Consider the following 123,430-nt stretch of genomic DNA (forward strand, 5'->3'; position numbering starts at 1 on the left):
TTCACAAGGTCAATCAGAGTCAAAACCAGAATGCACAAATGGATTTGCATATATACAAATGTGTATACTGTGCATTATACATAAAGATTCACACATATGGAATGAGACCTTGATAGGGATGGGTGCAGAGAGAAGAAGAAGAAGAAACACGAGTAAGCACATGACCCAGATAGCAAGATGTCAGTAATTTAGTGTTGAATCAAAACGGATTTCAAAATTAAATATTCTGACTGAACTAAAACTGAGCTGAATTGTGGCCTCTGTATGCACACGGATAAACCAATATTGAATAGGTAATTTCATACATTTCTTAATATAATATCAGCAGCATTACAGCTTTTTTTAATGTGAAAAACAGTCAGTTTAGACATTCATGGCCATTTCATACTCTTTCTTAAGAGTCATGTCTATTTTTTTCCCTGCGTTCTGCTCCTTCTTATCAACAGCTGAATTTTTAAATCTATCAAAGTACACTGTACATCGTTTCCACAAAAATATTAAGCCGTTTTCAACATGCTTCTTGAGCAACAAATCATCATATTAGAATGCTTTCTGAAGCATCATGTGACTCATTAAAACTGGAATAATGGCTGCTGAAAATTTAGCTTTGCATCACAGGAATAAATTAGCCTACATTATGATACATATAATATATTTCATTAGAAAACAGTTAGTGTAAATTGTAAGAATATTTCAGAATATTCAGAAGTTTTTTTTATCTAATAACTGCAGCCATGTAGTGCTGTGTTCGATACGACGATGTATCGTCACAGAGATTTGACGATACGAGTAACGATACAGGGACATTTTATTGCATCATATTGTGGCACATGTGCAGCAGTGGACCGTGCTTGATTTAAATACAAGAACAACGTTTAAAATGGAGTAGAAAAGTGTGAGGTTTCTAAAAAATTATGAATAGCGCATAATATATAGGCAAGGCTACAACAAGGTTTAATCTGGCCGCAGAGGAACACAACTGGGTTGCCTGATATAAAGAGACATAATCCCCGAAACAGAGCTTTCCACTTGCGCGATACGGAAATATCTGCTAAGTGTGTTACTTATCTTTGTCAACCTGGCAACCATGTGCACGCGCTCTCTCTCCACTGTGGATAAACGCGCTTGCTTTCTGAAAACACTGGTAAGCTTGCAGTTTCTCCACTTCAAGTCTATTCTCAGAAATGTGTAATTCATCAAGTGTTCATTTATGAGAGCGAGAGAGAGAGGCTGTGTATGTATGAATTACCACCGTTTTGCCGCGTTTCTCTATTACCAGTGAATTTGTGGCTTTAATTCCTGTAGAAACAATGATGTTACCAGCTCCTTGTTGAGAAAGATAATGTAGCTCTTGAGCAATTAAGCTATTTAGTTGATAAAACTGCGGGGCAGCGCTAAAAAGTTTGTTCCTGAATGTCTGAGTGCGGCCGCAACGTGATCTGTGTGAGTGACAGCGTGTGTGTGCGTTAGATACAGAAGACAGCGCATTAGTTTAGAACTCTTCGAATTTTTATTTTTTAAACATAGAGAGTTCGGTAATTTGTGCAATGATAACCTACCAGCAATGTAAATATGATTTTTTAATATTAGAATAAGTACATTACAATATAAATTTATTAGAACGAGTACATTATTATTTATGGGCTTAAAAACAAGATGCAAACAATCAGAATATTGTACCTGGTGGGGAGTGCCCAATGTAAATATAAAACATATGCCATTACCTATAGGCTATTGTACTGTGGTACAGTTATGGAGGCCCTTCATAATGCAGAGGTCAACTGCCTGCTCTGCCAATAGTTAGAAATGGCACTATAGTGTAAAGTGTTTAATAAACAGCTGTTTTACTCAATTCTGCTGAGGTGAAATTCAGTGCAGTCCTGTATCGTGATATGTATCGTATCGTGGCCTCTGTATCGTGATACGTTTAGTATTGTGACATTGCTGGTGATACACAGCCCTAGCAGCCAGGGTGCAATACATAAATAAATTCATTAAAAAAATAAAAGAGTTAATTTCTTCACTGAATGCACTATTTACTCTGAAAATATGTGGTTTCAGCTTTAGTGTTAGTTAGTGCAATTAAAATTGTGTTTTCCAGCTAATTTTCAGTAAATTATTTCTTAAAACTACATTATTCAATAACATTTAAGCAATACAGATTATGCAAATGAAATTAATATTACTGTGTTTAGAACGTAATTGAAAAAGAGGTGGTATTGATTCAATCAATATTGATTTAACGTTGAGGATGTGAAACTAAGCACTCAACCCAGCTGAGAGCAGGAATGTAGTCATGTAACAGAGAGATACGAAGCTCTCAGAGATTTAGCTTGAGAGAGAGAGAGAGAGAGAATACACAAAAAAAGAAACAGGTGCAGCTGGTGGGAAACAAGAGACAGGGGAAGGAAGAAAGACATTAAGAAAGCCATCTCTCAAAGACAGCAAGGATCCAAAGCACAAGGAGGTTCAGAGACACGTACAGTGAGATAATGTGTGCCGGCACTGTGTTCAGTCAGAACCGAGCCTGAAGTTATAGCAACAGAGCAGAGGAAAACAGAAACCCTTGGACAGACGGAACAGATCAGAACATCACTGATGCTCCTCTCCTCTCAAGCTCCGTTCCTTTGATCTTGATGTCCAAAGAAAACATCTCAATGCTGTAGAAATATCACGCTCAACTGGGATTATGACTAAAACCCAAGAGATTCAGCTCAAATTTAGATTAAAACAACATCAGACCAGTTCTTACTGGAATATTCCTCACATTTTCAACAGGAGATAATGTTCTTCAGGTCCAATTAATGCAACGCAAGACAGTCTTCTCTTGTGTTGGCTATGAGGCATTTCTCATTAACAGTATATGCTCAGTGAGGAGTGCCGCTCAGTGTACTATAACAACTAACATACACTCTCTCTTAACACTCCATCAAACCCCATCTGACACATCTTTAAATTTTGAAAAGTTACAGACAGTCCCAGAGCCCCATACAGAGAGACTGGAGAAGTTAAGAGATATGAGAGCAGTCATTCTCCATGAGATGAGCGCTGGTGATCCATCACAAATACTGTCATCTTGTGCTCACGTTACATTTACTCATCATCCAAACCCGTATGACTTTCTTTACTCCATGGAACTCAGAGAGAGACATTTTGCAGAATGTTGATGCTGCTTTTCCTTTACACAACCAAAATATATGGTGATCACTGTTGTCAAGCTCCACAAATGCCAATAAAAAGTACCATAAGGGTATTTTGAAAGTAGTCCATACACCGTAAATAAATAAATAAATATATTATAATTTGAAAAACAAAAGACTTTCTTTCTCGTGTTTTCTTATTAGTTAGGTAAATCTGAGTTTTATGTTGCTGATAAATGAATGTCTATTGCATTATTTTCATGTCATGTATGTTATCATGATTGTGTTCTGTATTTGTGTCATTACTTGTTAGGTATATTAATATTATATCAGTTAATGAAATAAAAAAGTTTTACTTTAAGTTTAAGTTCAATCCATAAAACCTAAAATGTTGCTATCCGAAATTTACAGTAACGTTCTGGCAACCACAGCTTCTGTTTTTTTTTGTTTTTACTGTAATAATTATTCTTTTTATTAATTTTTTTTTACAGTGTATGACTCATCCACTATACTATATAGGTCTGTCATATTGTATCAGTATACCTGGAATACAGTGCACTTGTGGTATGAACATTTATGACACTTTTTTGGGGGTGTGAACTATCCCTTTAAAATCAAAAATGTGCTCCGGACAAGCAGACAGCTGTATGGATACCTCATAATGAGCTTTGATTATATTGCCTGTGGTACTGCCTCTGTCCTTAATGAGGATGACAAACACCAGCCAACTATTTACTTGACCATGGGTTGAACATCTCCCAACACTCATCTCCACTCACACACACACAGCCCAGCAATCAGGTCATTAAAACACTCAGAAGATGCCAGCAAAGGACACAGGCAGACACACAAAGGCTCTCAACCGCTGTTTTGCTGTACAAACAACAGCCAATTAGGCAAAGACGCAGATGAGTAGAGTGGATAGAGAGAGAAGAGATGAAACAATGATGGAGGGAGAAGAAAAAGACATGACTGAGAAATGAGTCACACTGGGAATATTGCACTAGTGGTCAAGTCCCAACTAACTATTAGTCTGAGCCTCAGATGACACATGAGAATACATGGTTTATGTATACTGCACAAAAAATATCAAAAGCTTTTTAAATTTTTGATGTATTTTTTTTTTATAATGTTTTTCAAAAACGTCTATTATGCTCACCATTTAAATTCCATTTATGTTCGCTGTTTTCTATTTAAATATATTTTAAGATTTAATTTATTCCTGTGATGCCAAAGCTGCATTGATTTTCATCATCATTACTCCAGTCTTCAGGGTCACATGATCCTTCAGAAATCATTCTAATATGCTGATTTACTGCTCAAGAAACATTTCTTCTTATCACGGTTGAAAACAGTTTGCAAAAATATTTTTCAGGATTCTTTGATGAATAGAAAATTCAACAGAACCGCATTTATTTAAAACTTTTTTTATAACAATGTTTTAAAGTTCTGATAACCTTAATGCAATTCATTGCTGACTAAAAACATTAATTTCCTTATAAAGCAAGACCATACTAATCTTAGACTTAAAATAAATGGTAGTGTATATAGCCAAGTTATATTATATATTATTATTTATTTATTCTTCATTACATTAATTATTAATTTAAAAAACATTAAATTAAATTCTAATTATTTGTAACAAAATGTCTTATATTACACTTTAATCATCTATACAGAATAAGTCATTAGAGTAACTGATTATATATTAATTTAAAGGTTAGAACATCATTAATCTCAGCACAACTAAACAATTAACTTTTTTAATTAATCAGTAAACTTTTTCAGCTGAAATCAAATCCTAGGAACCCCTGCTCTCTGGGTTTAAAAGCAGACACAAACATAGACTACTACACACACATTGACGCACTCAGTGCATGCCCTCTGAGGGCACAGGTGTGTATGTGTGTGTGTGAGGTGTGAGAGGTGTGTACAGTGACAGATGGAGAGGGGCTGGTGGGGACAGACCACAGGAGCAGGATGGACTGAGCAGCTCGGCTGACTCAAACAGCAGAGACGCTGTGGGGCACGGAGCTTTTCCCTCACACCTACAGGACGCCAAAGCGCTCTCAGCCAATCAGAGAGCAGGTGAGAGGGGGGAGGGACAGGAGACAAGGTGGAAATATATTAGGGGCTACATGGCAACAGCCTCATAACAGATCCCCTCTCAACGTGAGACAGAGAGAGTGAGAATGAGAGCCAGGCAAGAAAATAGAAATGAGAGAGGGAAAGAAAAAAGAAAGCAAGAGGAAACCAAAGAAAGAGGTTGTGAGAGAGAGGTGCGTCTGAGGAAGAGGACTAGGTCATGGCAGTGCTGAATGCTTGAGGATCTCTCTGATCACCATGTGGCTCTGAATTATTCACCCCGCAGGTTAAAAGAGTAAGCGTCCATTTGCTGTGGACTCCATCTTCACATTCAGTGACAGCTGTAACGTACCACGGAGAGAGAAATTGTGTTGAAAATAGAACAGCAAAAGTGCAAAACGAACAGGAAAAGTGTGAAAAAGAATTAAACGTGCTAGACACGCACAGGGAAAGAGAAGAAGCAGGAGGGAAAGAATCCAGGATGAAGTAGGTTCATCAATTAAAACTGCATGAACTCCTGACCAGTGGCGGCTCGTCGGGGGAGGCAGCGGAGGCACAGCCTCCCCATAATTATGAGGTGAAAATGGGAGGAGGATGATTTAATGTTAATAAAATTCACAATTCATTTTAGTTCATGTCTCAGAATGTGTATTTTTTGTTTGTAATTTCACAGTTGTAATACCATAACGTGAAAGCGCCCCTTTTCTATCGCGAATGTGCCGAATCTGCTGATGTAATTGCAACCGCTAATGATAGAGAAGGGGAGGGGGAGGCTGGGGGAGCACGGAGCTCTTGTGCCTCCGTTGGTAAAAAAAAATTAGCCAATCAGCATCGAGTGTTCACTTTCAGCGCTGAGGAGTGTTGAGAAAAGAAACCTCGCAAGGGAGGCTAGCCTCCCTTCTCATATCAACCAATCATCACAGAGACGCAAATTACATGATATTAGTTTGAACGTCTCCTGCTGCACTGATAATGTACCAAGTACTTATGAGTAGCGATACTGAATATTTGATCGCCAACAGATTTACCAAACTGTCATTCAAACAGTATATATACAAATTTAGGGAAACCAGCCTAAACTGGATATAAGCTACAGCAGTCGGCTTAATTAAATGATGCAACAGGCAGCTCTCTTTTAACACAGACTTTTAAGAAGGGTTGGATGTTTGCTTCAAGTGATAGTCCAGGTAAGTGCAATTATATTATTTTGCTGTATGTATGTCGTTTTCTTTATGTTTTCTGACTAAAAGCAACCAAAAAGCCATTTTAAAGTAGTTAAGCAAATAATAATAATCGGCAGGGATCCCAGACCAATACAATTAGTGTGCCACCTCTATTTTAAAACCCACGAGCCGCCACTGCTCCTGACCTTCCTTTGACTTCTCACCATGTAGCAGTACATGAATGTGAGAGACCAGAGGGCCGCTGGGGAACCAACCCAACACATTCAAACACATCTGGAGATGTTCAAGGAATAGTGAACCCTCATATCATTCCATAAAATGAATGCAGGCAAGCTGTCAAAAAATCTCACCCTCTGTGGTACCTTTCAAATCTTATTTGTGCTTCAGCATATTATGATTGGACTGGGGGTCGACCGATTATCAGCCTGGCAGATTATCCACACAGATATTAAGCATTTTTATGGTTATCGTTCATTTTCAAAACCGTTTTGCCAATAATTTTTTTTTAAAGCATTTAAAGAAAGTTTTTGTCAGAGCCCTTGTTATTCTTAATTTTGACATACATTTTCATTTTTACACCAGACATACATATCGGTACAAAATATCGGTTATCGGTCTACTTGATCAATAATAATTGGTATTGGCATCGGCCCTGAAAACCACATATCGGTCGACCCCTAGATTGGACAAACCTGAAGCAGTGAGTAAGATTTTCAGTGAATAACAACTTCAACTTCTATCTGTTTCTGCACACAAAGTTATTAGAATACAAGGAAATAACACAAATAAAGTGAAACTGAAAATGAAATGGAAAAGTGACAGTGAGATTAAATTTAGATGTGCTCATGTTATTTCTTTTTACAAGTTTTTACAATGTTGCACATTATAACCAATCACATGTGATTCTTTTCAATTTATGAACGCAACAGTCAATCAGAGGCCAGAGTTTTGATCAGTGCTTGCTGACTGAATTCTGCACTCTCGTGAATTCTCTCATCATAAACAACAAAGTTCAGATGTACATATGCTACAAGTGTAGACAGCTTAATTGAATATAACGGGAGATTTCTTCCTTTTTTTTGAGAGTGCTTAAATTTGCGCTAGACTGAAATAATAATGTAGATATTGTTCTTTGATCATGTAAATGTTCTTTGCTTGCTTTCTCTATATAATTTATTCACTTAGTTACTAATTGGTAACTAACAATGTTTTTATGAAATTACAATTAATATTTCATGACATGACACCAATATCTGTTATTCACATAAAAAGACAGCTTTATTATGTGTAGCGTATTTCTGATTTCTTAACAGCCCAAGTACAAACAACATATGCTAAAAACAGCAAGCACCACAAAACACCACTTTCACTATGACTTTTTTTCCTTTCTAACTTAAAAAATGGGAAGAGAAGAAAAATAAATGAATTGGTCAAAATGGCACAGTGGTACACCGCACATGATTTAAGCTGACCTACAGAGCAAACACATTAGCTTGACAGTGAAAATAGTGTGCGTGTATGACTGAAGATTCCAACCATGTGTTCAGCATGAGTAAACAGTTATATGGCTGGACTTACTCAATTATTAATACAAGAAAATTTCCTCAGCTGGCCAGAGCAGGGGATCCGATGCACAGCAGTTCACCCTTGACTCTGACAGCAACTATCCCTCACTGACATCTGCCTACACGCTTCAACCAAGAGGCCCTCATTCCTCTTAAAATGTCATAGCGTGTAGACTGACAGCCTTGTGTTTCACAGACTGATACATGCTTTCAAAGTTCAGAGCCTTACTTCCTCATTAATGCTTGTCAACAAGATTAACCGTGACAGACTATAACAGGAATGACCCAAAGGACAATGCTGCCTCACTGCTATGCGCTGTGAATCTGTTTCTAAATTGATGCAGACCTATATTGCTGCAAAAAACTGTGCGATACATATAGTGGAGTCTAAATGAATTTAATGAATTTCAGAATGTTTTTGTATTTCATTTTTCTCTCTTTTTCTTTAATGAAAGCAGCACACCAGCTGCATGAACTCAACCAGTATGTGTTAAACTTGATGATCATGTTCTCCAGAATTTAACGAAGAACATCTGACTGTCTGTATAAAAACTTCACTAATTTGACTGTCGCAAACTTGACTTAAAAATAGCTCATAGAGTAGTTTACTCAAAAATGAAAATCTGCTGAAAATGTACTCTTCCTCAGGCTATCCAAAATGTTATCCAAGTGTTTGTTTCTTCATTAGAACAGATTTGGAGAAATTTAGCATTACATCATTTGCTCACCAATGGATCCTCTGCAGTGAATGGGTGCCGTCAGAATGAGAGTCCAAACAGCTGTTAAAAACATCACAAAAATCCACAAGTAATCCACACCACTCCATTAGTGTAAATCTGTGAAACAAATCCATCATTAAGACCATCTTTAACTTTAAAGCGCTGCTTCTGGCAGTAGCCCCTCACTACAGAACAAAGATCCAGGGGGCGGGGTTGGATCCACATCTAGGGGGTGGAGATGGGTAGGTTTAGGGGTGGAGATGGGTGGGTTTAGGGATCAGGGGGTGGAGAGGGGTAGGTTTAGGTATATGTAAGGTGGGAGGAGTTGGATCTGGATCCAACCTCGCCCCCTGGATCTTGTGTTATGCAGTGAGGACCATCTCGCTTCTGGGCCAAAATAGTCTATAATAACATAATAACACTTCATAACACACAATCTCCTGTTGTCCTCTCACATCAAAATCCTTTTGTTTAGAAGTGTTTTGGACTGTTAGAGTTAGGGTTAAGGGCTTGATCTGTGTGTATTTCTCTCCTGGTTCAGAGAAGATAAGTTTTTCACTGAAAAAAAACAAAACAATGTTATGAATAATGGCTCATATTTTTTTTGCCAGAAAAACCAGTATGAATTAACAGTATTAATGATGGATTGTTTAATTGGAAACATGCAACTTTTGACTTGACAAAACATTAACTGATGGGCTGGAGTGGTGTGGAATATTGTAATGTTTTTATCAGCTGTCTGGATTCTCATTCTGATGGTACCCATTCACTGTAGAGGATCCACTTGTGAGCAAGTGATGTAATGCTAAATTTTGTAATTTCTCCAAATCTGTTCCGATGAAGAAACAAACTCATCTTGGATGGCCTGAGGGTTTATTTTTAGTAAATGTTCATTTTTGGGTGAACTTTTCTTTTAAATATTTCTTGTTCATTTTGTCACTACCCTTAAATTTTTTTCCCTAAAATGTTCTATTTATTTCCGTGTTTAAATTAGAATCTCCATCCCAGATTTTCAACGAGGCCACTGACTTTTAGACCGCACTGAATGTATTTCCTAATGCCCTTTTTCTTTTTATTAGAAGAAATGCCCTGTCTCACTCCTGCCTATCTGATTGTTTTGAGAGAAGAATGAATTATAAATGAATGGGTGCTCAATCTGGGCAAAATCAATACTAACAAGGTCCAAGTTAACTGTGCACGGTGCTTTCCCTCAGTCTGCCATCCCGCCACACCGCACACACACACACACACACACACAGTCTACAGAGACATCTCACCCTCTTTGCATGCAAACTATCAGCAGGCTGGGCAGCAACCGAGCCCTTTCAGCAGATAATGAGGATTGCTTTTCAACCGATGCGGCTTTTCTCTGCAATAACATTCACGCTCGTAAATGAATGGAGAGAGCATTAAATGCCTCCTCCTCCACTCCTCCAGCGATCCATCTATCAGCATGGGTGGCCAGCGCTGTCATTCAGACAGAGGGGTGGGAGGGGAGAGCGATTGAGCATGGCAGAACCTCCTTCATCATGCCACTTAGCCTCCCAGGGATCTATGCTGCCGAGACGGGGGATTGAGGAGAATCTGGCCAAGTCCCTCTGTTCTCTTTCCCCACCCAAACATTTCTCCTCACATCAGCCCATCCAAGCAGAAAGACCCTCACTTACCCTCCTGTTCCAGCTGCCCCAATCTCCAAGGCATCCCATCCCCACTTCACAAGCTCCTGCTGGGCTGACATATCCTCACAACATGTTCCCATCTTGAATTATTCACCTACACTGCTAGGGTTCACAAACCCTGCCATAGATGAACAGGAACAACCATTGTTTTAAAGCTGAAGGGTTTCTGCCGAAGGGTTTCATTTCTTGTGCCACAAGTACTATGAAGTTGTACTGAAAAAAAAAACACGTTTTTAAGGGGCAAGGTTTGACTGGTTAGCATGGCCCCGTTTGCTTCTGCTGATAGATGCAGCAACATCAAAAAACGATTTTCTCTATTGACAGCCACTCAAAATTAGCATGTATTGTGATGGAATACTTTTTTTTCAAGCAACACATATTGCTAATATTTTATTATATAACAGCAGAACAGTAGATGTGATTTTTTTCTGTGCCTGATTTGGAAAACTGTGAAAAATGAAGGTGGCAAACCAGTCTGTTCACATAATGCCTCAGGAGAGAAAGTTGAAATCTATCACTGAAAAAAATTTGTGTGAAACAATTTTCACTTTGAAAGTGAATTAAAAATAAATGGAAAGTAACACTGAATTAAACATGTTGTGAAACAGACAGACAGACAGACAGACCGATAGACAGATAGACAGATAGATAGATAGATAGATAGATAGATAGATAGATAGATAGATAGATAGATAGATAGATAGATAGATAATAAATCATATACTTCTGGCATATCTCACACCAGCCCAGCAAGTGGCATTAAGATAATAGGAAATGCAGACAGTGTTCCACAGCTATAATAAAAGGCAATGTTGTTGGTCGGGGATGCCCAAAAAAGCAGAAATGTTCTGACACGGCGCCAGAGTGTTTTTCAAGTTCTCAACCAACAAATGTCTTACTTATAGTTGTTTTCGCATAATACGCTTGGACAGGAGAAAGTATCTTACCATCAGAAAAAAAATGACACACTGTCTGCCCAGGTTAGCAGTCATGAAGTCTTGTTTCCATGGCTTTTTTACCTTAAAGGATGGTTTGAAGCAATAATCCACTAAATGGTAATGTAAATGTATTTAGAAGCATTGACTTTGTCTGCAGGTGATATTTGGTACGTTTTGACCTGCCGATCTTACACCCACACGGGCCGAGCAAAAGAAGCCTAAAATGAAGACATGGAAAAGCAGTGAATTAGAGAGGTAGATAAGTCAAGCTCTTCCGCTCTCAGGTCTTTGACATGGCCATGGCGGAGTTGCACACGTTATGCATTGCATAAGCTGCTCAATAATGCAAGGCACTGAATGAAAAATACATCGGCCTTGACTTTGAATGCACAGGCGTTAGTAGGGCACCGAGAGCCTCATGAGGGCAGGTTTAAGATGACAAACACAACCTCCTACAAGCAAAAGGACAAGAGGTTAAAGAGAGACAGTTGCGGAGAGAAACAATGATTTATGTATTTAATGACTGGTTTGGTGTACGCCACAATTTCAAATCTGCTTTCAACTGATCAAGTCTCTTATGAAGTTTGAGACTGTTAACAAGACTTTGAACAGAAACCTTCATTGACATTCAAGTCAAAAGACATTTTTCAATCTCACATCCAGCTTCTAGATATCTACACCATCCTCTACATCACACAAACATTGCAGCACTGGAAGAACAAAAAGACGGGGTAAAGAGCTAATTTAAAAGAAACTGCTCATTAAGGATAAAAATAAAGAAATAAATAAAATAAATTATATTTGAAACATTAATTTAGTCAAAGTCAAATAGCATTCTTATGTTAATAAGATATATACATATATATATATATACAGTGGGGCAAAAAAGTATTTAGTCAGCCACCAATTGTGCAAGTTCTCCCACTTAAAAAGATGAGAGAGGCCTGTAATTTTCATCATAGGTATACCTCAACTATGAGAGACAAAATGCGGAAAAAAAAATCCAGAAAATCACATTGTAGGATTTTTAAAGAATTCATTGGTAAATTCCTCGGTAAAATAAGTATTTGGTCACCTACAAACAAGCAAGATTTCTGTCTCTCACAGACCTGTAACTTCTTCTTTAAGAGGCTCCTCTGTCCTCCACTCGTTACCTGTATTAATGGCATCTGTTTGAACTTGTTATCAGTATAAAAGACCCCTGTCCACAACCTCAAACAGTCACACTCCAAACTCCACCATGGCCAAGACCAAAGAGCTGTCAAAAGACACCAGAAACAAAATTGTAGACCTGCAACAGGCTGGGAAGACTGAATCTGCAATAAGTAAGCAGCTTGGTGTGAAGAAATCAACCGTGGGAGCAATTATTAGAAAATGGAAGACATACAAGACCACTGATAATCTCCCTCGATCTGGGACTCCACGCAAGATCTCACCCCGTGGGGTCAAAATGATCACAAGAACTGAGCAAAAATCCCAGAACCACACGGGAGGACCTAGTGAATGACCTGCAGAGAGCTGGGACCAAAGTAACAAAGGCTACCTGACTAAATACTTTTTCCCCCCACTGTATATATATATATATATAGTTACAATATATATTGTTTGTTCTAGAGCCTTACACATTGTCAAAATAAAACGCAGTGAAAATTTTTTCTTGTTGGTTTAACCTGTTGCTATACACAATGTGTGCATTAAAGCCAGGGTTAATTTCAGTGAACACTTTCCAAAGACAAAAAAGCTTTAACTATTTCCTTCTGAATACACCCAAAATGAAAAATTATTTTATAATTTACTCACTCTCAAGTCATTCCAAACACATACAATTTTGGTTAACCTTTGATACACAAATTAAGATATTTTTAATGAAACCTGAGAAGTTTCACTTTCTCCACTAAAAAGTCCTGGTAACCAAAACTTAAAAGACCCAAAAAGATCATAAACTGAATCTTATACAGAAGCTTAAATCTGCATGAATGACACACCAGTGAGGCTTCTGTATGCGCATGCTAATGACACATACATGTTTTGCCATATTTGTATGCTCTATGTATGCATGTTTATGTGAAAAAAGTGTAAATTAAATCTGTTCATGATATAAAGCAATCATATCTCTTTAAAAGACATCAGATTCATCTTTATGACCTTCTGGGATGCTCTAACATTTGATTTCATTAAAACCTCTCAGGTTTCATTAAAAATATCTTAATTTGTGTTTTGAAGATTATCCAAAATGTATGGGTTTGGAATGACATGAGGGTGAGCTAATTATGACAATCATTGAACAATCATTATCAAGTATAATTAAATATGAAAACTTTTTTACTTTTACTCAAGTATGCATTCAAATTGATAACATTCCCCCTTCCTTCACTTACAAATTTCCCAATATTTTTCACTATATTTTAGTGATAAATAAATAAATAAAACAGCTTCTCAGAGACCTCCATTTTGTTCGACATCTTTGGTGTATTGTGATCGCTAAACCCAAGTGGCTTTAATGTGTAATAAGCCGCTCGAGAGGTTTCTGTGGTGAAAGAGTGAGGGCTGTAAAGGAGTGTTGTTTTCGGGGAGGATGGCAGGGAGTTGAAGTGGTGCTCAACTGACGGGGTTTTGATGCTACTATTTCAGAAAGCCCTTTGATCCAAATACAGCTCTTGTTTGTTTGTTTTCCATGATGAAATATCTCCGCACGGGAGTCATGCAAGAATTTGAATTATTAGCATAGCGTAAACAGCCACTGCACGGGACAGAAAATAGTGACGGATTACTCCTTAATATAATCTGCAGTTTCTTCACATCCACTAAACCATGTTCTCAAATAACCCGCCCGTCATCAAGTCTACTGAACTGTGACATTTATAGCGGCAGATTGTACATTTGTGATAGCTTTACTCATGTAGATGCATGCTAATGTACGTATTAGCAACAATTAGACCTCAATGGCACGGTCATCATGGTTAATGTTCAGATGCGCATTTCTGCACAGTGAGTCATGATGTCTGATGAACTTGTCGTGAAATGGTTTTATACTTGTTTGTTTAGGCACATTATCTAAATTCAACTGCAGTATCATGGACAAATTGATTTTTGTTGTTCTTTTGAGAAGAAACTAACCTGTGTTGTTCAGAAAGCATCATGGATTTGATGTCACAAGCTTGAGCACAGTAACATATGGCCGTACATTTTTGCATATCAGCACTCGCCCACGATTCAGCAGCTTGGTCACCCTGGTCTGATGAATGCCATAATGACCAACACCATTACACAGATCAATCCTAACTCTGGTCATTTATGTCTTAATAGTACAGCAGCAGAAACAGTCATAGGGACAGAGAGAGAGCTGGATAAAATTCATTAAAAAAATAAAATACATTTTGAAAAATAAAATCTAATACTACAACATATAAGACATATTCTATGAATATAATATATAAATATAATCCAGTAACGAAACATAATAAATATAATATAATATATAATATAACATAACATAACATAACATAATATAATATAATATAATATATATAAGGTCCCTAAAATGGATTTGACCAAATAATATGATAAAACTAATAAAAAAAATAAAAAAACAATAAAAAAAAAAACAATATATAATTTAATTTAAGTGTAAAATACGTTTTACTTATTTACTTATTTAAAACTATATTATATAAATATACAGTAATATATAATTATCTTTAAACTGATTTGACCAAATAATACATATGTTAGTATAATTCTATATTATAGTTTATATTTATTGTATAATACATGATTTAAATATTTAAAAAATAAAATAATATAATATAATAATAAAAACATTAAAACGCAATCTATAATATATGGCTCTGAAAACTGAATAATTGCCTGCCTGAATAATCTACACTGAATACCATTCAACCATTTTATTTTTACAAAACTAAATAATTACAGAAAGAGCCTGAACATACAAAGCTATCTGAGAAAATAATGCCCTTTACTTTCAATTCACCATTGCTGCTTAAGGAAAACACTTTGTTTTAGCACCTCAGAGCTCTTGTGCAGTTACAGAGCAGTGCTTAACTTAGAAAGCAATAGGTAACTGACAGCATAAGGCTCCACAGAGCTTCACTAACTGCACTGTAGTTAAGGCTCATCCTAAGAAAACTCTATTGAAGTGTGTGTCTGCAGTCTGAGTCTCCACTGAGTCACTCTTCAGAGACAAAGTCACTCTCTAAGCTGTTCCTTACCCTCCAAGCTTTTGGTCTCTTTACCACAGCACAGCATCTGGGGAGAGAGATCACTTTGAGGATTACCCCAGGCTGGATCAGTCTCCACTAGACTCAAGCACCAAAGACCTCGACGAGCCTGCGCGAGACTGCCCCTACGACACCAGCCCATAAATATCCACAGAGCCATGCGAGAGAAAACTAATTATAATTGCGAGAGAAAGATGCGGTGATGGCAAGTAAATCTTCACTCATCAGGCAAACGAGGCACAAAGGGCTTGTTTGCGAGATGGCACAGACATTTCTAACCATCATTAAGTTATTAAATTCGCCCTAGGCAGCGAGTAAACAACTTCAGATGGCTTTCACGGCCGGTCCAGCTCTCTGTCAGCCAGGCCGTTATTGGGTTATGGCGAAACTTCGACAAAGAGCTAAATGACTCCGGAGAGAGAGTAGAGCGGGCAGCATTAGAGAGGAGTATGCCGGGAAAAAGCGGGATGGGGGAAAAAAACATTGAAACTAAGACCAGACGCCTAAAGCACTTAAGATCGAGCAGTGCTAACAAGGTTGGGACGAGAATTGGACATGCAGCGTCGACTGAAATAACCTTTGATTACTTGCTGTCGCACTGGATAAAGCACTGAATTGTGCGAGACTGTTGCTAAATTTTGTTCGGTACCAAACAAACCACAGGCTAGCATAATGTCTATAGCAACCAGACATCTACTTGAGGGATGATGAGGGATGAATATGACTTGCTTAACTATAAGTCTGAACTTTAGGCATGAAATGAGCATGGATTCTGAGCTAAATGTAGTCTTAATGGATCCTCTACTGTGAAGTCTAAAGTACTTGTGCTCCTCTAAAGATCTGATTGGGTTAAAACTAGAGAGCCAGTAACATCTGGTTTGTCTAGAGCTGTCAGAAAGTGTGCGTGAGAGGCTATCTTGCCTTCAGCGGCACATAAAAACAAAATGAGCTGTGATTTGTCGAACATTAAGAGATGGTGAATATATAGTCTCCCCTGTTACACCGCTGATAAAGTCTGAGCAGAATAAAAAAACCAAGCAAAATAAAAATCTATAGTACTATATTTGTGTATTTACACTCTGTATGATGCTTAAACTGCAATGACAAATAATCAATACTGACATTTACTACTGTTCAAAACTTTGAGGTTGGTCAAGAGGTCTCTTATGCTGTTCAAGCTTGCATTTATTTGATCAAAAATACTGTAAACAGTAATATTGTGAAACATTATTACAATTACTGTTTTCTATTTTCTATATAATTTATTCCAGTGATGCAAAGCTGAATTTTCAGCATCATTACTCCAGTCTTCAGTGTCACATGATCCTTCAGAAATCATTCTAATATGCTGATTTGCTGCTCAGGAAACATTTATTATTAATTTTAATGTTGAAAACCATTGCAGTGCTTGTTTTTTTATTTTTTTTATTCATTATTATTATTATTTTTCTGAAAATTTTATAATTTTTTCAGGAATTTTTAATAAATAGAAAGTTTAAAAACAGCATTTATGTGAAATAGAAATATTATGTAACATTATACATGTTTTTACTGTCACCTTTGATAAATGTAATCAATACTTGCCAAATAAAAGTATTAATTTCTTTAAAAAAAGACTGACACCAAACTCAACAATGGACTACAGACTAATATAATACAGTGTGCAAACTAATATATAATATAGTGGGCAGACTAATATATAATGTGGGAAGGTCACTGAAATATTCAGCTGAACTATTAATATTGTATTTTTATTTAATACACTTTTTTTTTCCACAAACATTTGTTCGAGATCAAACAATAATTCGCAGACCCCCTGCCGTACTGCCACAGACCCCCTGTTGAAGACCCCAGATCTAACTGCTTTTGAGGCTCAGTCTCCATTATATGACGATATTTCAAACCGTAAACAAAGATTTACATTGTGTTTTCCATATCTTTTTTTACTAGCTCTGTCCTAGAGCAATAAACACAGAACGCAAAACAATAATTTTTTGTGGGTTTGTGTCTGTTTGTGTCTGAAAGCATCACGTTAATTTGCTCTTCCATATTGTTTGCAGTTTTATGATAAGCTGTTATTGGTTTAAAAAGGCACTACACATAAAGTTGACTTTTATCTTATTTTGGGAAGAATTTGTTATGCAGCAGACACACTCACCCAGAACTCATTCTGGCTCTCTGTGCTCACACACATCAATACCTAAAGCATGTCTTTCAAGGGTGAATCTGAGGTTGAGAAATGGATAAATTAAGCATGACTCTCTTTTTATATTACAGTCTTTGAAATGGGGATTACCTGTTAATTTGTTTCCGAATAATAAAAAAAAAAGTCAGTGTCATTTAAATGCTGTGTACCTCCCCAAAGCGGTTAAAAGCAGCTCTGTGTGCCGCTGCAGATCTCACTCTGCCTGCAAACAGGAATTAGAATTGTCTGTCAATCTGAATGACGTGAGACCAAAATGATCCCTTCCAGCACTTCATTAATCACCAGTTCAGTTTAACAGCTGGCAGAAATATTGTGTAACCAGCAAACTTGATCTAGATGAAAGTTCTTTCTTAACGTCATATAAAGAACAATGTCTACTATATCAAGATGTCATTCAGTGACGCTCGAACATATTCACATAATTCATATGGTTCACTGCATGGTCAGAAATTAACTTTTCCATTAAGAGGTCATTTTTGGCCTCTGGAATAGACACATGTGAGAGCAATTTTTATCACCACCTTAATAATTGTATCTGTGTTTTCTTTCATCTCAAATACTTGAATTTAACCAATTACTTCAATCAATCAAAATACCTAAACTGTTGTCAATAACAACTGCTGTTTAAAATTGTGTCTGAATTATATGTTTAAAACAGGAGCTAGGCTGCAATATTATGACAAAAATCGTTATTGTCTTATTGCTCTTAACTCTTTCCCCGCCAGCATTTTTTAAAAAAAGTTGCTAGCCACTGCCAGCGATTTGGATGATTTTCACTCAAATTTGATGGCCTCCAGAATATTTTGCTGTATGAATATTTGAATATGCAATACACCAAAATAAAGATCAGAGACTCTTCTTTTCGGTTTTATTCTAGCTTAAAGCATTCTTTTTTTATCAACACTTGAATATAGGTAGGTTTCATAAAAATGCATAATTTTGAGCAAAAGGTGAGAAAATCACATTTTTATCAAAAACTACATCTGGGTAATATTCAGTACGATTATCAAAGCATAAATCCAGTAAATCACTTCTATCAACACCTCCAAAGCTTGCACAGACATATACCACTTCCTGGATCAACATTTTACTCCATAACATTATGCAGTTTTCATTTATATGTTGCCATTGCTGATGATCGCATTATTTTTCATATGCATCTGTTTACATAAGAGATCGCTCGTTTCTCCGTCCTGTACACATGTGTTTTTGTTCGGGAGGTTTTGTACTCGTTCAGAAGATGTGTAATAGCGCCCCGCGAGTGTATAACAGTGAAAACAAAAACACGAAAAGCCGTAAAAACTCGTCTTTGGCAGGGAAGCGTTGTCTTCTAAAAGACGAGATAACTCGTCAATGGCGGGGAAAGAGTTAAAGGTGCTGTATGTAGGATTGACACCGAGTGGTTGAACTAGGTATTGCAGTCCAAATTCAAGATATTGGAGAGGGTTTTTTTCACCCGGTCCCTCCTCCTCAGACTTGACGCACACGCAGGTTGCCGATTGACGACACCAACAACCATCTCTCAAACGCATCTCCAATATTTATTCTGCTTTTATTATACCATTGTTGATCATAACGTTTTTTGGATGGATGTCGAGGCTTTTTATGATGGGCAGAACGTTCTATTTCCCGCTCTGACCCCTTTCGTTTGCTTCCATGACTGAAATGAAATACGCTGTGTTTCCCGCCAACTGGCAACCCGGGGTGACGAAATACAATTGATTAAACTGACAGTGAGCGGGTTTCACAAACCAAAAACAGAGACCGACATTCCGGCCCGGAACACACATTTTCAAAGGAGAATAACTGACTGTAGCATTGTTTTTCAGAAAAACAAATATGTTAACTTAGCATGTTTCTTAAATATCTGCAAACATATTATGGTATTTTTATGCTTTAGCACAGTCAAAAACTTACATACAGCACCTTTAATATTGTAATAGTGATTATTAATGTTGATTAATAGAATACATATAAAAACTTTTTTGTGTTTTGCGTCTGCATTTTGTGGAAATGGCTCACCATATATTCTGGCTTTGTCCTCACAAACAAGCATGTCGGTCCATGACGTTAGTCTAGTTGAGTGCAAGTTATGCAAAAACTCCTGTCATAATCATTGAAGCTACTAAATGAATCTTTTATTTAACTCATGTCTGCACAGTGTTGTTTATGACGAGTCAGTCAGTTCATTATGAATTCAATCGGTGAGCGCGCACACGCGACAACAACTCTGGAGTTTTCAGCGCTGACTAATCTAAGCCTCTCTGATTGGTCATTGCATTCCTAAGCTCAACGGAAACGCGTATGATTGTGCTATAAAAAAAGCAATGCGTAAAAAGCAATCTGTTGCAGCGTGCACGATTCAAAATGTAATTCAGCGAATAGACACTTTTCAGTGCTGTTAATTTTTAATCACGGCAGCTGTAATCGATTGTTTAATTGTTCAGGGGTAATTTTAGCCCATTAATCTTGAATTTGTGGTGCATTTTTGTTCATTTTTGCCACAAGCCCCTGATAATTTCCAACACTGGGTCATCATCCGCATGAAGGAAGGTGTCTGTCTATTGAATTCCAGGATATCAGACGAAATGGACATCCATCTGCGCTGATTTTTAATTGTTTTTCTTGATAAATATGGGCTAGATGAATGCTTTGGTAAAAAACAGAGAAGACTGTACTTTGTGTTCCAACCCACTTAGTCTAGCAGTTTGAACACAACAAACAGGTTTATTATAGTTAACTAAAGATAAAACCATTTAAAAAATGTGTTACTTGCGATAAAATTAACTGCAATAAAATAAAATAGAAAAAAAACGTATTTCAGCTAGTTGCCAAGGCAATGCTTCTCATTTTCATTTAGTTTAAATTGATCTAAAATACTAAAAATAAAATGAAAAAAATACAGACATTAAAAAAACGGATGAAAATTACAAAATCAAGAACAAAAAAATTATTTCAAAATATTAAGAAAAACTATATAATAGTATCTCGATGATACTACAATAACACTGACAAAAAAACACTAACAAAAAAAATGTTAATGGACCTAAACAAGCCTTAAATCATAAAAATATCACTATTACCCCATAAAATGGGTCAACGAGTGGCGTTCTGTATAACTTTTAAACATGATTTGTATAACAAATATCACCTGAAGTTCTCAGGTTAACAACTTATCAATCTTGTATGATATCAAATTGTACTATGCTATCGTGCTACTCTCTCAGAAAATAGGTCCAAAAACTGTCAATGTGGCCACTTTTGCACCTTATTTACCCTTAAAGGATGCATATTAGTACCTTAAAGGAACATATTAGTATTTTAAAAGTACATATTAGTACCGAAATGATACATATTAGTACCTTTTGAAAAGGTACCGCTGTGACAGGTTTTATAGCAGATGCTGCCACCCTTTTATTGTGTCTCATTTTTCAGAACTCCTGATTTGTAGGACTGACTGGATCACAAAGTGAAGTCTCAAAAAACCTCCTCACATGCCACATGTCCCTCTTTTATCACCCACAGGCTGATTCCGTTTACGATTTTAGAGGCTTTTAACCAAGCCATTGACATGAATCAAAAGAGACACACTGTGACTAAATGCGATATGAGACCGATGAGGGGACCCAGAAAACTGGCGCGCAGTGCTCATCACTTAGATGCCCTGAAAAAGTCCCTGTGACAGAGCCTCTTAACTTTTATGATTGTTTGGCAAAGTTGACTTCAAAGAGCCGATTCTTTGGCGCTGCTTGCGGTGTGTGAGAAAGCCAGGCTAGCGTGGGGAGGGGCAGCAGGGGCTGATGGGAGTCGAGTGAAGGGAAGGGATGGAGGATGCTGGAGTGGAGAGCAGAGTCCTTTGATCTGTGTCAGCCACGAAAAGTACAAAAGAATCAAAAGCAATGAGGAGAGCAGCACAGAAGATTGCAAACAAGGCCCGTTTGCAATTCCCCGCGGGAGCGTGCCAGGGAAAAACACGACGAGACAAGAGCACATTTCAGAAATTCTGCAGGCTGTTTGAGAATTTATCTCAGGCTTAATGCTGAAGCAATTAGCATTGAACCACCTCTCTGAACTGACAGGGGCTAGCTAAATCCCGGGGCCGCACATCCACATTTGGAAATGTGGCCAATTATCTTGCGATTACACATGCAAGGAGAGAACTTGCACTCTGCAAATCCTCAGCCCTTTCAAATTTTCATTTCCATTATTATTTTGAAAGAGCATCCTACATGCAACTTTGTTCTCAGCCACTTTGCCTCTCTGTCATCTCATGCATCTCAGAGCAGCGCTGTTAAACCGGAGCCAAATGAAGTGTGTGAGTGTATGTCAGCTACCTGAGGGGGTGGAGGTGGCACTAGGTTGATTGATAGTGCTGTAAACAAACTTCAGAGGAGTCCCAATGCTCCAGTTCACACAGACATAGAAGATGATGATGGGGTAGGAGAAAAGGAGGGCATAACACGATCTGGGCAGTGTCACTGCTCTGTTTAAGAGAGGCTTTTTGCTGCACTTTGGAATACCGTCATAACTATTGTACAGCGTTCGACTAAAAGGTACGGGATAAAAATAAAACAGGATAAACATTCACAGTCTGATGCTCTCAGATAGCAAATTTCCTCATGGAGGAGACCTCAAGAACATGCTAGAATCGAAAATGGTGGTAAGGAACAACTTACTTGCATTCAGATTCAATCAGGTTTGGTCTTTACTAGGTGTCAGAACAGAGAAACGTTCAGTTTTTACAAAAAATGCCAGATCCAAATGATTTTTTGCAACATTCAGTTTTATTAATGGTTTTTAAAATTGACAATATTCTTCCAACAGGATTAAAAATTTCACTGAAATTGTTCCCTCCATTGCTGTTCAGAGCGAAAAATACAATATAAGCAGTGAAGGCCGATTCTTGAGATGACCCTTATGAGCCGGTTCTTGAATCAAAAACATAAATAGGCCTGCAAATGTATAGTTCACATAAAAAAAAAGAGAATTCGGTCATCATTTACTCCTCTTTTTGTTACAAACCTGTTTGACTTTTTTCTTCTGTGAAACAAAAAAATAAGATATTAAAAAGGGGGGATCCAAACAACACTGGACCCCAGTAACTTTTCATTTTTCAAAATATCTTATTTTTTCTCCCACAGAAAAAAAAACAAGTTTGGAGAGGCATGAACATGAGTAAATAATGATTAAAAAAAGTTTTTGGGTCAGTATCCCTTTAAGGCCTAAATTAGTGTAGGTACTGATTAGTTGTTCATATGATAATTGGTAGTTAATACACATCATGACATTCTGTCAGTGGTATTCTATAAAAAAAAATAAAGGACTGAAGGAAATATTACCAAATTTTGTGTTCTTGGTTGTTACACATTTACTATGAAAATGATCCAAGCACTTGGCAACAGAATTGTGTTTCTGCTTTCCTAATATTTCCTTCTCAAATGGAAAATAATCGTTAATGGAACTGTTAGGATTCAGAACCGGAATCATTAAATTCCTTTCGATTCTTATACTGAAAGACTGCTGAATAAATGATCACATTTAAAATTTTCAATCCTTGCCAGTTCATCATCGAAGATGAGAAAACAAATCCAACAAGAAGTCCTAAAAACATACTCTACAAATTTAGTTGATTGAAATAACTTAATAGACCATGAAAGAGATTAAAATGCAGGAGATTTAAGTGCTGCCAAATTTTAAATCCCATATGAAAATGTGAAGACAAAATGTCAAAGAAATCGCCTTAGGAGAAAGCAAAAAATGCTGATCTACTAAGCACACAGCGCCTGTTAGGAATGGGTAAATAAACCCATTAACATCACATGCCATCAAATACCAAAAACAGCAAGAAAAACCCAACACTTTCTGATCTGCACCAATACGGGTACGAAATGAGAAATCATGGGCAAACCTGCCATATTGTGCAGACGGCACATTTCATATGCGCACCGACAGGCTTAATATCCAAAATCAATACTCGCAAAGGACCGGCGACAGATACGATCGAGCTAATTTCAGATTCCAAGGCAAATTTATTAAGCTGTCAATAGCCTAGCGAGTGGAGGGGCGGGGGGAGAGCTGGCAGAAGGGAACAGGTATGATAGGAGAAAGAAGTCAGACAGATTCTGTAATTATCTTCAGCAAAACAGACAATTTTATCGGCACGTCTGCTGTTTGCAGATGATAAATGTACTTTATTAGAGAAGTTGCGAGCTGTCAGGGAAAAGTGAAGGACTTTACAGGAGGGAGATTGCTCCCAGCAGAGAAGCATAAACAAATATTACATCACAGTCTCTAACTAAAGACTGCTCATAAATACAACGGATTAGATTGTTTGTCTTCTGAAAATGGAACAGAAAACATTTGTTCGAAATGAAAACGTAGATGCCTCAGTCTGTAGAAGAAATATCGTGCACTGAGAATGTGACCACACAAACGTAATTTGTTTGTCTTGTTCTAGCAGCAGTTTTCAACTCATACTGCCAGTATAAAAAAGCTAGATTTACCCATTTTATACTTACATATAACATTTTGTAATAGCTTTTATTAAGGGGTCAATGACAAATAAGTGTGTCCAAGATACATAAAAAAAATCTAGTTCAAAGCAAATGTAATAACATATTTTCCAAAGTATGAATGTACACATCTTAATCATGTTTTTAAATAAGTATCTTTCACAAATACCATAAATGATCAATTCATAAATATCAGCAAGTTTTTGGGAGGTTGCATCATAAGACCTTTTAAAACCTGAACTAACCAGGTCAAATTCTATGATATTTTATAAGATGTATTCACCTTTTTCTAAGACATAAAAGACTAATACTTACAAAGGTTCAGTGAGAGATACAATCAAGCTACTTTATTTCAATTTTCTATGAAGATTTTTAATCATCATGATATCAGGGCAGTTGTATTGCCCTGATATTTGAAATTATATCCTCCCAAAAAATATACAAATTAATTTTCAATTAAAAGTTCATAGCATTTATATACTGTGAATTAAATTTAAAAAGTAGAATCATGTCATTGACCATAAGAACATTAACATTGATTATAAAATGCTTAACAGCTATTTAGTTAACTAGTAGTTAGAAATGTCAAAGTGTGTATCGTGCTACTTTTCCTCAGACCCCCCTAGTGTACCTTCAAGGACTCTGGCTGAAAAACATAGGTTGAGCCTCTATATACAGTATCTCACAGAAGTGAGTACACCCCTCACATTTTTGTAAATATTTTATTATACCTTTTCATGTGACAACACTGAAGAAATGACACTTTGCTACAATGTAAAGTAGTGAGTGTACAGCTTGTATAACAGTGTAAATTTGCTGTCCCCTCAAAATAACTCAACACATGTCTAATGTTTAATGTCTAAACCGCTGGCCACAAAAGTGAGTACACCCCTAAGTGAAAATGTCCAAATTGGGCCCAATTAGCCATTTTCTCTCCCCAGTGTCATGTGACTCATTAATGTTACAAGGTCTCAGGTGTGAATGGGGAGCAGGTGTGTTAAATTTGGTGTTATCACTCTCACTCTCTCATACTGGTCACTGGAAGTTCAACATGGCACCTCATGGCAAAGAACTCTCTGAGGATCTGAAAAAGAGAATTGTTGCTCTACATAAAGATGGCGTAGGCTATAAGAAGATTGCCAAGACCCTGAAACTGAGCTACAGCACGGTGGCCAAGACCATACAGAGGTTTAACAGGACAGGTTCCACTCAGAACAGGCCTCGCCATGGTCGACCAAAGAAGTTGAGTGCACGTGCTCAGCGTCATACCCAGCGGTTGTGTTTGGGAAATAGACGTATGAGTGCTGCCAGCATTGCTGCAGAGGTTGAAGGGGTGGGGGGTCAATCTGTCAGTGCTCAGACCATACACCGCACAATGCATCAAATTGGTCTGCATGGCTGTCGTCCCAGAAGGAAGCCACTTCTAAAGATGATGCACAAGAAAGCCCGCAAACAGTTTGCTGAAGACAAGCAGACTAAGGACATGGATTACTGGAACCATGTCCTGTGGTCTGATGAGACCAAGATAAACTTATTAGGTTCAGATGGTGTCAAGCGTGTGTGGCGGCAACCAGGAGCACTAGGTGATGGATTGGCCAAGCATGTCTCCAGACCTAAACCCTATTGAACATCTGTAGGTCTCTAACATCAACCAGCTCTGTGATGTTGTCATGGAGGAGTGGAAGAGGACTCCAGTGGCAACCTGTGAAGCTTTGGTGAACTCCATGCCCAAGAGGGTTAAGGCAGTGCTGGAAAATAATGGTGGCCACACAAAATATTGACACTTTGGGCCCAATTTGGACATTTTCACTTAGGGGTGTACTCACTTTTGTGGCCAGCGGTTTAGACATTAATGGCTGTGTGTTGAGTTATTTTGAGGGGACAGCAAATTTACACTGTTATACAAGCTGTACACTCACTACTTTACATTGTAGCAAAGTGTCATTTCTTCAGTGTTGCCACATGAAAAGATATAATAAAATATTTACAAAAATGTGAGGAGTGTACTCACTTCTGTGAGATACTGTAGATACGACCTCTTCCATATTCATTGTCCACTGAGTCATGACACACTCACTTCCTTCCTTATCGCCTAAAATTTCTAGAAAAAACTCCTAAATTCCCCTTCCCTCCTGCAGCCTCGCCCAAAGGCCTCAGGCGTGTGAGTATCCCTGTCGGAGCCCAGATGAAAAAGACGGCTCTGACGGAGACGTGGTGAGCGCTGTGTACACATTTCAGCCTCACGCTCCTCCTTAACAAGCCTGAAGACACAGAGTGCAGCCAGATGCATGCATAAGCGTGATCTTAAGAACCATTTATAAAGCTATCAGCATGCAAGTTTAATGGAGGCTGTGGGGAAAACATGCTGTGTTAAAATACAGAAAATGTTAAAAGGATGTTATTAGAAGCATGAATCATAGAGCAACGACACAGGAATTATGACTTTTCTTTCTAGACACGCTTCAAAGACATCAATATGTGTGCACAATTAAAAGAAGTGGAAAGTCAACGGGCTGATGAAAGTATACGAAGTATATGATTATGAATCGGGCTCCTCTGCCAGGGAGGCAGGAGAGTTAATGGACTAAAGCAAAGCCTTCTGTCGTCTTACAGTGCCATTGGAATTATTTAATGAAAGAAAGTACATCAGACTTCCACAGCATGGAGCACACAAGGGTGAGATTCAGTTAGGGAGAGATAAAGTAAATAACAGCACAATAAAAGCCCACAGCCCGCACAAACACGCTGTGTTGCTCTGTTTCAATCAGCCCAGGAAAATCCAAGATATGTGCTTTAATAGAAAGGCTGACCACAGTCATTAGTAGAAACTTTCATGGCTTGTGGGCATGTGATCCCTCACCTTCAACTTTAAATGGACTACCAGAGACATTGACCTAAGCCATTATCTCATAATTACAGAAACTGTGTGGGCATTTATCAAAATATGAAGGTACTTCACTGCCCAAGGCACTGTCTACTGCCCCTTGACACTATACTAAATCTCTTAAGGACTTCACATATTGCTACGAAAAATGTTAGAACCTTCCGAGCATTAAATATGTGAATATATAAATTGTATATGAAGTGATCACTGCATGTGAAAATTAATATGTACATTAAAAACACATTGTTGTTATATAATAATAATAATAATAATAATAATAATAATAATGCTTCAATTATTCTACATAAAAATAATAAAGAATAAAATGAAATATACTAAAAATAAAATACTAAAATAATATTTTAAATAATATAGAAAAATATTCTTGTAATGAAATGGTAAATTATTGTAAAATATAATTTAAATAAATAATTCATTTAAAAATAAATACATTTAGTATAGGAAATAAAATATGTACTTTTAAAGTAGTAATATGTACCTTTAAGGTACTAATATATGAATAAATAATAATAATAAATAATGATGATAAGCAATTTGATTGAATATTCATACATATATCTTGAGTAATGTTTTTAACTCTCATGTTTAAAAATGCAGCTATAAATTAACTGAACACCAATTAACGGTGATGTGCATTGTGCACAATTTTTCTATGATAAAATACTTCCTCAGATCTCAAAGACAACTACAAGTAATCCATTTGTATATTGATTTCCCCCAAAAAATGTAAATACAGTGGTAACGTCAAAACATTTGAGCATCCAGACACAGGCTCAACCGATGAGATTGAAACAGGACTATCCACTTGACCAACCAATGGCAGATGTTGTTTCCCTATTTACAATTCTGTTTGTTGAAATAAGACAGCATGCTTAGCGAGGTAGTTTATCATTTCTACGAGGACTTGCTTTTTATAATTGGAATAACAATACTGTCTGCACAAGAGGATCTAGCCTTTGAAGGGGTGATCAAGTGTCTCTGAAATGCATTCTGCCATTACTGACATTAAAACAAGCGGCACAGAAGCCCCTTAACAGCCTCTAACACGAGCTCTTGAGGGAGGTCAGTGACACTTCATTAGCTGGATCTCATTCGTGAGTACCAACGGACGGGAATACGGCTCCCTCTCATCTCATGTTGATCAGAGAGACTGCTGAGAGATGGACCCTGACTTCACTTTGTACTCAACCCTCCGAACCCCTCATTACTCAGACGAAACCAAAGCAACGACACCGAACTATGAGTTTAACAACGGTCATCCATATTTGAGCACTCATTATCTAATAAAATATTTGCAGGGGACGCCACATCAAAACGTCAGATTGATGTAACGGCTGTACGTGCGATCCAGAGTAAAGGTGCCTTTGAGACTACAAAGACAGTCAGCTGTCTATTGTGCTTTGACATTCAGCTCTTCCTCTCGGGACGAGAAGGCCGGGATGAGCAACAGAGACATCAACAAAAAAAATTGAAAAGATGTGCCAGTAGAAAAAGGGAGAACCTCTCATTGGCTTTTTTGGTCTTGTGGCCCCCTGGCATTACATGCGGAATGATTAGAATTCAGTTCAATCTTCCTGCGGGCTGCATGTCTCGGCTTGGCCTGCTTGTATTCCATTGTAGATACATCAGTCATCACATTCTCTCTTCTCTCTCTCTCCATCTCACCATCCCACTCACAGAAGCCAGTAGAGATCACATTTGGCAGCTGAACAGAAACACAGCGGTTGTCAACCCAAATATCACCACGAGTTTAAAGCCCACCACCGGGTTTACTGGGGTCACAGGGCAGCGGATGCAGCTGCCTGTTGCGTGGTTCAGAAAAAGGGGTCTCTGAAGGTGAACGCCGCATCTAATACGAGAAACAGACTAAGAGTAATACAGGTTTCTGTAGCACAGCAAGTGCGAACTTTTGGAACCAAACTCAGAACATGAGATGCGATACAAATCAAGCAAAGCATTAAATCTGCAAGCAGGCCGGGAGAGAGAGTAAAACTCTCAGTGGAATAAATAAAATCACTAGAAGGTGACAGCAACACTATACGGCCCGAAGTCGTTCCCATTTCCAATTAACATTAAGGTTGTCTACATTCATTTGCTACTTCAAGGCCAGCGACGTGCACTGGGTTTGGAATAGGTGCTCCATTTGAAGGAAACTGGATGGCTCTTTTTGCACAATGCTCTTTGTGTGCAAACGAGGCTTAACAAAATCATCTCAAACTGTCATTAGATTTTTTTAAATTATGATGTTATGTACTTATTGGACTCATATAAACAGGGACATTATACGTCTTTAAAAGAGAAAAGTTATTAAGTTCACTTCTTTCCTTCACGCATCTGTTATGAAATTTTTCTAAACAAGTATGCCTTTTAAGATGCATTTGGCCAACACATAAATCAATACCAAATAAGGGGGGCAAACAATTAACCTCACATTCTTTCATAGTCTGACATAATACAAGGACACCCAATTAAGGTTTCTGGCTACATATGCTGGAGCCGCGTGGTATCGGTTCATATAATGAATCAAAATGAATAAAGCCAAAGGCTTAACCGCACCACTAATTACTGCACCAGGCGTAAAGTCCAGAGCCCTGTGCCGCTGGGATTATCAGGACTCTACACCGCCTGCGGCACACTTCCGAAAAAAAAAAAAAAAACCCAGTTAGTCCTTTCTCTGAAGAGCAATGTTTAGGTTTCAAAAATCTAGGGCTTCAAAAAGGCTTTTATTGCATGATTGTACCCATCAGGACATGAAGTCTCATACCAGCTACTGAAGAGGAGCACAACCAACCCAAAATGCTTTCAAAGAAATTCATATGAAAACTGCAACATATACGAGTTTCAAATCTTATGCATGCAATCCAGTAAGTTTTCGCAGTAAATGACAGTAGCACATTTAATTTAAAAGTAAACCAGATAGTGGATGCAGGTTCTTGCAGTCCAGTAAGATATGCAATGCAATCACTCTGTTACTTTTCTTGAACTCTGATAAAGGTTAAAATGTATTCAAATTCCTCTGAGAAGGCAAATGACTGAGAATATCACTCTGTTCCTTGTCCTTAACCCAATTGCAATCCATTTAAATTGCAAATGCGAACTCTGCAAAAACGAACAGTACCTCTGATTAAATGGAATTGGGAAGGTCACTTTATATCTCCTGAAAGCAGCTGAACCATAAGGGATTGCTCGGGTTTTACAATCATTCACCTACAAGTCGAATCACATGGTGTTTGAAAGACTCATAATGGTTCAAATTATTCAAATTAAGTAAAAAAAAAAAAAAAAAACATACATACATACATACATACACACATATATATATATATATATATATATACAGTATATACATACATAGAAATGTTTTTAACAGAAAACTTTTTTTCCATTTTAAAATGCAAAACTTGTAATGTTAATTATCTTAAGTGTAAACACCAATGACTGGAAGTTTATCTAGAGTTCTTTTTGAAGCAATTGCTACCACTAGGGGGAAAAATTAAGATACTTGTACATAAAGCAGCCTAACAACAAAATGCAGTCACTGGGGAAAAGCAAGATCCTTTTCAGCAGTATTTTTGTTGTGAGGGCCAAACAAACTCTCCATGTTTCTACCCCACGTCTCTCCAGCCTCCAGTTGAGACAGAATTAAAGCTTCAAGCAGCTAAGGAGAGCCAGCCATCCATCCTGTCATTCATCTCAACTCATCTATCTCCTCAGCTCTCCGCTGGGAAATGTAGCAACCTCAATAAACAGACTAACACAATTCGCCTTCTCCTGCATGACAGGTCATTCACACTAGTTATGGCTAAGAGAAATACATTTACAGCTCTCCTCGGGCTACTTCTGCAGCCACCGCTCAGAGCTGAAGATGACAATCCAGTCAGGACACTTATTTCATCTTCAGCCTACTGATAGAGCTTCACATCACGCAGAGGGTGAAAATAATATCCCAAGAAATGAGCAACAGGAAATGCAAACATAAAAAAAAGGAATTGTATGGCAAGTAATTTTAACATTTGGTCTTTAAAAATAACTAGTATGTATTTTTGTTACTAGTATTTTTTAATGGGTAAGCCAATAGTGACTAGTATCATTTTCAGTTTCACTACAGTAATACTTCGGTTTAGTACAAGCCACTAATTAGCCTATTCATTTAGGCTACTACTATAATCACTTTTCCAATACTGATAAGTAAATACTTGTTTTTACTGGTAGCAAATGTTAAGTGAATTCTATTGGGATTTGTGGTTCAGACATGAACTACTCACTTTTAAGTATATGTATTCTGGTTGTTGCTGGCACCTATTCCTAGTGTCTATCTCAACTTTAACGAAATGAATAGACACTAGTAACCATACTACTGTTAAAAGTAACAACTGGCATATATAACATGGTCTCACAGACAGCAATCCAGTATGTAGCCTACTATTAAAGCTGGAATATATAGGCTACTATTCCAAGGTGAAATTTTGGTATTGGAAAATAGATCCCTATTGAATTCGTTAACAAAAATGTGCAATTTGTTACCAGTAGAAGTTACTATAACAATAACATCTAGCAGCAAAAGTATAAACACTAGCTAATGAATAAATACAAGTGAAAACTTGGGAGAATATGTTAATCACAGTTGGATTAGACTACTTATTTTAAAAATACATGCTAGTAACAAAACTAGCTAGCCTACTAAATAAAAGTTAAAACGGCACGCCATACGTTTTTTATTTAGTTATGACAGCAGTTTTACTTTAATACCGAAGGTTTATAAATTGTATCCTTTTACTACAGCATTGCAATTCTGTACAGCTGGAATATGGCTCAGTCGTATATTAATGTACATTTTAAAGGATTCTTAGGCTACTTTAAACTATGCGAAACGCTGTTACGTGGAAAATATCAATAACAAAATCATTTAGATTATAATTATACTATAAATAGCGCACTGTATTTTAATAGGATACATAAATCCACTCATATCGAAATAGAAAAACCACACACAAATACAGTATCACACATTATGTCAGTATTATATCAGGTTTAAAAATATTAGTGCAAGTCTTATTAAACGGCAGGTAAAACTTTTGGACAGTGTTTTGAAAGCTTTTTGGACAGAGATTTTTCATAGATACTTAATCTAAGATCTGAATGGCTCGGTTTACCTGAGACGGGCGTTTCTGGGGTCCATTTCATCCCCGGGTACAAAAACTGAAAAGACGAGCGCACTTCGCGACAGTCCAGCACCTGACTGTTCGGCCGAGAGACCGGCAGCATCAGGACGCACAGGATCAGTGCACCGCGCAACTTCAGTCCAGGCATTATGAGTCCAAATGCGCTGAAGTAAAGAGATATATGGCGCAAAAAGGCTCCCTGGTGATAGAGTTGATTAAACGCGCAAATGAAGAGAGCGGGAACGATCTGCGTTGCTTGAAGTGAGCAGAAAGCGATGTGCTGGACTCAGCGGCGGCATCACTGGAGTGAGTGTGAGGAGAGTCCTGTGGAGCTCTTCATCTCCAGATCATTAACAGAGCCAAACTTCATGCCCACAAATCAAGGTCACATTTCCCTGCTTAAGGCGGGACTGCGCGATTTACACATGACTCTTGCATTATTTAAATGAACCGGTTACGGAAGAATCCCGTTTGGTATTGAACTCTTTCGTTGATATTAAAGTTATGATTATGAAGACAGGAGGCGCGTAATGAATCCCTTGCACTGCTGCGGTCATGCGCACAAAGAGACCAAGATCATGTCTGGGCTACTAAAAACACAAAATCCCAATTGACTTTTTTCCCTACCGGATCTCAATCACGTCCTATGGCAATTTAATTGGTTAAAAAAGTGAAACGTGGTAATACCAACAGGGGATGGGATTCCCGGCAATGTGTATGTTACGTGTCTAACAAATTTACATTTTCATATTCATTTGAATATGAAGAGCAAACAACAAACACAATTTGTCACATTTCCAGCTATCTGCTGCCATCTGGTGCTGGTAAGGGTTATTGCAACGTACAGTCACTAATAAATATCTGAAATCAATTTCATTCTAAGAGGGGCGAGGTAGAATAACAAATATCCACATTTTATTGAGAATTAAAACAATTTAAATAAGCAGTATACATATTCAAAACGAAAAAAGAAAAAAAAAAACGCAGGTAATGTAATCTAGCGGATTACATATGGATACTGTGCAATTTTCGTTGGAAGATTTTTGCCACTATTAAAATTGCAGAGTCATCCACCTGAAAACAGCAAGATATATATATATATATATATAATTTGTATGAAAAGCATAAACAAATATGCAACTATGTTTTATTCATACTTTTCTTATCTCACATTATTAAAGTGCTGCCTTTTATCAAAACAGAAATCCATGCATCTTAAATTTTTGCTCTTTTGATATCTTGTGTCTTAAAATTATGTCAGTGAAAGAAAGAAAGGAAGCACTTAAAGAAAAATAAAGTTCTTGCTTACAAACTGCATGTATTTGTAACAGTTGGAAATCATCTTCAATGTAGAAGAAGTTTGTCCCTGGTGCAGCGAGTTTTGCATGGATTTGCACAGCATGTTGTAATAAAGCTGGATGCAATCCTGCAAAACTCACCACGCATAACAGGGCTTTTCCATAGGCATCTAGCACAGCTCCAGAGAGACAGACAGAAGGCGACTGGCAATACTTGAAGTGCAAACACTGCAGTAGATTCACTGGCACTACCTGCACTGTGAGCACTTTGGAACTGCCAAGACAAACTCACATTGATCATAGAAAAAATTGAAATTGTGCAATTTGATTAATAGAATAATAATGTCAGAGTAGTGCTAACTTGGGTTTTGCTTCCATGTGCTAATATACAGCTCCTCCTGCCAAAAGGAGCATCTAGCGCAGTAGATACTATACTACTTCACTAACTACACAAGATGCACCTTAGCAGGAAGGCCATATTAAAATAATATTACATTTGGATGGCGTTCTGGTCCTTAGTTTCAGGGAATAACCTTCAACACGCCTAGGAGGGGGGAAAAAGACAAACAATTAACAATCTTATGCTTTATGCTATTAACAAAGTATGCTTTCATTCCTCAATTAAAACATTTGGCTTATCTAAAGAATCAATTCATTAAAATACACAGCAACAAAATACGCAGGTTTACAAATCACTGTAAAATGTTTACACCCATTTAGCAAGCTAAAATCATTTCTGTCCTTTCTACTTGATTTCTCGTTTTCTACACATGCATTTCAATTCTAAACGGCTTATTAAAAGTGTTACTACACGTCACTTTGGAGGTTAAGTTAATTAAGTTCGCATTTTTTTAGAAAGTAGAAATTCTGCACAGTATGTTTCGAGGCTGGCTGAGCGTCATTGGCGCGCTTTGCTCGGGTCTCATTGGGTCTCTCAAAATGGAGGATCTTCAACTCAAAGATACTTGTTGCAAGCTCTTTATCACTGCTGTTATATATATAGGCTAATTAAATAGCCTAAATACAAGGTCTACTGCCAAAGGCGTCAACTTAAGCACCTTTAAAATGTAATTCCCTTCACGCCATGTTGTCTAAATATTAATTTTTAGTTAGATGCATTTTAATGCGTTTCAAAGTCGGAGAAGCGCATTAGGCTTTATTACGCATTATTTCAAATCTCAGGCGTCCAGGACTGACAGAAAAACGCAGAAGATTAATAAGTTATCGCAAACGTTAACTAACGTTAGGCCTTGAGGTCGGTGCCCGATCTTCTGCTTGTGTGGCCCACAAGTTCTCCTTTCGAGAAGGCGACATGCTGAAGTTTAATCGACCCTTCAGTGATAGAACGTGTTTATTACGCTACAATTTAAGCAAAGCAGATGAAAAGCTTGTTTACATGAGAGTGGGTGTTTTCAGCAGGAAATGAACTCCTAGTATCTATACGAGCTGAAAACAACAACAAAACTGGGTTAAGTGTGAGGACATTTGAGGAGGTTTTAAACGACGGTCGCCAGTGGCTATTTTTTTTGGCTATGTTTGAGTTACAATGCGTCTTTAATTCAATTTAAGTTTGTGTTTTGATAGACTGACCCTTGCTATGGAGAACTGCGGAGCCACGTGAAATACACCAATACTTTCAAGTATGAGTTTGCGTATGTAACGTTAAATAACACTGTATTTAGATAATAAACGCAAAAGACAGAATAAAGACATTTTTAAGCGTCAAACGCAGGTTTTGCAGTCTTTATAAAATGATAAAAGTAGAGAGAAGTTTAAAACAGGGTCCCGATTTACTCAGCAGGGTAACGTTAAGTTATAACTCGCCTGTACACAAACTTTTAGTAACACGGGTTAAATATTAATCAGCAAATCGTGTAAACTCGGGCGTAATTGTTCATTTCCTTTCCAAAAATAATCAGAACGAATGACTTTAATAGTCACACATTACATTTCCCTGATACAGTCGTCAGAGGTTGCTAGTATCATTATTTTACAAACGAATTTCACTTACATGTGCTTAGCCAAGACAACCAAACACCTCCAAATATAATATCTAAGCGCTCAAGAGTCCATTAATTGATCCATCTCCAACATGGTCTGTTAGCTCCCCAGCTGCTCCTCACACACAAAGCCTGTCCCACCGACAAACACTGTCACAATTTCAAAGTTTCCACAATCATTTCTCGCCACAGCACAGCCCCACGCCTGAACGCTGGTCACGACGCCAGTAAGTTGACGCTTTAGGACGCGTTTTAGGCCTCCGCCGAAGTTAAACTTGCGCGTAACCTCCGAGTTGTTTAGGATCATCAGGTTGGAGAAGGTTTACGAAAGAGGCGCGAACGTCTCGTCATGTGATGATGGGCCTCGCGAGCCTCCTCCTCCCCAACTCCACTCACTCAATCCCCCCACGACTCACATCCCATCCGCTCTCCTATATCCTAGAATCCATTTACCACTTTCACAGTATTTGGTCTGACCGATCATTTGTATTTTTTGGCATTGAGGATTTATAAAGCAATTACGGCACTGATTTAAATAAGAAAGTGTTTACGATTTGTTATATTAATGTTCTTCTTGGCGAAGCTTTACTTGGGACTAGCGTAAGCAAGCAAATTTATATAGAATCAAAAAAACTACAGGGCTATAGGCAGAGGTGGACAGTAACTAAGTACATTTACTTGAGTATTATTTTTTCTGGGAACTTATGACTTTAACTTCACTACATTTGAAAGACAAATATTGTACTTTTCACTAGATTTCTATCAGGGTCCTCAAAGTAGAAAGTTGTTACTATGCAGCAGCTTTGAAAGTCAGTGGGTGATTTTTTTTCTTCTCTAAAACGTGACTTCCTTTTTTTTTCAGACAGTTTATCAGTAATCCCTCTTGGGGCAACAAGAAGAGATTTCCCAGCATTTTTTGAACACTGACCAGTTGCAAATGTGATATTTATTTACAACAATTCAATAATAAGAAGTTAATATTGTGGTATATATTAGACACAATATTGTCTGATTTTGCTCAATTGTGTAAGTGAAAATATTACCTATAAAGCCACAGAAGAACTGTTTTGCATCTCCTGATAAAACACAAAAGGTGCACAGACCATTCTGTGTGTGACATCAAAGTACAGCAAGAGCGATTAGACAGTATTTTTTAAATTTTTATTTTGATGTTAAATAAGTCTTGCTGTTAAAGCAGTGTTGCTGTTGTAAAGCTATACAGCTACAGTTGTGTTGCTGGGTTTTAAAGCAGGTTTGATTTTTTTTTTCCTTATCACTCTGTATTTACAGGATTTCACTGTCCACTCTGTTCAAATGTGGATGAATGGCTACACATAGATGTGTGCACACTGTCAGAGCTGTGTGAGATCACTACCATCCTGCTTTTGTGTGGGTAGGGGTGTTCATTTTTTTTTCCCCCATAGGTTTTTAACATTCTAAAAGCACTTTATTCCAAAGATACTACAAGCGAGTCAGTGTATTCAATAGGTGTATTGTATTGTAAGTTGTTTCAGAGGTATTGCAAGTATTACATACAACAATAATAAAACAGTGCATTGACATAAAAAAGGAAATTTAGTGTACTTTTAAAAGCAAGTACTTCTGTACTTTTACTTAAGTAAAAATCTGTCTTTACAACTTTTACTTGTAATGGAGTAATATTTGACCAGCAGTATCTGTACTTTCACTCAAGTAATGAAGTTGAGTACTTTGTCCGCCTCTGCCTATAGGACACTTTGGGGAGGAAAGAAATTTTAACAAGGTTGTAGTTTTCCCTGCAATGCGAATAAAATGTCAAAATAACCCATAATTAATTTAATATGAACAAATGCAATTGGTCATAATGCATAGTGCATTTATTTAACACAGACATTTGTGACCCCGGACCACAAAAATAGTCATTAAGGGTCACATTTATTTTAAATAATTGAATAAATAAGCTTTCCATTGATGTATGGTTTGTTAGGATAGGACAATATTTGGCTGAGATACAAATATTTTAAAACAAAATGGAATATGATGGTGCAAAAAAATCTAAATATTGAGAAAAGCACCTTTAAAGTTGTCCAAATTAAGTTCTTAGCAATGCGTATTACTAATCAAAAATTAGGTTTTGATATATTTACGGTAGGAAATTGACTAAATATCTTCATTGAACATGATCTTTATTTGATATCCTAATGATTTTTGGCATAAAAGAAAAATCGATCATTTTGACCCATACAATGTACTGTTGGCTATTGCTTCAAATAGACCCGTGCTACTTATGACTGGTTTTGTGGTCCAGGGTCACATTTGTGCATTAAATTTAATAGTCCACATACCTGATCATGGCAGAAGTGAAGTATGAGGTGAAGGCGTTTTATCCTTAAGGTTTCAATACCTTACTGTGCAGATGTTTCATGTTCAACCCATGTCGCCAATCAAGACAGACAACAAAATGTTATGTCATGCATGTAATTGTAGAGCATCCCTTTCTTCTTGTTGGGGGTGGGGGTGATGGAAAATCTGCACAAAATCCCTCTGATTATCTGTCTTAGCTCTTGAAATAACTGCTCATCAAAACCGGTGGGAATCCTGGGAATGCAAACCTCAAGACATTGCATGTCATCAAAAAATCTGCTAAAAATAGTTTGAATGTAAGACACTCTGGCTTCATGGGAATAAATCCTATGGTCAGTGAGAGACAGAAGGCTTTGGTGACCTCTGACCCCGGTTCACTCATCCCCCACTATTCCAAAGTGGTATGTATGTGCACTATTGTATTAGGCTTCAAAGAGCATTTCTCCCAGCATTCCCGTGTCATTTTATTCACGGGTTCATCTTGTGTTTATTTTCAAGAATGCTTATTAAAAAGTGGATGCACTCCAATTATCAAACCTTTTTTTATATATACTAAACACTGTTTAGAAACTTTAACATGTTTCTAACACCGTTTTGAATAAAGATCTGCAAGTTACCACTCTCTTCTTTAAATAGGAGGAAATCTCTGAGCTTTTGAACTTTAACCTACTTTTCTCTCTCCAAGGCACAAAGAAAATGATCAGCGTGAAAATATGTATGTAGTCAGGGTGTATGCATTTACTTATGCTAAGACAGTTGCTGACTAACAGATTAAACTAGAAACATTGGCTTGAAAATGATGTTACTTGTTTGTAAACTAAATCTTTTTTTCGATATTTTTTAACTAAATGACAGTACACTGAAGTACATGTAATTAAACTCTGATACAATTTAATACAAAAATTTGCATGTATTTTTAAGAAACAATTGTATGTTTATGAATGAAGATGATCTTCTGAATTAGTCCTGAAAATTAAAATTAATCTCTAAAATGTATTTTGTCTTAATATTAATCCCACTTTCAGCTTTCCACTTAATTTAAAACAGCTACAATTCCCAGATAATATTCAAAACGTTTTAGACATCTACCTAATCACTCTGAGCTTAATGCGTTTTGAGCAGGTGTTATATTACATTTCATCAAAATTCATATTTAAATTAATTTAAATTCTCATTTATTGTTGTTAGCTTTAAACTTAAGCAAATACAAATATAAGCCCTCAAGTTTCTCGGTATTTTATATGCAAAGAATTGTACAAATTTAAAATAAATTCCAAGGCAAGCTGAAGGCAACGCAAATGTGACCCTGGAGCACAAAACCAGTCATAAGTAGCACGGGTATATTTGTAGCAATAGCCTTAAAATGATTGATTTTTCTTTTATGCCAAAAATCATTAGGATATCAAGTAAAGATCATGTTCCATGAAGATATTTTGTATACAGGTGCAGCTCAATAAATTAGAATGTCGTGGAAAAGTTCATTTATTTCAGTAATTCAACTGAAATTGTGAAACTCGTGTATTAAATCAATTCAATGCACACAGACAGAAGTAGTTTAAGTCTTTGGTTCTTTTAATTGTGGTGATTGTGGCTCACATTTAACAAAAAAACACCAATTAACTATCTCAACAAATTAGAATACTTCATAAGACCAATAAAAAAAACATTTTTAGTGAATTGTTGGCCTTCTGGAAAGTATGTATATTTTTCTCAATATTTAGATTTTTTTTTTGCACCCTCAGATTCCAGATTTTCAAACCATTGTACCTCAGCCAAATATGGTCCTATCCTAACAAACTATACATCAGTGGAAAGCCTATTTATTCAGCGTTCAGATTATGTATAAATCTAAAAAACAAAACTGACTCTTTTGATTGGTTTTGGGGTCCAGGGTCACAAATGGAAAACACACTTGCATAGGTAATTGAATGCAACAAGCGTTTAAACTCAACCAGCAGGGGGCGCAAAGTGTTCGTCGCGCTCTCCTGCATGAAAACAGGAAGTTGCGCCGACAGAGACCGTAGTCAACGATGTTGTTGTAAGTATGAACCGCTAATATAAAATGTATATACAATCGCCTCATACCTACAATTTTGCACGTTTCATCAATGCCGGACATTAAAAAAAAAGCTCTAACGGCTTTAAACGACCTGCGGTTGCTTGTAGCTGGTGAAAGAAGAGGGGCTTGCAAATTAAGTGCCCTTAAATAGTACGCTGTTCTTCACGTTTTAATGAAGTTCAAACAGTTTAGTTACGAGGACCGTGGAAATGAATGATCAAAACACTGCACACGAGTCCAGCTCCAGAGATGACCATCATTGGGTGGAGGAAATCTTCCCTCCTCGTTTCACTTTCCAAAACCTGCTAGAAAGCCAGACCAACACAAACAAACAATGCAGTAGCTCAATGAACCCACCATCAGCCCTCTCCACAGACATAGCTGAACCCCAGAGGAGCCACAGAAGGGAGATGTACCTGAAAGCTTTGAAAGAGGTTCAGCAAACTGAGCGACTGCGCAAGAAGGAGGCCCTAGCGAAGAGAATTATTAGGCCTGTCGATGAAGGGGAGACCTCTGAAAATCCTACCGACCAGAGCGAGACTGCGGGACAGAGGTGCATTTGGAATGAGAGGGACATCACCAAACTGCGGGCTGGTTTAGAAGAAGTGGAGAGGGACAGATGGCGACTAAAGCGACAGCTCAGTTGTTCAGAGGAGCAGCTTAAGGCAGAACATGAGGAAAGGATGAAGCTGCAAGGCCTGGTGGAGAAGCTGGAGGAACAGTTAAGCCTTTCCAAAAAAAGGGCTGCGCGTCAGGCCCTCATGATAAATGATCTGAAGTCAGAGAGCCAAAAAATGAACGCTCAGTTACAGAAGCTGACTATACAGGTCAGGGAAACGGAAGAAGAGGCAGACAGGTGGAAGACAAGTCTGAGCAAAGCAAAAGAGGACGTGCAGCAGATAGTGCAGGAGCGCTCCAACCTCGCGTGGGAACTGGAAAGAGCACAAGCGCAATGCAAATCTGAAGGAGACAGACTGGGAAAAGCAGCTCGGATAGAAAATGAGGCTGTGGTCCTGAAGCTTCAGAGAGAGGTGAAGCAGACCCGAGCTGACCTGTGCGCAGAGAGAGAGAGTCACGCACGGAGCCGTACAGCCCTCGAGCTCTTACGCAGACACTTTAGCAGCCAATAATTTATTGCAATAATAAAAATGTGACTTAAAATGCAGCCATTTAAATCTTTTTTTTCAATAAAGACAAAATTGATGTTATCGCACACAAGAAGTGCCACTGTTTATTTTATTTTCAATATGCCTCCACGCTTTCTCTTTTTTCAAAATAAAACTTTATGTACATATATAATCCTCTCCCACAGTGGAAAATAAAACGGAAATCTCATAGGAAAATGAGTGAAAACAGTGAAAAGCATAGCAAACATTATCAGTCAAACTGCAAATAATAAAAGGTGTAGGCTATACAATCCACCATAATAATTTACCAAAGATCTAACATATTATTTTGAATCTCTTTGTCAGAGATCACTATCACTGCATGGACAATCTAAAGCCTCAAAGCTTCTATGAACTTAAGGACAAAAACCCTGTTAGCGGAATAATCACATTTGGCCAAATACCCATTCTCCTACATGTGGTATCAAGTGACATTTAATGAAACGGCGGAAATATTTGGTTATCGATAGCTGTAGATCTTTTGGGAAAAGGTGAATGAATCAGTCTGGGCCACCGTTCAACACAAAGGCTTTGTGAATTCACACATGATGCCGTTTATAAAAGCAAATAAAGGCAGCTCAGAAAGTTTTTCACATCCTAAATACTTACAATAAAGTTCCACATGCACAAGTCATACTTTCACAAAAACATTTGCTTCTGGTGATGAGCGGGCTGAAACGATATCAAAGCACAAGCACACATTGACATTTGGATGAATCCATTAAAAACCTTTTAGTCAAACTGGCTCATTTACACAAGCACGGCAAGTGCTTTCCTCACACTCCTGACATTCTGTGTACTCATTAGCAAACTGAACAAATGTAATCGTGTCCCTTGTACGTCTTATTCAGGATTACAAGACCACTTTGGGATGTTGTAAGGTCTTATATGAGCTTGCATAATTCAAACTACCGCCCCACATCCAAAATAATACCAGAAACACTTTACACTAAGGTTTGATTTGTTAACATTAGTTAATGCATTCAGTACCATGAACATGAAGTTAATGTTAATTAATAATAAATATGCTATTGTTCATTATTAATTATTATTATTATTAATTCAAATCAACTAATGTTCATGTATGCAACTTAAAATGTATATATAGAAATTAACCAAAATTAATAAATGCATTTACTATGGGGGGGGGGGGGGGCCGCATACTTAAATAAGGCACCCAGTTAAAATGGAAATTGAGTGCAGCATCCAACATGACCACTAAACTCTACAGGCTATTTTCCCCCCCCTAAGATTTCACTTGACCACATGACATTTTCAGGCTATAAAACGCTTTAATGTCCCTTGACTAGTTTAAATGCGAGAATGTCCAGATTAATTTGTGTGCTGAAAGAAGGCCCCATAATGTCCTGTATGTATGACCTATCGTTAATATTTGGTTTATGAAGTGGCACTAATGGCATACCTGGAGCAAAGCTACCAGATTCAGTGCAAATATGCAAAGCCATACCTGTACCAATATACATGTTCTTACTTTTAAAAATTTTAAAAAGGCCTGAGCAGGCTTTCAATATACTTTTCATTCTAAGCAATTTGAATATTTTTTTTTAAAAATCGAATATATACCATCTAAAAGGTAAATCAACTGTACTTCCTTTTTAAGGGCAGTGCTAAAAATATAGGTTTAAATGGAGTGCTTGGGGTCCACTTGCTCCTCCTGCAGTAAAGGGACAGACATATGTTTGCACATCCTGACAGCATTTCTCTACCTGTTTCAGAAGTTGGATGTAAAGAGATTTATTCCAAGTGATGCCAGCCTTTCTTTCTGTCTTTGACTTATTTTGTTCCTCCCATCCAATTCTCACCCACATAATCAAACCACATCACTAGCCGAGTTCCCCGGTTCTACCAATTAAGACTCCTCTGCAGGTGCAGGCCGTTTGAGGTCCCGGATCTGCTTAGTGAGATAGTTCTTCTCATCGCAGAACTGCTCATCTTCAGAGCGGTCCGTTTGAAAATGGTTCAGGAAGTCCACCAGCTTGGACTGATTCTTGAGGAGGATGTCCAGAACAGGCTGTGTCTTATTGGGATTAGCCACAAACACCTGAGAGGACACAAGAAACCCGTTAAAAGTGCAGTTCAAGTCACTGAATCCACCTTCATGCGGTCTGAACTACAGCTCACACACTAGTGACTGACCCTGACCTGTTTACATTCAATAAGTGAGGCCAGAACTGGGACAGAAAACCAGTCAGCTGCCAAGTGTGGAAAGTAATTGGAGTAGACCGAGGGAAAGGTAGACAAGCGAAGTGCCAAATCCAAATATATTATGCTACATGAAACGCTGCGCATATAAACACATACCTTAAAGACATGGAAGGCTTCAAACTGGGTGTTACGGCTGTTGTCTCTCAACATGTTCATCATCAGCTTTAGGTTCTCAGCTCGACTGATGTATTTGGTCATGACTGTGAAGTTGTGTCTGTCCAGTAATAGTTCTCCTAAGAGCTGGATATCATTTGATAGTCACTTATAACTCACTTAAGAACAATAACAAAATTATGTGGTAAGAATGAAGCCAAACCACTCAACATATTGCTGCTTTTATTAAACCAAGCAAGGTTTGTCATAAAACATTCCTATGTGAAGACAAAATGTGGCTTTCCTATTAAAATGTGGCTGTTCAAGTTACAAAGAAGCATCTTTTTGAGAACTCTCTTTTCTTCAGCTATCTTTCATGTATAGATCCTAGTAGCTTATTCTCCACCTCAAGGGTTAGAATACCATTACAGCTTTGAATTATTGAAAACAACCCTGTGAAAACAGCGGTTTATGCTCACCTTCAGAGACTGCCGCTTGGTGACATAATTATCAGAATGCAGCAGCTTTTCATACTCTGTGAACACCTAAAAACATTTATGAAATGATCAATCATCATACATTTGTCCATAAAGTAGAACAGCCACTAAAGCACTTGTACACAAAAGCACTTGCAAATGAAATATTGGGAAACTAGAGTAACTCACTCTGTCGTAATTTGTCTCCAAGAAATCTGCACACATGATCTTGTGTCTTGTCAGCAGATCCTAAAAACAAAGTCTTAAGGTAAATGCACTTTTGTCATTTTCTCTTTTGAAAGGTTTTCGAATTTCGATTTGAAGCGGCAGTCAACCAAAAATTTAAATTCTGTCATTCTCTTATGCAAATTCTGCCTCATTTGTTCTCGTGCATCAAGCATACACCTTTGATCTTCCCTTTATCGTATTTGATGTGCTCTATGTATGCATGTTGATCAATGTTTGAATTGTGTCTCTTCAGAAGACTTGGATTAAAGGTTTGATTCATATGGATTACTTTTATTATCTCTTTATGTAATTTTTGAGGCTTGAAAATGTTGACCCCATAGATGCTCAAATTGATGGACACCATTGGAAATGGGTCGTCAACTAACACTAACACACTAAAAAAAAAAAAAAACTATTGTGGCTTCTGCCACATAACCAAAACATTGTAATAAAGAAAGTTTGTTTTTGCGAAGTATGACAGAGTGTGGGATTGTTCCTTTCTTTCTCTTCATAATAGTTTGTTGTACACACCTACCAGTGTATTTTTTACCGTTTCATTTAAATTGAATATAAATAAAATGACCTTAAACAGTCTTATGGCATTACTGCATAAAGATCTCATGTGATTAAATATTTTGCTATAAATTTATTAGTGCACTGTTCCTAAGGCAAAGTTTACAAGTCAAAATGGATGATATTTTGTGTAAATTTCATACCTTAAAAGAGGAGAAGGCATCAGAGGCAATGTCAAAAGTAGATAGCTCCACATAGCGAAAGAAGCAGTAGAACTCCTCAGAGAACAGAACGATTCGGGCCAGAGGTTCATGACGCAGACATTCCCTCAACATCATGCCACAGTTAAGGGCCACTTCTGGGCTTTCATAGCTGCGTTCAAGAGATAAATAAATAAATAAGCCCTGTTATTTCTCTAACGTGAGAGAACCACATTTGTTTGTATATACATATATATAAAACCACAGAAGTTATCATTCAAACATAATATCACACCAAACTGTCAATAACTAGATATGTTTGTGCTGTAAAAGTGAAATGCCATTGGCAGCTCAGCCACGTGGACAGGAAATGGGAAAATGATGGTCCTAAAATAACCATACAACCACAGTCTCCCATAACATCAACTGGAAAAGCCAGGCTAATCAATGGCTTCTGAAAGTGTTGATCTATGACAATGCCCTGGGGTCTGGAAACTCACCCTTTCAGCAGCATAAAGAGGATCTGTGAGTGGGAAGAGATGTACTCCACAGTTGGGGTGCGAGCGCCAATCTGGCGACGCACTATGTTGCTAAACAGATGCACCACATCCTTCTTTCCCTTTGGTGAACAATGTGTTATAAATCAAAGAGAGCAAACAAACGTGTGGTTAGTGCACAGAGCAATATATATATATTACAGCAAGATGGAAGTAGTTGTATTTCAAACATTTCAAAAGCAAGGATATGCACCTCGAAATCAATCCTCTGTAGGTTTGCTATGAGGGAAATGAGGAGGTTGGTGTTGTAGAGCTCCTGAGCCAGTTGGGCCACTGCCTCAGTCTGAGGCTCCTTGTCTCCAGTGCCACACAGCACCTCCTTCAACGACGCAAGATTTTTTGATACTTCCTCTGCAACCTACAGGAAAAACAGTGAGTTTTTCTGACTCCGTCACAGTCCACAATTTGCTGAAACATTTGCATCGAGATGTTGACATAAAAAAAGACCAACCTTTTCACATTTCTTGCTTTCAGAGGACTCCAGCTTCTCCAAGTATGCCACATTCTCCTTCAGACTCTTCACAATCTCTGCAGGGCTCTTCTGAGACTTCCCAAAAGGGAATGGCATGGTTTTAGCTGGGATGTGCGTTGGACGTCGGAGAACAAGAAATGATTCACCTTTAAAAGGTGAAAAACAAATAGCGTACAACATTATACCAGCGAGTGAAGAAGTCATAGTTATTGACAAAATTATTCATAACACATTTTATTCACTTCAGAGACACTAAATACAATGAAAAGGCCTTGTACCGTTATTACTGCTAACAATACAATTGTAAAAGAACAAAAACACTTGTTAAGAGAAAGGTCTCTGTCAAGAGTACTCTGACATACTGAAAACAACATTGCTTTTTGGTTTAATTGCACTAAATTAACAATATTTACAGACTTCATTCCTTATGACTGTTTGTTTGTATTATTACTGTACAAGTAATAACCCAAGCATGTTATGAAACACCTTCTAAACTTGCTCAACACTGACAAGTACAGATAGAGATAGTAGAGATAGTTCAACACGTGTGAAAACATGACACAAAATAGGTTAAGGTACTAAACGAGTCACTTCGATGAGCAACTAGGCAGTTTTATTCAACTTGAAAAACAGCTAACTTTAATATCCTGATGAGCTAAGCTAATCTCCGCCCAGCACTTATCGATCAACACTTCTCAGGAACTCGATATTACTCATCACAGACACTTTATTACTGGGTAGTTTGTCACCCTATACGGTCTTAACATGAACCCATAAGAACAAACACAACTGTTCACGGGAAGAAATAAAATCCAGTTTTTAAATCTTCCAGCTGGCTGGACATGTAGCCATGCAAGTTAGCACGTTGGCTAACTGACTTCTGTCAGGCATGATCATCATGGCCAAACGAGCTAGAAGAATAACTCAAACCAGGAAACTAACCACTTAGATAACTTACTTAGTAACTTGTTTCTATCCATGTAATCTGTCAGTGGATTTGAATCATATGGGTCTTCCTAAACCCGTGTAAAGTTTCTGTTTGACACGCAGTTAGAGCTGAACCTTTCAACATTTCAATGACATTTTTAACAGTTGATCAAGCTGCTAGCATTTTAAACTGATCTTTTAACCTTAACAGAAAAACAAATAATAGATAACCTATTTAAAAAAACAATAAATTAACATAAAACCCAGTTGAAATGTATATTTGAAGTGCTATCTAGAGTGAAAAAATGACAGGCAACATGTCAGGCTAAGTGGATGTGTGTTAGCTGGAGGTGGAAGGAAGGCAGAGACACTCACCGCACTCACCAGACTCAAAACGTCCACACACGCGATGAGGAGAAAAGTAAGCTAGAGCGACTTGTGAGCAGCTAAATATGGAGTTATTAATCCAGTTCAACTATGTCGAACATACTATTTATCTCCCCCAAAAGGAGATAATTCTTGTGTTAGTAACTGCGATTAATTTAGGAGTAGTTTGTCGCTCGTACACTTCAAGCGTCTGCCGCTTTACTTTATCAGGGAAGTTGAAGAGAGTTTTTGAACGCCCCTTTTTTTAATTGACGTAAACGCTGACCAATCAGAACACTCGCTGCGGCGTACACCCTGAACAGAAATCGAATTAAATGACGATGAATTGAGGCAACAAAACCACTGACAGCAAAGCTGTATTATGGACCAGGCCAGAACTCAGAGGCCTCCGAAGCCTAAAGTAAGCTAAACACCGGGGCCCTTGTTGCATACAGCACAAGCTGACCACCATAGGGCCCCTGACTACTATTTTTTAATTAATTAATATTAGCATCCCAAAACACACGGTTCGTAATTTTTAAGTCACTTGTTTTTTTCCACTCGTGCCCATTCTGTTTGGACTCATATTGGATTTATATTGTTGTGTTAGCTTGTTCCGGTGTACTTTAAAGCCACCTTGAGCACTTTCTAAAAGTGTTATATAAAGTAAACATCAGTAGTAATAGTAGTCAGTTGGTCATGTGATCAACATGGCTGCACCCATGAAGGACTGACCCGCTCCATGTAAAATAATGCATCTTTTTCTAGAAGACTACTACTATGTTCACTTCATGTAAGTGCATATCATTTTAATCTCAAAAGTTATTTTCATGTTTTAAGGCTTGTTCACCCCAAATAGGATAACCATAATAACCAGTGTTGGGGAAAGTTACTTTTAAAAGTAATGCATTACAATATTGCGTTACTCCATAAAAAAAGAATAAGCCTCAAGCTGAAGGGAAAGTAAAATTACGTCCGTTCAGTAGAATGCAGAAGAAGACATTTCAACACACAAATGTTTGTCTAGAGTAATTTGTGTTTATTAGTACGGTTGAACTGGATCATCGAAGGTCAGAAGCAAGTAGAATGGGATTAAATACATAAAGGATATTTGTGTTGTTTAACATTTAATTATTGCAGGTTTGCGTCATATTCTGAGTTGCATTATTTTTATTCATTTTGAGGAATACTGAATCTGTGTTTTTTTTTTTGTGAGTGAGTGAGATGAATTAATGCATATTCATATTTATTTTAGAACTACTGTGACATCTTCTGATTTCTCTCAACATGGGGACAGGAGAGCTGTCAATCAATAAATTGGATAAAAAGGTAACTTGCGTTATATGAAAAAGTAGCTCATATATTCTCTTGTCAATTACAATTAAAAAGTAATGCGTTACTTTACTAGTTACTTGAAAAAAGTAATCTGATTACTTGAAAAAGTAACTCATATATTCTCTTGTCAATTAAAAAGTAATGCGTTACTTTACTAGTTACTTGAAAAAAGTAATCTGATTACGTAACTCGCTTTACTTGTAATGCGTTACCCCCAACACTGATAATAACTATGAAGTTTAAATAATCGTTAAAATTCTACCCCTCTCTATATTTGCTCGTCTAGGCCTATTCCTCAAGCTATCTTGACTGTGACCACAGTACGTAAGGGGCGTGCCCGTTTGCTTCAATGTCGGACAAACATGCTTTTTGCAGTGAGCGACGTCACGCGAGCGCACTCAATGCTTAGCGAGAGGAAGAGCGAGAGCACGCGCTCTAAATCTATCCCCCATTCAGCACAGCAGCGGTAAGAGCTTCCAATATGTCACACAGACACTGCAATGTACAGCTTTAGAGCTAGAAAAGGGACGGGATGAGTGGAACAGTTGTCGGGACTAGCTAGGTCTTTTTGCTGCGATATGTAAATACATTTCGTATGGCGGGGGTCTCCACATGTGAAGCAGGGGAAATAATCCCGCGGCGAACAATGTTATAAAAACCAAATAATGCTTTACGGTTATCCCCAGAAGTTCAGATTGTTTTTTACGCACATTTGTGCTCGTCAGTATTGTTGTAGCCACCATATAATGTGGGCCTTAATGCGGTACACTTATATAGATATACACATCTTTATTTCATCTTAAGGGGGGCACCAGATTTGACAGTCTTATAGTAGTTCATATACACTGGAAAGTGAAAGAGTTTTTGTTATGAGCGAAACAAGACCTTTGTCGCGGGCCTGTATATCCTCCTCCTCCCTTATTTATGAAAACGTTGCGAGGGATGCTGTGTTTTTCCTTGTGCGTTTTAGAGGGGTTCGTTGAGACTAAAGAGCAGGTTGTATCAGCTGTTCTGTTGGATACAGAGTGTCTGTCTCTCGCTCGCGCGTTGCTGTTTGTGTTGCACCGCGACGCTTCTCTGCTATCATGGCAGCGGAGCGCCTCTGTCGAGCGAAGGCGGGTAAAGCCATCGCGTTTCTAAACGACACGCTATCCATCTTACTAGATTCCTAGAACATTAAAGGGGTCATATGATGCGATTTCAAGTTTTCCTTTCTCTTTGGAGTGTTACAAGCTGATTGTGCATAGATAAGATCCCTGAAGTTGCAAAGACTAAAGTCTCAAAACCAAAGAGATATTCTTTATCAAAGTTAAGACTCTGCCACGCCCCCCTAAAACGGCTCGTTCTAACACGCCCCCACATATCTACCTCACTATGTGGAAATATTAGCATAATGCCGCCCAAATGTTCACGCAAAGAAAGAAGGCGTGGTATATGACCCCTTTAAGGAGAGATTTCTCTGTCAACCAGGGATAAACTTGTTGAAAATATTTAGTTCAACTATATAGTTTATTTAGTACTGCTTGTTTATAGTAAGGTCTTATTTCATATAATCTAGTTTTAAATTGTTTAAATAAGGGGTTTTCACACTCTTATGGACCCCAAAACAGGATTAGCCCCTTACCAAGGGACCCACTCCTACAATATGAAGGCGGCCATATATCCTCATGTTTTGTAAGCCTGCTGTTATACAGACATGTTGATATATGTTAATGTATTGTTATCTGTTAGAATCACTTTTAAAACTGTATGCAGATTTGTTTTTTATTTTCTTGTGTTTAGTAGTGAATGTTTTGTAGTGATTTCAAAGTCTTTAAAAGGCAGCATGAAACCATAATTATATAAATTTTGGTAAATGTGTTAAATTGTCTTAAACATTTAAGTGGTATCTTAAATAAACTACTTTTTTTTTTTTTTAAATATTGTGTGTAAAACAAAATCTGACCACCTTTTAACCCTTTTTGGCCCCTGGGGGTGCTCTGGACCTCAGTTTAATTTTATTTTTTTGTACTTGCTGCTTAAAATCTCAAATTGGTTGTATCTCAATAGTTCTAAATTGAAAAATTTGGAAAAGTGTGATTCTATAACCCGCTGTTTTTCCAATAAGTGTTTATATGTAGATGCATAATTTAAATAAGTATTCATTAGAAATATTTTTCTATAAATAATAATGTAAATATAAATAAATAAAATTATTTTATTTATAAATAATGTAAATATAAATTAATTGTATAGTTATAGACTCTTTTGTAATAAAGACATCTGGAAGTATATGTCATGCTGGTGACGTATTTGTTTTTTGGGGAAATTTTTAAACCAAACAAATACCTCAATGGAACAGAATTGCATAAGCAAACTAACCACAACCATCTGTCTAATCTATATTTCTACCATATAGAGTGATTCAATGACAGATGTAGGAGTCTTTAAAAAATCTTTAAATGGGTCATATGATGCGATTTCAGTTTTTCCTTTCTCTTTGGAGTGTTACAAGCTCTTGGTGCATAAAGAAGATCTGTACTGTTGAAAAGACTAAAGTCTCAAATCCAAAGAGATATTCTTTATAAAAGTTAAGAGTCAACCACGCCTACCTAAAACGGCTCGTTCTAACCTGGCCCCACATGTCTACGTCCCTATGTGGGAAGATTTGCATAACGCCGCCCAAATGTTCATGCAAAGAAAGAAGGCGTAACTTTTATTCTCGCTGTAGTATTTTTGCTGCCGCCACCATGTAGTGAAGGCACTGTGTGATTCATTGTGAAAGCGATACTACTTTGTTTGGCCTTCCAAAAGAGGACGATATCCGCTTCGTCATGCCTACAGCTGATCCGTGCTGGTCGCTGAGGCAATACATCAACTTTGCGCTGTGGATCGCCGAATCGGCTTTCACCGTGGATGAAGCAGATTCCAGCCCGGGGTCGTCACATGTGGTTGCCGCAAGCCTTGTAAAAATCGACGCGTTTCAGAAAGGCGGAGCATAGAGGAGAAACAATAATGTACAGTATGTAGAAAATAATGTGTTTTTGAACCTTAAACCGCATAAACACATTTCATTACACCAAATACACAAAATAATGTACTTTTTAGCGACATCATATGACCCCTTTAAAAAAAAATACTAACATGCATTTTAGCCATCTGTTGCTCTGTACGCTCACACAAAGCTTAGAAGCTTATTTTTTCACAGGTCTGAACCACAAAAATAATCTTCCCTCTTCCTTCAAGTACACTGCAGTTCAGTTACAATGTTCTTGTCTTCAAAACAGAGGAGAGGTGGAGTGTGTGAAAACTGGTCATGTCAGGTCAGAGAAAAGGAGCTTCAACACGTCTTCGAAAATGTGCCTTCTGTAGAACCAACCGGGACAAAGAGTGTGGACAATTACTGGTGTCTGAGAACCACAGGGTGGCAGCCCATCACAAGTGCATGGTACATCAGCTGGCCATTAGCTTGCCTTCTTTTATAAGTGCTAAAATGGGTGAATAAAGCTCTGATTCATACATGTATTTATTTTCCTAGTTTCACAAAAATAATCTTAGGGAATATGAATAGTGCATTGACAAGATGTTATAAAATATTGGTATAGTATATATAAAAAATAAGTATACAACGTATGTATTTGACAGCTTGTATATCTAACATTTGACACTTGATTGTTTTACTCAGCTTTTTTCATCAGCCTTGGTCACATCTCACTCAGACAGTGAAAACATTGGAGGCTTTTCTATTGAAGACGTAAAGAAGGAGATAAAAAGAGGAAATAAACTAGTAAGCATCCAGACCAGCAGCTCTCATACAATTCAGTTCTTCCTTTAGGCTGAAAATAGAGAATGAACATACAGCTTTTTTATCTCATGTGCTGATTTCCTGTTCAGATGTGCACTTCCTGTCACCGGCCTGGGGCAACCATCGGCTGTGATGTAAAGACGTGTAGGCGGACATACCACTACTACTGCGCTCTATGGGACAAGGCCCAGACAAAGGAGAATTCCTCCCAAGGCATCTACCTGTAAGCAATATGAGAATGCCACTTATCGCAAAACTGCATCTGTTTTATAACTATTTGACTTTAATCTTCTTTATTTTTGCAAATTAGTGTTTACTGTCGCAAACACAGAGATTCCTCTCAAGATGGCAGTGATGGTAACTAGCTGTCTCTACTTGGATGTTGGACACCTGCTTGTGAATCATTGCGTTTTTTAATGATTTGCTCTTATTCCCAGATGAACAGGGAGTTGCGGCCAATGACTCTGATTCATCTCCACCGAGGAGCAGGGGCAGAGGGCGTTTTGAGAAAAGCAGAATCAGAGGAGTGTCACGCGGACAGTCAGATGACACTCGATCCACCTCATCGCAAGGCAATGATGACACCGAGAGCTCCTCGCATGTAGGCCACTTTATCTACTTTTTCTGATATAACCCATATTTAATCCAAATGAGGGATTACAAGTGATTCGACACAAGCTTCAGAGTATCAGTGGTTGGTGAAAATCGATTAATGCTAATTATCGTGTGCTTGTGTGTGCCGCAGCGGGACCGGTCTCCTCTGAGAGGCAGCCCCAGTGATTCAGGCCTTCGCTGTGGCTTCTGTCATGCCGGTGAAGAAGAGAATGAAACACGCGGTGTGCTCCACTCTGACAATGCCAAGAAGGTTGCTGCCCACTACAAATGCATGGTAAGGCTTCTTCAGTACTGAAAAACAATGAGTCATTTAAACGTCAAATTAGGAGTTTTATTTCTTAAAGGAATAGTTCACCCAAAAATGAAAATGTACTCCCCTTCAGGCCATCCAAGATGTAGATGAGTTTGTTTCTTCATCGGAAATGTGGCATCACATCACTTGCTCACCAATGGATGGATGAATGCCACCAGAATAATTTCAAAATGTTGGTAAAAACATCACAATAATCCACACAACTCCAGTCTATCAATTACTAAGATCCTGTCAAGCGAAAAGCTGCATGTTTGTAAAAAAAAAAAAAGAAAAAAAAAATTAAAGCCATCATTGAGATGTTTTTAACTTCAAACTGTTGCTTCTGGCTAAAATACAAGTCTTCTATCCATAATATTGCTTTCTCTAGTAAAAAAAAAGTCGTCATCTCTGAATCAGGTGAGAAATATGTACAGATCAAGCAAAAACAGAGTGACAATGTTCGCGTCTGCTGTAGACACGGTCTCATTCTGATGGCACCCATTCACTGCAGAGGATCCATTGGTGACCAAGTGATGTGATGATAAATATTTCCAAATCTATTCCAATAAAGAAACTCATCTACTTCTTGAATGGCCTGAGGGTGAGTACATTTTCAGCAAATTATCCTTTTTGTGTGCTCTATTGAACTCTTTAACTGTTTTGATAAATCCCATTGAAACTTTATATTTGTAAACCAATATCTCAAATATACAAGATATTTAGTATTGAAAACACAATTTTTTTTCCCTTTGTTATTTTCGTATTCTAGGTTTGAAAACATTTGATTCTGCTGTTAACATCTGTTAAAACAGATCCTTTTTGTGTGCTCTATTGAACTCTTTAACTGTTTTGATAAATCCCATTGAAACTTTATATTTGTAAACCAATATCTCAAATATACAAGATATTTAGTATTGAAAACACAATTTTTTTCCCCTTTGTTATTTTCGTATTCTAGGTTTGAAAACATTTGATTCTGCTGTTAACATCTGTTAAAACATCTATTCTAAAAACTATTCTATTCTTCTTTTCTATTCTATTTCCGTTTTGTCACAGCTTTTTTCTTCGGGTACCGTCCAGCTAACCACCACCTCTCGTGCCGAATTTGGAAATTTTGACATTAAAACGGTTATCCAGGAAATCAAGAGAGGAAAAAGAATGGTGAATTTTTAAAAAAAAATTTAATTGAAATAAATATTACGGTGCCCCGCACATGACATGCAGGGACAAAAAATGTAAATCGCTTGCACCCCGTTTTAAGTAAATTGTGTGCACAAAATATTTTTTTCTACTTACTGACTGCATTCTTATAAACTGATATAGATGTGTCTCACTTAAAATGATTCCATGCGAGGCTTTTGAGAATGTGTATAACTCATTTCCAACTCAAAATAAAACCCAGTGTCTCTGTCCATAACATACTGTAACAGCAGCAACAGGTTTATGAGAATGCAGAAACGAAGTGGAACAAATAGTTTGCACCATTTCCTTAAAATCTAGGAAACAAATTAGCAAATTGTGTGCACGATTTACTGGGGGGGGTTTTCTCCTGCATGTCATGTGCCGGCTCCATAATATATAACTAATATAATTCTGTATTAGTTTAATTTAATATAGAATTTCTAAACTATATTGCTATAGGTTTACACCAAAATATATCAATTTTTTTTTAAATATTATTCTTTGTTTTCAGAATGATTTGGGTATATTAATTCATACAGTCACCTAATGTGTTTGGATAATTTGTTAATTTCAGAAATGCACACTGTGTGCCCAGCTTGGAGCAACCATTGGATGCGAGATAAAAGCCTGCGTAAAGACCTACCATTATCACTGTGGCTTGCAAGACAAGGCCAAATACATAGAGAATATGGCTAGAGGCATTTACAAGTATGTTTGTTTTCATTATTTATTCAAATGATTAGTCTGGCAAGATCGTTTTGGCCAGCTTTTTCCAAATGTTTTCATATTCTATATACATATTGAACAGGTCAGCTATCACTTGTGCTTTAGTTTTACAGCATAACATGAACATTATGTTGTTCTAACCAGGCTTTATTGTAAGAATCACAGTGGAAATGAGGAAAGGGATGAGGAAGATGAGGAAAGAGAGAGTCGCAGTAAAGAGAAAGCTGCTATTGACAACAGAGCAGATCCTCCACCGCAGCTAAATGGCAACTAGGTGAGATTCTGCATACAGTATGTGTCCTTGGAAAGGAAATTCATGTCAACACTAGTTATTGTACATGATACAGTGATTCATTTGGATGTTCTTGTTACAGAGTGATTTTCTGGGTCTGTCATGACAAAATTTGATAATTATTCAGGGTCAGGCATATGTTATATTTTGATCGGTGGACATGAGGAAGATATTAAAGTACTCTCTTTTTTTTCAGATGGTGCATGAAGATGGAAGACATGATATGATGCGAATAAAAGAAATATTTTTGTATAATCCTCAATTAGAAACTAGGGGCCCGGTTCACAATATCTGATAATTTCAGTTTTCCTCTCTTTGACAGTATTTCATGGACATTGTGAATGAGAATGTAAGTTCATTATCAATATGTTACTGCAGCGTAAACCATAACATAGCTGGATAGGTTTTATTTAAACGTATGGTATATCAATACTCAAACCATACGATTGGACGGCTGGAACAGCGTCATCTGTTTGTGCTTGTACCTCCAGTTTCCTCTTTGGTAAACTGCTCTTTGACTGGACCCACTCTGAAAAAGACTGCCCTCCGACTGTTCATAGTGCATCTCCAAACTATGACGTTTAATAAGCCTTCTCCTTCATGAAACTGTCTTTTACCTTTGTTTTTTGTTTTTTTTCTCGCAACATGTATTATATTTTATTACTGTATTATACTCATGAGTACTATTGGATATCTGTGGTTTTCTTTATAGTACAGGTCAGGATTAAAGAATATTGGCTAGCATGCACTTTTCTTTACTTTGTCTCACATGGTGGTCTTTCTTTTTTCTTTGCTCTATATGCAGATGTTCCACATAGGCATTATGTGCTTTGTGTTTTCAGTTGTCCATTTGGTGGCAGAAATTCAAAATAAGAGTCCTTCTAGAAGGCAGATGCTTTTAAACATGGTTAAAGACATTGAGGAAAAAGCTTAATACAAAATATCATATTCTTGGTTTTATGATAATGATTAGATTTAAGTGGCTTTAACGAGTCAGGGTTTCACATCGGAATGCACTTGTCGCTCATGTCAGTCAGGGTAATTTAAAGTCAACTTCTTGATGCATATTTTTAAGTCTATTTTTATTTTTTTTCTTGCAACATGTATTATATTTTATTACTGTATTATACTCATGAGTACTATTGGATATCTGTGGTTTTCTTTATAGTACAGGTCAGGATTAAAGAATATTGGCTAGCATGCACTTTTCTTTACTTCGTCTCACATGGTGGTCTTTCTTTTTTCTTTGCTCTATATGCAGATGTTCCACATAGGCATTATGTGCTTTGTGTTTTCAGTTGTCCATTTGGTGGCAGAAATTCAAAATAAGAGTCCTTCTAGAAGGCAGATGCTTTTAAACATGGTTAAAGACATTGAGGAAAAAGCTTAATACAAAATATCATATTCTTGGTTTTATGATAATGATTAGATTTAAGTGGCTTTAACGAGTCAGGGTTTCACATCGGAATGCACTTGTCGCTCATGTCAGTCAGGGTAATTTAAAGTCAACTTCTTGATGCATATTTTTAAGTCTTGACTAAATTAATTTATTGGACATTTCCACGGTTACTGCTCAGGAAGAAAACAGTTTATTGGTAATTTGTCGTTTATTGCGACCTGCCATTAATCAGAAGAATACACTTCATTTTAAGGTGTCCATGTTGCAGTATAATTACTCATACTGAGTAATAGTAATTAACATGTACTTACTATAATGTTTAGTTTACGGTTAGCCACATGTAATTATGCATAATGTACTACAGTAACAAGGACACTAAAATAAAGTGTTGCTGACTTTTTAATGACCATTTAGGTTGTAAAACAATGAGAATCAAATATAGATTAAATGGGTAACAGAAATTTCAAACCAATACTTTGGCTAACAAATATTTCAATTCGTGTTTAAAATCAAAATGTGGCAATCCTAACCTGCTTGTGAAAAAGATCATAATTAGTTTTCATTTTTAAGTTTTTTTTTTATGTATCCCACTGGGTTTATTGCATTCTGGTCAAAAGCTAAAGTGTAAATATGATAAAGAAATGATTGTTTGGCGAACAAATTTAACACACACAAAAAAAGGCTTTCATCCATGTGTTATGTAATTATAATAATTAATAATTTAGTTATGTGTAGCTGACTATTATATTTTTTTCTTATTTGTATTGTTTAACTGGGGCTTGACGGATATATCACTGTTAATATTTTAATGTATTAATACATTTACTATGCCCTTACTCGTATTAACGCACAGGAATTAGGTGGCTCTATCACTTTAAAAGTAGAACGTGTTCGTGTGCGTTGTCACTGCTAAACACTGATTGGTCGACAGGCTCAGTCCTCAAGCAATGCTAAAACACCCACATTGTAGTGTGCGGAAGATTGCAGGATAGTGCTCGCTCAGTCCTTTAAAGGTGAAATTGAGACTAGAAAGGACTACAACTACGCCCTACATTTCTCCTCAGAATCGAGGACGTTTGCAGCAGCTGAGTCGGGACGGACATGGCGTCTGCCAGCCCCTGTGTCGTGGTAGGTGTTACTGTACACACTCCAATCATTTACACCGGAGCGCGACACTTCAATACTTAGTCACTGTACGTTACCCAAACGAATAATTAGGAAGTGTGTTTTAATAAAAAGCTAAATTGTTGCTGTAAGTTATGCCTTTTATCCATAGAAATAGTCCCGTTTGCATACAGAAGTGTATTTAGCACATAATAAATATTACCGTGAAGTGTAGGGGCCTGGAGGGAAAGCACGCGTTTCACGCATGGCACATGTGATGCAGCCCATTCATTTCTGCACGAGACCAGTGGAAAATGAGCAACAGACCTTTGCGCGAGAAACGCTGCACATGCTCGGTTGTATTTTGGTTTTATGATTTATCAGATGCCCTGATGAATGGGTGAAAATGGACGCTTAAGTTAGCGCGTTCAGGCAAAAATCCTCTCTTTGGTTCAGGTAAAAAAGCGCTGTTCGTTTCCGTTTGTTGTAAAGTGATAATAAATGTAACGGGCTTTGTGGGCAGGATGCTGTAGGGAGCTAATGAAATGACTCAGCTTTGTTCAAAGAGACTCCGGGGAGTCAATCGTCTTCCTCCGCCCTAAATTAAGATATTATCTTGAGGGTATCATTTTAGACCGACCCATCCAGCGCTTTGTAATGCGTGATTGGATTTATTACTGAATCCAAAGGTGCGCTACACTCTTAAAGGGACAGTTCACACACACAACAAAACTATTCAATCGGTCAGTTCTGACCTCAGCCTCATGTTGCTACGATCCAGTATACCTTTCTTTTTTCCTGCAAAACTCAAAAAGCAGTTTTTAAGCGTGTCCTGGTCAGCATTTTCCATGGGACAATGAATGGTGAGTGAAGATATCAAGTCTCAGAAGGCTGCAGAATCACCTAAAAGTTGCAAATACTCGTGTTCTGTGTCCAAGTCTTCTGAAACCACACAATAACAACTTGAGGAACACATCCTACTCTAAGTATTCACTGAAAATATGTACCTCTGGTTCGCTGTTAACTGGTGCAAACAGATCATTGAGTCCCTGAGTTGAACATAAGAAGAACCCAACCAGGAGTGCTTTTCCCAAAAGCAACTACAGTATGGTGACAAGTTCCGTCGTTACAAATAGAGTTCAATAGAACTTACCACCATAGTTAGCAAACAATGCTTTTGGGAACCATACCCCAGTCTGATTTTTGAATGAATCATTCAGGACAGTTTTTTTCTTAAAGGGGTCATATGATGCTGCTAAAAAGAACATTATTTTGTGTATTTGGTGTAATGAAATGTGTTTATGCGGTTTAAAGTAAAAAAAACACATTATTTTCCACATACTGTACATTATTGTTTCTCCTCTATGCCCCGCCTTTTTGAAACAAGTTGATTTTTACAAAGCTCATCATTCTAAAAAAGCGAGGTGTGCTCTGATTGGCCAGCTATCCGGTGCGTTGTGATTGGCCGAATACCTCAAGCATGAGACGGAAATGTTACGCCCCTCACCATACTGTGATGCCCTGTCCGACCGGAGCGACAAGACAAAAACATGAAAACCCATTATAACCGAGGCATTTGTTGCATCCAGTGGGGACATAATTACTGATTATAATGACTTATACTGTCTTGTTACACGTTCCGTTGCATTGCATCGCGCCGCGTAAACATAAAACCCTGTCTGCGTTTGTGATCAGAGAAATGACAAACAACAAGTGCTAACGTTACTCCACACTGCCCAAAACTCGCGTTTGAATCATCAGTGGCAAATGATAAAAGAAAACGTACTTACGTGAGTCAGAACTGCCGGCATTTTAGCCTAACGTTACCCTCCCTGGATCAGTAAACAGTCCTCCATAAAATGTGCCGGCGATCCAAGTTGAAGTATTTCCTCAGCGACCAGCACGGATCAGCTCTAGGCATGACGAAGCGGATATCGTCCTCTTTTGGAAGGCCAAACAAAGTAGTTTCGCTTTCACAACGAAAAACACAGCGGCCTAGCGTGAGCTGAAGCCGGGCAAGAGTGATCTGAGGCGGCGGGGTCGAGAATGGCGGCAAAGGAGTGGTGAAAATGGTGAAAGCGTTCCGGCGATCCACAGCACTAAGTTGATGTATTCCCTCAGCGACCAGCACGGATCAGCTCTAGGCATGACGAAGCGGATATTGTCCTCTTTTGGAAGACCAAACAAAGTAGTTTCGCTTTCACAACGAAGCACACAGTGTCTTCAGGACATGGCGGCAGCGGCAACAACAATACTACAGTGAGAATAAAAGTCACGCCTTCTTTCTTTGCGTGAACATTTGGGTGGCGTTATGCAAATCTTCCCACGGGGAGGTAGATATGTGGGGGCATGTTAGAACGAGCCATTTTAGGTAGGTGTGGCTGACTCTTAACTTTTATAAAGAATATCTCTTTGGTTTTGAGACTTTAGTCTTTGCAACTTTACAGATCTTCTTTATGCACCAAGAGCTTGTAACACTCCAAAGAGAAAGGAAAAATTTAAATCGCATCATATGACCCCTTTAAAGCATTGTAAAGGGTTAATTCACCCAAAAATGAACAATTCTGTCATTGTTTACTCACCCGCCACTTGTTTAAAACCTGTATGAGTATCTTCTGTTGACTTCCAGCATTTTTTTATGGGAAGTCAATGGGGACAAGCAACTCTTTGGTTACCAACATTCTTCAAAATACTCGTACAATAAGAAACTCATACAGATTTTGAACATCTTGAGGGTGAGTAAATAAAGACTGAATTTGGTGAACTATCCCTTTATGCCTAAGATAATAGAAACTATTGGCATCAGTGGTCTCTACCATTATGCTTCCAATGCTTTTGGGAAATCAGTTTTGTAAACTGGAGCAATTATTTACTGAAAAGATCCAATTCCAACATACTGTTTGTTTATGAAAAGGACATTGCTTTTCTCACATACTATGATGAACGGCAAGGTGAGCTAGGGTGGATTTCAGGATCTTCAATAGAAAGCAATCAACCATACTGTTGACTTAAGTCTCTGGGAATTCTGTTACCTGAAGAGGTACAATAATAAACACCAATTTATTTGCCTCAGGCAACATTTTTTTAATGCACAAAAAAGGCTCAATATTCTGATACAGCTGAGAGAAGACATGTGACATGCATGTGAATCTAAAGCAGGAATTTTATTGGTGTGAAACGCTGCTCACTAGACCTGACAGCACACAGACTTACGTAATGCATGCTCCGGCAGCAATATGAGAAACTAAACTTTGGCATGCAGCCATTGCATAGGATTTAAAATGCATGTCTTATCACAGCCATGTCTATTGATGTGGATTGTGCTTTGGGGTTTGAATCTCAAGATACCAGCAGTAAGCAGAGCGGGGAAGCTCCCAGACGAACCTCTCCTGACAGCTGCACGTTATTTGTCTGAAACGCCTTCAAGGACAGTGTGATAACACTTATGGGAAAAACAAGCTAGTCTACTTCCGTTTACCTGAAATGTATCTGCTTTTGCTTGACTTCCATTGTGAGGAACGGTTAGATATGTCATTTTTAAATATATGTATATTGCACATTTTAAATTACCATCTGTTGTTTTGAAAGATTTTCAGTCAAGTTTCTTCACAGCTCCACCAATAGGACAAGTTATACACTTTAATTAGATTGTAGACACTATATTACATTCTTCATTTATAACAGTTGTTTTCAACCCAAGGGCAAGTCTAAACATTATTAAATTTAGTTATATTAACAGTCTTAATTAAAATGCTTAAAAGCATGCAAAACATAAAACAGACAATGCAAAAGTACCAGAGGTACATTTCAGCCTAGACAAGAGGTCCTTCGAACATTGTCTTGGACAAAGGGGGCCTTTGGAGTCAAAAATACTATTATGCATGATCATTGTATAATTTAAAGTGGACTTCAGTGCGTTTATGAACACAAGGCTTTCTTTTATGCTGTTGTCTTTTACATAAACAAATGCCTGAAAAGCAGTGGTAAGGAGTTTAGATGTATGAGCTTGTCTATTCGAATGAAATGGGATTCTAGAAACATAGTAACTTTTCTGAGATAGTTCACCCAGAAATGGAAATTCTGTCATAATTTACCCTCAATTTGTTCCAAAATTGTACGAGTTTCCTTTTTCGGTTACACTTTACTTGAAGGGGTGTGCATAAGACTGACATGACACCTTAATAATCATGACATGACACCTACATAATCATAACATGACACATGTCATGAATATGAAGGGTTTTTATGCATGTTTATGACAACTGTCATTAAGTGTCATTCGCTCAGTTATGTAATTTTTAATGCAAGATGACATTGTTTGAGATGTCTTTGTTATGGGCTATGGTTAGGGGTAAGGGTAGGGGTAGGGTTAGGTTAAGGTTAAGTCAAATAATGTCATATTTGCATTAAAAATGACATAACTGAGCGAATGACACTTAATGACAGTTGTCATAAACATGCATAAAACCTCCTTCATATTCATGACGTGTCATGTTATGATTATGAAGGTGTCATGTCAGTCTTATGCACACCCCTTCAAGTAAAGTGTTACCCCTTTTTCTGTTAAACACAGAAGATGTTGAAAACCAAATAGTTGCTGGTAGCTGGTATTTGAACAATTCTATGGCTACCGTCAACTGTTTGGTTACCAACATTCTTCAAAATATCTTCTTTTGTGATTGACATAAGAGTGTATTCCTTTAAGTGGCTTTTTATTTCATTATTTCATTATCGGCCAGTACAGATTTGTGCACATTCAGTACAATTAAGCACACTTATTTTTCCCAAGGGAAGACTCTTCACCTACCTTAACATATGCACTCATGAAATGGTGCGAAAATGTTCATCACCCCTGATCATCCTTGTTCACTTGCACAACTCGTCTTTCTCACTCAGTACTGCAACAGTATTTGTGCTTGTATTTTTACATTAGTCTTAGTGCTGTCAAACGCGATTAATCGCATTCAAAATAAAAGTTTTAGTTTACATAATATATGTATGTGTACTGTGTATATTTATTATGTATATATAAATACACACGCATACAGTAAATATTTTGAAAATATTTACATGTATATATTTATATTCTTATATATAAATATATTTAACATATAAACTAAATTTTTTTTCATGAATATATACATAATAAATATACACAGTATACACACATATATTATGTAAAAAAATTTGGGGGATGTGATTAATCGCGATTAATCATTTGACAGCACTAATTAGTCTATAAACTTCTAGGGTATATGCTTAAGAAACTGTCAGATAGATAATCTATGCCCTTTTTAAAAGTCACTTTGGTAAAGGACGTTTCTGCCGAGAACACTGTTGCAAACGTTAGAGACAAATGCCGTCACCAGTGGATTTGAGAGCTGCTTAGGCAATAGGATATAAGGTTCTTGAAGTAAAGATCACCTTTCCCCTACTGCCCTATTTCAGGTTTGTCCTTCTGTCTGCTAGATAAAATGTTATCTGTCAAACAGACTGCTCTCTGTTCTTTGCCCTATCGGGTATGATATGATGTCATTTGTGTATTTTAGATTAGTGATGAGGAGCAAGGTTATGACCTGGACCTCTTCTGTATACCAAAACATTATGCGGCTGACCTGGAGCGGGTGTATATTCCACATGGACTCATCATGGACAGGTACGAGTCACATCAAATTATCTTAGCCAAGAGGTCTTGCCTAATGGACCCTCAAATTACAAATAACATGCAACCTGAAGACTGTTGACATTGCGTTTTGGCTTCTCCTGACTCCTCCAGAACTGAACGTCTGGCCAGAGATATCATGAAAGACATGGGCGGGCATCATATCGTGGCTCTGTGTGTGCTCAAAGGGGGCTACAAGTTTTTTGCTGACCTGCTAGATTACATCAAAGCCCTTAATCGCAACAGCGATCGCTCCATTCCCATGACAGTGGACTTCATCCGCCTCAAGAGTTACCAAGTACGGCTATTAAACATTCATCCTATTTAATGAATGTTAAATTCAGTCAGGCCTGTCTGTGGTACTTACTCCCTTCTGTTTATTGTCAGTGTGTATATTTAATTACTATGACAACATGAATCAAATTTGATGCTTTGCGATACAAACTCGTTTTAAAGTTAAGTGTTGATGTTACTTCAGTAACTAGAACACATGAATGTCTGGACTGACTTGTGTAAATGTCTGAATCTCTGCCTTTAAACACTGCAGAATGACCAATCTACAGGTGACATCAAAGTGATTGGCGGAGATGATCTGTCCACACTCACAGGAAAGGTAAGCATGTTACTGTGTATAAAAACAATCCCCACTATATCACTGTAATCTTTTATGCAAATGTCTAAAATCACATTCAGTGACTATCTGTGAGATGCTCTCAATTTGAAAAAAAATAAATAAAAAATCCATCACTGTCGACACAGTTACGTTTGAAAAAATGTAGCATGATTTCCATAAAAAATATTAAAAGGCACAACTGTTTTCAACATTGATAAGAAATGTTTCTTGAGCAGCAAATCAGCACATTAGAATGATTTCTGAAGGATCACGTGACACTGAAGACTGGAGTAATTATGCTGATAATTCAGCTTTGCATCACAGGAATAAATTACATTTTTAAATATATTAAAATAGAAAACATTTCACAGTAGTATTAATTTTACTGTATTTTGATCAAATAAATCCAGTGTTGGTGAACATAAGAGACTTAATTTAAAAAGAGTAGACATTTTTATCAACCTCAAACTTTTGAACACTAGTGTATGATCAATAAATTTAAAAAATGCATGTCCTAGGCATAGAGTAAAAATGACTTGTTCCAGTCTCTTAAACATATCAAAATGTGTTAAAACTCTTTCTCTTTTTCTCTTGACATTTTTTCTTTCTACACCAAAGAACGTCTTGATTGTTGAGGTATTTGTACATATATTTTTACATTTATATTTAATACAGCTCATTATACAGCAAATGTTAAATGTATTTCTGTAACCTTTACTTTGTTTTTTAGGACATCATTGATACTGGAAAGACAATGAAGACCCTGCTAGAACTTCTCAAGCAATATAATCCAAAAATGGTCAAAGTGGCCAGGTACAGATGAATATAATGAATAAAAATGGAGGTAACCAGTGTGTCTCAGATTGGTCTTGTCTTGTAGGTATTGCGTCGGTCTTTGTAAGCTGTATTTAAATATTGCTAAGCTCTGTACAGTAACTCCCTTGTCTATTATTGATCACTAGTGCAACAAATGCCAGAAACTCCTACCTATTTTTGGGTTTATAAGCTGTATGGCCCTGTATAGTTGACATATTTCTGTCATTTGTTTTCTTTGCAGTTTGCTGGTGAAGAGGACACCGAGGAGTGTTGGCTACAGACCAGACTGTGAGTGGGTTACTGAAAACACTTTCCAGCCTTTTTTGGCATGCAACTTTGATATAGTTAGGATTCAATCGACTTCTCACAAGTCATGTTTATAAATGGATGCATGCTGATGATTTCTCAGTGTTGCACAAACCGCCTCAAAAGACTAAAGCTTATTGATTTTTTTAAAGAGAATCAAGTCAATTATTTTGACCACTCCTATTGATCAGTCTAGGCTATTATCGTGCAATGCTATGTATTGACCACAAGAAAGCAGACTAACACTTTTCTGCACTGAAGGAAAATCATTTTCACAGATACCACAAAAATATTAAGCAGAAGAACTTTTTTCAAGGTTGATAATAATGAGAAATATTTCTGGAGTAATGACTGCTGAAAATTCAACTCTATAATTACTTATTTTTTTATTTTATATAATCAAATAGAAAAGCAGTTACTTTAAATTGCAATAATATTTCACATTATTACTATTTTAACATTGGCGAGCATAAGAAAAGTCTTTCCAAAACATAAAAAAAAAATCTTACTAACCAAGAAATTGCCTGATCAAAAAAAAATGTTCCATTAACTTCCACTTTTCCTCCCTTTCTCCTCTAGTTGTAGGATTTGAGGTTCCTGACAAATTTGTGGTTGGATATGCACTTGACTACAATGAGTACTTTAGGGATTTAAATGTAAGTAGCAACATTTAATCATTTTGAATATTTTTATAATTTAAAAACAAATAGTTGCCCATTATCACACACACACATTTGTTTGATTGTGCTGCGATTTCTGCTAACAACTTCTCATTTTGACTTGCAGCACATCTGCGTCATCAGTGAAACAGGAAAGGAGAAGTACAAAGCATGAGAAGCCCTGAACTTCCCCCTCTAGCTGTGTATCATTTGTTTTTAATAGATGATTTTTTATTTGATATCCATTTTGTATTTTTTCAGTTGCACAGCTCACCGCAGGTTAGCAGGTCCTCCGCTCAGGGTCTCTGGTGAGGTGTGTGCTGTCAATCAATGCACCTTACATTTACATTAGCTTATACCTCCACACACACACACACACACTAGTAACCACAGACGCTTTGCAGTTCAGTCTCTGAGAACAGAGATCTCAGGGTTAGACTGCTGCTCTTCATTACAGTGGGTGTTTCAAACAACCATTTATGTAAGGGCCAGATTCCCTTTAATTTATTTTAACCTGCAAGACATTATGGATAGGTGTTTTAAGATAGATTAAACAGAATATTGATTTTAGGTTGTCTTGCTTTGCCAATTTGACTTGCTCAAGGTAGCAAAAGAAGAGCATTCATGTTTCCCAAAGACTATTTGCAATTGTAATTTAAACCCTGATTAAAATCAGTGAGTATTGATTATATAAAATATGTTGAATGCTTTTTCATGTGAATGTACTTTAGCATCAGGGAAACCTGGTTTTCCAGTCAAATTTATTGACATTTTAAAGCCAAATAGCACTTCCTTGTTTTTATTAGTAATTTTAAACAAAGTTTAATTCTCCTGTCAAGATATTTATTTGTGTCCACTTACTGTAGTTTTGGTTACTAATTATATTAATGAGATTGAAATGAAATGGGGAAAAAATCGTATGGTGCCTTGTATGGTAATTTGTACGCTACCATATAATGTACAGTGGTGTGAAAAAGTGTTGGCCCCCTTCCTGATTTCTTATTTTTTTGCATGTTTGTCACACTTTAATGTTTCAGATCATCAAACAAATTTAAATATTACACAAAGATAATGCAAGTAAATACAAAATGCAGTTTTTAAATGATGATTTCATTTATTAAGGGAAAAAAGCTGTCCAAACCTACGTGGCCCTACGTGAAAAATTAATTGCCCCCTCCTGAGAAGTGTTCCAAGGCAAAAGCCACTGCTGACCAAAAAGAACACAAAGGCTCGTCTTTCATTTGCCAGTGCAACTCATTTGCAAGCGCACTTGGGTTATGTAGCAGGACAATGATCCCAAACACACCAGCAAGTCCACCTCTGAATGGCTCAAGAAAAACTAAATTAAGGTTTTGGAGTGGCCAAATCAAAGTCCGGACTTAAATCCGATTGAGATGCTTAAACAGTCCATTCATGCTCGAAAACCCTCCAATGTGGCTGAATTAAAACAATTCTGCAAAGAAGAGTGGGCCAAAATTCCTCCACAGCGATGTGAAAGACTCATTGCCAGTTATCGCAAACGCTTGATTGCAGTTGTTGCTGCAAAGCGTGGCACAACCAGTTATTAGATTTAGGGGGCAATTACTTTTTCACATAGGGCCAGGCAGGTTTGGACAGCATTTTTCCCTTAATAAAATAAATAATGCAAGTAAATACAAAATGCAGTTTTTAAATGATTATCTTTGTGTAATATTAAAATTTGTTTGATGATCTGAATCTTTTAAGTGTGACAAATGCAAAAAATGTAAAAACCCGGAAGGGGGCCAACACTTTGCCACACCACTGTATGTTATGAAAATGAATGAAAAACTGATCTGAAATGTTCATGTGACCTCACCATTGTTCAGTCACCTGTCAATCTTAAATTTGATTAAATTATTCAAAGAATTAAGTGTTCTCCTAACTTCTCTTTTCAAAGTCATGACTAACATTGTTGAACAGGTCACATTATCAGGTAGTGTGATTTAGGAATAAACCTAATACTGTTCTTGCAGTTAACAGTATTTTCAGAAATAACAACATGAAGAACCAGGAACACGTAATGAAATAAGATCATTTAGCTCACTGCTGATTTTATTTGACAGCATTGTTTATCTACAGTACAGAGGGGTAGTGTTTTTCCATCACATACATGGATGGGTACAGTCAGCTCTCGGCCGAGGATCTGGTGTGGCTCTTTGGAGTCTGTAAGTGCTGACAGGTCTTACTACAGCAGAACAGCAATACTGGATAACACCACATTACATCACATCCAGTATTTATGTGCTGCTATAGTACATTCCCTTCAGATCTGCAGGTTTCTTTTGCTGGGTTACGCAAATGTTGCGGGTGGAACAGAGAGAAAAAAAACTCTAGCAGCATATCCATCACCAAAAAAGCACGAGGAGCTGCTAGTGTTGTCATAGAGCATTTGACATGTTCAGTCTCTTTCTCTCAGTGGCTTCAACTTATGATATGACCATAGTATTTTTAAAGGCGTTCTTGCATGCCATAAAACTAGTGTTAAGATATATTTTAGAATTTAAAAATGTACATATCGGCTATCAAAACCCACCTGTTTATATGCAGCTAAATATTTCTTTGTGTTATCCTCCTGACTACCAGCTATGGAGTTTTGTTCTCTGTAGAGGACATTATGTTTAAGCGATTTCTCTGAGACGTTACATGTCACAGTTTTAAATCTGGATGTCCTGTACAGAGCACATTCAGGGCTTTTCAGAGATGCCAAATGATTGGATGTTTCACCATGACCACTCCCTCTCTTTGGTCTTTAAAAATGGCTGACATTCATTTAGTGATCAAATGAAACACCCTAATGGAAATATGATAATATTTTGTAATTATCATTTAAATCTGACTAATTGATATCGTTTATCATAAATCAACATCTCAACAACAAAATGTTATGGGGTTTCAAATCAAAATATGACCTTCTGTTATGAAACAGGACATTAATTTCATACATGTCCACTGTAGAGGACACCAGGACTTAAAGCATGTTTATTACACATTTTGAATTCTATTCAACAAATGAATAGAGAAAAAATTATATATCAATATTCCTATTAAATATTAGATATTATTATGAAAATCTTGCTAATTGTTACTCCCATTATTGCTAATTGTTCATTCTATGTTGCCCCAAAAACACATTAATATGCAAATGAGTTACAGTTTATAGATACATTGTATATAACGGAAAAACTCGTTTATGGCCATTTTACACACATTTTGCATAAAGAAAAATGTTTTTTAAAAATATCTTTCATAACATAGTTGAGAATCATCTTTATATAAAGGTTGGTATAAAACAAATGAAAATTGATTTCTGATTAAAACAAAAATCCCACTCTTTTTGCCTTTTCCATGTCTTTTTAGTTTTTTTTAAAAACAGGACTTTTTAAAGTGCTGATGTCCTCTACAGAGGACATGGTATAACATATGAATAAAATATAATTTTTCAAAAATTTTCTTATGCTCTAAACAATGTAATGACATGACAAAATACTAAATTCCCAAAACTGTTTTTTCCTGGGTAGTCAGGAGGATATCAAGGTTCATTAAGAGGACGTGCGCCCCCTGATGGGTCTGAGGGGGAATAACAGGGTGGTAAGATAGGCCTCAAGTTTATATCCAATGTCCTCTAACTGGAAAAAAAACCCAAACAGTATCCTTCGTATTAGATCATTAAAAACAGATCTATATAAAACAATAAATATGAAAATACAACCTGCAAATGAATGTAAACCAGATAATAACAAAGAACTTTAAAATCTTACGTTCATTTTGTATAAATAAAGATACATTTGCACGTAAATAATGATAATTTATTATTTCAAACGCTGGTATGTTGTTTGTACACTAGCTGTTGGTTAGCAACTAATGAAGTACAAAAAAATAAGAGCCCTGGCCAGGCAGACATGACCAGACATATCCTCAATACATGTCACGGTCTGGTGTGCAGAAGGTTTTACTTGTTCTTCAAATAACACATTTTGAATTCTATTCAACAAATGAATAGAGAAAAAATTATATATCAATATTCCTATTAAATATTAGATATTATTATGAAAATCTTGCTAATTGTTACTCCCATTATTGCTAATTGTTCATTCTATGTTGCCCCAAAAACACATTAATATGCAAATGAGTTACAGTTTATAGATACATTGTATATAACGGAAAAACTCGTTTATGGCCATTTTACACACATTTTGCATAAAGAAAAATGTTTTTTAAAAATATCTTTCATAACATAGTTGAGAATCATCTTTATATAAAGGTTGGTATAAAACAAATGAAAATTGATTTCTGATTAAAACAAAAATCCCACTCTTTTTGCCTTTTCCATGTCTTTTTAGTTTTTTTTAAAAACAGGACTTTTTAAAGTGCTGATGTCCTCTACAGAGGACATGGTATAACATATGAATAAAATATAATTTTTCAAAAATTTTCTTATGCTCTAAACAATGTAATGACATGACAAAATACTAAATTCCCAAAACTGTTTTTTCCTGGGTAGTCAGGAGGATATCAAGGTTCATTAAGAGGACGTGCGCCCCCTGATGGGTCTGAGGGGGAATAACAGGGTGGTAAGATAGGCCTCAAGTTTATATCCAATAAAATGTTTTTTAAAAATATCTTTCATAACATAGTTGAGAATCATCTTTATATAAAGGTTGGTATAAAACAAATGAAAATTGATTTCTGATTAAAACAAAAATCCCACTCTTTTTGCCTTTTCCATGTCTTTTTAGTTTTTTTTAAAAACAGGACTTTTTAAAGTGCTGATGTCCTCTACAGAGGACATGGTATAACATATGAATAAAATATAATTTTTCAAAAATTTTCTTATGCTCTAAACAATGTAATGACATGACAAAATACTAAATTCCCAAAACTGTTTTTTCCTGGGTAGTCAGGAGGATATCAAGGTTCATTAAGAGGACGTGCGCCCCCTGATGGGTCTGAGGGGGAATAACAGGGTGGTAAGATAGGCCTCAAGTTTATATCCAATGTCCTCTAACTGGAAAAAAAACCCAAACAGTATCCTTCGTATTAGATCATTAAAAACAGATCTATATAAAACAATAAATATGAAAATACAACCTGCAAATGAATGTAAACCAGATAATAACAAAGAACTTTAAAATCTTACGTTCATTTTGTATAAATAAAGATACATTTGCACGTAAATAATGATAATTTATTATTTCAAACGCTGGTATGTTGTTTGTACACTAGCTGTTGGTTAGCAACTAATGAAGTACAAAAAAATAAGAGCCCTGGCCAGGCAGACATGACCAGACATATCCTCAATACATGTCACGGTCTGGTGTGCAGAAGGTTTTACTTGTTCTTCAAATAAATAAATATGTAGATTAAAAATTTAAATAGGCATTTACAAAACAAAATGTACGGAATTTATAGAAAACTTGACTTCATGTAATTTGCTGGGAAAAAAACAAGCTGAATACACTTACACTTTTGTTCAACTGAAACATCAGCGTATTTAAGGCAAGTCAAAGTAATAATATAACATGTAAAGATTATTATAGAAATGATTTATTAAATATTGTGCACATGCCATGCTGAGGTGGTAAGAAAAACTCTATAGAGACGCACATTCAGCTGGACGCCACATACAGGGTGCAGTTAACTGCTGCCTACTCAGCATTTTTACAACTCTACAACAACAGAAATAGCCAGCAGTTCAAGTGTGCGGAATCAAACATTAAAGAGTACAAAATACATATTCCCAACGTAAATGTTAGTTGCCACCGGCCTCCTTCGAAACCCGTGTATATCAACAGTCCGTGGGGTGTTTCCTTATACAGCTTCCCTAAATAGACAACTACGTGCTAATAATAAAAGAGGATGTTGGTTGAGAAGATATATTGAGAAATGCGAGTTAAATACAAACGCCCGATATAAAACGTGAACTTTTGATTGACACGCGTCCAAATGAAGCGCCTTGAGCGTGTAGACCAAGTTACATTAGAGTGTGATGCTTTTCTCTGCGCGCGCTCAACTACAGCAGCGTTCTCAAACAAAGACTCAACGCCAAGAGGCGCGTTAAACACCTCCGTCTCTCTCGGAAGGTCAGACGCTTCAGAAATTAATGAACAGCACACAGCTTGACAGCGTGAGAACACGGAGGGAAAAATCCTGAAAAAGAATTCCCCCAAAAATCCAAACTTACCTCGGGTCCAATCGAAAATGGCGCCGAAATGTAAAAAAACGCAGCAAATGTCATTGTATGGTCTCCTGCAAAGCTTTGTGGGAGCGCGAGCTGTACAACATCCCCCGTAAAGTAACGGAGGAGGAGTGCAACTGCAGTGTCGTGGCACTGCATCCCCTCAGCATGTCCTCATGCCTTTTGAAGCAGCCAACTTGTTCTCAACAACCAAAGTTTCTGATTCGATTTGGGTATATTTGAATAAAACCCACATTCGCCTTATAATTCAACCTCATACATGTTTCCATACATATTATATTATTGCTCTTTCGTTGGTTTTGATTGTTTATTATTTGTAAGTCGCTTTGGATAAAGGCATCTGCTAAATGACTAAATGCAAATGTTTTTTTTAGTAATGCAAGCATTGTTGTCTCATTTCTGCTCATTTGTTTATTAAGCTCTTCACAATCTATATCTTTCAACAAACAACGCTCTCTCTGTATAGTAGTATTGTTGTTATTATTTTAATAGAGAGGATTTTCTGTCTACTAAAGTCAGCCGGAGTTACCATCACCTGACCTGCGTAATGACCTTGCAGTCGCCTGGCTCCACATCTTGTGTCTCTCATTAGAAGAAGAGAAAAGAAACATTGTCTGGTGCCAGACAAGAGGCCTTGCAGTGAGCTGTAAAGAGACATGTGACTCTGGTGTTGCTCATTGCTGGTGTCTTCTGTGCAAAGCCATTTTATGCTAAATTAGGTTTTAGGGCGGAGTGTAATATTGTTGGACATGTATAGATGGAGGTTAAGGTCTGAGACATGTGGAAACGATAAGTAAAGCTTAATGGCTGTGTCCTTATGCTTAGCCTGAATGAAGAGCCCCCAACTTTTTCTACAGCTTGTGTGAGTGAGTGATCATATTACAGTTTATGAGCACACATGTGTAATGACGTATTACAACCTACAGATTTCCCATGTTCTCATAAACCCAGACTTAAAAAGAACATATACCAGTTTACATGTGTATATGCATAGCACATAAGTGTAATGAATGTGATCCTACACTTCTGTAACAAAGCTGCCTAACCTCCCAACAACCAAGTTTTTCTCGACCAGTGCCCATATTCCTGCAGAAGCCACAGGAACACCTGAACAGGTATAAAAGGACAAAGCTGCCATTCAACAATGTTGCTAACAAATAAGATTCGTCAATGTTGTGGTGGCTGTAATGTTTTTTTTTTAAAATCCATATACCCTCATAATCTTTAATCAAAAACGTCAATCCACCTCGAAACGACCGCTCCTGTCTTCCGGTCACGAGCTATGCCGAGAGGGCGTGGTTATCGTGGACTCGTTTCTGCCCCTCTCTCCTGTAATCGATAAGATCGCAGCAGCAATCGACATCATGGTGGTGAGGTGCATTTTTGGTTGTTCTTCTCCACATGTCCTCTTCGCTATCCCGAAAGAACCGTCTCGGCGTGCCCGATGGCTCGAATTTTTACACTTTGAAGAAGGAGGAATAAACGCGAGAACACCTGAAGAACAGGTATAAAAGGACAAAGCTGCCATTCAACAATGTTGCTAACAAATAAGATTCGTCAATGTTGTGGTGGCTGTAAACTTTAAAGTCTATGAATGGTGCTTATTGTTAGGACAGTTAAGGTCAATAAGTAGATTTATAAAATAAGTATAAAAGCATCACGACAAGGCCAGATGCTCCCGAGGGTGAACTTGACCCATGACTTTCTCGGTTTGCGGGAGGCAGCGGTTCAAACAAATACAGACTGACTCCCTTCCTTAAATCTAGCTGATCCTCCTCTTCCTCAATAAAATGTCCTTCCCGGGAGGCTGCAGGTGGTGAGTAATCCTCCACAACTGACTGCAAACGCATTCGGATCTGCCTCCATTTTAATGGCAACGCCCAATTCACAACGACCCAATCAGTTCCCGGTAGATGAACTCAAGTCCCGCCCTGCTTTTTTTTCTCATTTCAAAAGCCGTTTCACTCGGATATACGTCACGATAGGGGGGAAAATACAACCCTAACTTCCGTTTCGTGCCGACAACAACGACAGAAGCCCAAGCCTTACTATATAGGCTGCAAAATGAGCACATGGTGAACTGTGACACTGATCTGCTTTGTGCCTTTCAACGATGTAGCTTTGCAACCTGCGTGCTTTTTTGCGGCATAGGTTACAAGGACAATAAAGATGAACAATCAAGGAATCGTGTCACAAGAGAAGATGGAGCTGGATGTGGACGTCCCGTCGTCGCTTGTTCAGAGTGATGGGCACTTGAGACGATCTAACAGCGAGCCCATGATAAACGGCCTGAGGTAACGACTGAGTACATATCTTGTGATGTTTAGACTAGTAAATGTATTCTATTGGTATATTATTCAACCTGGTGAGCTGCCTACTTGACCATGCTGAAAGATCCAGCTTAAGCTGGTAGCTGACTGGTTTCTAATTGGTCCAAACTAGCTAAACCAGTTTTAAAGTGGTCAGACTAGTTTTTGGAACCTGGTAGCTGCTTTGCCATCTGGAAAACACAGCTTAAAGGGCTAGTTCACCCAAAAATGAACATTTGCTGAAAATGTATTCATTCTCAGGCCATCCAAGATGTAAATGAGTGTTTGTTAATCAGGACAGATTTTAAGAAATGTTCCATTACATAATTTAAACACCAATGGATCCTCTGCAGTGAATGGGTGCCATCAGAATGAGTTCAAACAGCTGATAAAAAACAAAAAAATAATGCACATGAATCCACTTGTGAAGCAAAAACCTGCATTTTTCTAATAAATCCATCATTAAGTTGTTTTTAACATAAAACCATTCATTTGAGCTCTCTTTCTGACGGCACCCATTCACTGCAGAGGATCCATTGGTGAGCAAGTGATGCCAATTTTTCCAAATTTGTTCTGATGAAGAAACAAACTCACTCATCTTAATTGGAGTAAATTTTCAGCACATTTTAATTTTTTTTGGTGAACTTCGGGTATAGGTTTGCAAACGGGTGCATATAATTTTGGGGCATCATGTTCCTACACACTTTTAGATGTCTCAAATGCTATATAGCTGGATAACTTACAAGTGTTGAGAGATAACATGATCTCACTGATAGAGAGCAGAGATATGAAGCCATGCTAGAATAACATGTGTTGAGTTATCAGGGCCACTCTCAAGAACAGATTGTGTTGGTTAGTATGAAACTCACACATTAGTACGGCAATGGTGTTAAATACAATATTTACTCTAAATGCGTACTTTAGTTTGTACAGGTTTACACTTTTTTTTTTTTAAACACGTTTTGACCTTGTAATGTTTAATTAAAATGTCAAAACTAGACCTTCCGGTGAAACACCAGACTTCTCTCTGGTGACACATGCAGGACTTCTCCAGTTATTTTATGTTTAAACCCCACCCTCTGCCTGCATTTTAAAGTGCAACGCCAACATCTCAGAACCAAATCCCTGCCCTACATTTTCCCCACACACCTTGATATGTTGCAATAAGGATCTGTCACTACTTGCTCAGTTTTATCATGGCTTTAAAGTTTAAATGAGTAGCTTTTAGTACATGGTTATGTTAAAAATGTCTTCTCTTTCCCCAGTGATGCTTCTCAGGTGTTCCAGAGAGAGGTTCTCCGCAGCAGAAGAAACAGTACTACTGTTGTCCGACCCAATGTGGTATGTAAAGAGTTGCAGCAGAATGCGCTCGTAATGTGCAGATTGGTATGGTTTGTTTAATGCATTTTGCTTATTTGGATGTTCATGCTTTTTAGGTTCCGTCTTCACCAGTACGTGTTCCTAGCACAAGACTGCAGAGGATCAAACAGGTGATTTTCATAGCATGTCAGACTCGCTACTCCTATATATGTGCATATGGGAGAGTGTGCTTAAAAGTACATGCTAAAATTACATTTTGGAGTTCTCGCAAACCACCAGTCTTTCAGACTTAGACTGATTGGTAGTACCGCGCTCCAACATGGCATTATAGATGTGTACAATAAGTTACTTGGTGTTGATGTGTTTGCTCATATAGGGATTCTTTATATGCTTGTTCATTTGTAGGAAGAGGCAGAGGATCCATTGGTGAGCAAGTGATGCCAATTTTTCCAAATTTGTTCTGATGAAGAAACAAACTCGCCTACATCTTAATTGGAGTAAATTTTCAGCACTTTTTAAATTTTTTTTGGTGAACTTCGGGTATAGGTTTGCAAACGGGTGCATATAATTTTGGGGCATCATGTTCCTACACACTTTTAGATGTCTCAAATGCTATATAGCTGGATAACTTACAAGTGTTGAGAGATAACATGATCTCACTGATAGAGAGCAGAGATATGAAGCCATGCTAGAATAACATGTGTTGAGTTATCAGGGCCACTCTCAAGAACAGATTGTGTTGGTTAGTATGAAACTCACACATCAGTACGGCAATGGTGTTAAATACAATATTTACTCTAAATGCGTACTTTAGTTTGTACAGGTTTACACTTTTTTTTTTAAACACGTTTTGACCTTGTAATGTTTAATTAAAATGTCAAAACTAGACCTTCCGGTGAAACACCAGACTTCTCTCTGGTGACACATGCAGGACTTCTCCAGTTATTTTATGTTTAAACCCCACCCTCTGCCTGCATTTTAAAGTGCAACGCCAACATCTCAGAACCAAATCCCTGCCCTACATTTTCCCCACACACCTTGATATGTTGCAATAAGGATCTGTCACTACTTGCTCAGTTTTATCATGGCTTTAAAGTTTAAATGAGTAGCTTTTAGTACATGGTTATGTTAAAAATGTCTTCTCTTTCCCCAGTGATGCTTCTCAGGTGTTCCAGAGAGAGGTTCTCCGCAGCAGAAGAAACAGTACTACTGTTGTCCGACCCAATGTGGTATGTAAAGAGTTGCAGCAGAATGCGCTCGTAATGTGCAGATTGGTATGGTTTGTTTAATGCATTTTGCTTATTTGGATGTTCATGCTTTTTAGGTTCCGTCTTCACCAGTACGTGTTCCTAGCACAAGACTGCAGAGGATCAAACAGGTGATTTTCATAGCATGTCAGACTCGCTACTCCTATATATGTGCATATGGGAGAGTGTGCTTAAAAGTACATGCTAAAATTACATTTTGGAGTTCTCGCAAACCACCAGTCTTTCAGACTTAGACTGATTGGTAGTACCGCGCTCCAACATGGCATTATAGATGTGTACAATAAGTTACTTGGTGTTGATGTGTTTGCTCATATAGGGATTCTTTATATGCTTGTTCATTTGTAGGAAGAGGGTGTTGATGTGATGAACCGTGAAACTGCTCATGAACGGTAAGAGCTCACATCTACTGAACCTCCAGGGCATTGGTTTCTCATTTATCAGTTGCTGACAGCAGGTTTTGTCCGCTTGCAGTGTTCATAACAATAATTGACAGGTAGAGCCCGGCGTGTACTGTACACACTAAAATGAGGGCTTCTATTAGACTGCTTGACTTTGGTCATTTGTTGGATGGAATAATGTCAGTGTTTAGTGGCATATCTATTAATTTCTTCCTGTCTGTGTATTTTTTTCCCCCTTATAATGTCAATCAATCTAGGGAAGTGCAGGCAGCCATGCAGATGAGCCAGTCTTGGGAGGAGAGTCTTAGTCTGGTAAGTGCCTGGCTTACAAAAATAAATAAATGACACTACCGTTCAAACATTTGAGGTCATTTAAGATTTTTGTTTTTAAAACTTAGCAAGTCCAAATATGTATTTATTTGATCAAAAAATGAAGTAAAACCTGAAATTGTGATATTAAAATTTTTTTTCCCATTTGAATAATTCAAAATGTAATCTATTCCTATGATGGCAAAGCTGAATTTTCAGCAGTCATTACTCAAGTTGTCAGTGTCACATGATCCTTAATACATTTATAATGTTCTGATTTGCACTCAAGAAACATTTATCATCAGTGTTGAACTTTTTTTTCCAGAATACTTTTGCGTTCTTTTAAGGAATATATATTTTTAACATTAAAAATGTCTTTACTGCTATAATTTTTGATAAAATTAGTTTTTTTTTTCCCATTTGAATAATTCAAAATGTAATCTATTCCTATGATGGCAAAGCTGAATTTTCAGCAGTCATTACTCAAGTTGTCAGTGTCACATGATCCTTAATACATCATTTATAATGTTCTGATTTGCACTCAAGAAACATTTATCATCAGTGTTGAACTTTTTTTTCCAGAATACTTTTGCGTTCTTTTAAGGAATATATATTTTTAACATTAAAAATGTCTTTACTGCTATAATTTTTGATAAAATTAGTGTGTCCTTGCTGAATAAAAGTATTAAACTTACTGACCCAAACTACTAAACCGCGTGTATATTAATAATAGTATTGTAAAAATATAATTTAGTTTTCTTTTTAACCTGAATCATCACTACTGTAACAACAACTGAGACATAATATAATGATGCATGCGGTAGCTATGTTGCTACACTTCCTCTTTCCCTTATTGATGGGATTGTGGAAGAGAAAATGGAAGCATGCTAGAAAAAAGCTCATGGAGTCAACAGGGCCACCAGTCTCTCAAGAACAGACTGGATTGGTAGTATAATACTCCAACACTGCATTAATAATCAAGTGGTTAATTAGCTGTAATGATACTGCCATATTGGGTAAGGGATTTCTATGGTTATGCTTTGATTCTATAGAGTGATAATGATCTTGAGAAGTCTTCATCGTCATCTCCGAAGCGGATTGATTTTGTGCCTGTGTCTCCTGCTCCTTCGCCCACCAGAGGGATCGGAAAGAAGGTATCTCTACCTTTTGTTTCATTAATAACTTGCTGTACTGTTGTTGCTATTTAAGGTTTAATGCGTTGTCTGAATTCTCTCTCTTCAATGAGCAGCAGTGTTTCTCTCCATCTCTTCAAATCCTGGTGACCAGTAACGGATTGACGCCCAGCCCTGTTCCCAGCCCAACACGCCGCTTCAGGTAAGTTCTGTTCAGGCATCCCGCCACAGTAGGAAAGTTTTGGGCATAATAGTATAGGTTACTATAGTGTAGGATATCAAGTTGAGTAGCTAATGTCACTCTCATCAAACGTTTGCCCAGCAGGAGGAGTCAGAGCCCGATCAACTGCATCAGGCCTGGTATTCTGGGCCCTCTCAAACGCAAAAGTAAGGGAAGCACACATGACGCTTTTTGTAATGTTGTTACATCTGGGATGCCTTAAAACCGTAAAATCTTTTGGTGGATTCTCAGGTGAAATGGAGACCGAAAGCCAGCCCAAGAGACTCTTTCAGGGAACCACCAACATGCTGTCCACAGAGGTGTCCCACTTGCCTGAACTTAACACCTGGTGAGTTTTCACAGTGGACTTATTTTAATTGAGTACTTCATATGTGAAGTGTATGAAGATTTGGACGTTTTTGAGTTATAAACTCTCCATCTATCTTTAATCTGTCAACTAGTGTTGCCCAAAAAAACAACAACAATGGTATATATCAATTCATCTGAATATTTGATACCTTCATTACTTATTTTTTTTCCAGTATCAATACAAGCTGCACACTTTCACACTCCCTTCTCTCTGACAGCGAGTTGACATACCACATGCGGTGTGTGTAGTTTAAGAATTATATTGTCCATTGTATTGCCCATTTCAGAGTGAAGCGCAGCACTCTGTTCATTTACAATACAATACAACTGTCAACACCAGTGGTTGAAAATTTGACCTCAAACATGTATAACATTAAAACCCCTCAGATATAAAAAAGAAAAAAAAACAGACCGTTCCACCTTAGTGTTTTGATTCAAATATCCAATTACTGCAGGTATAAATCCAGTATCAATACAAGCTGCACACTTTCACACTCCCTTCTCTCTGACAGCGAGTTGACATACCACATGCGGTGTGTGTAGTTTAAGAAGTATATTGTCCATTGTATTGCCCATTTCAGAGTGAAGCGCAGCACTCTGTTCATTTACAATACAATACAACCGTCAACACCAATGGTTGAAAATTTGACCTCAAACATGTATAACATTAAAACCCCTCAGATATAAAAAAGAAAAAAAAACAGACCGTTCCACCTTAGTGTTTTGATTCAAATATCCAATTACTGCAGGTATAAATGAATTCTTATAGAGGTTTCTCTCTGTCCTGGGCATTAGTGTCTTCTAGAAGGCAATAAAACAAGCTGATCATTCAAAGGATGAGTAGCATCTTTCAAAATGCACTCAGCTTTCCTAACACACTTGCAGCACATGATCCAGTGTTTTCAGCGTCTCACAGAGGCTCTGTTCACAATAAAGCCCGAAGTATACTTCTGTCTGCAATTCCACAATGGTCCGCACACTGAAAGTATGAAATTATATATATTTTTTGTCGTCATCGGGCAGGTGTGGGTACAGGTCAATTTTTGTGAAGTTTCAGCTCTAAATACCCCATAGATCATTTATTATATCATTTTGAAAATGCCCATTTTGAATGGAAGCAGAAACACACCGTTTTTATGCATGTCTCTTTAAATGCAAATGAGCTGCTGCTCCCCGCCCCCTTTTCCAGAATCGGACTGTGACTTTACAGCTTGTACCTCAGATACTCTGCCAAAAAACATCTGTTTGGTTTTGATGATCATGTCTATCGCGCGGAGACAATACATTTTAAACTATATTAGTTTGAACTACTTGTATACGGTTTTCTGAGCTCACATCTGAAGCACACGCACAGAAAGCAGCTGTCACACGGCATGTGAGTACTAAACGAAGTTCTCTTTCATGTCTTACTGCGCGTAACTGTCAAATACACACAAGTTTGTTAAACGCATGAATTATAAAAGCAGCCGGTTATGTCTGTGAAGGTAAACCGCTGGGAAAGAAACTGGATGTTTATGTTAGATCTGTGAGGCAGCAGCGTAATATACAGTAAATAAATCAATAAATCCACTGCTCTCTTGTCTCTGAGGCTGGGACTCTAAACAGTGTTCTGTGCTCGACTGTGCAGCCAAAGACAGAACAGTTAGGTGCACTAGCTCAAACGTTCGCAATGGCGTTAGTACTGGTACACTGTTTTCGCAAGTGACAACTATGGCGGCGCCGTGGGTGGAAACTTACAGATTATGGGGCGGTAATATTATAATGAGATCCCCCTTACAATGTCACTAGGGGCGAAATCGGAGCGGCTAGTTTTTTCACGAACTTGAAGATAAAAAATTTTTCCCATGTTTTCTGGGTTGGTAGATGCACCGGGGACCCGATTATAGCACCTAAACGCAGAATAAGTCAGATTTTCTTGATGTCACCTTTAGAATACTAACATTTCTATAATAATAGTACTAATAAGAGTTTCAGTTGCTAAGAAAATATTTTGTCTGATAAAGTAAATTTAAATGCTAAAAATGAGATATTGTTCAGTTTTTATGCCCTTTATTTTGTGGCAGTGTTTCCTCATAATATGGATATTTAGAAATTACAGTTTTGTGGCAACATTAATGTCTACTATGTCAATTATTATTAAATGGCAAGAAAAAGAAAGTTCTTTAATTTTGTTTCATTATTTTATTAATGACTGTTAAGTAAAAAAAAAAAGCTGCATGAGAAAACTTGAAGCCTTATTTACTTAACACTGTAAAATAGTGTTATGGCTGCATGTTGTCATTTATTTATATTGCTCATTTAATTATTGTGTAGTAGTAGTAGCATATTACTTTCTGTTGACTATTGCTGTGAAATTGAAGTTTGTATCAAGTATCTTCTACTGGAATATAGATATCAACCCCATTGGTTTTAAAGTAACTTGCAGTAATTTTAGAGATGATATTTTGTCATGTGAGTCCATTCGCAATATAATTCTGGCTTAATTATTTGAGAAGACTTTACACAACAGTAAGCTCATTTACTTTAGTGGTGAATGGATTCCAGCTGTGAAAAAGGACCTGTCTTTAACATGCTTTCTCTGTGTTTCTCCAGCAGTCTGTCTCCAGATCTTCTGGATGGGAGTCTCAGTAGCGTCGGCTCCTCCTCCGACTCTCCCGCCAAGATGGAAGGAGTGTCGCCCTCCTCCAGTAACTCGCTTCAGGACCTCTCCCCTAAGTGATCCGCTGAGCATCACGGACATCACAGGAGGACTGGGCCGCTTCTCGGGCCCTTTTCTACTCATTTTACTTTTGTTCCCAATGCCTTTCCAAAATGGCTTTCGTTCTTTTCCTGAATTGTTCTGTTACGTTACATTTAAAGCGAGGCGTGAGTTTTCCGTGTGGGACAGACCCTAAGGGCATGGATGGAAAGAATGTGGATGTTTTTTGCATCAGCTGCTATAAATAGATGTAAAACATGGTGTATAGATCTGTATCAAAGCGAAGGACATCACGGAGGAGGATCGTGGATTTAGTTTTTCTTTTTGATACCGCTTCGAAAAGAAAACCGCTGTAAACAGGAGAACAACTACAGGCACGTTCTTTGATTTACAATCTCAGCTTGCCAACCAGTATTGTGTGTGAGAATTTAACTTATTTTTTTGGCTTTTATTTGTATGTAAGTATGTACATAAGATTCGTGGCAAAATGTGCCGAGGCAAAGAGCTCGACCGGGAAACTGACAGCCGCCTCTTCTGCAGTTTTATTAGCGGTGCAACTGCACTTTAAAGGGGCATAATTTAATTTTGCGCTTTGGTCTGAATCTGCGTATGCTGTTTTTCAGGAATGGCCTTTTTTTGATTTTCAAGTAGGTGGAGGAAACTTATTTTTTTTATTTTTCCCAGATCTTGGCACTTCATTCTCTGTTAGAATGATATTCATGGTTGCTATACACAACTACTGCAGATGGGATTTAATATTGCAGCTGTTGGAAACCACTAAACCCTCGATTTGAACATTACAGAGAAACTAAACTGCCTGTTGAAGCTGGTCAACCTAAAGACTTGCGTACAGCCATGTTGTCAGAGAATGGCGCAAAACATCCGGGGCTGAGATGAATGATGTCCAGTGTATGTTTTAACTTTTCACACAGTGGCTTTGCCCCGTTTGTTATTCGGGAAGTATTTGGAGGAGAATGCAATGCGCTCTACAGGTGCAGTTAAACGCATTTTCAGAGGCTGTTAACAGTCATACGTTTAGCAGTTTAAAATGTGGAGCAGAAGTGCAAAGAAATGAAACCCTCTCATCAAATTTTATTTGTGGAGTTTTAAATGTAATCTACTGATACCGAAACGGTGTGCCATTTAATTTTGTATATAAGAGAAATGTACAACTGTAATAGGAGTTCTTTGTTTGGGGGTGTAGTTACTTTAGGAAATAGTGTTTTCTTTTGTAAATGGTTTCCTAAATTTCATTACAAGAAATTGCTTTATTTCCTCAAGCATGATATGATGTATCATAAATTCATTTTTCTGTGCAAGAAAGTGATTGTAAAATTATAATGTTTTTCATTTAAGTGAATTGAAAGAGTGAGGGGGTAAGAAAAGTGACACCACAGTGTAAATCTTTTTCTGAATGTCTTTGCAAACAAAAATACAGTAAGTGGGTCGTGTAGATCCAGGTTCTGTCCTGTAGTGATGGGTGAAGTGTATTTGTAGTTTGCTCTGCTGGTTTGTTTTTTGACCTGTGGATGTCGAATTCTTTATTTAATGAGTTTACTCTGTCCTGTTGCCTCATGCAGTACTTTTAAAGCCTGTGCACATGAACTCTGTCGAGGAGGACTTGAGTGCTGTCATGAGGACGTGTAGTTGTGCTCTCTGAACAAATCTTGTTCCCATCATATCAGAGACTTCCAGATGTCAGAAATAAATTATTTGTCCAGCTATTTTGTTGCCTTGTCTTGTGATATCAAACTTACTTGCTGTTGACAGTCTGGTTGTCTTCAAATACACGATGGTCTTAACGGCTGTTAAAAAGTACTCTGTGCACTTCATTTACAGTCATAATTAATCCTGCTTTTCACAGACTGTGATGCATTTCTACAATTAACTTTGTGAATGTATCAGTTAACTGTTTTTGAAAGTCTCTTATGTTCACCAAGGCTGCATTTATTTGATCAAAATCAGCAAAAATAGTAATAAAATGATAATTGAATTGAACATCACTTTACTATTTGAACAGATTTTGAATGTCATGTATTCCTGTGATGCAAAGCTTCATTTCCAGCATCATTACTCCAGTCTTCAGTGTCACATGATCCTTCAGAAATCATTCTAATATGCTGATTTCCTGCTCGAGAAACATCTCGTATCAATGTTGAAAACCGTTGTGCTGCTCTTTGATGAATAGAAATGCAAACAGCATTTATTTGAAATGGAAAGCTTTTAAACATAAATGTCTTTTCTGTCACTTCTGATCAAGATAATGCACCCTTGCTGAATATAATAAAATGTAACTAACCCAAAACCATGTATTATATTACCGTGGGTAATATACAAACCAGTTACAAAGGGGTTTCTAAGACCGTTTCTGAGAGAGAGTGTGGAAAGAGCCATTAATATTCAAACTTGTTCTTCGGTCTGTTGTATCTTAAAAAAAAGTTAACAAGCCAAGTAAAAACACTATCTAATCCTGTTCTAAAAAAAACATTTATCACACTCAAGTTACATATTGCTTCCTTAACCAACTGAACTATCATACAGAAACTAATGCTACTACCAATACTTTTGAACATGAAAGTGTGTTTAGGAAATGCTTTTAACAATCAATTTCTTTATTTGATGTGGCATCTATAGAGATTACTGTGCACAAGATTTAAGCAGTGGACAAACAACATAAAAGCCATTTTCAGTCTTGAGAAAAGCAACAAAAAGGCACAGACACCGAATATGATGTATAACAACACATTTAATTTAATGTATTCATGTTCCTCTACACTCCCTCCCACTTAACATAATAGTCAGCCGGATTCAATGGCAGCTCAGTCAGTGTTCGGCCTGTAAACACAGAACGCTCCCTTCCCCTCGCCCATGGATCTTTGTGTCTTCATTGTGTCTGTGAGTTTGTGATGATAATTTAAGAAGTTAGTTCCTGTTTATTAGGGAGTTTCTCAGACGTGCTTCCCCTCCATCCTCACAACCCTCCTGGCTGTGTTAATGTCCATATCTCCCCTCTTCATTATTTTAGTTCCTTTCAACGAGATCGTTTCCAAGAGCACTTCAAGTGCGCAGAATAACCATTGTAAGAAGGCCTGTGCGACATGGGAAAAAAATCATGATAAAGTGCACAATGTATATTTGCAATATGATGCTTTTTTTGCGACTCACCTAAAACATAAGCAGCTACAAGTTTCTTGTTAACACTTAAGTGGAGGTAGACAGGCACTGTGGATTCCTGCTCTCCCAGAGTTGGGAGCATAAGGGCCGCCATACACACCAGGCCTAAAAGGACAGTGAGGATGCTGGGGCCCCCAGATGCTGTACGGCTCTCTGTGCAAACACAGAAAAGGAAGAAGCAGATGGTTTTAAAATGAAAGCACACCACCAAACAATAAAAATAATACAGCTCTCTGACTCCACCCAGTGGGAAAAGGAGTTAACAGCAACAGCTTTAATAGAGAGCTCAGTAAGGCCTAAAGCTAGCATGGAAAAGCTACCAACCAATCCGGGTTTATTTTACACTGTATACAGGGCATTTATGAATTTAAAAAATAGATAATAATATTCATATACAGTATGTATATAAAATATACATAGAATTATTTATACTGTACTACCATTTTACTTTAATATCGTGATGCATTTCTGACTGAAACAAGATATTCAACAGCGAGCAAAATGCTGAGACAATTTTATTCTTAGTGAATTACCTGGATTATAAAAGTTTTTTAGTGACTGGTGGATTGGATATTTAAAATAAATGAAGAGTGTTGAAAAGATGGAGAAAGCCATTACTCTTTGATGAAAGATTACAAGCTTTTTTCTTTGGAAATACAAGCGCCTATGAATCAATCACAGCAGGAACCAAGAATGCTTTTTAAGAACATAAATTCACATTGACTGTAAAATGCACCTGTCTGGAATGCAGTCTGCTCAAAGAACACTCTGTCAGCAAGCTGCTCCTTCATCCTGCGCTCCTCTTCCTGGGGCCGGACCTGGGGCTGCTCCTGAGCGGCCGAGGGCAGCAGAGTGGCCATCACTTCCTTCCTGCCCAAAGCCTTCCTCTGACTCTGCTCAGACACCTGCAGCCGGAACTTATCAATCACCCCGTAATGACAGGCCCGCACGTCCCTATGGCGGATCACACTGTTTGGCGAAAATCACAAGAAATGGAAGGTTGTGAAAGACTGAAACAAATCGAAATGACATTTTTCTGTTTCAAATATTGTGCAAGACCTGGAAACTTACATATCCACGCAACATTGCGGTTTAACAGCACCAGTGGCATCCACCACGGCATACTTGTTTGGCGCTGTGCACAAAACTGATGGAACAACAATCAGTTAAAAAAGGAAGGACCACTGCAACACACTATGGATACTAAAACAAAATATATGACTTACCTTTGAATTTAAGAGCAAACTCATAAGGGTTGTAGAGGGTGAGCACCTGCTTATGTGAAGCCTGCTCATCTGCGTAGAACACCAGCTCAGTGGGGAACACAAACACTGGAAGGCTTCCCTCCACTAGGTCAGGCTGCCGGCTCTGCTGCTGCATTGGCTTCAGCTGAGCTCACGTCCTCCTCCCTTTATCGTATTCCCACTCCGTCTCTGGGCTGAAACGGTGCAGAGATCCAGTTCTAAATGGAGCCAGTTCAGCTCTTTGGCAGCATGACGCTCACCTCTGAAATGACAGAAATGGGGCCACTTCATCATCATGACAGACCATAGGAGGCAGAAACACAAATAATATGTTTACATAAAAATAGCAAAGTTTGTCATAATAATAAAAATAGAACATCAAACATTAATAGTAACAAAAAGAAATATCACTGAGCAGCAAATCAGCATATCAAAAAATTATTTCCCAAGGATCATGTGATGCTGAAGACTGTAGTAATGATGCTGAAAATTCAGCTTTGCCATCATAGGAATAAATTACATTATAAAATATATTTAAAGACAAACCAGTTCTTTTAAATGGTAATCATATTTCACAATATTACCGCTTTTATTGGATTTGAATGAAATAAATGCAACCTTGGTGAGCATAAGAGACTTCTTTCAAAAAAACACAGTGATACTCAAATAGTGGGTCATGACCAAAAAATGATCCAGGTCTGTTCTGATGCAGATGGCTAAATTAATTCACATGAAGAAACTATATAATTGTGCATTACTAAGATAACAAAAAGGAGGAGAAAACACTTCCCATATCAGCCTTGATGTCAAAGGCTGCACATTCTGTCAAACTGTGTGTAAATCTATTTTTTGCACAGATTCATGTCAACTTGATATAAGCAGCCAAACTAGACAGACACCAAAAAAACCCAGACTGTTTGGCAAGCACTCAAAGTGCAAAAAAAACATTTTCTACTGTGAATTATCAGCTGTTATTTAAATGATCCGACTTTATAACTATTTAAAAACTAAAATGATAAATTATCCTATTTAATGTATCATGTTGTTAGGCCTATGCAGTTTGTGGTAATATGTCAATATTTGATCTGAAAGACATTTTTTGTACAATAACCAACTTTGGGTACCGTGCTGGGCAAATTGACATAAAATCTGAATCCTAAAACAAAACCAGCTGCGGACTAATGCAACCGGAGGTTTAAATTACATCTGACAGCATGAATAAGTCTAAGTAACAACAGATTTATTTGTGGCATGAAAATAATCAAAGTAGGCTTCAGAAAAGTGAAGTAAACACATGCATGAATTGAAAAGCTGTTGCTCTCGCAAAATGGGTAAATATTTTTACTGCAAATGTTATTTAGACGATCAGAATTCATAACCATTTAGAGATCGATTTTCAATAGTGTCATTACTTCAGTGTCTTGTTGATAATTATTGTACCATACTGTTATATCATATTGTCATGCCTATGAAGTTCATTGTAGCATTAATAAATCTTAAGTGTTTGAGTTGAAGGACATTTTGTACAATAAACAACTTGTACAGTGCTGGGCAACTTGACAAAATCGGTCATAAAACAAAAGCAGCTGAGAACTACTGCAACACGATGTTTAAATAAATGTCAAATTACATTAATAATAATTCTAAGTAATAAAGTTTCTCCCAGACTTAGAATAATCAACAGATGCTTCAGAAAACCGAAATAAACACAAGCATGAACTAAAAAAAACTTTTGTTTATATAAAAATACGTTATCACTTAGCTGCTAATATAGATATGCAGGTAAACAAAACGAAAGCCAAAGGAAAATGCAAGGCACGTGTCAATATAATCTGATCATGGTGTCAATGTAATAGTGACTAACGGATGATGGCCAAGATATCTGTACAAAAACAAGCTGCTGTCTCCACGTGGCTAACGTTAGTCATGTGACCGTGTTTACTGAATTCGTCTGAAACTCAAGGATTTCGCAATACGATCTAAAGCAATAAATAAATAACGTTAAAGCTAACAGTCTCTAACATCATACTACTGAGGTCAATGACACAGCATGACAGCTGGCAGATACCAGTGTCTGCTCTCACATATCAGTCCAGAGATGAATTTAACTAGCTTTAACAAATGTCAGATAAATACACCCAACAGGCACGTAAAAAACAACGCTACTCCTCAACTAAATATTAAAACCCCCTGTAAGTGTCCTCTGTATAATACACAAAACCCTGTCGAATTATTGATGTCTAGCTAGAGCAGATCGGATAACGTCCTGACAGACCTTTTGTCCTCTTGAAGGCTATTGTGTTTCGCTGACTATTAGCAGAGAGATCGCTATATGTAATATGACATTCGTATTTTAATAAACCAACACATTAAAGCGTCCATTTGCGACCGCAAACCGTGTGATGTCAAATATTCCTTACATACAATACATTGGGATGTCTAATGCTAAACAGAATTCAAGAACGATATCAGTATCTGCCTGAAATATGATTAGCAATCGCTGACATTTGAGTTCTGCACAGTAACTAACATTTAATAAGACGTTCCGCTTGCAGATAAAATTACTCAATAAACGTGATGTTTAGTATTGTTCAATAGATGTATTGGATGTTGAGGTATTGCTGGTATGGTTAACATATTCATGCTAGCATAACAATATGGTCAAGTCGAGATAACACAGCGTTTAATATTACGTTACTTAATGACGTTATTTCAAGAATAAGGTATATCAAAAACAATTAATAAACATATATGTTTACCTCACTCCCGTTTAACGATATTTATTTCAAATCCCACCCCGTTTCCTTTTTCTTTGTCAACAATACGCTGCCAGGGCGCATTGAATGCTGGGAAACTGGAGGACTTAGGGAGTCCTCTATGACGTCACCGAGTTTCGCAAATGTACTTTCTGTTATTTATAATATTTTTCTCTGGAAATGTTTTCAGAAGATAAATGACGTTCGTCTTGCGTTTTATACCTCTACATCTTAAACACAGTTTGGGTGACCGTTTTCCCATTATGAAAAATCTTAAAGGGACAGTTCCCCCTAAAATAAAAATTCTCGCATTACTCGCCCACGTTGCTCCTAAACCTGTGTGGCTTTCATTCTTCCCTGGAAGAGTAAAAGAGACGCTGGGCAGAATATTACAGGGGCTTCACCATTCACTTTCTGTTTAAACTGAAGCGGTTATTGACGGAACCCCGTTTCCTTTTTCGTTGTCAACAATACGCTGCCAGGGCGCATTGAATGCTGGGAAACTGGAGGACTTAGGGAGTCCTCTATGACGTCACCGAGTTTCGCAAATGTACTTTCTGTTATTTATAATATTTTTCTCTGGAAATGTTTTCAGAAGATAAATGACGTTCGTCTTGCGTTTTATACCTCTACATCTTAAACACAGTTTGGGTGACCGTTTTCCCATTATGAAAAATCTTAAAGGGACAGTTCCCCCTAAAATAAAAATTCTCGCATTACTCGCCCACGTTGCTCCTAAACCTGTGTGGCTTTAATTCTTCCCTGGAAGAGTCGCTGGGCAGAATATTACAGGGGCTTCACCATTCACTTTCTGTTTAAACTGAAGCGGTTATTGACGGAATGTTTATATTTAGGTAAACTGTCCCTTTAAGGTTTAAAAGCAAAGCTCAAAGGAAGCATTTCGTTAAAACGAAAACATTTTTCTATGGATGTTAGCAAATGAAAGCACAGGAAACCAGTAAATAACATGTTTTAAACCAGTGAACCGAACTTAACATTTGACAACACGACATACAGCAGTACGCGACTATAACGTTTAAGTAAACAACTCATCCTAAAGAAACCTGCTCGCCCTTTAAAATGAAAGCCATCCACCACCGCCTTTTCAGGGCACAACCCATAATCATAACATTTGTGACCGCTTGCACACATTTGCTCAATGAGCAAATTTAAAGAACATTTTGCATGACAAAAAAAAAAAGCCTAGAGAAATGAAAACAGGAGGAACATGACGACCTTTATAAAAACCCCTCTCTCAACGGACACACATACAGTTCAGGAATAAACAACACTGGCAGATTCACTTTAAAAATGTATCCTTCGTTGTAAACCAGTATGCCAACGGCTATAATAAACAGAAACCAAGTGGTTAAAAAAAAGACAGTCGAATATGCTCTACAATATGGTGATCTTATGTCTGGGATAAGACACGTTTCTCACGCTGCCTAAGCAGGCTATTGAGATGTAGTTATGTTAAAATGCGGCTGATTCGATTCTAATAAAGGATGCTGTATGATCGGCACTTGCTGACCGGCTATTCCCTACGGATATTAAATAACACCTAGTAGTGCTAGCTACAGGAGCTAGCTTTCGCGCAGGGTAAATATATCACCGCAAATGCCTGTGCATTTCTCGCAGCGCGTTCAGTGTGTGGGATTATGGGGAACAGGACCGCCAAACAGCTACGGCCCTTTCTGACATTCACAAACTCAGAGGGCATGTGCAGCGAGCGATTTAGGAGGAGCCAGCGCCTGACAACGCCGCTTCTTCTCCCGCATCTGTGCCCCTGCTGTCATGGTCTCAGGCGGATTGTTGTATTAACATGGCGCTTGCCTATACTCTCCCGAAGGAGATACACTAGAGGAGAGGGAAGCGGACGAGGACGGATTTCTCCATGGTCAGAGGGAGGCACAATTATTATAAAAATCACACACAACCCAAGCTCACCCAACTCCCCACCCCCACCAAGACAGCTAGACCAGGATCAGGCGAGGAGGGGGTCGCCCTTTATGTGAGATGAAAATGAAACTATATGTGACCCTGAACCATAAACCAGTCATAATGGTTCATTTGATTTAAAAGATGTACACATCATCTGAAATGCAACTGATGTATGGTTTGATAGGATAAGACAATATTTGGCCGAGATGCAACTTTTTGAAAATGTGGAATCTGCGGGTGCAAAAAAAGCCTTTAAAATGGTCTAAATAAAAGTTCTTAGCAATGCATGTTACAAACCAAAAATTAAGTTTTGATATATTCACGGTAGGAAATTTACAAAAATACTCAACATCCAATATCCTGATGATTTTTGGCATAAAATAAAAATCGATAATTTTGTTGGCTGCTACAGATATACCCGTGCTACTTTTCGTACGACTGGTTTTGCGGCCCAGGGTCACCTAAATGTTACAAATGAACGTGTCGAAACTGTCTAACACGCAATGCAACAGCAAAAGCGCCCATTAAAAGCAAATATAAACCAACGCGTACAGGCGACACGGAACATCCCCGTCCACCCCTCGACCCGCTCGCGGAGAACTGAGAGTATAATAAGAGGAATACCACGACCTCATTGCTTATTTATACCTGAGTGGGCGTGGCTTCGCGGCTCGGCTAAGCCAATGGCGTTGCAGCGGCGGGGCGAAGGCGTTTCGGTCTTGTTCGGAAGAGAAGTTCTCTAACAGCGCGAGCCCAGCACTGCTCAGAAAAGACAAGATAGAGAATCAGGCGGCTGCAAAGGGTGGCAGTACGACCCTCTTTTGGGGGGGGTCTGATTATAACAAAATATATACACACATATATGCATGCCCAGGGCCGCGAGATAGGTCATATGCCGATTGTAGGTATTTTAGCAAACATCTAGAGGTCTATCTATACATTTCAAAATGCCTATTTTACTTTTTCTGATAGACACGTCCGCTTCTATGAATCAGCGCACTTATTTGGGTACGACGTTTCTGGACATTGCTAAAGGCGCGGTTGAGATCTTTATGAAGGTAAAGCATAATTTTACCCCGACTTTTTCAGCTTGCTGTTGTACCTTGTTGGAGTTAAGGATCCATATGACAGGATCAGTTTCAATTAATGTTTATTGTTTCGTTTTCTTTAACAGCTGCGTGCCCGAGACCCGGCTAGTAGAGGCGACAGGTACATGCTAGTTACATTCGATGATCCACCATACGGCGTAAAGGTAAATAAATACTACTAAATTGTGCTTATATGTGGTTAAAGCGTAGATTTCTTTTGCTGACAGTGAGACTCTACTGTCCCTCTGGTTCGTAGCATCGGGTCAGGCGGCCTCCCGGTGACGAAAACGGCTAATTTTTGCTAAAATATCCGCAGACCCGGAGCAGCGCAGCCTCTGAACATGGCGGACATTTTGCTTTTGTGTTGGGAAAGCTCTCGAGCGCTGAGATGGAGGCGGAGAGATTTATTATCCACTGTGACGTAGCTCGTGACGCGTGCACGGGCCAACTCGGTCCGGATTGGACAAGCGGCCTGCCCTCTGTCGCGTGCCCTCCTCTCGCATTCTCATTGGCCACTGTAGCCTGAACAGATCAACACGATTTGATTTGTGCAGCAGCCATCAATAAGCAAATGAGGAGATGCTTTGCAGGGTTGCGTTGCTCTTTATGAGAGAGAGGGAGACGCTTGTGAGTTGCCCTTGAAAACAAGCATCAACTTCCTTCCCTCTCCACTCCTAGTACATTCACCTCCCTCACATTCATATTTAAAATGTCCAAATACCAAACAGGTGAAAGGTGCCTGTCACATCAGGTCACTCAATCTTTGAAGTTTACTCAAACATAAGATATACCTATACAAGCATAATTGCTAACTATTAAGCCAACTTTACATATAAGGCATGAACCACAGTGACTTCATGCTATAGCCTCCCATAAGTGCTTCCTGTACAAATACAAACAAGTGCTACTAGTACAATAAACTCAGTACAGAAATTAGGAGGCGTTTTGCTGTTTTCATATGTGACAGCCATTCATATTTTACCATTTGGGATAGCAAGGTCTGTGAGTTGATGGTGTGGTCGGGCTTCTGCGTGAACTGTATTCAAACACATCTCTTTACTCCGAGTACTAACTGAATATAATGGCAGTCAGTACTTGCTTAATGGATTACTTGATCGTTCTAAGACACAAGGGCACGACTAGACTTGCATGTATTACATTAATGGGCATCATGTACCTAGTTTTTTTTTTGAGGAGGAGGAGGCAGTGACAGTTCTGGCTCTTCTGTGTATGTTTATGAGTCTATTGCTGTAATTTTGTAAAGGGCCAGGTTAACATCCTTATATAATATACATTTTTTAAGCAATATTGCTGCTGAACTTCAGCGATCGCCCTTCATTTTCTGACCGGAGCTGACCTTGTGGTAACATTGCTTGAAAACCCCCCAAAAACCCAAATAAATTATTATTAATTACTGCAATGACTATATAGCCTACTTCTGATTTATGAACCAAAGCAAGAGCATATTAACACTTGCTGTCGCTATTCCAGAATATTACAAATATTATATAAGTCATGCATCAGTCTTACACATATTCTGTAGCTATTATACATATATTATATTATCTATTATACATATCTAATTAAATACTATCTCCCTAGTAAAACAGATTTTGTAAGATCCCCCCAACTCTTTCATTTTGCACAAATCACATAAGTTAAATTATATATTTTGCCTTCAAAAGAGCAAAAATTTACAAAAAGGTAATATACATTTTGCACCTAAATAATCATGCAATGTAATTACCAAATGTAGAAATATTGTAGAAATGTAGAAATATTTATTTTTTGACATTTAAAAGCTGTTTAAAATCCATTTATCATGCTCAAAAGTTTGAATGGGCATGAGTACATTCAACAGAGCTGTGCTTTTTATGACAATAGGGTTTGTAGTGTTTACCAACATGCTTAAAATCCACACCTCTATCACACAATATTGCATATAAAAATAATCCAACAAGCAAATAAACCCAATTCTTCATCAGTTTTCAGACCTTTCTCTCCCCACGTTCAGCATCATCTTCTGTTTATAAACTGCTGTGCCAGTTCTCTTGACATGCCATTATATTGGATTTGGGAATTGTGGTTATGTGGTCACTATGCATGGCCTAATTTCAAAGTATCATCCATCTTTTTCCCAGCCTTGAGTTGAATCAAGGCCTGCACTTACTGACATGTACATGTGACGTAGTGGTACCTGTCTTCTTTGTTTGTGGTTTGACATTGACGATGAGAGTAGCTCTGTGCTTTAGCACTTCATTAGTATGGACTATCTGGCAGGTAGCCAGTTACTCTCTTGGGGGGTTTTCTTACTCCACTGCTTGTCATGCAGTTTTTCCACCCTGTTCCAGTTTATCCAAGATAATCTGAGGCTGACTTCCAAGTGACACTTAACTCTATAACTACTTTTCCTGCTTATACGATACACTAATGATTCGTAGTAGACATATGGCATGTTTTAGCCGCTTACGTGATGAAATTTTGAATGTGCAAGTGGCAAATGCTTGGCATTGTTATCCTACTATGTCTTTGTTTGAGAAAGTGTTATGAGATGTTATAACTGCCCTCTTACATAAGCTCTTAGCCCTCTCTGAGCTATTCGTGGCCAGCTTGTTTCTCCTGTTTAAAAAATACTTCTCAGCCAAGTAGTGTCTCTTCAGAATTAGCGAGCAGGCTAACCCAGTTCTCGACTAGAATACAGCCTAGCAAGAATCTGGCCTCTGTATCTGACAGAGTGTCTTTTTTATTTCCCGTCAATTATTCATGAGATTTTCAGCAGCTAAACAGTGAAGAGTTCCAGTGAGCCTCCAGTCCTCACAAAGCTCTCTTTTCCTGTTTGTGTGCCTCTCTTGTTGTCTGAGCCCCGGCCAAGCAGAACATTATTCTTAGTCTTGCCTACAGTATTTTCTGAAGTTGACACAGTTTTTGCCCTTTGCAATTTTCTTAATCAATTAATGTTGAGATTACTTATCATTGAAGTGAAGTGAAGGTTAGAGATGGAAATGAATTTGTTTTGTCGTAAACACTGTGTTGTTTCTGTCGTTGGTTAATGAAGGAGAAAAGAAAAATGCATGTCACTGCATTTGTGGTTTACGCCATGAGGCTCTGGAAAACAATGCAAACACCTCCATATTACATTATACCTTCTACATTTTTACATTACCCCATCTAACATTTGGACACTTTATGAATGTCATTGCGTTATATAACAAAATATCACTTTATTTTACGGTGTCCTTGTTACAGTGTAATTTATGCATAATTTACTGTTACTATATTAACTACATATAACATATGTAACAAATACACTGTAAAATAAAGTGTTACCTTATGGATTTGGAAGGACATGAGGGTGAATGAATGATGAAAGAATTCTCATTTTTAGATTTAAGACAAAGAGTATTTAGACACTTTGTAGCTATCAGATGTTAGTGGATCAGTTTCTTAGTTAATGTGATAAACTACCTGTGGTTCCACTGATATGACACCTGTGTGAACTTGAGGAGAACAGACTTCATGAATCTATTAAAATGACATTGGGACCAGCTTTGTTGAAAAAACCAGCATATGCTGGTTAGGTATGTTTTGATGCTGGGATGCTGGTTTAAGCTGGTCCTTTGCTGGTTTAAACTGGTCCTTTGCTGGTTTAAGCTGGTCCTTTGCTGGTTTATGCTGGTCTTTTTGCTGGTTTTTGCAGGTTTACGCTGGTCCTTTGCCAGCACATGACCAGCATAAACCAGCAAAAGGACCAGCATAAACCAGCACATGACCAGCATAAACCAACAAAAAGACCAGCTTAAACCAGCATCCCAGCGTTAAAACATACATAACCAGCATATGCTGTTTTTTTCAACAGGGAGTTGCTTAAAAGTAAATGCAAAAATGAGTAAGAAAAATCAGGTTACTTCGAAAAGGCATCATTTGTTTGTAGAGCGCACTTTTTTAGGTAATGCAATGAAATTCATATATTTTAAGTGTGACTGAAGTGTCCAAATAGCTTTTAGAGTCACTGTACATTTACATGCATTATAATACATGATGCATGCATAAAATATTTTGGTGCAGCCCAGGAATATCTCATCTGTAAATCCAGTGGCCTTATGTTTATCGTGTAGACTGCCTCATGCTTTGTCTTGCTCTGAATCTTATGAAATGGGAGTGGCTGAGGTCCTCTCTTCATGACAGATAGACAGGCCAAATATTCCTTCAGAAATCTAAAATTTTGCTCCTCCTCCTTAAACCCCATTTGCAACATATAACTAAACATATGCTGTCTGCATTTCTTTGCATTGGCTCTCTACAAGTGGCTGACAACAGGTGATCACCAAAAAAAAAAAAAAAAAGTTCATTCACTCAGAGTCAAAATGGAGATCTGTTTGTCATGAGCATGATGGTCCCTCTGATCAGTGCTTTGGCTGGTTAACCAGCTCTCATTCCATTAGAGTGACAACTTTAGTTCCTGCCCTGCCTTTATCATCACACATGACAAGCACCACCCTGCAGACCGCAGACGTGCCCCTCCTGCAAAACTGGGTGGATGTATGTAACTGAGCTCAATGGTTATCTGTGATCAGCTCAACCTTTAGGCGGTAGTAGAGATTAAAACCTGGGACAAGGCAACCTGATCATGGAATAATAAGGGCAGTCGCTTAACCCGTGTGAATCCACCCCGGGTCGTCACGTGCCCTTTCTGCTGTGATGATTCCTCCTGCAATCACAAGAGCTGTGTTTATATGACTGCCGCTTTCCTCAGAACAGGAGCTTAACAGGGAATAAGTCCTTATCTGTCAGTTTATGTAAAACTGCTAATTTGTCTTGCCACCTGTCCTGCATTTAGCAAGGAAATACAGAGCCAGGTTTGATGGTACGCTAATTCTGAAAGCAGAAAAAAGAAAATGCATTATATGCTCTCTGTAACTAAACAACAGCTTTATGTTTATCTAACATAATGTTATTGCTTTCTCCATTCTGCTCTGGGGGGACATACAGTGGGTACGGAAAGTATTCAGACCCCCTTAAATTTTTCACTCTTTGTTATATTGCAGCCATTTGCTAAAATCATTTAAGTTATTTTTTTTCCTCATTAATGTACACACAGCTCCCCATATTGACAGAAAAATACAGAATTGTTGACATTTTTGCAGATTTATTAAAAAAGAAAAACTGAAATATCACATGGTCCTATGTACTCAGACCCTTTGCTGTGACACTCATATATTTAACTCTGGTGCTGTCCATTTCTTCTGATCATCCTTGAGATGGTTCTACACCTTCATTTGAGTCCAGCTGTGTTTGATTATACTGATTGGACTTGATTCGGAAAACCACACACCTGTCTATATAAGACCTTACAGCTCACAGTGCATGTCAGAGCAAATGAGAATCATGAGGTCAAAGGAACTGCCTGAAGAGCTCAGAGACAGAATTGTGGCAAGGCACAGATCTGGCCAAGGTTACAAAAAAAATTCTGCGGCACTGAAGGTTCCTAAGAGCACAGTGCCCTCCATAATCCTTAAATGGAAGACGTTTGGGACGACCAGAACCCTTCCTAGAGCTGGCCGTCCGGCCAAACTGAGCTATCGGGGGAGAAGAGCCTTGGTGAGAGAGGTAAAGAAGAACCCAAAGATCACTGTGGCTGAGCTCCAGAGATGCAGTCGGGAGATGGGAGAAAGTTGTAGAAAGTCAACCATCACTGCAGCCCGCCACCAGTCGGGGCTTTATGGCAGAGTGGCCCGACGGAAGCCTCTCCTCAGTGCAAGAGACATGAAAACCCGTATGGAGTTTGGTGAGATGGTGAGAAATAAGATTCTCTGGTCTGATGAGACCAAGATAGAACTTTTTGGCCTTAATTCTAAGCGGTATGTGTGGAGAAAACCAGGCACTGCTCATCACCTGTCCAATACAGTCCCAACAATGAAGCATGGTGGTGGCAGCATCATGCTGTGGGGGGGTTTTTCAGCTGCAGGGACAGGACGACTGGTTGCAATCGAGGGAAAGATGAATGCGGCCAAGTACAGGGATATCCTGGACGAAAACCTTCTCCAGAGTGCTCAGGACCTCAGACAGGGCCGAAGGTTTACCTTCCATCAAGACAATGACCCTAAGCACACAGCTAAAATAACGAAGGAGTGGCTTCACAACAACTCCGTGACTGTTCTTGAATGGCCCAGCCAGAGCCCTGACTTAAACCCAATTGAGCATCTCTGGAGAGCCCTAAAAATGGCTGTCCACCAACGTTTACCATCCAACCTGACAGAACTGGAGAGGATCTGCAAGGAGGAATGGCAGAGGATCCCCAAATCCAGGTGTGAAACACTTGTTGCATCTTTCCCAAAAAGACTCATGGCTGTATTAGATCAAAAGGGTGCTTCTACTAAATACTGAGCAAAGGGTCTGAATACTTTCCGTACCCACTGTATATGGTCGAATCTCATGAAACCTGTCAAGATGATACCCGGTTCATATTTCACCTCAAAATCAAACGAAAAAAATGTGAAATTATACATTCGCCTAAAGCAAAATAGAGACCATTGAGATTTTTGTGACCACTGCTTTTGCATTGTGACATTATTTTAATGACAATTAAGCACATTGTATTACTGTAATGCATAAAAATAATGTATTATCTATATTGGAAATCATTTATACATCAGGGTAGTATTTGCTGAACTGCCTTTATTTATGCATGTGTAAATTGCAGTATTACAGTAAGGAAAATCTAATGACAATCGCTTTTGGGAATAAATGAAAATCTTATAAGGAAAACATCTGGTACAAAAATATATAATAGGCTAATTAGTCTTAATTTTCTTTATATAAAATATAATTGTATTCTGTTTTTCCCTTTTGGTTTTGGAGTGAAATATGATGTTGATATGTAATAATATATTATTTAAATTGTAAAGTGTTTATACATCATTGTAGTGTTTGCTGTACTGCCTTCAATTTGTGCTATCCCCCCAAAAAATACTGTATTACAGTAATGAAAATGAGAATCACACTGAAAATAAATAAACATCCAAATATAAAAATTTCAGAAGTGAAATATCTAGTACATAACAGTAATGCGAAAATCAAAAATAATATCACAAAGTAAAAATACTTTTTCTTTTACTTTTGGAGTAAAATATGGTCTGGATATGCTTTCGTGACGTTAACCTGTATGTGGATTACAATGTTTGTTCTTTCCTCTTTTGGCTCGCCGTCAGGCTTTTATTCTTTAAAGAAGGGTTTGAGTTTACATTTCCTCTGTTAAAGCTACAATTAGGGTATTATCCTTTTTCCTGGCTTATTCAGTGTTCACATTCCTTATTCTCTCCCATCTTCTTCTGCCTCACTGGACAAGGGTGCGATTAAAGGAGAGTCTGATTGCAGTCACACTTCTTCAGAGCCAATAAATTGTTAATGCGGAGGGAAAGAATGACGGATGGGGAAAAAAATAGAATTACGCTGTTGCTTGAATTATTGAGTGCCAGTTAGAAGAGCTACCGCTTGAATGGTTTCTTTTTTTGTTCCATACATGGATAGAGACGTACACTGTCAGGACAAATCTCTGCCTGCTTTGTTCTTTAATGCTTCCCAATACACTCACACATGTGAAGCTCAACTACCTCGGGATCTGACCTGTTAAGTCTTCTCTCCCTTGTGGGGATTTACAATGCATGCATGTTTATGTAATGTGCTGATTTATTCATGCTGAGTACATTTCATGTGGAGCAGGAATCCTTTTGTAAAAGCAAATTTAGTGAACTATTAACCTCGGTTCTGTTCTCAGCATCTGAACTCATTATATTGGTGTTTCTACTGTTTGTTTTGAGTGAGCAGTAAAGTAATGACTGTATTCTTCTGCTGGGATGGGTAATGTGGGTCAGGGACAGACACACACACACTAACCACATGTCTTTTAAAGATAGTAAAAAGAGTCAAGCCTTATGTAGCGGATCTGTGTTGCTTCTTACCAGGCTGCCTATCATAACCTAACATATACATGTGCAAGTATAAGTGGTCCACAATCATTCATGCTCATTCAGTTGCTTTGCAAAGCTTGTCCTGTGGTCGTTTTGGGTCTTTATTGTCTGACTTTACTTTCACCCTACTTGGCTGTCTCTCTCACCTGACATTTAGGTAGTGTTGTTGTGCTTAACATGTGCTTAAGCCTGTTGTGAATTACACAAAATGCTGTAATAGTAAAGTGCTTGATCTCGCTAAAAGCCACAGGTGATTGACATATACTAGGAGGGAAGCTTCTGTTTGTTATGTAATAGTTTGCATAAGATTTGATCATGTTTCTAATAATACAATAATTAAAGGTGTTTGGAGACACTTTTACATATTAGATAAAAATCTAACTAAGTGGTATTTGCAAATACATCTGCATAGTAATTTCACACATATGTGAAATATGTGTGAAATTACTATGCAGATGTTTCATTTACGTTTGACAAGCAGAAAGAGTTCAGAAATATTTGGTCTTGATCTGTTCTCATATTCTTCTATTCTCATCATTTAAAAGGAAAGTATGCTTGTACTAACTTGTTTGGTATTTTGTTACTTTTAAGTGTGACTTAAAGGCACAATATGTAAGAATTTTTTATTAAAATATCCAAAAACCACTAGAACAGTGTTATATATTTTGCTGACTTGTGTACTTACATTATCCCAAATGTTTCGAAGAATGTTTAAATCCAGAGAAATAAGCAATTTTAACTAGTGACACGAAGCGTGTCCATATGTCATTGTGTTGCCTGCCAATGACGTCATAACCCCTCGATTTCCATTTATTTTTTGTTTTGTAGAAAACATGGAAACACCAAAGACGCTTTAATATGTTATGCGTTTTAATAGACCGGTGATGACCGCACAGAGTAGCATAATAACAGAACTTTCAAACGTATCTAGTATGATAAAACTATTATTATTATTATTATTATTATTGTTTCTTTGTTTATTTTGAATACGCGCCCTCTAGCGGCGAAAATTACATATTGTGCCTTTAAGTGTCTAAATACACTACCGTTCAAAGGTTTGGGGTCAGTAAGATTTGTTTTTTTTAGAAAACAATCATTTTATTTTGCAAGAATGCATTATATTGATTAAAAGTGACAATGTAGATATTTACAATGTTACAAAAAAGCTATTTTATATAAATGCTGAAAACAATTCTGAAAAAATGCGCCACGATTTCCACAGAAATATTAAGCAGCACAACTATTTGCAGCACTGATGATAATAAATGTTTAGCACATTAGAATGGTTTCTGAAGGATCATGTGACACTGAAGACTGGAGTAATGGCTGCTGGAACATCACATGTTTTTCATGTATTTTTGCTCAAATAAATGCTCTGTGCACATACAAGACTTTTTTCATAAACATTAAAAAAAATCTTACATGACTTTTGAATGTTAGTGAACATTTTGGGTTCACTGTGTAAATGTCACTGTCTGAATGTTTAGTGTTGCCGAGGTTATATGGAGCTGGTTTTCACATCATCTGTTTGTATTTCCTGTATATGGTAGGCGGGTTGGAAAGAGAATCATGCCACATTCATGAGCGAGCTGAAGAACCTGCAGGCATCTGGAATGACTACACTAGGTCACGCTCTCCGCGCCGCCTTCGACCTGCTCAATCTCAACAGACTCGTCTCTGGCATCGACAACTATGGTCAGGTAATAATATCTCCCTTCAGCATTCAGAGAGTCAAAACAATCTTTATTCAATATAATAGCAGTATTATGCAGTATGATAAGAATCATCTCACATAACAAGTCAAGTCAAGTCTGCTTTATTGTCAATTCTTCCACATGTACAGCACAAACACACAGAGAATTGAAATTGCGTTACTCTCAGACCCTTGGTGCATACAGATAACACTAACAGTAGAACATAAATACAGATAGATACAGACAAGAGTAGACATTGAGATAAACACATCTGCCCGATTTTCAGATCTACCAGATTTACCTTCCATCCAGCCTTGAATATTTTGTCCTTAAAGGAAACAAATACATTATATATATATATATATATATATATATATATATATATATATATATATATATATATATATATATATGTATGTGTGACCCTGGACCACAAAACCAGTCATATGGGTCAATTTTTCGAAATTGAGATTTATACATAATCTGAAAGCTGAATAAATAAGCTTTCCATTGATGTATGGTTTGTTAGGATAGGACAATATCTGTAATCTGAGGGTGCAAAAAAATCTAAATATTGAGAAAATCGCCTTTAAAGTTGTCCAAATGAAGTTCTTAGCAATGCATATTACTAATCAAAAATTAAGTTTTAATATATTTACAGTAGGAAATGTATAAAATATCTTCATGAAACATGATCTTTACTTAATATCCTAATGATTTTTGGCATAAAAGTAAAAACAATAATTTTGACCCATACAATGTATTTTTGTCTATTGCTACAAATATACCCCAGCGACTTAAGACTGGTTTTGTGGTCCAGGGTCATGTAACGTAAATATATATTTGCAGAAAACTCAGTGTGTATCAACATGTTCCTTCATGGCAAAGTAGCTGGAAAGAAGCCATTACTCAAAAATAATTTCACAGCACATCTAAAGTGTACCAGAAGGCAAGAGAGTGACCCAGCTAACATATGGGAAAATATTCTGTAGTCCAAAGCTTTAAACCTGATGCTGCCCAGTGCTTCAAGCAGCACCATCCGTTCAGCGAGGCTTTGTAGTGGAGATGCTTTCATCAGTAGTGACAGGGGTCCTCTTAACTCGGGAGGAGGAATGGATGTAGCAGCATGCAGACATTACAGAGCCAATTTTGTGGGGGTTTTCATCTTATGAAACAGTATTTCACAAGAGCACACGGGTATCAACTTAATTTACTGTGCTTTGTGTTGTTTCTTCTGCAACATCAAACAGAGCAACATGTAATTGGATTATCTGTAATTCAGAATATTCAGATACTTTACATGCACACATTAAGACCATGCTGGATTACCTAAAATAGGAGACATGCAGTATGAGATAACCCTGAGGCAGTGTGCTAATCCACATGCTCAGTCTGCATGCGTGAGGGTGAGTAACTGAGTGCTGACCCCTGCAGTATGGACAGAGAGAATGCATCTGGTGTCCACTCACTGTTTACTGTATAAACTACAATTAACAACATCTGTCAGGTTAATTGTTGCTATGTCATTTTTTTCTCAACTGCGTAGGAATTCGGTTGGCACTTATGTTTGTACTTGCAGTTAACATTGAAAATCTGGGGGATTTTTTTTTAAACATGGGAACAAAAAGAAAGGTTTAGGATTCAAGTTCTGATACATATTTTCCATATCATATTTTTCAGCGTTTCACTTACACCACTGTTCAACATTTTGGAGTGTATACTGTATATATATATATATATATATATATATATATATATAAAATAAATTAATACTTTTATTCAGCAAGGATGCATTAAACTGAGCAAATGTGACATTTATAATGTTACAAGAAATTCTATTTCAAATAAATAGTTATTTTGAAGTGTTAAGGCCCGTTCACACCAAGAACGATAACTATAAAGATAACGATATTAGTGATAACGATTTTTAGAACTATATCTTTATCGTTATCTTTATAGTTATCGTCCTTGGTGTGAACGGGCCTTTATTCATCAAAGAATCTTGAAAAAGAAATGTATAATGAAATGTATCACGTAACCACAAAAATATTAAGCAGAACAACAGAAGGTTTCTGGTTTCTGAGACTAAAGTTATGGCTGCTGAAAATTTTGTTTTGCCATCACAGAAATGAAATACACATTTACACTGAATAACACTCAAATAGAAAAAAGTTATTTTAAATTGTAATAATATTTCACAATGTTACTGTTTTTGCTCCAGCGTCTCCACAACCATAGGACAAGTAGTTCGAAAAATGGATGAAAAAGATAGATGTTTCAAATCAGAGTACAAGCATTTTAACAGTTTATGGTTTATCAAAACTATTTCTTTGAGCTTTGTATTTTTTAATAAATGCTCTCCTCTCTTCTAGGGTCGGAACCCGTTCTTTCTGGAGCCATCGGTCATTATTACGATCACAGATGGAAACAAACTGACACACACCTCTGGGGTGGCTGAGGAGGTGAGGAACAAAAACTCTATACCAACATGCCAACATTTTTTGATCAACCTGACGTCCTGACGTATAATGTTACACACTGCAGGCAGTGCGTCTTTCTCCTAAACCCCAGTGGCATCTCACTTCTTGTTTTCTCTTCCTCCCTCAGCTACACCTGCCGCTGAATTCCCCGTTGCCGGGTAGTGAGCTGACTAAGGAGCCATTCCGCTGGGACCAGCGACTCTTCGCCCTGGTCCTGCGGCTGCCAGGAGTGTCCGTGCCTGACGGCGAGCACCTGGGCAGCGTGCCCACTGATGAGTCTGCTATCACCCAGATGTGTGAGGTCACTGGAGGTACAGCCAATCGATTGCATTTTAAAATGCAGGTTAAAATATTTATCAAATGAACCTTCCCTTGTTTTAAGTTCAATTTATGAGGCCTGGATTCCACTAAACTGTCCTTTAGATCAAAGTGTTGCTAGACCCTATTTAGGGGAGCTTCAGTCCTGTTCTTCATCTCAGCCCCTCTAAAAATCTGCAATTAATCTGTCAACCAATCAAATCAACAAATCTTTGATTATGTGATTACTCTTCAGCACAGCTTTCACATACGAATGCTCTTTGTTCCAGCGAAGTCTTGAAGTAAAATGCAATTTTGATGGCTATGTTTAAACAATTTTAAGTCAGACTCGTGATCTCTCACTCTTAAAGAAATAGTTCACCCAAAAATGAAAATGTTGTCATCCTTGTGGAACATTAAAAATATATATATTTTGAAGAATGTTGGTAACCAAACCATTTTGATGACCTTTGACTTCCATTGTATGGACAAAAAGCAACAAGTCTTGGTTTTTCTTTTCAGTATATTTTCTTTTATGTTCCACAGAAGATATAAAGTCAAACAGGTTTGTAACGACATGAGGATTTCCAAACTCTAAGATAATTAGTGATATCAACTGGTTAGGTTGTGAAAGGAAGTAAGCTGTTGCCGCCCACATATTTGCGTGTATGGTTCAGTTTCTTCGGAAAATTATTCTTGTGTTATATTGTGTTTTGGAAGATTTCCTCCCATGCACTTAAGTTCTGTAAGCACAGTTGTTTATTCAGTTGATAATGCAGTTTTGCTGGTTAATCTCATAGCTCAGCTAACTCTCTTTTTCTCACCCTCTCTCTATAAGGCCGCTCTTACTGTGTGAGGACGCAAAGGATGCTTAACCAGTGTCTCGAGTCTCTCGTCCAAAAGGTTTTGAGTGGAGTTGTAATACACTTTGAGAAGAGTGGTCCTGATCCACCTGTGATAGGCGAAGGTCAGTGCTGATTATGTGATGTCATACTAGTTTGTGCTTATTGAGAAAACAATTAATGCACAAATATGGTCTTCTCTTTGTGCAGATGGTCTTGTGGATCCAGCTCGTCCTTTGTCGTCCTTCAGTCCGCAGCCCTGGCACAGCTGCCACAAGCTCATATACGTCCGGCCCAACCCCAAGACGGGCGTTCCTGTGGGCCACTGGCCAATCCCAGAATCCTTCTGGCCTGACCAGAACTCCCCCACTTTGGTAAATAATAGCCTACAAAATAGAGTTTGAGTGTAGAGTCAAGCAATGATTTTCTGTTTCTATATTAGTCGGTCCAGACCAGTGTTGTTATAATCAACTATAACTATTAAAAAAACATTTTTGTTACTTGAAATAAAACTGAAATAAAAGAAAATATGAATATTTGATGAAAAACTTAAACGATATGAAAACCAGAAATATTGTTTAGGCAACTTGCTGAAAAAAGTTTTAAGTAAAAGCACTAAGATTACTAACTGAGGTTACTAACTGTTAACTAGGTTCCATTAGTTAACATCGGTTAATTCATAAACTAACAACGAGCAATACATTGTTACAGCATTTATTAATCCTTATTAACATAGTAAAACACTAAAAATACAGCTGTTCATTGTTAGTTCATGTTAACTCAGGTCTATCAAATAATATGAAAAAATACATCTTTGGATTTTAATAATGTATTAGTAATCATTAAATGCTTCAGAAGTATATTTCATTCTTAGTTCATGTTTACTAATATATTTAACTAATGTTAACAAATAGAACCTTATTGTAAAGTATTATATAAAAACTATAATAGAGTAAAAAAAACGGTAACAATTCTCACTATTAACTAGTTGCTTATTAGCATGCCTATTATTAACATATTGGCTGTTTATTAGTACTTATAAAGCGCATATTCTGCACGACCATAATCTATATCCCTAATCCTATCCAATACTGTACCTAAATTTAACAACTACCATACTAACTATTAATAAGCAGCAAATTAGGAGTTTATTGAGGCAAAAGACGTAGTTAATGGTGAGAATTTGACCTTAAAATAAAGTGTGACCAAAAAACTATAAAAACTGTAATAGTATATAAATAGTACTAAAATACCACTGTATGTAGCACATATTTTTTGCACTGATTTGTGGGAAATCTAGCTGAAAACACTATGGAATTGGCTAAAATATTTAATGAGCGAGCACAGAAGGACTTTCTGCGGAGCTCTGGGACCTGGCAGACGTTCAGCTGTTTCTTTCTGCACGCTGAAATTTCACAGAATCCTTAATAAAACGGAAAAGTACTAGGATTGCAAAAGGAGTTTGGATAGGTGTATTAGCATTGGCTCATCCGAGCCGAGTGGATGAAGCAATTTATTAGCCAAAGGTAATGACCTCTGCAAACTAAAGGTTAGCTTTCATCTTGCTCAAGCAGTGCTAATGAATGCGGATGAAGATAAGGGAGCTGAAAAGAGCGGTAACATGAGGAAAGGCTTCACTGTCTTGAGGTTTCCCACCCCCTCACTGTCTATTCTCTCTTAAACGGTACACTGTAGAGACAGCAGCTGGTGCCGTGCCAAAGTGCCACAGCTCAGCTCAGCCTGTGGGCACTGTGAGAGAGCCATTGCCAGCAGAATAAGACTGCTGCAGCTCACCAGAGCTTTAGCATTCAGCACTAGCTTAACATGAGGTCATTTCCTTCCTTACATCCTCGCTGTCATGTCTACAATATTGTGAATCATTAGCACAATGGGCTTGGGTGTCTCCAAAAATGTCAACTTGAGCACATAAAGGCTCTTTTTCATATTCCTAAAATAAAGTCAGTGTTTTATTTGCTGTAAAACACTCCTTTGGTTTATTTAGTGCTCAGTCAGAGTGTGGTGAGATTATCTGCTCAGGGAATAAACAGCTTGTGTTGTCATGTGCCTATAACACATGGGTCATTACCCACTGCTGCTGTCATTACAGGATGAATTGGCCATCTAACAGGCATATCTTTTGAAAAACCCATTGTGAGAATGTATTACAGAGGATTTCTGTTCTCTCTCTCTCTCTTTAGCCTCCACGATCTGCCCATCCTCTGGTGCGGTTTTCCTGTATCGACTGTGAGCCGATGGTTATTGACAAGCTGCCTTTTGACAAATATGAGCTGGAGCCATCACCGCTCACCCAGTTTATCTTGGAGAGGAAATCTCCTCACATGTGCTGGCAGGTGGGACACCTTTTCACACAACTATTTAATGTGATCTGTATTTAGCATGGCATCTTTCACAGCCCCATCTTTCATGAGCCGAGTTTCACAATGACATATATCATGGTGTTAAAAGAGCGGAAAGAAACAGTGGGTGTTTCGATTTTCTGTATTTACTGGAATGTAAAAAAGCACAACACAAATTACATGTAATGTCAGTTTAATGGCTTTCACATTTACAGTAACGGTTGTAAAAGTCCTGTATTTAGTAACTGGTCAAACAGCAGCTGGAATGAGATTTTGTTGTATAGTTTTTTATTCAAACACAGTGTTGGACAGTACCGTTCAAAGGTTTGGGGTCAGTAAGATTTTATTTTTTTATTTGTCTGGATTAATTTGATAAAAAATGACAGTAAAGACAATTATAGTGTTACAAAAGATTTCTGTTTTAAATAAACACTGTTCTTTTGAGCTTTATATTCATCAAAGCATCCTGAAAAAATATGTTTTTCAGAAAAATATTAAGCACAACAAGTGTTTTTTTAATATTGATGATGATGATGATAATAATAATGTTTCTTAAGCAGCAAATCAGCTAATTAGAATGATTTCTGAAGGATCATGTGACACTGAAGACTGGCGTAATGATGCTGAAAATTCAGCTTTGCCATCCCAGGAATAAATTACATTTTAAAATATCATAATATAGAAAACAGTTATTTGTAACAATATTTCACAAAAATATTACTTTATTTTTGATCAAGTAAATGCAGCCTTGGTGAACAGAAGAGACTTCTTTATAATCCATTAAAAAAATCTTACAGGCCCTAAACTTTTGAGTAGTAGTTTATTTGTCTCCCAACCTTTGTAATAATCGTAGAATGGTGCATGTGTTATGTAATAATTTCCTCCCTGATGTCCATCCATTAATACAGAGTTTGTGCAAGCTTTCTTACAGTATTACAGTCAGCAGATGCTTATCTAAACTGACTTACACTAGAGGAAACTTGATTATAGAGGAACAAACGATATAATCAGTGCCACAGAAGTAGTCCAAAATACAGAGCAGCGTAAAGTGCAATAGAGTAAAATTAAACCAGGTTTTAAACAAGTGTCCTAATATGCATAGTTATGAGTTTGAATAAAGTCTTTATGATATAAAAAGAAATTTCATAATTCATGTCACCAGTGTCAATTTCACAAAAAAAAAATACTAGCCTAAATAAACAAAACAACTCAAGCTCACTGAAGACAAGTAAACAGTCAGCGATTAAATAAGAATAAGAAACTAATTACAAGCAATAGGACAAAAAAACTACAGTAGAACAAATAAATAAGAAATGCTGCATACATTATATAAAGTAATTAAATGTATAAAAACACTGCATATTATGCACTGTGTAAATTAAATATACAAATATAATTAAAGTTACAAAAGGGATTTAGTCAAGAGTAGTGAGAGATTTTCTTTCTTTTGTTGTTTGATTAACATGAATGACAAGACAGCAGGAATATCAGACTGCTGTCACTTTAAGAACTACCCGGATCCAAAATACTGTTACACATGGGTTTTCTTTCTCAGCTGTTTTGCTTTAACTATTCACTTAAGACCTAAATTACTGTGTTTACGAGGATACTTGCACACATGGAAGTGTGAGCATAATAACCGTTCAGTGCCTATGAAAGCCTCGATAGAGACGATAGTCCAAAATCTGTACCGGTTGACAAATTTCTATTGGTATATCGCCCACCCCTAATAGCAACCAAACTGAAAATGCTCATATATACATAAAATCCCACTTTATCATTGTAAAAAATGGCAGTGAATTTAACGGTAAAAGACTGTAAAAATGCTACAGTAAAAACCTGTTAAATGATTAACGGTAAATTCCCCTTCTGTATACGGTGAAAAACTGTATTGGACATTACATGTAATTTTACGGTAGTATACCGTTTTTGGAAGTGAAACAGACAGTATAATTTACAGTGAATAACCGTAAATTGACATTCCCAGAATTCCCTTCGTTACATTTCAAATTTGATGTTTTTTTGTTGAAATAACTATTCTTATCAGTTTTGTATATTAGGGTTGTGTGATACACCTAATGCTGTTAAATGAATGTCTATTGCATTATTTCAGTTTCATGTGTGTTACCATGATGGTGTTTGGTGTTTGTGTGAATGACACTGTGCACCTTCTATATATGTTATTATTTTAAAGCTGCTTGTGATGGGCTTTGGTTCATAATGTGACTTTCTCATCACCACCTACATTTGGTGGTTATCAGTGTATTACAAAGGTACAAAACAGATTTCAGTACTTCAATAGGTTGGTATATTAACATTATATCAGTTAATGAAATTACGGTATTTAACTGTAAATTTACGTTAAAACCGTAAAACCTAAAACGGCGCTACCGTATTTTTTTGCCGTTTTTTTACCGTAAATTTTACGGAATTTTTTTTACAGTGATAAGAAGAAAAAACTACACAATTTGGTGCAGACACTGATATTTACTTAACCAAAAAATAATTCAAAATCAATGACATCTTTATAGTATAACAGACTGCATAAAATGCTAACATAAAATGCATATAATTATCATTTGTCACTCTATATCTCCAAAAATATAAGAAAAAAATAGAATTAATCCATTTTAAGGAATTATAAATACTGAAACATGTTCTTGCTTTTTGTTTTCAATAACTAACAAAAAGTACTATTATTTCTGTTCACTCTAAAAAATGCTGGGTTGTTTCAACCCAACTTTGGGTCAAATATGGACTAACCCAACATTTGGGTTAAAAATGTAATGTAAAAATTGAACCCAACAGTTGGGTTAGTCCATATTTTGACCCAAAGTTGGGTTGAAACAACCCAGCAGTTTTAGATTGTTCCTGCAGCAATGAGGCCTTCCTCGTTTGAATGTTTGGCTCCGAACACCTTAGCAACTGAATAGCAGCATCCTAGGATCGCAAGCACCACTGAGATTTTCTTTAAAAAATCAAAAAACAAGTTAATTTGATTGTTATTCAAATTAATCCGACTGTATCTGCGGTTAAATTATAAACAGTTGAGTGGTTATAAGCTTTTTAACATGAATTTGTGTAAAAAAGAATTGTGACTCTTTTGTTTTTTGCTGCTATGACTGATACTGGGCCATGAGAGTTTTGATTCATACTTTTGGAAAGGAAATAATTTTATACACAGGATTTTTTGCTGGAGCTCATTTAAGTCTTCTCTGAAATAATGACAAATGGTCTCTCAAGAGCTATTACCCAGACCATTTAGTTTCTTGAAAGAAAGAGGGTTGACAGTACTGCAGTAAGATGAAAGGATTTTTCCATGCTGTATTTTGTTGTCACTGGATATATATATATATATATAAATATACACTTGCTATAAATACCTTAGTCAGTACCAGGAAATGTTTTTGTAGCTCTATTCTTTTGATTTGTTTTTCCTACTCGCATCATACATTTAAGCTCTTCTAAAAATACCAATATAAGTGAAAACATTTTTTTTTTTTGTTGCCATGTTACATTGTTACATGCTTACTTGCCTCATTATAAAAGAAGGTAATCATAGATAAATTAGAAAGAGCACATCCATTTATAAGCATATTTAGAGGCATTTATAGCACACTAGTCTCTGAGGAATCCTGTCACCTAATGAGCCGTTAATGAATGGGTTTTGTCTCTGAGAAACTGAGTTGGATGTGAGAGCTGAGCTCTCAGGAGACACCAGACAATGCTAACTCCTCTCCCCTGTCGCCCAGGTGTTTGTGAACTGCAGCGGCAAACACAGTGATTCAGCACACCCGTTCGGCTACCTGAAGGCTAGCACTACGCTCACCTGTGTCAACCTCTTCGTCATGCCTTACAACTATCCCGTCCTGTTGCCACTCCTCGGTACGTGTGTTTCCTCACAACACATTTCCAACCTTATCCTATAAATTACCTTATTTATTGAATTGCAAGTTTTTTTTCTATAGCACATTTCATACACAATGGTGCTTTGTTTAGCCATGATAAATAAAAATAAAAGATATGTAAAACTCATTTTAATAATAATTTAAGAACAAGGAGTAAAAATAATAATTAATAAATAATGTAACTTAGGAAAAAAAAGTTATACTTTTATTCAGCAAAGGTGTATTAAATTGATAAAAAAAGGTGATATTAAAGGCTTGTTAGAAAAGATTTCTATTTTGAATAAATGTTTTTTTTTTAAACCTTTTGTTCATCAAAGAATCCTGAAAAATGTATCACAGGTTCCAAAAAAATATTAAGCAGCAAAACTATGATAATACATTGATAATAATCAGCATATTAGAATGATTTCTGAAGGATCATGTGACACTGAAGACTGGCGTAATGGCTGATGAAAATTCATGTTTGCATCAGAGAAATAAATTGTATTTTAAATGTATTTTAAATTGTAATAATATTTCACAATATTGCATTTTTTTCTGTATTTTTTGATCAAATAAATCCAGCCTTGATGAGCAGAAGAGACCTCTTAAAAAACAGTAGAATCGTACTTATACCTAATTTTCTACGGCATATACACACACAAACACAAAAGAATAGAATGAATAATAATGATAAAGAATTACATTTGGAATAAAAAAACTTAATTTTGTAAAAAAATAATTTTATATAATCCAGTACATTTATACTTTTTTGTACATTACTGCATAAATTGTGTACATGTTTTGTACATCTTTAATTTCCTTCTTCTGGAGAATGACTTAATTTAGTCCTTCAGCACACTTACCATCTCTTATTCTCCTTACAGATGATTTGTTTAAAGTGCACAAGCTAAAGCCAAACCTCAAGTGGCGGCAGGCCTTTGAAATGTACATGAAGTCCATGCCTCCTTACTTTCTCTTGGTAAGACACTCTTCGTTCCTACTTTAAAAAAAAGACATCACAATAGAGCACAGAGGTGTCCTGCCTACAAAAAAAGACAACTTCTTTGTGCATATAAATGAATGCAATATACAATTCATGGGCTGTTAGATGCACTCAAGGGTCACTTGTAATATGAGCTGTATTTGTTCTATAGTCTGTTAACAGCTGTAATGAGGTCAAGGATATGTGCTCTGAGTGCAGATTCACCCTGAGTGTGTCCTCATTTTCACTTCCTTTGTCTCTGCTTCTCCACTCTTCCTCTCTTTTTTCTGACTGCAGCCTCTCAAGAAGGCGCTGAGGATGATGGGAGCACCAAATCTCATCTCTGACAACATGGATTGTGGCTTGAGCTACAGTGTAATTTCCTACCTAAAAAAACTCAGCCAGCAGGTGAGCATTCTTTCCTGCTGACAGTTAAACCTACGCAGTTTTTGCAAGTTAAAATAGTATTCAAACTCATAACTTTCCTTTAAATGCTCTATATTACATATTAACATATTGTATTCATTCAGTATTAAATCCTATCTGTTTGAGGCCTGAGTGATGCAGATTTTTAAATCAAGTTGTACTTGATTTTCTAGGCAAAGATTGAGTCAGACCGTCTGATTGTGTCTGTCGGGAAGAAGCCTCCTCAAGAGATGGGCATCAAGGTTAAGAACCACTCAAGTGCCCTGTCTCTGGCACACCGCCGTGATTTCAAGCAGCTCCTGCAGGGCATCACAGGCGAGGTACCCCTCCGACTCATCGACATGAACTTCAAAGAGTTCGCTGGTTTCCAGATTGCACTTCTCAACAAGGTACAGACAGTTTAAGTGGGGCTTACATTACAGGGTCTATTTGAAATCAATCATGTCTCAGTTCACGTTTGGGGGGACAGAATGTAGTTATGCTAATATAGACATTTGTATCTTTTTCTTGCTGATGCAGGTTAATTCTGATGAATTCTTCTGACTAGACATCTAAGTCTGACTGACTTAAAAATATGTGATTTTCTTGAAGTTAGGTAAAAATGTAGCTTCTATAATAATTTGCTCACCTTCTCTTCAAGGATTTGAAGCCTCAGGCCTATAGGAACGCTTATGATATTCCACGACGGAACCTTCTAGATCAAGTGACTCGGATGCGTTCCAATCTTTTAAGGACAACACAGAAGCTAATCAGAGGCCAGGATGATGGTAATTGTACCAAAGACAAAAATTACATTCTGCAAAGTGAACCTTCATAATCTGCCAAACATGACTTAAGGTGCGTCCACATTAGTGAAACTTTGGCAAATTCTCACAGCCAAAAAAAGCTGTTGTCTATTGTTAGTAGCATAAATGTATGTAGCACAGCTCACACAGAAGTCACTGACAAACCAAATAGCTTTCTTTTGGTCAATGTGACCAATCCACACGATTAACTTGAGCCCTGTGCAAAATTTACATTGGGAAATCTTTTTCCCTCACATGAAATTCATGGTCAGTTTCTATTAAAATGACTGGATTTCACCTGAGAAAATGGTAAATGTGATGGCATCTTTACACTATATATAGGTTCACTTTTTATTGTAACACAGCAGGAAACAGAAATCAACCTTGTTTTTTTTTTTTCATTTTGTTTTCACAATATTATGTATGGTAGTTGTTTTGTTTTTCATTTTGTTTGGTTTTGTTTCATTCCATTTCGTTTTGTTTTCACATTATTGTGTTTGGTAGTTGTTTTGTTTTTCATTTAGTTTTGTTTCATTCCATTTCGCTTTGTTTTCACAATATTATGTATGGTAGTTTTGTTTTGTTTTTCATTTAGTTTTGTTTCATTCCATTTTGCTTTGTTTTCACAATATTATATATGGTAGTTTTGTTTTGTTTTTCATTTTGTTTTGTTTCATTCCATTTAACTTTGTTTTCACATTGTGTTTGGTAGTTGTTTTGTTTTTCATTTAGTTTTGTTTCATTCCATTTCGCTTTGTTTTCACAATATTGTGTATGGTAGTTTTGTTTTGTTTTTCTTTTTGTTTTGTTTCATTCCATTTCGCTTTGTTTTCACAATATTGTCTATGGTAGTTGTTTTTTCTTTTCGTTTTGTTTACTGTGGTGCATATTAACAATGATCAGATGCATTTAGCATAGCAACAAGAGAAACTGTTTTCTTTTCCCTAGATTTACATTTCTAATGTTGACATGTAATCCAAAAAAGTTCAAAAATAGACAGCTGATATTTGTTTAGTATTGAATATTTTTCCATGATTCTGTAGACTCCTTGCACAGTATTCCAGTGGGGCAGATGGGAAATTATCAGGAGTATCTGAAGATGATGCCATCACCTCTGCGTGAGATTGATCCAGACCAGCCCAAACGACTGCACACATTTGGCAACCCATTCAAGCAGGACAAGAAGGTACTTGCATGTCAAACCTATGGACAGTGCTTTGTATTATATTATTTTGGCATTACATTTCAGAAAGCTAGTTGCTGTTGAGTGGGTGTTTCTAATACAACAGCTGAGGGATTGTTGGCAAATTTCACATTTTTCTCTTCTGACCACCGTAATCAAGCTCTTGATTTTTTTTGTATTTTGGAAAGTCATAGAAATGCTATCATGAATGTTTTCTTTTGATGTAAGAGCAAATGGGAATGATTTTCATCAACATCAACTATGATGACTTTTGCTTCTGAGAACCTTACAGGTCAAAATTGAAGTGCCTTAGATGCTAAGTTGCTTTGTTTTCTTTCTTCCTTTTCTCCCAACAACAGGGAATGATGATCGATGAAGCAGATGAGTTTGTGACAGGCCCACAAAATAAAAAGCGGGGTAACACAGGGGATCTTAACTCAGGCACCGCCCTGAAGAGGAGGAGGAGTATGTCCCCTCTGCTGCGCCGGCCCCAGACTCCTCCAATAATAACCAATCATGTCCTCAGCAAGGGCCCCACTGGGACTCAGGGCCAGCAAGGAATCATTAAACCCATCCCACTACACAAAGGTAAAGTCCTCTGAGTCACAGCTGACTGATTCAAAACTTGCTGTGTACTAAATACTTACACACCGCATACTACCTCCTATTTTTTTTTTTAATTGTAAGAGGAACAGTAGCCACTATTCCATGCTTTCAAACAGTAGTATGCTACATTGTTGTCACAGGACCTCATCAGATTGCATGTTCGTAGCATCCAGTTATCATCTTTCAAATAAAATGTTAGGTTATACTTTATTTGAAGGTGTCCTTGTTACAGTGTAATTATGCAATAAAGTTCAGTGTAATATTAATTAACAACATATACTTAATATAGGGTTAGGATTAGCATTTGGTTTAGGGTTAGTTGCATGTAACCATAATTTACTGTTATTTCTATAATAAGTATGTCATGTGTAAAAATGGCACTGTTTTCAGTCTCATTAAATAATTAGCCAAAAAAAAACCAAGTACATTGCGGTTTGTGTTTAAATGTTTATAAACATTGTCATATTACAATTTAAAATAACTGTTTTATATATATATATTAGTGCTGTCAAACGATTAATCTCGATTAATCGCATCCAAAATAAAAGTTTTTTTTTGCATATGTTTGAACATATAGGTGTGTTCTGTGAATATTTATTATGCATATATAAATACTCACATAAATATATTTATTAATAATATAAATTCTAAGAATATAAATATAGACATGTAAATACATATAAATATTTTCTAAATATATACTATATGTGTGTATTTATATATACATTATAAATATACACTGAACATTATATATAATTAGTTTTTATTCCTGTGATACACAGCTGAATTTTCAGCATCATTACTCCAGTCTTCAGTGTCACATGATCCTTCAGAAATCAGTCTAATATGCTGATTTGCTGCTCCAGAAAAGTTTCTCCTTAATATCAGTGCTGTGTAATATTTTTGTGGGAACCATATTACATTCTTAGGTTTCTTTGATGAATATAAAATTCTAAAGATCAGCATTTATTTGAAATAGAAATCCCTTGTATCATTATAAATGTCTTTACTGTCACTTTTGATCAATTTAATGCATTCTTCCTGAATGAAATTATTCATTTCTTTCCAAAAAAATCTTCCTGACCTCAAACTTTTGAATGGTAGCGTATGAGCTATGTACTGCAGAAATCATATGAATATACATTATAAATATACACTGAACATTATATATAATTAGTTTTTATTCCTGTGATACACAGCTGAATTTTCAGCATCATTACTCCAGTCTTCAGTGTCACATGATCCTTCAGAAATCAGTCTAATATGCTGATTTGCTGCTCCAGAAAAGTTTCTCCTTAATAACAGTGCTGTGTAATATTTTTGTGGGAACCATATTACATTCTTAGGTTTCTTTGATGAATATAAAATTCAAAAGATCAGCATTTATTTGAAATAGAAATCCCTTGTATCATTATAAATGTCTTTACTGTCACTTTTGATCAATTTAATGCATTCTTCCTGAATGAAATTATTCATTTCTTTCCAAAAAAATCTTCCTGACCTCAAACTTTTGAATGGTAGCGTATGAGCTATGTACTGCAGAAATCATATGAGTAGTTACTATGCTATTGCAAACATTGAGTGTATTAAAAAACTTACCATCAATATAAGTAATAATATGCTGTCATATATTTTCCCCTACAGGATCTGAAGGAAACAGTGTAGGAGGCACAGAAAGCAATGGGGAGCGAGCGCCAGGCGGGGAGGCTGAAGACGAGTGGCCTGGAGGAGTGGATGGAGAGGGAGGAGCACCTGCACCTGTGGAGGACACAGGAGAGGTGGGGACACCAGACGGCGAGGAGGAGAGAATAGGACTGGAGAACTGTCTGGATGAGAGACCCTCTGATCTCACACAAAACTGTGAGGACCTGAGTCCCCTGAGCCAGGAGGGGGCGGAGGAGGGCAATGGAGGAGACACTCCGACGCCGGGCACAATTGTTATGATTCCCCTTGAGGGGAGTAACGCGGAGCTGCGCACTCGAGTCCTCAAAGAAGTCCGCAAGCCTGGCCGCAGTGAGTATCTAGATATAATACCAAATAAATTATTCATGCCCATTCATTTCTGTATTCTCTTTTAATTATTCTCTAGCTTAAATCGAGTGCACTTGGAATTATTTGTAGGAATTAATAAAACTAAACTGAATGGCTAATTCTTTTGTGCAGATTATGAGACAATATTCAGGTTACTGGAGGAGGTGAAGGGGCCAGTGACAGTGCAGAGGTACTTTATTCATCATGCCATCAAAGAGGCAGCCAGGTGAGAGCTCTCTTCAAACACTCACAGGCCTTTCATGCTTCTCTCTCCAGTAACACCACAGAGAATAAATATCAGCATGTACTGACTGTACAAATAAACTGGTTTCTTAAATACTCCCCCAGCCACTGGACAAGCAAACAGACAAACAGTTAATTCCCCCACATACCACTAATTTGTATATTTCTACATGTCCCCTGCATTGTTGTTTTAGTATTATTTATATAATATTAAAGTAATTAATAATATTTTGAATCATTTTTCATATTTTTATTTAGTTTCTATTTAGTTTTATTTCACTTTTTATTTCAGTCATTTTAGTACTTTAACTTATTTGACTTAAGTTAGTCGTCAAGGTAGCATTTCTAATTTTCATTTAAGTTTAAAGAGATATTTCACCAAAATGAAAACTCTGTCATCGTTTACTCGCCCTCATGTCCTTCCAAACCCATAAGACTTAATTATTGAAACACAAATTAAGATATTTTCGTTAAGATCCTCCGTTGAAAGACCAGGTAACCAAAATGTAGAAGATCCAAAAAGGTAATAAAGGTGTTTAAAACATATCCATATGAATCATGTGGTTTAATCCAAGCCTTGTGCAACGATACGATCACTTTAAATGATGAACAAATTTAATTTAGTCTTCAAAGTGAGTAAATGACAGAATTTTTAGGTGAACTATCGCTTTAAGTTTTGCACCTAATATTTATATTTCATTTTATTTCAGCTTTATTTCAACTAATGTTTTAGTTTTTTAGTTTTAATTAACAGTAACAACACTGGTCACCTATTTCTTGCATGTTCTTTTATTTGTCTATCTTTACTATAGTTCAGTTATAATTATTAGAATTTATAATTATCATTTTGAAACATGTAGAGAAACAGATGGCTCAGGTTGGACCCATATCAGGTCACTTTCCCCCTCTCTCCCCTACTTTTGCTTAAAAAAAAATCTACCCAAAAAAATTAAATACATTTTGAAAGATTCATGTGCATCATAAAATTGCACAGGATTTTCTCCATAGTTAATGCAGAATCTCACTAAGACAATTTTGTCTTATAAAAGTACCAAAATATTTTAAAAATAAATTCACTTTAGAAGCAAACTTGCATAAGTATTTTTAAGTATACAATAAGTGAAAAAGTTCTTTATCATGCTTCAAAGAAGACAAATAGTCAATACAGAAATAATTTTTTTTTAAAGAAATTCTCTGAAAGCAGGTAACAATATGGAATTTAGCTTTCTTAAAGTAAATTGTTAGTATGTAAAGTATATTTATGCTATTAAAAATAATATAGGCCCAGTTTCACAAACAGGGCTTAGCTTAAGCCAGGACTAGGCCTTAGTTACATTTTGCAAAAATGCCTTAGAAGAAAACATTACAGGTGTGCATCTTGACACAGAACAATGGCACTGACATATTTTAAGATATGTCAGAGCAGACGGCTCAAAGAAACATTTTAGTCTGGGACTAGCTTAAGCCTTGTCTGTGAAACCGGGGGATAATGTCATATAATCCAGCTAAATAATAGTCTCTCTCTCTCAGGTTTAAGAAGCGTATGCTGATCCAGCAGCTGGAGAGCGCTCTGGAAAATACCAAAAAAATTTTAAAAAAAAATCACTTTAGAAGCAAACTTGCATAATAAGTATTTTTAAGTATACAATAAGTGAAAAAGTTCTTTATCATGCTTCAAAGAAGACAAATAGTCAATACAGAAATAATTTTTTTTAAAGAAATTCTCTGAAAGCAGGTAACAATATGGAATTTAGCTTTCTTAAAGTAAATTGTTAGTATGTAAAGTATATTTATGCTATTAAAAATAATATAGGCCCAGTTTCACAAACAGGGCTTAGCTTAAGCCAGGACTAGGCCTTAGTTACATTTTGCAAAAATGCCTTAGAAGAAAACATTACAGGTGTGCATCTTGACACAGAACAATGGCACTGACATATTTTAAGATATGTCAGAGCAGACGGCTCAAAGAAACATTTTAGTCTGGGACTAGCTTAAGCCTTGTCTGTGAAACCGGGGGATAATGTCATATAATCCAGCTAAATAATAGTCTCTCTCTCTCAGGTTTAAGAAGCGTATGCTGATCCAGCAGCTGGAGAGCGCTCTGGAGGAGATTGAAGACCGACAGATGCTGCCCACACAACTCAACAACGTCCACAGCAGATAGTGGGACATCACATCCCACCGCTGAGACTCACACGAGACGACAGAGAAGCTGCAGCGCAGGCTGACCCATCAGCCTCAGTACTGTGCTTTAGGATGAGACGTAGCAAGGGAGAGAGTAGATTAGAGAGGATGGAGGCCTGTCTGGCTCACGCTCCGGTCCAGGCGCTTCCAGTTACTGAATTGTGTCACTACTCTGAAAGAGTGCTCACAATGGAGCAATTGAACGTTCCAGGTTTGATGAATTGTTCTGTCAATTTGCAGGCTTTCCGGGCCTGAAAGTGGCCATAATTTAACCATAAGATAATGAATAAGCACACTCCAGAAAAACCAAGCCTCATCCACTGTGTGATTTTACAGGGTCATCCGAGGCAGAGGTCAGCATCTGTCACGTGAAGTATGTTTATATATTATGTCTGTCCACTGTTATTTGGCATCAGTGGATAGTTTAGAGCTGATAATAGTATGGAAAATCTATGATGGATTTGTGTTTGCATGAAATGTCCACAAGTCATGGGGTTAACAACGCAGTTGGACCTTTAAAGCATTCTGGATTGGGAAGTACACTATTTTAGACTCAATAGCAATAACCCTACAATCATCAGGACGCCAAGCTCAATTTTACTTCTTAACTATGAAAAACACGTTTTTACAGTTAAAGCAGATTTTTCAGAAGAACGTCCTTATGACTTTGGAGATTCATTATGAGATTTGGTAGCTGGCCTGTTGTTGTATCCGTAGTGATATGTAATGTCACATAGATTAGCATCATTCAGTGTCCAATAAGCAATAGTGTCCAATGAACCACCCTGTCCAAAAAAAGAACAACATGCTTGGCTCATCACACAAATGGGAAATGCAGACTATGGTGTGAAATGAACTGGTCCACAGCAGAGTTTTGATTCTGTCCAGTAAGACATCTTTCGTCATCCTGCACTTCTCATCGTGGAGAAGTCGCAAGACTGCTTAGTTTCATTGCACAGACGCAAGTTACATTAGTGACCCCATTCTTGTTTGTTTTGTTCATTTTTAAAAACAGATGTATACTACTTTTTAATGTTCATAAATAATATAGATTATTTTTGGATGGTATTGCTACAAGAACATAAAAATATTTTAAGAATTGTATAAAACATTTTTTAAAACTGATATTATATAGACAAAGTTTTATGATTTTTTTTATGAAAACAATGAAAAATAATAAAAACAATTACAAAGGACATGTTTGAATCATTGTGTAATTTTATATATGATTTATACATATTTTTAAATACACACTACTGTTCAAAAGTGTGGTCAATGAGATTTTTTGAAGTGAATATTTTTATTCAGCAAGGATGCATTAATCAAGTGATATTAAAGACCTTTATAATGCTACAAACGATTTCTATTTCAAATATATGCTGTTATTTTTAACTTTCTATATATTTATCAGAGAATCCTGAAATAAAATTAATCATGGCTTCCACAAAATTATAAAGCAGCACAACTGTTTTCAGTATTGATAATAGGAAGAAATATTTATTGAGCAGCAAATCAGCATATTAGAATGATATCTGAAAAATCATGTGACACTGAGGACTGGCGTAATGATGCTGAAATTAATGCATTTGAAAATGTATTGAATTGTAATCATGTTTTACAACATTACTGTATTTTTTGATTAAATAAATGCAGTCTCGTTGAGTATGAGGGGAAAAAAACACACCCACCCCAAACTTTTGAATGGTAGTGTATGTATATTGTATAAAGCTGTCTTTAATGTTGATATTTTGCACAGAACACTTAGGTTTTTTAAATGAACTATGCTTTGGTTGAAGTACATATGAGCTGCTTACGAGATTTTTGGATTTTATACTGTTTTTTGTTCTTTATCTTCTAAGTCGATAGACTTACTCTTCTCATCCTTTTAGAAAATCCCAAAACACTAGATGCATGTACCCTGTAAGCAGCTGTAGTCATTCCAATCTTGAAATGAACTGGCTTCCATCTTGTCATATTTTTGTACTGATGCAGTGCTCTGCATTTGGTTGCCTTGACTCTTCCAACACCTGTATCTCTCTTGTTATTAATAGACCTGATTGTCTATTATGGAGTCTTGCACCACATGTTGCCGTCTCCTGAGTTTACGCATTTTCCCATCACAGCAGATGGTGGAATCTGTTATATTCCACATTATGGCATAAAGTATTTTTTTTGGATCAGCCTCACAATGATGTTGCAATGTTTGCACCCTACAGTTAAAAACAGTCATTGCGAATCAAAACTAACAAGCACTTAGTTATGATGCAAACATCTTGCCGCAACTATGACTCTAAATACAGCTGTAGAAATGGTAGACATGATCAAACCTTTGACCACCTATAGATAACAGCCTAAAATGTTAGCCTAGCTGAGATTTTCAAAAAAGTGTTTTGATTCATGTTATTATCAATGCAACGCAACTACTCTAAAGTCATACTGACAACAAACCGACATTATCCTACAAAAGAAATATGATCTCCATGTTTAAAACAATGTCACAAGCAGCGATTAATACCAGAAGAGGAGACTAAACAGTGCTGGGATAAGGGGGTTGCCATTGCTGGTACTTAGCAGGTCTCATCTAGCAAAAAAAAAGTGGCTTAGTGAAGGATTAGCATAATTACAGGCTTAAACCGGACCATTTCAACTGCCCAGTCTCTGCTTACATAGAAAACAATGGGTAACCAGGGTGATGTACCACACCCATATATGTCCGTGAATCCACACAAAAAATTGTTTATAGCGCAACGTAACGTTATGGCCAGTTAGCAGTGCAAAATGAACATGTTTAGTCTAGTTTCAAACACAATCAGGATAGACTGTACTTACAAAATAAAGAGGAAAAAAATGGATTTCATCCAAATTGCAAATTCATCAATAAAATGTCAGAATTTATTAAGGTAAAAATAAGGAGTTGTGTCGTGACATGAAATAAACCAGAACATTGCCCCCCCCCTCCCCCCCTCCCCTCCCCTCC

General features: G+C 37.2%; 7 protein-coding genes and 1 long non-coding RNA gene across 16 annotated transcripts in view; 5 read left to right on the top strand and 3 right to left on the bottom strand.

Annotated features, from left to right (window-relative positions):
• LOC107601118 (uncharacterized) overlaps positions 1-5,809 on the bottom strand; it is a 22,207-nt gene extending 16,398 nt beyond the window's left edge. Inside the window, exon 1 of the long non-coding RNA XR_001610891.1 lies at positions 5,748-5,809. This is a non-coding gene — a long non-coding RNA (uncharacterized lncRNA). The remainder of the gene's footprint in view (positions 1-5,747) is intronic.
• A 34,141-nt stretch (positions 5,810-39,950) lies between these two features.
• Positions 39,951-41,245, top strand: ccdc160 (coiled-coil domain containing 160). Its single transcript, XM_016293122.1, has 2 exons — positions 39,951-40,012; positions 40,200-41,245. The coding sequence occupies exon 2, from the start codon at positions 40,243-40,245 to the stop codon at positions 41,161-41,163; it is 921 nt and encodes a 306-aa protein (XP_016148608.1). The 5' UTR covers positions 39,951-40,012; positions 40,200-40,242; the 3' UTR covers positions 41,164-41,245.
• Positions 41,246-42,366: 1,121 nt separating this feature from the next.
• On the bottom strand, positions 42,367-47,493 carry LOC107601099 (calcium-binding protein 39-like). Of its 2 annotated transcripts, none has more exons than XM_016293124.1 (9): positions 47,276-47,493; positions 45,944-46,110; positions 45,686-45,850; positions 45,436-45,554; positions 44,939-45,107; positions 44,184-44,243; positions 43,998-44,063; positions 43,522-43,665; positions 42,367-43,261 (listed from the first exon to the last, which is right to left on the bottom strand). In XM_016293124.1, the coding sequence occupies exons 2-9, from the start codon at positions 46,058-46,060 to the stop codon at positions 43,070-43,072; spliced, it is 1,032 nt and encodes a 343-aa protein (XP_016148610.1). In that variant the 5' UTR covers positions 46,061-46,110; positions 47,276-47,493; the 3' UTR covers positions 42,367-43,069. The 2 variants fall into 2 exon arrangements, with proteins under 2 accessions (XP_016148610.1, XP_016148609.1); XM_016293123.1 differs by having other exon boundaries at positions 47,267-47,493.
• A 1,412-nt stretch (positions 47,494-48,905) lies between these two features.
• LOC107601119 (PHD finger protein 6-like) lies at positions 48,906-68,477 on the top strand. 3 transcript variants are annotated; one of them, XR_001610892.1, is made up of 12 exons: positions 48,906-49,058; positions 51,859-52,019; positions 52,257-52,358; positions 52,466-52,599; positions 52,687-52,733; positions 52,814-52,977; positions 53,122-53,265; positions 54,340-54,444; positions 55,040-55,173; positions 55,336-55,465; positions 55,680-56,111; positions 68,466-68,477. XR_001610892.1 is itself a non-coding variant. In XM_016293150.1 (11 exons), the coding sequence occupies exons 2-10, from the start codon at positions 51,888-51,890 to the stop codon at positions 55,463-55,465; spliced, it is 1,092 nt and encodes a 363-aa protein (XP_016148636.1). In that variant the 5' UTR covers positions 48,906-49,058; positions 51,859-51,887; the 3' UTR covers positions 55,680-56,251. The 3 variants fall into 3 exon arrangements, 1 of the variants encoding a protein (XP_016148636.1); XR_001610893.1 differs by lacking the exon at positions 68,466-68,477 and having other exon boundaries at positions 55,680-55,832; positions 55,975-56,251; XM_016293150.1 differs by lacking the exon at positions 68,466-68,477 and having other exon boundaries at positions 55,680-56,251.
• Positions 57,816-66,257, top strand: LOC107601120 (hypoxanthine-guanine phosphoribosyltransferase). The gene is made up of 9 exons (XM_016293151.1): positions 57,816-58,010; positions 63,536-63,642; positions 63,763-63,946; positions 64,196-64,261; positions 64,880-64,897; positions 64,992-65,074; positions 65,319-65,365; positions 65,963-66,039; positions 66,170-66,257. Exons 1-9 carry the CDS (start codon positions 57,984-57,986, stop codon positions 66,215-66,217), a joined length of 657 nt encoding a protein of 218 aa, XP_016148637.1. The 5' UTR covers positions 57,816-57,983; the 3' UTR covers positions 66,218-66,257.
• Positions 68,478-74,207: 5,730 nt separating the features above from the next.
• Positions 74,208-84,047, top strand: LOC107601121 (protein FAM122A-like). 4 transcript variants are annotated; one of them, XM_016293154.1, is made up of 10 exons: positions 74,208-74,553; positions 75,834-75,909; positions 76,005-76,058; positions 77,502-77,545; positions 77,812-77,866; positions 78,916-79,017; positions 79,113-79,198; positions 79,319-79,383; positions 79,469-79,565; positions 82,181-84,047. In XM_016293154.1, the coding sequence occupies exons 1-10, from the start codon at positions 74,429-74,431 to the stop codon at positions 82,302-82,304; spliced, it is 828 nt and encodes a 275-aa protein (XP_016148640.1). In that variant the 5' UTR covers positions 74,208-74,428; the 3' UTR covers positions 82,305-84,047. The 4 variants fall into 4 exon arrangements, with proteins under 4 accessions (XP_016148640.1, XP_016148641.1, XP_016148638.1 ...); XM_016293155.1 differs by having other exon boundaries at positions 79,322-79,383; XM_016293152.1 differs by having other exon boundaries at positions 82,178-84,046.
• A 964-nt stretch (positions 84,048-85,011) lies between these two features.
• mospd1 (motile sperm domain containing 1) lies at positions 85,012-91,974 on the bottom strand. Of its 3 annotated transcripts, none has more exons than XM_016293158.1 (6): positions 91,951-91,974; positions 86,684-86,963; positions 86,529-86,604; positions 86,194-86,426; positions 85,449-85,610; positions 85,012-85,372 (listed from the first exon to the last, which is right to left on the bottom strand). In XM_016293158.1, exons 2-6 carry the CDS (start codon positions 86,835-86,837, stop codon positions 85,341-85,343), a joined length of 657 nt encoding a protein of 218 aa, XP_016148644.1. In that variant the 5' UTR covers positions 86,838-86,963; positions 91,951-91,974; the 3' UTR covers positions 85,012-85,340. The 3 variants fall into 3 exon arrangements, with proteins under 3 accessions (XP_016148644.1, XP_016148643.1, XP_016148645.1); XM_016293157.1 differs by lacking the exon at positions 91,951-91,974 and adding an exon at positions 89,461-89,562; XM_016293159.1 differs by lacking the exon at positions 91,951-91,974 and adding an exon at positions 87,364-87,546.
• Positions 91,975-92,064: 90 nt separating this feature from the next.
• On the top strand, positions 92,065-121,522 carry LOC107601122 (integrator complex subunit 6-like). The gene is made up of 18 exons (XM_016293156.1): positions 92,065-92,456; positions 92,573-92,650; positions 102,004-102,153; positions 104,520-104,609; positions 104,755-104,938; positions 105,763-105,891; positions 105,977-106,140; positions 107,965-108,117; positions 111,876-112,008; positions 112,898-112,992; positions 113,293-113,403; positions 113,595-113,810; positions 114,062-114,188; positions 115,250-115,392; positions 115,749-115,977; positions 117,640-118,008; positions 118,159-118,252; positions 120,331-121,522. The coding sequence occupies exons 1-18, from the start codon at positions 92,346-92,348 to the stop codon at positions 120,431-120,433; spliced, it is 2,679 nt and encodes an 892-aa protein (XP_016148642.1). The 5' UTR covers positions 92,065-92,345; the 3' UTR covers positions 120,434-121,522.
• Positions 121,523-123,430: the final 1,908 nt, after the last annotated feature.

The sequence above is a fragment of the Sinocyclocheilus grahami genome, unplaced genomic scaffold, assembly GCF_001515645.1.
Source record: "Sinocyclocheilus grahami isolate Dianchi unplaced genomic scaffold, SAMN03320097.WGS_v1.1 scaffold299.1, whole genome shotgun sequence".
NCBI lineage: Eukaryota > Metazoa > Chordata > Actinopteri > Cypriniformes > Cyprinidae > Sinocyclocheilus > Sinocyclocheilus grahami.

Bases quoted from the DNA above. Each gene is read 5' to 3' on its own strand.
- LOC107601120 (XM_016293151.1), top strand. From the start codon at position 57,984: ATGGCGTCTGCCAGCCCCTGTGTCGTG. The intron at 63,947-64,195 runs GTACGGCTATTA...TAAACACTGCAG, and splicing joins TCCGCCTCAAGAGTTACCAA to AATGACCAATCTACAGGTGA. The intron at 65,075-65,318 runs GTACAGATGAAT...TTTTCTTTGCAG, and splicing joins AAAATGGTCAAAGTGGCCAG to TTTGCTGGTGAAGAGGACAC.
- LOC107601122 (XM_016293156.1), top strand. From the start codon at position 92,346: ATGCCTATTTTACTTTTTCTGATAGACACGTCCGCTTCTATGAATCAG. The intron at 92,457-92,572 runs GTAAAGCATAAT...TTTCTTTAACAG, and splicing joins CGGTTGAGATCTTTATGAAG to CTGCGTGCCCGAGACCCGGC. The intron at 104,610-104,754 runs GTGAGGAACAAA...TTCCTCCCTCAG, and splicing joins CCTCTGGGGTGGCTGAGGAG to CTACACCTGCCGCTGAATTC.
- LOC107601119 (XM_016293150.1), top strand. From the start codon at position 51,888: ATGTCAGGTCAGAGAAAAGGAGCTTCAACACGTCTTCGAAAATGTGCC. The intron at 52,359-52,465 runs GTAAGCATCCAG...TTTCCTGTTCAG, and splicing joins TAAAAAGAGGAAATAAACTA to ATGTGCACTTCCTGTCACCG. The intron at 52,978-53,121 runs GTAGGCCACTTT...TGTGTGCCGCAG, and splicing joins ACACCGAGAGCTCCTCGCAT to CGGGACCGGTCTCCTCTGAG.
- mospd1 (XM_016293158.1), bottom strand. From the start codon at position 86,837: ATGCAGCAGCAGAGCCGGCAGCCTGACCTAGTGGAGGGAAGCCTTCCA. The intron at 86,427-86,528 runs GTAAGTTTCCAG...TTCGCCAAACAG, and splicing joins CCGCAATGTTGCGTGGATAT to TGTGATCCGCCATAGGGACG. The intron at 85,373-85,448 runs GTGAGTCGCAAA...CATGTCGCACAG, and splicing joins TGTAGCTGCTTATGTTTTAG to GCCTTCTTACAATGGTTATT.
- ccdc160 (XM_016293122.1), top strand. From the start codon at position 40,243: ATGAATGATCAAAACACTGCACACGAGTCCAGCTCCAGAGATGACCAT.
- LOC107601099 (XM_016293124.1), bottom strand. From the start codon at position 46,060: ATGCCATTCCCTTTTGGGAAGTCTCAGAAGAGCCCTGCAGAGATTGTG. The intron at 45,851-45,943 runs GTTGGTCTTTTT...TTTTTCCTGTAG, and splicing joins AAAGCAAGAAATGTGAAAAG to GTTGCAGAGGAAGTATCAAA. The intron at 43,666-43,997 runs GTGAGCATAAAC...AATGATATCCAG, and splicing joins CCAAGCGGCAGTCTCTGAAG to CTCTTAGGAGAACTATTACT.
- LOC107601121 (XM_016293152.1), top strand. From the start codon at position 74,429: ATGAACAATCAAGGAATCGTGTCACAAGAGAAGATGGAGCTGGATGTG. The intron at 75,910-76,004 runs GTATGTAAAGAG...CATGCTTTTTAG, and splicing joins CTGTTGTCCGACCCAATGTG to GTTCCGTCTTCACCAGTACG. The intron at 79,384-79,468 runs GTAAGGGAAGCA...GTGGATTCTCAG, and splicing joins GGGCCCTCTCAAACGCAAAA to GTGAAATGGAGACCGAAAGC.